Source organism: Mauremys mutica, chromosome 1 (assembly GCF_020497125.1).
Source record: "Mauremys mutica isolate MM-2020 ecotype Southern chromosome 1, ASM2049712v1, whole genome shotgun sequence".
NCBI lineage: Eukaryota > Metazoa > Chordata > Testudines > Geoemydidae > Mauremys > Mauremys mutica.
The window spans coordinates 339,716,708-339,838,603 of record NC_059072.1 but is presented as its reverse complement, the minus strand read 5'-3'; the positions used below and the strand labels follow the sequence as shown (position 1 = coordinate 339,838,603).

The window sequence follows — 121,896 nt, the reverse complement described above, 5'->3', positions numbered from 1 at the left end:
CATCCAACTTGCCCAGGCTGTTCAGAAAGAAATCATGATCTTAAATACAATACACTGATTCCCATTGAATTCTTAGCATCCTGTAATTTATTCTGTCCTTCCTTTCACTAGCAACTGAAATATACCAAGCCTGTAAATAGGCTTTAATCTACAGCAATTGTTAACTAGAGAATGCAGGTAGTGTAGAAAATAAATTGCATCTGCTAGAAGGTCCCAGCATGAAAGCAAAGATTTCTTATGTGATCACCCACCCCCCTCTAAAATAGCACATAAAATATAAGAAACAGTTATCTGTTTTAAGTTGCAATCAGCTTTATTTTTTTCTTTGGGCTGCTCTTAGTTGTCTGATGAATAAAACAGAGTCTGGAAATGACAGAGCCGATACTGACAAGGAATGCAATGGCAATAACTCTGAAAGAACAGAAAGCACAAAGCAAGAGATGTTTCTTCTGCAATTCCCTGTTCTACAGGCTTCTGAGTGTGAACACGTTAGACTGCCTGGGAATCAAATGAATGGCAGCTACCAGGTACAGAATACAGTGTCAAGTGTTTTGCGTTGTTCTTTACCTTCCCAAGATGTGAGCTTTTAAGGGTACTTTATTTCAATACAGATACTTTTATAGGTTCTTTTGTGTCATAGATTCGATGTTCCTTTTGCAATGAGACAGGTCAGTTAAATCCAAGGGTGGCGGGGATGGGGAGAGAATCCACTTCTCATTTTATAAAGTCTTTCCCTTTAAAAAGAAGTGGCAGTTTGGGTCTTGGAAAGAGCAGGAGAGAGAAACTAGAACCTTTAGCTCTAGGAGATGAATCCCTATAATCCAAAACCAATACCAAGTGACCTACTGAAGGGTTTCTGTTTAAGCCCTGATGCCTGCCAGTACCTCTCATCTTTGACCTGAAGGGATTCATTGCCAGTTTCTGGAGCATTAATAAATTTGCTGAGCTTCTTTGCTGCTAAACTGTGGGCATGAACTGTTCCTTGCCTAGAAGAACTGGGAAGAAATCATTGAGCTTGTTTTCATTGCTTCACCTTAGTTGCTGATCCCAGAGGATTTATGCCATCTCTGAAATTAATGGTACCACAGCCTACGAACATTGCATTTTTATTTATTTATTCTTGAAATAAACTGGTGGGGAAATGAAAAACCAGACTGAAAATATGTTCCTGCTTTTAAAGATGTAGTTCACAATGCAGTTAATGATGTACATATTAAAACTAACACTGCATCCGTGCCTTCCCAAGTCAGCTCCCCAGTAATCCCATAGCACTGTGCTCAGAATGGAAAGGCTACAGCTTTATTAATGGCATACAATTATCCAAATACGCCAGAATTAATCAGGCATCTTACATCAGACTAATGGGCATAAAATTAATAAGGTGTTTTGCATTCTCTTTGATAAATATTGGTGCAGGAATTCAGTGCTCAGACATGGGATGAGAGGGACAACGGGCCTGATTTAAATACCACTGAAGCCAGTGGGAGTCTTTTCATTAACTTCAGTGAGCTTTTGATCTAGCTGTAATCAACGTAGTGCGTGAAAGAGAGAAGCACTGTGGTGGTCTAGTGGACAGGACACTGGACTGGGAGTTAGGAGACCTGGTTCTATTATTGAACTGCTGTGTGGCCTTGGCCTCAGTTTCCTTCTCAATCTCTGTCTTCTCTAGTTCGATTGTAAACTGTTCAAGGCAGGGACCATCTCTCACTACGTGTTTGTATGGTGCCCAGCATAATGGAGCCCTGACCTTGCTTGGAGCCTCTAGACGCAACAGTGTAATGCAAAGAAGGTGAGCTAGCTATGGTAAGGCAAAGCACTATGCAAGCTTTCCCTTCCTAGCCCTCCTTTTGCCCTGACCTACTATGGACCTTTGACATCCCGACTTTTTCAATCCTAGGCCCTTTCTGAGCAGGACTGTCAAACTGGGGCAAATGCCTACCTATTACTTGCGCCGCACACAAAGAGTTTAAAAACCGTACAAAAAGGCCCTTTCATGTAACGTTACGTTTACACTATGAAAGGCTTAACGTTCTCGGTGCAATGCTAACTCGGCCACATTGCCTGTCCTGTTTCTTTATGGATGCCCAGGTACATTTAACAACACAAACATTCCAGTATAAGCTATCTTTTCACAAAGAAAAGCTGGAGTGCAGCACACAGGACATGCAGTCCAGGTAATGTTACTCCACTGTTACTTTTTTACTGCCCACATTGTGGGAGTTTGATAGACAGCATCATCATCTTGGCCCATATCAAGGGTCTGGCAATTGCACTACAGCCCCGAGTTCCAGATAAAAAGCTTAAGATGTCCTGGAATCACTATTGCATAGGTAGGAGGTATTTGCATGCTCCTCCTCTAGGTTTGCAGGGAAAACCCAGCAGGGCTCACAAGGAAACCCACAGGAGTTACACTTATATATTCCAAAAAGAGAGGCCTGCCTCCCCCAACATTTTAATAACAGAGGAATGGAACTGCCCCGGTATCGCCTTTGAGCAAGCTACTATCCAGTGCACACTACACCTGCCACCAACAGGTGACAACAACATGATAGGTCCCACTGGGAGATCGAGCGCCTACATTCAGGTTAAGTGGTAACTTGATTACAATCTGCAAGTACCTGCATGGGGAACAAATATTTGGTGATGGGTGTCAAGCTGTCTGGAGTGGCTCATGAATGTGGGTGCCAGCCTGAGGGCAGACTGGTACAAACCCCAAACGGGTTGTGTGTTCTAGAATTAGATTCCACCAACCAAGTATCTAGCGTGAACTCCTCAAGCACTGCAGTGACCTTGCCATGGAGTCACCGACAGTCCTCTTAGGCACTCCAGCCTATCTGGCCATCCAGCCAGGCCTGCCTTTGTGATAGACGATCCCTTACGCCAAAAATCACAATCAAAGTCAGGTTACTTCCAGTCCTAAAAAACCATTCACTTTCCCCAGGTCAATTGTACCTTAGATCTCTCACCAAAGACAACACTTGTAGCCCATTCTGTAATAAACAGCTAAAGATTTATTAACTAGGAAAAATAAATTAGAGAGTTATTTACAAAGTTAAAGCAGGTAAATACACTCTCACAAATGAGTTACAGTCTTAGGTTTCAAAAGGTCCTAGGAACGGCAGTAATGTGCAAGCTCTATCTGTCCTTTTATGGCTAACCCAAGCTAAGCAGCGTGGGGATCCCTTGCTTATGCTTAGAAATATTGCCTTCTCCAAAGTCAAAGCCGCACAGTGTTACAGTGCCTTCTGGTCAGGGATTTTTATTCCCTTCACCCAGAGTTCAAACTGTGATGGGATGAGGGTCTGTGCACATCCCCTCTTTTTGGAGGTGAGGGGGAGCAATCAACAAAGTTTTTTGTCCACTGACATTCCACAATATTTCATCTAGTGTCTATAGGCCTTCTTTTGTTGGGCAGGAGATGCCGTCTCTTGTAGTAAAGTAGCATTTCATACTTGGTAATGCTTCTCTCCTGATTGGTGGTGGTGGGTTTCCATTTGCATAGCAAACACTTTTGTAGTTGCAAAGCAAACACTTAACATGGGATACAGATATTGTAAGTGAGATTAATGTATGCAGCAACTCTCAAGCACTTCATAAAGTCCAAACACTAAACACCTTCTTATAAACTTAACAGTTGTTTTAACAATACGAACACAGAGGTGAGCCAGACTGGTTTCCAGCTATGCATTCATCAGTGTTCGGTGACGCCTAGGGCCTTGGCATGAGCTGGCACCTGGTCTGCCAGCATCCTAATAAATTCTATCTAGAAGAGAAAGGTATAACACAATCCAATGGCTGGAAGTTGAAGTTAGACAAATTCAGACTGGAAATAAGGCGCATATTTTTAGGTGAAGATAATTAACCATTGGAACAATTTACCCAGGACATAGTGGATTCTCCATCACTGACCATTTTCAAATCAAGGTTAGATGTTTTTCTAAAAGACATGCTCTAGGAATTATTTGGGGAAGTTCTACAGCCTGTGCTATACAGGAGATCAGACTAGATGACCACAGTGATCCTTTCTGGGCTTAGAATCTACGAATCCCCAATGGGGACTGGGTTTTGGTGCCTGCAAACAGCATGGGAATAGGGCAGGAATGGAGCATACTCATATTGTTTTCCTGCTTAACTGAATCTGGGACCACAGACTTAATTCCTCAATAGCTATTCTATGACATTACCATAAGGCATTCAGGATTGTTTTGGTGTTTTCATAGCTTAACAGACCCTTCTGATTTCTTTTATTTGTCATTTTAACTATGAGTTTCCTGGGTTTATAATAGTACTCAGTTTTGGGATAATTACAACATCCTCTTAAAATCTTATACCCATAAACTACTGATGTGTACTCTCAATTTTAACTCCCTTTTAGTGTAAGCTTTTTGTCTTGGTGATTATATTACATCTATCTATCTATCTATCTATCTATCTATCTATCTATCTAATGTATTTGTGTGTGTGTGTGTGATCACGCACACACATATGCAATGGATGCCTTTGGCAGGGTTTTCTGTGGGGATGTGATGCAAGTCCCTAGAGCACTTGCTCCCTATATCCCCTTGTGGCTCATGTCCATGGTTTGGCAGTAGTACCTAGTGGCTCAGAGTCTATGGGTAGGCAATGGCACCTAGTGGTGCAAGTCCACAATTGGCAGAAGCACTTACTCAATTCTCTGGTAAGGGAACCCAGGCCCTCCCACTCCATTAGGTTCAGCATGGGCAAGGGTATCACCAACCCTGCAATTACTTCCTACTGCACCTCCTGCCTTTCCAGAAGCCCAGTGCTATAAAAGAGTTTGATACCAGTGAACCATTGTTACAAGTATTATTGACTTGAGAAATCTCTATTATTATGGATCAGTAAAACTCATTTGGATCAATATCAAACGTACTCAGATTATAAATCTGAAAGCTCAGGTTAAAAGTTGTTGAGTTCTTGCTCTTAGTGAGACAGTGAATAAAGCAACAGAGTGGGAGAAGAGAACAGTTTTAATGAATGACACCAAATATAGGGTATCTATTTGCGGAAGCCTAATTTTGCTGGTGGAGAACAAGAGGTGAAGGAGTTCCACCCCTAATGCAACACATGTATTGGAGACTTCCTTTCAGCTAGGAAAATACACTTTTTTAAGGAATCACCCTTGAAAAAGTTGAGAGCGGTTCACAAATGAAAACTAGTTTTTGCAAACTCTTCAAACCTAAAAAATAACTCAAGGGTTTTGTGAACCTGCAAACTCCACCAGCTTGACCCATCCCAGAAGTTTTACTTGCAGGATTTTCCATCCCGTTTACAGATCTCTGGATACAAACAGCTATTCAAACCCTGAGTTGAGCCATTAAGTGGTCAACAAGAATCTAAAAAGGGAGATACAGGTGAGCAGAATGGCCAGTCCACGTGATTGGGGATTGCACAAATGCATTAGGGTTTCTCCGCTGAGTGTTGTTCCAAAATAAGCACTTGTGAGTTTAAGCTGATTTGTCAGTTGTCATACCCAGAGACAAGTCAGTGAATGATTTCATTGATCTGCAGTTCTGCCCAGAGCCTTATGGTTCTGTGGGCCAAGCAATCGAGGCTGCTAGGTCATGGGTGCATATTCTAATGGAGGATGCCGGCATGATTCTTTTTTATTGTTACTAGTGCCCATAAAAAGTTTGGGGTTTTTTTTGCTAAGTTTTAAGTTAATTTTTATTCTCTCTATATTTAGGCTTTTCTGGGATGCACATGACCATAGTCTCCTCGCGTTAAAGGGTATATTCACAAAACGCCTGGGCGGGAGAGAAGTAGTAGTATCTCTACTTTATAGAGGGGAGCTAAGACACAAAAAGATCTCGGGTCTGATTTTTCAAAAATGCTGAGCACTTCCAGCTCAAGTCTGTGGGAGCTATGGGGTGAAGCGCATCTCTGAAAACCAGGTCCTAAAGGACTTCTGCAGGGTCATGCAGGAAGGCTATGGAAGAGCTAGGAGCAGAACTTAGATCTCTTGTGGCCCATGTCTTAACTACAGGACCATCCATTATACTGTAAGGCACATACACAGATTGCCTGGGCAATCTTTATTTGCCCCCTTTCTGTATATCATTATGATACAGTCCTTACATAATCACATACTATTTTTTTGTGTGGGCACAAACACTTCTGCCCATTCCCCCCAGCTTGGACCCCTGGTGCCCCAACCACTTCAACCTGTCCCTGTGTGTTCCCCAGCCCAGCTCCTTGCCCCAGTATAATTCTCCTCATGTAGCCAGGCCCAGTGTTCACCCCTGAGGCATCTCATCCCAGTCCCCAGAGCCGTCCCGTTCACAGGACGGACCAGTGCAACCACCCCAGGCTCCGCACTTTGGGGGGCCCCGCGCTTTGGAAAGTGGGGTCCAGGGCAGCCTGGGAGGTTAGCGTGGGGCCTGGCATCGGCAGCAGTGACTGACCCAGCCCCAGCCCACCCCACTCCGCTAGCTCCCGGGATCACTTGGGGGAGGGGGTGGAAGCCAGAAAGAGGTGGGGTGGGGACTTGGGGGGAAGGGGTGGAATGGGGGCAGGGAGGGGGCTGGGAAGAGGCAGGGCTGGGGCTTGGGGGAAGGGGTGGAGTGGGGTGATTTAGTTGGGTTTGGTCCTGCTTTGAGCAGGGGGTTGGACTAGATGACCTCCTGAGGTCCCTTCCAACCCTGAGATTCTATGATTCTATGATGGGGCCTGGGCCAAAGTGGGGGTTGGGGTTGTCCCCGCACCCCCTAGGGACGGCCCTGCCAATCCCAGTCACCTTGCCTAGTCATTTCCAGTTCCCCTCCCTCCTCTTGCTCCTTGTCCCCAGTCTCCTTGCCCAGCCAATCTCTGGTTTCCCCTCCTTGTCGGATCTGACTCTTTCCTCCCCCGACCTCCAGTGATGCCCTCCCACCCCGGCTCACATTGTCCATCCGCACTTGCTGCCAATCCCAGTTTTTCTCCTTGGGCTCCTTGTCCAATCTCAGTGTCTCTTCCCCTCCTGCCAGCTCCCTTGTCCCTGATCTTTTGTCCCTGCTAGTCCCTGTTCTCCTCTCTCCACATCCCAGTTCCTCATCAAATCTGTCTCGTTCTCCCCTCATCTCTTTTCCCCCTAGACCCAGTCTCCTTGCACAGCTAGTACCAGTTTCCCTGGCTCCTCAGCTTACCTCAGTCTCCCCCCCACCCCACTAGCTTCCAGTCCCTCTCCCATTTTTCTCCCTGGTTCTTATTGCCAGTTTCTGCCCTCTTGGCTCCCAGTCCCAGTCTGCTTGCCCAGCCGAACCCAGTTTCCCCCTCGTTCTCAGATCCAGTCTCCTTGTCCAGCGAGTCACAGTCTCTCCCTGGCTCCCAGTTCCAGTCTCTGCTCCTTGGCTCCCCGTCTCCCCACTATCCCATCTCCAAGTCCCATTTTCCCTCTCACTGTCCTTCCCCACCAGCCTCCCCTCCTCCACCCGGGCTGCTTGTCCCAAACTATCCCCCCCCATCGCATTCCCCTCCCCTTCCCAGTCCAGTTCTTGTCCCCTCAGCAGTCAAATCAGGCAGATTCTTCTTCCATCCTGTCTGTGCCCAGCAGAAGGGTCATTGTGAGAACAAGAGCAACAGCTTCCCTGTTCTCAGATCCAGTGCCTGGCCCCACTCCAGCCCACTGCAGCCCAAAGATGGGAAAGTCCTGCTCAGCCCCAGGCTGGAGGATGCCCAGTGCAGATGGAATATCTGGGGAATGTAATTGTGAAGCTTTAGCAAGTCTGCACACATATACGGACACCACTTTTTCAAACGCTTTAACAAATTTGATTAGATTTGTATTGGAATGGCAAAAGTCAGATCCCTGACACAAGAACCACTTACCTGCCAAATTTCTAGTCTCTGCTCCAGGGGATGTGGAGTGTTAAAAAATTTCAGAGAAAAGGTTACCAGAATTTTTTAACATGGGCAAAATAATGTATTTTTCCTTAGCCTCATTCTTGGACATGACTAAACCATTTTGGCTGAAATTTTCCAAAAATAATTTAGCCCGAGGCAGACACACAGCATGGGAAATTTCATTTCAAAGGTTAAATTTGAGCAAAGTTATAAACAACTGAAAAGAAGATCTTATAATGGGAAATGTCAGGCAACCTTAATCAAATAAAATACATGCCCTAAATGGTACCTCTTATTTCTCAGTTTGTGATGACTCTGTGTACATTTGCCAATGGATTGTTGTTCAGATATAATACTGGTGTAGTTCCAGTCCTCCATTATTGATATGTTTTCTCCCTCTTTTTGGAACACACAGATATAACTTACCGCTCAGGTTTGCTTATGAACTGTGCTGATATCTCCCTGCTAAGCCAGGGGAGGCTCACGTGCAGTCCTATGTGCAATAGTGATTGCATCTTAAGTTTTCTGAAAATTGGCTTCAATTGCCATAGCAACAAAAGCCACCCTATTTCAGGAAAGTATCCAGTGGAGACTGGAAAAGGTCACCAGAGAACTTCTGAATGTATCAGAAGCCAGGGACATTTTCCTAAAGTGAGAAGGAGTGGAGTTAAAGGCTGAGGAGAGACAGCATTCTAATGAGACAGAAGCTCTGGAGAAAATGGAGGGCTCAGCCAGAACTCTCAGTTTATCCTAAAGAAACCCAGAGTGAACCTCTATGCCTCAAAGCAGCACTCTGGATTCCCCATATTCATCATTTATATATGGTTGTGATATTTCACACAAAGCATGCCGTGTACTATATCATATGAAAGGTCATGATCTGATGAAACTCGTTGTTCTGTCCAAATATGTGTCTCATTAGTGTGTATGAAGTGATGAGATTTTGCTGTATAGTTGTTACTGAAATATGCTGTAAATTTGTGAGTGACCACACAAAGGATCCCCACCCAGGAGGGTGTTCAATGCCCCTTAATCAGCAGGGGAGTTGTAATCTAGGGATTTATAATTCAAAGACCGTGCCCAACCACCTCACAATGGGGACTGCTCAACTCCATGACTCAGTTGCACAAGACCACACCAGGGGGATTGCCCAGCTCAGTGACTCAGCAACGTACACCAGGATGTATCTGGGCAAGTGTCTTCTAGGCACATGGACTGAGGATACAAAATATGAGACTTTGGTATCATGTTTTTGCCTTTCTCCTTCCTCACCTATGCTGGAAGTGACAAGAACGCTGAGGAGACGAAAACTTCATCTAAGAAGACTGTTCCAGGTTTAAGAGGGAAACCTGAGTATTATGAACTGTAACATCCAGTGGGGTGATAAAATTGGTGATCTAAATACTGCTTAGTGTAATAAGGTTTAAGATTTAGATTGTGCATTTATCTTTTATTTTCTTTGGTAACTATCTTTGACCTTTTATGCCTACCACTTATCATCACTTAAAATCTCTCTTTCTGTAGTTAATAAATCTGTTTTATACTTTACTTAAAATAGTGTATTTAGCTTGAAGTGCTTGGGAAACCTCAGCTTAGTTGACAAGGCTGGTGCATGGCTCTCCACATTGAGGGAGAGACAGACCGGGTAATAAATGTGTACTGATCAGGCTTCTGACCAGGGCAAGATGATATAGTCCAAGGGTGCAAGGCTGAGGAGGTGGGGGGAATTGGCTGGAGCATCTCTGTTAGTTCTTGGGTGGCTGGGAGATCAGTTGAGTGTGTCCCTGCCAGTGGATGTCTGTGTAAGTGCAGTACCTGCTAGAGGTTTGCAGCTTGTCACAGCATCACAGTGTGAGAGGGAGCCCAGGCTGGTGAGACAGATGGCTTAGCAGTCGCATAGTCATAGTTCAGGTTGCATTCCAGGGATCCCATTACACCCAGTCCCTGCTGCTGACCCCAGGGATAGCTATCAGATTAAGCAGCCCTTATCAGATCTTCCCACCTCAGCAGCACCGGGGTTCCTATACCAAGCCGGGGGATGGGAAGTGTGAGTTGATCTGGATAATCACCTCTCATGATTTACAATAGTCTCCACACCTTCCCCATCTGGTTCCCAGGGGAATCACCACCCTATCACAGCTTTGACCCTCCCTCCACCTGCCCTTCCAGTGGCAGGAGTGGGCTCCACTGTCTCCAAGATGGCCAGCATATGTGCGCTTAAAAGGGAGGAGTTTTCTGTTGTTTTTGGCCACTGAGAATTCAGCATTCTTAGCTAGCTCATAATGTGTGTAACCCACACAGCTGGCTGAACCATAGAGAGGTTTATAAGTCTGCTAGTGCCTCCAAGCTAATAGACCTGGTCCTTTATTTCAAGCAAATCGAGGTGTATGTTTTTAGACCCAGATGTAACCCCCTGTGATGGGGTATACAACCCCACACTAGGGAACAGAGAGTTAAGGAGCAATTCTGAGCCCACGAGGCTCTGGGTAGCCACATCTACTGAGCATACTAGCAATGGAGGTGAAGCTTAAAAGGGTGCAGCACAGCTCGCTCCGGGGAGGCTAGTGCAAGGGACCAGACCTGCACTGGTAGGGTCGGCCTGGATACAGCAGAAGTCCCACAGTGCCTGGAGCAGACCTTGATACAGAGCTGACGGCTGCCACTGGAGAGACAGCAGAGCCTACTGAAAGGGAGGAAGAACCTCAGGAACTCTTTCAGTTGAGTGCATGCTGCAAGTCAATAGCCAAGCTTTTCTCAAATTTGCCACCTGTCTGAAGAACCAAGTGTGAGAGAAATGCTGAGAGCCAGTAGCTGACCCAGCATGCTCATCACTTAAACATTAATTAGCTCCACCAGGAAAGGCCTGATGGAGGAGGACAGGACTTAATTGCCTAAGCAGATGGCGGGGGGGGGGGCAGTGATGAGCTAAGGAGCTAATTATCTCACCAGCTGGGGAGGCTAGTTAAAAGCACAAGAAGGAAGTGCAAAGGAAAGAGGAGGAGTTGGTAGAGTCCATAGGAAGGGAGGTTTCTGACTGGTGAGATTGCTCCCTCCTTTTTTGGAGAAAAGACTGAGGGTTGAAGGACAGTGTAGTTAAAAGTGCTGCATGGGGATTGTGACATTAATAAGACTCAGAGATACTGATAAGCAAGAAGTGTCAAAAACTGTTTGTGAAGGACCCCGGGGTGGGAGAGGAGCCGGCCCTGTCACATCAACCAATGGTGTGTGTTTACTGCTGCAGCATAGGAATGGCCACATCTGAGTCTGTATGTCATCCGCAGTGGCATTTGGTAAATTGACAGTCCAAACATCCTTACTCCAGCTTCATTGGAAAGGATTGGAAAAGTCTCCCTCCAAGCTATATGCTGAAATGGCAACAGACTGTATGAAGTCATCATTTCTAATAATAGATTAACACAGTGTATCCACCTTATCCAATTTCCTAACTTGATACTCAGCTAGTCGCAATCTAAATTGTTCTTCACGTATACACCAGGTGTTCTCCCATAATTGGCCTATGTATTCTAAACTGCCTACACAGTACATACTTAATGAAACCCAGTAAAAGCTCTGTGCATTTCTCTCCAGTAAGGCCCCATAAAATGCAGAATGCAGATGTCAAACTAAATTGCTTTCACCACTTGAAACTCTCTCCCCTCAGACAAGCTTCTTACTTGTTTCTTTGATGTCCTTTCACTTTACTTTCTTGGCACCCAGGCAAAAAAGAAAATTTGCCTATTCATTCCCTCCTCCGGTTTCTTCCGTCCCCTCCCCCAGTTATAGTGAAAGACAGATGTGCATCAAGGGATGAATTGGACTCAGCAGTGCATCAGCTCCTCATGAACACCTCTCTCAGAGCTCTGTTCCCTCTGCCTTCAAGCATGCCACTGTATCTCCCACCTTAGAAAAAAACTCTCCTTCCCATTTATCTTGGGTATTTATATGGTACCCACTTCTGAGCATCTCACAATCTTAAATATATTTATCCTCACAACACCCCTGTGATGTAGGGAAATGCTACTATCCCCACTTAACAAGTGGGGAAATGAGGTACAGAGCTTCAAAAGTATTTAGATGCCTAACAATATCCATTGAGAAGCCTGGCAGAAGTGATTTGTCCAGGAAGTCTGTGGCTGGACAGGGGGCTGAACCCAGGATTCTTAAATGGCAGGTTAATATTCTTATCACTGGATCATCCTTCCCCCTACTAAATAGAGCTATCATTTTCTGCCACAACTTACTTTCTAAGTCCATCCTGGATTCTCTGTGGTATGGTTTCCTTCCTTCTTCCCTTCATGGCACCAGAACAGCTGTCACCAAGGGAGGGACAAGGTAGTGGAGCAAGTGGCGGGCACAGACAAGGCCTAGCTGATAAGTGGTCGATACTATTGTTGGCTATAAAGACAAACATACAGGCAAGGCAAGATGTTCACAGCATTCTGGGACGCCTGGACCAACCCACTCCTGCTATGAGTAATAATCTCACTGGGCCCAGGTTGAAGTTACTGTTTGAAAACATTCAGATGTATGACTTGTGACGTTTATTGGGGCGATGAAAAGAATTTACCAGGGCACTGCTGGCTCATCCAATGGGAGACTTGTTTTTCACTTTATGCAGAAAAATTGCTGATTGCAAATCTGGTTGGTGTACAATCTATGGATCTTCTCTATGCCTTTGATTTGAATATGTAAGCACTACCTTGGTTAATTAGGTCACAATAGCGAGATCCCTTGTGGACTTCATATTGGTCTCAGCCCATCCTGAATTTTCTAGCCAGAATTTTTTGAGACCTTGAGATTCCCACAAATATGGTAGTCCTACAATCTAGCTGCCATAGATAATCAGCCATTCTGCTTTGGAGAGTTCTCTTACTGCATAGAAGTCAACAGCTGCATGTGGGAATGTGAATCCCTTAATAAGTGGCTGGGTAAACCATATCCTACAAGCGTGGACAGAGTTTGCAGTTGACTATAGGCATTAGAGGCTATGCTATTTTGCTGTAATTTATTCTTGGGTCGGGGGGTTTGGGGAGGGGATGTGGAAGGCTGGCATTTGAGGAGCAGTTATTTAAGTTATCATGAAAAAGTTGGGTACGAGAACATAAGCATGGTCCAATGAAGAGCATGCTGGACAGGCATCCAGGAAGCCTGAGTTGTGTTGCTTGTTTTGCCACTGATCTTCTCTGTGACCTTGTGTCACAGATCCACAGGTCTGATGCTCTTGAACAATTCCTGGGAGGACCCCTTCAGGGTCACACTGTAAAGGTAAGCCACTTGGCTTCACCACCTCCTTGGACCAAATTTTGGAGCCTGTGGCACCTCTGGTTTATTCTGTGAGATCCCGTCAGTGAGTCCACCTGAGTTGGACACCTGAGAGAGACTTGTATCCCCAAAGGGAGCAATGCACTCCACCTTCATAGGGTGACCATATTTTCTGAAAGGGAAAACAGGACACCGCACAGGCCTGGTCTGAGGCCCCCTGCTCCCTCCTTATAGACCTCTATCATATCCCCCCCATTAGTCATCTCTTTTCCAAGCTGAAAAGTCCCAGTCTTATTAATCTCTCCTCATACAGAAGCCATTCCATGCCTGTAATCATTTTTGTTGCCCTTTTCTGAAACTTTTCTGATTCCAATATATATTTTTTGAGATGGGGCAACCACATCTGTACCCAATATTCAAGATGTGGGCATACCATGGATTTATATAGAGGCAATATGATATTTTCTATCTTATTATCTATCCCTTTCAGAGAATTATCCACAATGACTCCAAGATCGCTTTCTTGAGTGGTAACAGCTAATTTAGATCCCAACATTTTATATCTATAGTTGGGATTATGTTTTCTAATGTGCATTACTTTGCATTTATGAACATTGAATTTCATCCACCATTTTGTTGCCCAGTCACCCAGTTTTGAGAGATCCTTTTTTACCTCTTCACCATCTGCCTGGGCCTTAAACATCTTGAGTAGTTTTGTATCATCTGCAAATGTTGCCACTTCACTGTTTACCCCCTTTTCCAGATCATTAATGAATATGTTGATAGAACTGGTCCCAGTACAGACCCCTGGGTGACAACACTATTTATCTCTCTCCATTCTGAACACGGACCATTTATTCCTATCCTTTGTTTCCTATCTTTTAACCAGTTACCAATCCATGAGAGCACCTTCCTTCTTATCCCATGACAGATTACAATAGAGAACAGACAGTTATAGCATGGTACCTCTTGGTCAGCCCAGAGCCCTCTGCCCCCTCTTTTGTTCCAGTTCAGGAGAGTTCCAGCTTCCCACAGCCCACGCTTAACAACTTTCCCCCATCCTGGTCCCTCCTCAGTCCTTTCTTCTTGTTCCCGGGCAAACACAGTTGGTTTCCTACAGAGGGGTGGCCATCCATGGCTGTTAGTTCTGTGGTATCAAATGTCTGGGCAACTGGAGTGACCATTGTCTTTTTCGACTCTCCATAGACGTGGGGCCCAGACCCCAGACAGGTAGGCATCAGTCACACCTGGGTCTCTGGGTCTCTGCAGAGAGTAAACGACCACCACCTAGTTAACAATGCAGCATATAGGAGAAACTGAGGTGCACACAATATTCATATAAATATTACAGAATATTCCCATTCCATCACACCTTGATTGAGCACTTCATCTCTCTCACCCTTGGTCTGTCATGTTTGTTTGATTATAAACTGTTCAGGCGAGGGGCTGTATTTCAAGTATTTGTACAGCACCTAATACAATAACTCCCCCAATCGCAATTGGGGCCTTATAAGCACTATTAATGTTAATAACAATAATCAACAATAATGAGAATGCATGGAAATGAAAAAGTCTGAAAGTGAAACTAATTAGTCTCCCTAAAAGTTTTCTATGACTGGATTTTATTTTGCTTTTAAATAATTGGTTTTAAAAATCTCATGAGATTGCATAGCAGTAATTTAAGATTTAATATGAGTGAAAAAAACAATATATGATCAAAAATACAATAAGTCAGGTATGAATTGGATGTAAAAGAACATTGATGAGGAGAGATTGTCAAACTGCTAGCAAGCAAATATTCTAGCTAGCAAATCATTTGTGAATTAATGCTGAATTCTGCTAATGCACTCATTTGATATAAGTATTGGCCAAATAGTTATGATGAATAATGTTCAGATTATATGTTGTTTGCAAATAGTTCACTTTGACTATTTAGTATTTTTGTTATTATCCATGTTATGTGATTGGTCATGTTGTATCATTTCCGCTCTATGATGGGGTGACATTTTTTTAAAAAGGAAAGAATAAGGAAGAACAAACCTGTGGTTTGAATGTTCAGATCTACAATCATTTGTGCTATGATTTGTGAAACATTTGGAATTCACAAACATTTTGAAGATACATTTGAGAATAACAAACGAAATGTCCCCATTAGAGTTGAGTGGAAAATCATAGTTTTCATCTCACAGGAAATTCCAGTATTTCAACTTTTGTTTTCATACCAAATCACACAAAATGTCAAAATATCAAAATTTTTCACAGAAGGAAGAGTTCAGAAAAATTTTGATTTAGAAATGTCAAAACATTTCAGTCTGACACTTTTTCGATCAAAATGAAATATCTCAATATTCCCAAATCAAAACATTTCATTTCAGTATGTTGAACTGAATCGGATTTTTTTTTGTCAATTTGACAATAAATTGCATCTGTCCCATAGTGCCTCATGGGAATTGTAGTTTGGGTGCCTCTTTCCCCATTCTTTCCCACGGACTGGGCTCTCTAGCTAAAGTACATCTCCTACGATGCATCACATGACTCAGTCAGAGGAGAGACTAAAGTGCATGATGAGACACACATTCTGAGCTCCTTGGCAAAACTGTAAGAGAGCATAAGGGAGTGATGTACCCAAACTACAACTCCCATAAGGCTCCATCCGCAGCACTTTGGGCAAATGTAATTTAATGTCAGATTGACTCAGAACAAAATATTTTTGTTCAGTTTAGGCAAACCAAAATGTTTCAATTTGGGTCTAACTGACTTGATACAAAATATGTTGTTTCAATCTTACTGTAAAAAAAAAATCAGCAAAATGGAAATTTTCCTGTGGAAACTGTATTTTCAACTGAAAAATCATTTTGATAGAAAATTCCTGACCATAAATACTAGTAAACAAAAAAGTGAAAAAACATGGCTGAACAAAACGACACGTCAGAATTCACAAATTAGAAAAAAGCATACACATCTTGTTTTCTCCCTATTTGTTCAGCACAGGTTGTCTCATTATAGGTAAAAAGCAAGCATACAAATTGATGAGACTATCAATTCACATATGCCTTAACAAATATTACAAAAGCGATGTTTGGGCTGCCTCTAAGCCAGCAGGTGCAGAGTAATGAAATGATTGTGTCTCTATACTATTATAAGAATGTTACTGGCCTGCCATTATCTGTGGGAGGCATTTATTTGTGCCAGAAGAGCCCCTTATTTATAGTTATATATATATATATATTGGTTTCTTCAAATAACCCTCCTACAACAGGTTACAAAATGTATTAAATCACCCCAGAAAAATGCAATCACTTCTTCCCACAATTAAGAGATTGATTAAGCTGTTTGTGTCTCCATTACATAAAAAGCCCAATTTTCTCACATTCCCTGTCATCAGGTCACATTGTGATATGCACATTTCATATTTGTCCTTTGGTCACCTCCAAGAGCTGAGACCAGTTTGTTTTTTTACCAGTAAAAATGTCTCATATAAAATCTCATTAGCCCAACGATTACCTTTGACACCTTGGATAAGCCTAGTCTCGTTACCATAATAATTATGAATTCACACCAAGTCCCTTTTCAGTTCGGAGAGGGCATGGTTTTGAAAGGCATTTATATCCAGACCACCAATTATTAAAATCATGACTATTTTTGCAGCAGATACAGTTCACATTAGAAAAACTGGATACCACCTGCTATAGAATTTTATTTTGTTTATCCATTATTATACTGGCCCTGTGTATTTTGCATATGCTGTGAATCCAGTCATGGCACCATTGTTAGTTATTTCAGCTCTGGCTGTTAGGCCACTACTTGGCAGGCAAAAAAATTGCTGACAAGGGCAAGTATCCCTCTGCAAAGGAAAGGAAAACAGGATGGTAAATTATGTAAGAGTGACTTCCAGCCTCAGCAGAGCTCCCACTGGAATGACTATAATAATCAATTATCATTAATCAGCATTAATTATTATTAATAAGACAATAATTTATAGCACCACACATTTACACTTCAGCCTTGATTCTGCAATCTACTTTTTCTACATACCTTTGTTAGGGTTGCCAACTTTCTATTTTCAGAAAACCAAACACCCTGCCCCGCCCCGCCCCATCCCCATCTCTATCCCTGCCACTTCACCAAAGCACATTCCCTGCTCACTCCATCTCCCCTTCCTCTGTCACTTGCTCTCTCTCTCACCCTCGCTCACTTGCTCATTTTCACAGGGCTGGGGCAAGGGGTTGTAATACGGGACAGTGTGAGGGCTCTGGCTGGGAGTGCAGATGTGAGAGGTTCCCCCAGGGGTGACACCTGGAACAGGGGTTCCATTGAGCCCTCTGACCCACCAGCCTGGGCTCCCTCTCACAGAGCACTGCTGTGACAAGCGTCAGACCTGCTCCTGGTCTTACACTTCCATTAGCACACATACAGGAAGGATAACTCTGTGGTTTGAGCACTGGCCTGCTAAACCCAGGGTTATGAGTTCAATCCTTGAGGAAGCCACTTAGGGATCTGGGGCAAAATCAGTACTTGCTCCTGGTAGTGAAGGCAGGGGGCTGGACTTGATGACCTTTTGGGGTCCCTTCCAGCTCTATGAGATCGGTAGGGACACACCCAGCTGCAGTTACATGCAGGCTCTCTGACCAGCTACAATAGAGAGGCTACAGCCAAAATAGCTTCCCAGCCTAGGACCCCAGAGCAGTACTGGCCTGCCTTGGTCCAAACCTCAACCAGTATGAATTAATTATCCAGTTTGCCTCCCGCTCAATGTGGAGAGGAATATGCAATAGCCCCTCTGAGCTAAGATTCCCAAGTGCTTCACTCCAACTCTGTGGTTTGATAAAGCAAAAAGTTTATTAACTACAAAATATAGCTTTTAAGTGATAACAAACAGATCAAAGCAGATTGCCTAGCAGATAAACAAAACACAAACTAAGCCCTGGTCTACACTGGGTGGGGGAGGGATCGATCTAAGTTACGCATCTTCAGCTACGTGAATAACATAGCTGACGTCGATGTACTTAGATCTACTCACCGCGGTGTCTTCGCTGTGGTGAGTCGACAGCTGACGCTCCCCCATCGATTCTGCCTGCGCCTCTCAGCCTGGTGGAGTACAGGAGTTGACGGGAGAGCGCTTGGAGGTCAATTTATCGCATCTAGACTAGATCAATCTATACTACCCGCTGGATCAATCGCTGCCTGCCGATCCGGCGGGTAGTATAGACATACTCTAAGTCTAAGATGCTAGAAAGATGGAATTTGAATAGCAGATTCTCACCCTAACTGATGGTACAGGCAGACCCTTAAGGCACAAGCTGCCTTAGCTTTACAGCTTGGGTTTCTCAGGTCTTCATATACAGGCTAGAAATCCCTTTAGTTTCCCCAGTTCAGTCTTTTTTCTCAGGTGTTTCCAGGAATCTTCTTGTGTGGGACTGAAGATCCATGAATGATGTTACTCACTGCCTTATATAGCTTTAGCATATTGCGGGAACCCTTTGTTTTAAAACTTGGTTCCCATACCAGTTTGTGGAAAAACAATGACATCCCAAGATGGAGTCCAGAGACATGTGGTCTGGTCACATGACCTTGCATACCTTGCTGAATTATAGTCCATTACTTACAAGCTGTCTGGAACATTCACAGGAACAAACATGCTTATTAGTTGTTTACAAAAACATGTTTCCTTTTGTGTTATAGTGTCTCCGTAAATTCCGCAGAGCAGTTTTGGTCATCCAGGTCATTCGCAATCTCATTAAAATGTACAGGTAAGACTTTCTCTGTGGCAGATGGAAATGAAACCCTGCAGTTAACATTAACAGAGATCAAACTGAACAGGTTTTTAAAATATTTGAATTACACTTAGCCACTCCTGAAAAGATGAGCAGAAAGCAGTGTAAGTATGGTGAAGCAAAATAATGATGTGATTAACATTCACACAATAAAGAGTTCCCTATTCACATCTGTCAGAGAACATTTTATATTTCTTATATTTCTATCCATAATTTAGAGCCAGGCTGACAATTTGCAAAAAGTAATTTATGCAGAGAATTTGGTTTCTTTTTGTGTTTGGGTATTACCTTGCTTTTTATAAATGTAGCCATTATTTATAATTGTTCCATAAATTGTTTGTGTAAACAAATCTCAAGCCATCATTGTTTGTGAATTATTCACAGTGAGTATTTGTGTGAGTATCCTCCATTTGTGCTGTATGACTGGTCATCTGAGTCACATGGTAATGTTTCAGTTTTCTTAAGTGGGTCCTCAGCAAAGCACTTAAGTATGCACTTAACTTTAAGCACTTGCATAGGGCCCATTGAAGATAATAGGGTATAAATCAGGGGTTGGCAACCTTTCAGAACTGGCATGCCGAGTCTTCATTTATTCATTTTAATTTAAGGTTTCGCATGCCGGTAATACATTTTAATGTTTTTAAGAAGGTCTCTCTCTATAACTCTATATATTATATAACTAAACTATTGTTGTATTGTAAAATAAAAAAGGTTTTCAGAATGTTTAAGAAGCTTCATTTAAAATTAAATTAAAATGTTGATCTTACAACGCCAGCCCGCTCAGCCTGCTGCTGTTCTGGGGTTCTGTTCACCTAGGCCGGCAGTGGGCTGAGCGGGGCCTGCAGCCGGGATACCGGCTGGCAAGTGTCCGGCAGCCAGAATCCCAGACCGGCAGCGGGCTGTGTGGGGCCGGTGGCCGGGACCCCAGACCAGCAGTGGACTGAGCGGCTCAGCCCACTGCCACTCAGGGGTTCCATCCACTGGTTCCTGCCAGCCGGGATCCTGGCTGCCAGACCCGCTCAGCCCGCTGCTGGTCTGGGGCCAAGCCCTGCCCACATACAGTGGGTACCTACCTTCTCCCTGGTTCTGGTCCATTCTCTTCTTCTCTCTGCATTGAGCTGAGGGTGGGAGGGCACTGAGCACAGGGCTGGGGGTGAAGGGTCTGGCCAGGAGCTAGAATGAGGGAGGGGGCTCAGGGTTGGGGCAGGAGGTTTGGGTGTGGGGCACTTACCTGGGCAGCTCCCATTTGGTGTGAGGGGTGCAGGTGGGAATGGGTGTGTGGGGGGGGTGCAGGAGCTCCCATTTGGTGCTCAGGGTGGGTATGTGGGGGGTGCAAGAATCAGGATGTGAGGGGTGCGTTGGGGGGATGGGTATGTGGGGAGCTGCAAGAGTCAGGGCAGAGGGCTGGGGGCATGTGAGGGGAGTGAGGTGTCAGGGCGGGGAGGGGGCTGGGTATGTGTGGGGGTGCCAGTTTCAGGGCTGGGGTCATGGGTGTGTGTGTGAAGGAGTCAAGCAGAGGGCTGGGTGTGTATGAAGGGGGTACAGGGTTCAGGGCAGGGGCATGGAGTGTGTGCAGGGCACTGGGCTCAGGGCTGTGTGTGGGGGGGGGCGGGGGGCCAGTCAGTGCAGAGCCTCCCCCCCACTCCTGCGGCCCCCAGCCGGCTCACCCACTCGGGGCCCCACGGCGCACCGCACCACACGAGCACTACTAGCGCCCCTGGTGAGATAGTCCCCTCGGGCTGTGTCTGGAGGAGCTGCTCCGGGCGACACATGACCCTGCAATATGCGAGCTCCTTGCCCCAGGGCTCTGGCCACCACCAATTCCCGCTCGCCCACACCTGCTACGTACTCAGCGCTGCTGGGCCGTGGGGCTCTCCGCTACTTCCAGCTCATGAACAGCAGGTATCGATCCATGGCCAGGGCCGGGCGCCTCCTCCTGGGGACGCTCAGCAGCCAGCGCTGCCGCCGCCCCCGCTTCCACTTCCTGTCGCTGGGAGTTGGGACCGGGTCCCACAGTGAACCCGCTCCCCCGGCGCGCCACCAGTCCACCATGCCCAGCTATACAAAGTGGCCCAGGTGAGCAGGCCCCTCTGCGCCCCTGGGCAGGGCTCCTCACCAGGTGAGGGGACATAGGAGCCCACAGGCAGGCTGCTGAGGTGGCTACTCTCTCACCGGGGGGCGCTAGTTGTGCTCGTGTGGTGCAGTGCACCGCGGGGCCCCAAGTGGGTGAGCCGGCTGGTGGCTGCAGGAGTGGGGGGGAGGCTCTGCACTGACCCCCCCCACACACACACACAGAGCCCTGAGCCCTGCACACACCCCAGGCCCGTGCCCTGAGCCCAGTGCCCTGCACACACCCCATGCAGGCTGCTGAGGTGGCTCCTCTCTTGGGGGTGTGCGGGCTCTGCCCCTCACTGGCTGTGTGTCCTCAGGACTCCGGCAGGCAGCAGCGTGCCATTAAAAATTGGCTCCTGTGCCATCTTTGGCACGCGTGCCATAGGTTGCCGACCCCTGGTATAAATCATCGGGACTTAAGCACGTGCTGAATAAGGACCTGGATCACTTGCTGTAATCTTCAAGAACTAATTTAGCTTTTGCCAGAACAATGTTTTTGTTTTGTCACGAAGCAGGTTTAGCTTTTTGATTAAATAAATGTGTTCTGAGCCGATAATTCCCTTTCTGAAAACATTCATATTATTGCTTCTTTGTCCCAAGAAGCGACCAGCCAATAACTGGGGTCTTGTGGGTTGTATTTGTTAGGAGGAGAAATTGATTACCGGTATATTAATCAGATTTCTTTTGGTGCAATCCTGTTTATTTACAAAAAAAAGTATGCAAAGTCCTGTTTCCCTGAAACAGTGGGAACAAACAACAGCAATTTCCTTGCTAACAATTTCCAAGCCTGCCTCTCCAGAGAGTCATGTGTCCAAGGAGTTCTGTCTCTTTGCTCCCTCTCAGGTCAACCGTCCTGATACCCTGCGGTTGGCAAGAGTAATATTCTTCCAGTTCTCAGCCTTTCCCTCCTTCCCTCTCCCACACCCACCCTTTGCCAAATAATCCTCTAGCACATGCGTTTGTCATAAGTCCCAGGGAAACCTCTCAGGGCTTGGCTACACTTGAGAGTTGCAGCGCTGGTGGAGGCTTTCCAGCGCTGCAACTTAGTAACTGTCCACACCTGCAAGGCACATCCAGCGCTGCAACTCCCTGGCTGCAGTGCTGGCTGAACACCTGGTCTGCTTGGGGAATAACGACTGCAGCGCTGGTGATGCAGCGCTGCTCGTCAGGTGTGGCCACACACCAGCGCTGTTATTGGCCTCCAGGGTATTAGGAGATATCCCAGAATGCTTTTAACTAAATTACTCTCTTTGTTTTGTTATGCAGCCTCTCTTTATTTTGTTGTGAACTCGGGGCTCCCGGAGCTGCTTATCTAAAAAACAAACACAGCTCCTGTTTGCTGTGATCAATCTGTAACTGACTGAGAACAATCAAATGAGATAAACCCCTGCCTGCCTCATTCACAGGGGTTGAGTGTTTGCTTGACAAGAGAAAGGGGGGCAGGGGGAGAAAGGGAGTCCGTGCTGCTTATCTGGTCTGCAGGCTGTTTGCAGTTAAGACTAAGGTGTCGGGAAAATTTTCTGATTTTGCAAGGCAGGGAGCTGACACAGTGTCGGCTCCAAAAATCCACTCTCTCTCTCTCCCCCGCTCCCTGTCACACTATACCCCATCCCCCTCTTTTGAAAAGCACGTTGCTGCCACTTGAACGCTGGGATAGCTGCCCATAATGCATCACTCCCAACAGCGCTGCAAATGCTGCAAATGCAGCCACACTGCAGTGCTGGTAGCTGTGAGTGTGGCCACACACCAGCGCTTTCCCTACACAGCTGTACGACTAGCGCTGCAACTCTCAAGTGTAGCCAAGCCCTCAGACTAAACAATTAAGGCTGTGGCTACACTTAGCACTTCAAAGCGCTGCCGCGGTAGCGCTGCCGCGGCAGCGCTTTGAAGCGCTAAGTGTAGTCAAAGCGCCAGCGCTGGGAGAAAGCTCTTCCAGCGCTGTCCGTACTCCACCTCCCTGTGGGGAATAACGGACAGCGCTGGGAGCCGGGCTCCCAGCGCTGGGGCTTTGACCACACTGGCGCTTTGCAGCGCCGCAATTTGCAGCGCTGGAGAGGGTGTGTTTTCACACCCTGCTGCAGCGCTGCAAATTTGTAAGTGTAGCCAAGCCTTTAGACTTGTTCAGACTTTGCCATGCAACCAGTTACCTTGGACAGTAGTTTCTGTTGTCTCTAGCTATCTCACTCCATAAAGGGGCTTAATTACGCCTTCTATTTAACCAGAAAAAAGGTGCTTAGCACACCCATCAGATTTAATGAGGTTTGTGATTGATGCATCCATCACAACAATATGCATTAATTGCTCTCAGGGATGCTTGTGAAAAGTGAGCATAAAAAGATGTTAAACAAGGTTACATATTGAACTGACTCAGAACAAAGCATTTCAGTTCAGCTCAATAAGCCACAATGAAACATTTTGATTTCAGGAATGTGAAAATGTTTCATTTTGATCACAAATGTTGAAATAAAATTTTTTAACATTGCTGAATAGAAATTTTTTGGAATTTCTGTTCTGCAAAAAATGTGAAATTTCAGTTTTTCATTCTATTTGCAATGAAAACAAATGTTGCAATGTTGGAATTTCCCACAGGATGGATATTTCAAATTTCAGTCAGTTTTAACAATAACATGTTTATTCTTTTCCCACCCAGCTGCCTCTAGCTTTAATTGTATTTATTAAATCATGACATATAGGTTTTATAGACATGAGTTTGGGATGACTGTATACCTCACAAATTGTCAAACTGTATTACTCTTTTGGGCAGTGGCCATCTTTTCATTAAGTGTGGGTAGGCCCCAGTCCGTGACTAGGATGTCCAGGTATTAGGGCTACACAAATCATAAACACCAGTGGTGAGCTTGAGCCGGTTCGCACCGGTTCGCGCGATCCGGTTGTTAAATTTAGCAGCCATTTTAGAACCGGTTGTTCCAGGACAACCAGTTCTATAAGGGCTGCTAAATTTAACAAAAGCTCCGGCCCAAGCTCTCTTGCTCTGCCCCCTTTCTCCTCCCCCTGCCCTGCTTCCCGCGAATCAGATGTTCGCGGGAAGCCTGAACAAGCAGCAGGCAGGCAGGCAAGCTGGGGAGGGGAAGTGTGGCTCCGCGGCGCGGCCTGGCTTGGCTCCTGCCCCAGGCTCCGCGGCGGGGGCTCCTGCCGCCCCGGGGTCCGGGGTCCGGGCGGCGCGGCGCAGCGGGGGCTCCTGCTGCCCCGGGGTCCGGGGTCCGGGCGGCGCAGTGCGGCGGGGGCTCCTGCCGCCCCGGGGTCCGGGGTCCGGGCGGCGCGGTGGGGGCTCCTGCCGCCCCGGGGTCCAGGCAGCACGGCACGGCGGGGGCTCCTGCCGCCCCGGGGTCCGGGGTCCGGGCGGCGCGGTGCGGCGCGGGCTCCTGCCGCCCCGGGGTCCGGGTCCGGGCGGCGCGGCGTGGCGGGGCAGGGCCTCCTGCCACCGCGGGGTCCGGGCGGTGCGGCGCGGCGGGGCAGGGCCTCCTGCCGCCGCGGGGTCCGGGGTCCGGGCGGCGCGGCATGCGGCGGGGCCTCCTGCCGGTCCGGGGTCCGGGCGGCGCGCGGAGGGGCGGGACAGGGCCTCCTGCCGGTCCGGGCAGCGCGGCGGGGCGCGGCGGGGGCTCCTGCTGGTCCGGGGTTCGGGCGGGGCGGCGGGGCGCAGCAGGGCCTTGGCTCCTGCCCCGGCGTCTGGGCCCCAGCCCAGCTGGGCCCCCATCTCCAGGCAGCAAGGTAAGGGGAGCAGGGAGGGCGTGTTGGATAGAGCCTGGATGGAGTAGGGATCCTGAGGGGCCATCGAGAATGAGAGGAGGGGTTGGGTGGGGCGGCAAGGGGCAGTCAGGGGACAGGGAAGGGGGGGATGGGTCAGGGGTCCCGGGGTGTGTGTGTCAAGGAACATGAGGGGTTGGATGGGGCATGACCCCCCCCCTAGGGGGGTGCCCCCCCTGGGGGGGGGAGGAGGGAACCGGTTGTTAATATTTTGGCAGCTCATCACTGATAAACACTATTAATAAGTTTATACACAATAACTTTTACACAATATCATCATGTTTGCTCTCTCTCTTTCTATCATGTATCTATCTACCCACACACATACACATTTATAGAGCTATTTCTCTCTCTATCTCTTCTTATCACCTACAAAAGTTCAGAAGAAAGTTTATTAGGATTACCCTGTTCAATTCTTTTTGACTGAGTCTTGAGAGATTACCTGCTAAACTCTACTGAGATCTTGTGCTAGTCATAGCTAGTCAGGTATTAATCCAAAGAAAAAGCTAACTGGAAAACCTAAATATGAAAGCTCTCCAAGGACTCTAAGCACTGAAAGACTAGAGAGAGTCCAGGATGAGTGGACTCAAAATCTGATTTTCCTGAAGAATGATCTAACCAGACGGGGGGAAAGTTTTCTACATTACTAGTATCATCTTTTAAAGTACCAGTCTATCACCAACAGAGTTTTTTAAATAGCCAAAAGACCTTCATTCACATTGATGACAGTGTTGCATGCTTAGACACCAGTTCTTAAAGTTAGACCTGTGCGTAAATCCCTTGCTGAATCAGGGCCTTCATGGAACAGATCCAGACCCCTCTTTTGTAGCAATGGACCTAGCTATTCTAGCAGTGGAACTTTAAATAGTTTGTGAACCCTGTAGTGGGGCTCATCGTGTTTTTAGCTTAGAAGCCACCAGAAATCAGTCAGAGCAGCAGTTTGTACATAGCTAGGCCTGGCACATTTGGGTATACTTAGTAAATACAGTTATCTGAGACCCAGTTGTGCCCATGTGGTTTCATTCCATTGTTGTTGTTGTGTAAGGAGCAAAAGACACAATAGGAACAGATATAGACCTGCACAATGTGTGTGAGAGTGTGTTGGGGGGTGGGATTTGATGACCCCCCCCCCCACCGTGCATACACACACATTGCATGATGTGTAGCACATTTCTATGGGATTTCCTGTGTGGCAGTGGTGAGAGTGTGATGGGGCCCTAAGAACTGGTGCACCAGCGGTCTTCTGAGCATTGGAACTTACAGAGGATGACTGAGTTACTGGGCTTACAAAAGTAAGGATTAGGCTGGACAAGCCTCCATGTAACAGCTCCACAGCAGGTGGAGGATAGGGGAAGAATGGGGAGAAAGGATTGTTTCCTGGACCACCTCTGCATGAATGTAAAACTCTACACTATCACTTACACCGGTATAACTTCTGTTGCTCAGGGGTGTGAATACCCTTCCCTCCCCGAGTGACATAAGTTACATTGACAGAAGCACCTGCGTGGACAACCCTATGTCGGAGCTATTGCCGCTTGTCGCGGGCAGATTAATTAACTCGATGGAAGAGCTCTCTCTGGTTGGCTTAGAGCAGCTACGCTCGAGAGTGCAGCTGCACCACTGTAAGCTCTCTAGTGTAGACATAGCCTATTACCTGAGCTGGGAACTGGCAAAAGATCTTCCCCTGATGAAAGAGGAACCTAGTCTTGTATTAATAGGGCTCATAGAAATTCAGCGGGTGAGTCATCTTGGGATGACACCACTTGAACTGGAGGCAGAGCCTAGTTCAGTGTATTGAAACACTTCTGCTATCTACAGCAGCAACCCCCTGGAGTCCTGTTGGTTTCTGCAAGACAAACCCAAGAAAGAAACCAACAGGACTCCACTGGCCATCACATACAGTCCCCAGCTAAAGCCCCTCCAATGCATCATCAGGGATCTACAACCCATCCTGGACAATGATCCCACACTTTCACAGGCCTTGGGTGGCAGGCCAGTCCTCGCCCACAGACAACCTGCCAACCTGAAGCATATTCTCACCAGTAACTGCACACCACACCATAGTAACTCTAGCTCAGGAACCAATCCATGCAACAAACCTCGATGCCAACTCTGCCCACATATCTACACCAGCGACACCATCACAGGACCTAACCAGATCAGCCACACCATCACCAGTTCATTCACCTGCACATCCACCAATGTAATATATGCCATCATATGCCAGCAATGCCCCTCTGCTATGTACATCGGCCAAACTGGACAGTCTCTAAGGAAAAGGATAAATGGACACAAATCAGATATTAGGAATGGCAATATACAAAAACCTGTAGGAGAACACTTCAACCTCCCTGGCCACACAATAGCAGATCTTAAGGTGGCCATCCTCCAGCAAAAAAACTTTAGGACCAGACTTCTAAGGCCTGGTCTACACTAGGACCTTAAATCGAATTTAGCAGCGTTAATTCGAACTAATCGCTCAACCGTCCACACCAGGAAGCCATTTAATTCGAACTAGGGGGCTCCTTAGTTCGAATTTGGTACTCCACCCCGACAGGTGGAGTAACGCTAAATTCGCACTTGCTAGCTCGAATTAGGCTAGGTGTGGATGCAAATCGAACTTAGTAGCTCCGGGAGCTATCCCACACTGCACCACTCTGTTGACGCTCTGGACAGCAGTCCGAGCTTGGATTCTCTGGCCAGCCACACAGGAAATGACCCGCGAAAATTTGAATTCATTTTCCTGTCTGGGCACTTTGAATCTGACGTCCTGGTTGGACATCGGGGCGAGCTCCGCAGCACCTGCAACGATGCAGAGCTCTCCAGCAGAGGAGTCAGCCCAATGGAAGAATAGAAAGAGATCCCCAGCATGGACAGACCGGGAAGTCCAGGATCTGATCGCTGTGTGGGGCGAGGAGTCTGTGCTGTCGGAGCTGCGCTCCAAGAAGCGTAATGCAAAGACCTTCGAGAAGGTCTCCCAAGCCATGACACAGAAAGGATACAGCCGGGATGCAATGCAGTGCCGCGTGAAAGTCAAGGACCTGAGGCAAGGCTATCAAAAAGTCAGAGCGGCAAACGGACGCTCCGGAGCACAGCCCCAGACATGCCGCTTCTACGAGGCACTGCATGCCATTCTCGGTGGGTCTGCCACCACTGTCCCACCAGTGACCGTGGACTCAGAGGATGGCATAGTGAACCAGGACAGTTCCTACTCGATGTTTGCCGATGGGGAAGACGGCGAAGGGTCCGTGGAGGAAGGCGTAGGCGACAGCGAACACAATGCCGCTTTCCCTGACAGCCAGGATCTCTTCCTCACCCTCACAGAGATCAACTACCAACCCTCCCCGGCCGTTAACCCGGACTCTGAGTCAGGGGAAGGATCAGGCGGTAAGTCGTATAAACAAGAAAACATTTATTTGTACGAAAACATGTATACAAAAAATAGAAATTCTATATCTAAATACTATATCTAAAAGTTTTTAACGGGAAACTATACGAACAGTAGGTCCACACAGATTGGGATGGAACAATAGTCCTCCAGGGACAATTCCACAAATGCGTCAGAAAGTTCCTCAAATACCCTCCGCAGGAGGTTTCTAGGAAGAGGTGCCTTATTTGGTCCTCCGGTGAAGCACACTCTTCCACGCCACGACATCCGTAGGTACAGGGGAACCATCGCCTCAACCAGCATGGCCGCGTAGGGTCCCGGTCGGTGAAGTGCTTCCCTTAACATCCTGTCTTTCTGTAGTTGAGAGACCCGCCTCAGGGTAATCTCGTTCATGAAGTGCTGCATCTAATTAGGGCAATTAGCGAATAGTTACTGTTCTTAATGGTTTACTTATACTTTGCATAACAAAGCCCCTCGCTTAACAGCCACGTGCTGTAGGCCACAGAGGAAAAGCATACATTGATCTTTCCCCTGCAGTGTCGGGAGTGGCTGGAAAAGGGTCATAGTATCTGATTTCCAGATTGCCTTTAGCAGGAGGGCACAGCTATCCGTTAACTGATAAGCATAATCTACTGTAAGGCTTACCAGGACTGTCTGCTAGACGGATTCAGCTATCTCTCCCGACTTGTCCGCTCTCCTGTGCAATGCCAATCAGAGCGTAGCCCAAAATGTCGTGCTTGTCTTGAGACCACGTGAGACTTGTTGCCCGGTACGGTCTTGTTCATAGAAATTGACTAGACGGTGTTCACTGTTCGCAAAAATGTATCTGTTCAAGGAAATCACTAACTTTCCCCATCACACAGCTTCGGCTCTTTCCCGGACTGCCCCGGCATCCCCCTCGCAGAGACTGGCAATGATTAGACGGCGAAAGAAGAAGACTAGGGACGAGATGTTCGCTGAACTGATGGCCTGCTCCCGAGCAGAGGCTGCAGAGCAGAAACACTGGAGGGAGACCCTATGTGAGCAGCATTGCACACTCATGGAACATGAGGATAGGTGGCGGCAGGAAGACCAGCAGACCACCCAAACGCTGCTTGGTCTCATGAGGGAGCAAACGGACACGCTTCGTCGCCTTGTTGATGTCCTGCAGGACCGTAGGCTGGAGGACAGAGCCCCCCTGCAGTGTATCTGCAATCGCCCTCCCCCGCCAAGAAGTCCTGCCCCCCGCTCACCCAAAAGTACAAGATGGAGGGGCGGTAGGGGCCGTGAGAACTGTCACTGAACCAGAACAGAGCGACCATGTACCCCGCACTTCTCACGTTAGAAATTTGTAGAAGTGCTTCCCTTATAGGCTCAGCCAGTCCCAAATCCAAGTTTCATCCCCCCACTGTTTATTAGATTAATAAAAGATGTTTGCTGTTAATCACTGTTTCGGTCATGTCTTTCCTGACAGAGGATTTTTCGGTGTATGGGGTGGACAGGGGTTTCATACTTGCACAGTATAGCCTACAGTACCAGGGTACAGAATTGGGGAAAGGATCAACTGCAGGGCACACACACACTGCAGTCAGTAGGCACCAGGGTCATTCTGTGTTGTGTATGCTGCCCCTGGTCATTCCGTAATGTGTATGCTTGTCCAGGGTCCTAGCGCCTGCCACGCCATTAATGTAAAGGCAGGCTGCCCTTTCCATGCACTTCCAACGGATCAACGAGCCTATCCGCTGCCCTGAGCCCCAACAAGAGCCCTCATCCACGGACAGATACTCACCCTTCTCCCACACCCATCGCCCCTTCCCACGCAGAAACCCGCAGCCCACTGCCGTCATCCAAACCCCTATGCAGAGAAGGCACCACTCGCCCCTTCCTGCAAACCCTCCCCTTCATGCAGAACCACTTTCAGCCGTCCCCCACCCCAGAGACCTATGTAGGAGCAGGAGGATGTCAGTCCTCTATGGAGGAAGCGGTCTGTACGTCAGTGCACACCGTGCCCAGCACAGTATGCGTCCATGTTTCAACACCAGAACAGAAATGCAAAGTAAAACAAAGATTTATTAATAATGAGTGTAACAATTACTTTGCTTTAAAACGTGCTTTGGAAGTGGGTGAAACTTGGAGAACGCGGCATGTAGCCGCAGATCGAAATCGACACAAACAGACACAGGTCCAGGGTCAGTTTCTCTTGAAAGCAAGTGGAGAGTCATAGGTTACCCTGATCTCCGAGGAAACTTGCTTTCAAAGCCTCCCGGATACACAGCGCTTCCCGCTGGGATATTCTCTCAGCACGGGTGTCTGGCTGAGCGTAAACTGCAGCCAGGCGATTTGCCTCAACCTCCCATCCGGCCAAAAAGGTCTCGCCCTTGCTCTCACACAGATTGTGCAGCACACAGCAAGCAGCAATAACTACGGGGATATTCTTTTCGCTGATGTCCGAGAGAGTCAGTAAGCTCCGCCATCTCCCCTTGAGATGTCCGAAAGCACACTCCACCACCATTCTGCACTTGCTCAGCCGGTAGTTGAAGAGTTCCTTCTCTCTGTCCAAGGCGCCTGTATAGGGCTTCATGAGCCAGGGCATTAGCGGGTAGGCTGGGTCCCCGAGGATCACTGTAGGCATCTGCACATCCCCAACCGTTATTTTGTGGTCCGGGAAGAAAGTACCTGCCTGGAGGAGTTTAAAGAGACCAGAGCTCCTGAACACACGCGCGTCATGAACCTTGCCCGCCCACCTGACGTTGATGTAGGTAAAACGTCCCCTATGGTCCACCAGTCCTTGCAGCACCATGGAAAAGTAGCCCTTTCGGTTAATGTACTCGCTGGCCTGGTGGGCTGGTGCCAGGATAGGGATGTGAGTCCCATCTATAGCCCCACCGCAGTTTGGGAATCCCATCACGGCGAAGCCGTCTATGATGACCTGAATGTTTCCCAGGTTCACTACCTTTGAGAGCAGTTGCTCAACGATTGCGTGGGCTACTTGAATCACAGCAACCCCCACGGTAGATTTGCCCATGCCAAACTGGTTCGCTACTGACCGGTAGCTGTCTGGCGTTGCAAGTTTCCAGAGGGCTATGGCCACTCGCTTCTGCACACTCAGGGCTGCTCGCATCCGGGTGTCCTGGCGCTTCAGGGCAGGGGCCAGCAAGTCACACAGTTCAAGGAAAGTGCCCTTACGCATCCTGAAGTTTCGCAGCCACTGTGATTCGTCCCAGACCTGCAGCACTATGCGGTCCCACCAGTCCGTGCTTGTTTCCCGGGCCCAGAATCGCCGTTCCACACCATGAACTTGACCCATTGCCACCATGATCTCCACTGCGCGGCGTACCCTGCTTTCTGAGAGGTCTGCGCCACTCTCCTCACCGCGCTGCCGGAGCCTCCTCGCACGATTTCTCAGCAGCTGACTGTGGAAGAGGTGGACGATAAGGTGCGAGGAGTTGACAACGGCCATAAGTGCAGCGATGATCGCAGCGGGCTCCATGCTCGCAGTGCTGTGGCGTACGCGCTGAAACTGACAAGACAAGGGCGCGAACAGATTTCCCGCCGGCGCTTTCAGGGAGTGAGGGCGGTTGTGAGTGACGGTTGAATGATGACAGTTACCCAAAACCACCCTCGACACATTTTTCCCCCAGCAGGCATTGCGAGCTCTACCCAGCATTCCAATGGGCAGCGGGGACTGCGGGAACTGTGGGATAGGTTCCCACAGTGCCCCGCTTCCAAAGTCGACGCTGGCCCCGTTACTGTGGACTCAGAAATTCGAATTAGTGTATTTACTGTGGATACACAAATTCGACTTCGTAAGGTCGAATCCACAAATTCGACTTAATTGGATTCGAAATAGTCTGGTAGTGTAGACAAGGCCTAAGAGAAACTGCTGAGCTTCAGTTCATTTGCAAATTTGACACCATCAGTTTAGGATTAAACAAAGACTGTGAATGGCTTGCCAACTACAGAACCAGTTTCTCCTCCCTTGGTTTTCACACCTCAACTGCTAGAACAGGGCCTCATCCTCCCTGATTGACCTAACCTTGTTATCTCTAGCTTGCTTCTTGCTTGCTTATATTTACCTGCCCCTGGAAATTTCCACTCTTGCATCCGACGAAATGGGCATTCACCCACGAAAGCTCATGCTGCAAAACGTCTGTTAGTCTATAAGGTGCCACAGGATTCTTTGCTGCTTTTACAGAACCAGACTAACACGGCTACCTCTCTGATACTAAACAAAACTATGTTCTTATAGATGCAAAATAAAATCACCGCTTCTGAGGTATGGATTATTAACAAAAAAAATGGCAATTCCAAATAATTTGACATAAAACTCTACCCTAAGCCCTTTTATCAGGTTTAGCTTGCCCCATGGTTACTCTATCCAACTTAAGGCTTCTTCCTCCATTTTGGCTGCACTTAGGGGCCAATATTTTCAAACTTTAGAACTTACAATTAGGCACCTAAGTCCATATTTGAACAAAAATGCTGAGCTCCTGCAGGCCCCATTGGCTTTGTAAAAGGAAGGGCTGCAGAGCACCTCTGACAATTAGTCCACTTATATGTAGTTGTCTAAATATTAGGGCTGGTTGGAAAATGGGTTTTTGTTTTCCATGGAAAATGTAAATGAAAAAATCATTTTTAGTTGAAACTTTGGTGGAAAATTTCAAATTTTCATTGAAAAAAGTTTTTGTTTTTGTTTTCTTTTTGGTTTGAGACATTTTCGTTTTCTGGTGGGAAAAAAAATGAGAATTTTTGAGGAAAGACACTTTCCTCAAAGATGTTTGTTTAATTGAAAACCAAACTTCCAGTTGAAAAAATGTTGTGATGGGAAATTTTAGACCCTTCCGATTAAATATGGACTTCGGGGGCCTAACTTTAGGCACTCAAATTTCAAAAATTTGGCCCAAGTTTCATTCCTCAGATCCCTTATCCCAAATCTTAGCCTCTCCTTGCCCAATGCTACTCCCATTTCTTTAATTACCCCAGTGGGGTGACAAGCCAGCTGCACCCCTGAATGATCAAAATCCACTTAACTCTTCCAAGCAGAGTCATCATATGCTATCACAGTGTGGTTTTCAGGCAAACACTACCAGTTCTATATTAAAAACTTCATGTTATTCACAGACAGAACCTTCTGTTTGTTTAGTTAAATCTTGCTTTCTTGCTTTTTTTCTCCCCAGTAAATCTGGAAGTCTCTATTTTGGGATTTAGCATTTTCTCAGCCATGTCTGTACAAATTAAATCTAACAATAATTGACAAAGAAAGGCTATATCCTATGCTAAATGTCAATTATTTGCATAATGCGGAGGGTGCAGGGAATAAGGTTACCCCTTTCTTTGGATGTTGCTGAATATAAGTTTTAAAGCAAGGTTTCGAGATTACTAGAATGTTCATTATGTTTCACGCAGATAATTTTGTATGGGTGTTTATGTTGCTGTTGTTTTAATTGCAGGGACTATGCAGAATCTAGAGCTGAACTGTTATCCTTCTCTCGGCTACAGTTCACTGGATCCAGGACAGAGACTGAAAACCTCCTTTTTGACTCTTCTTATTTTAAAGCTAAAGTAGAGGTACTGTATGCAACCCATGTGTAAATAAGGGGTGGATAACTGGAGCTTGCATTTGAAAGGCCTGATCCTGCAAAGACTTGCACACGTGAGTCATTTTGCTTATTTGACCAGTTCCTGCTATGCAGACAGTTCAATAGGAACTACTCAAGTGATTCATGTGCAGAGGTCTCTGGAGAAACAGGTCTTAAAACAATGCATTTAAGGGATGCACTAATAAAATCAATGATGTTAGAAGCACAGCTTTGTGAGCATTATAATTTCCAGGCTTGAGGAGCCTTTGGGAAAGCTCTCCAAATCTGTGAGATTTAGTCGAGTCTGTGCTCCTTACTGAAAATAAACCCCCCAACCCCTAGAGACTGAAGAATAAATGTAGAATGAGAGTCTTCCAAACTACCTCAACTTGACTAGACGATACTTCTGTTTCTGAAAAACCTCTATTCTGCTCAGTGTAAAGCCTCTAAAAATTAAAGGTGACCTGCAGAAAAAAGTAATTCATTACACTGACCTCACTAATATGTATCAAATGTTTCTACCAACCACTGTCAGTGGGTGGATAGTGGCCATTCATGCAGGCCCTGATTCACCAAAGCATGTAAGTATATGTTTAACTTTAAGCGTGGAGTAGTTCCATCAACAGCCATTGGGATGGGATTCATTCTTCCCGGCAGAATTGCTACCCTTTGAGGTTGAGATATTTCAAAGAACCTAAGAGAGTTAGGCACTAAAATTCCATGAAGAACTGAGCACCTAGTCTGATACCTAACTTTGATTAGTGACCAATACCTGATGCTTCTGAGGAAGGCACATTCCACACCCCACCTATTAGCAGGTAAATATGCTGCACCAGGCCACCGGTGCTATGCTTTATCATAAGAAGAAAATTCCCTTCTCAGCCCTAAGAAGCAACTAGCTCATGCCTTAAAGAACAAGGGCTGATTTCTGACCTAGCTCGCACATATGTAAACTTAAATTATGTACCTCACTGGTCTCCCAGACACAATGGATTGCACAGGGTGATTAGTATCCATAACTAATTGACTGGGGTTTGCTCTTCCCTTTCTCTTCTATCAGACAACTATCAGTCATGAGGCGCAGGCCATCCTCTCAGGGCCACCAGAAAACCGAACCTCTGAAGGCATCAAGCTGGTAAGGTTTGAGAAAGCTGAGTTGTTGATGCAAGTGATGTGGGCCCCTGTGCTTCTAACTATTGATATGATTTCCCAAAGTACCGGGGTTGTTTGGATCCAGGCCAAAATAGAAAGAGTCAGTTCCTCAGATGCTGTAAATTGCCATAGCGCCGTTGACTTCCATGGAGTTACTTCAGTTTATACCACTTGGCTCAAGGCACTGATCTGGCTTTGAATTTCTCCCCAGTTTTGGGGTGGTTCAGCTCTGAGGGGCTTTGATTTGGTGAAAACACTGCAAATAAAAAGAGAGAGAGAGAGAGAGAGATTGAAAATATCATTGGCAGAGAGCAGACTAGAAGCAGCTGTCTCAGGCAGACTTATTCCGTTCAGATCAAACACGGAGCTGTGGATGTTTGGAAATAACTCACTTTACTGTATATTTAACTTCAAGCTTTCCATTTGTTTGGAGGCAATCAGAGATTTGTGCTCAAACAAAGCTATTCTCACACAGTTTTTATTCATGAAGCACAATATTCATGAGGCACCACTATTGAACTGTCAGTATAGCAGACATGCCTGGATGTAAATGGAGTTGTTTTCAGAATGCAGCTCCCTTTATGAACCTAAATGTGTTCACAGAGAAAAACGTTGAAAACAAGCCACAGTACTGTGTGTGGTAGCCTTTAAACTATGGGGTGTGGTAACTGTTACACTACAGGATACTTCTGAGTTGCACTTGCCATAATGGACTCTGATGTCTGCCACATACAATCTCCAGGAGAGCAGTTCTGTTCTGAGATTTGGAGCTTTCCTTCTTCTAAATAGTCTATAGAGATCTTCTATACTCAATAAGAGAAACACAAAAGGGTATAATTTTTGCCCTATCATCTTCACATTTCCTTCTAACCTGACTTGTTCTTTTCTTTTTTATTCCTCCTTAACTGACTGCTTATTTTCAGGCAAATGCACATCCAGGTTTTACTTCTAGCATTTAAATCTCTAAATAATGTAGTAGCGCACCTGTTGGGCTATCTATGGCCTCATGTCCCACCATAGCTAGTAAGATCAATTGCAGTTGTGAGGCAAGCCCACAGCTATACCAGAGCTGCTCACTCAGCTGCCCTTCCAACAGAGCTGCAGTGAGTCACCACTCAGGCATGCAGCAACACTCCAGTTGAACTAACTCATCCCACAGTGACTCAGCCTTCAGGCATGTGGTAGCAGCCTATCCTGGAGCTGAGCCTGGGTCAGATCATAGAATATCAGAGTTGGAAGGGACCTCAGAAGGTCAGCTAGTCCAACCCCCTTCTCAAAGCAGGACCAATCCCCAGGTTTTTTTTTGCTCTCTCCAGATCCCTGAATGGCCCCCTCAAGGACTGAACTCACAACCCTGGGTTTAGCAGGCCAATGCTCAAACCACTGAGCTATCCCTCCCCCAAGGGCTCAGGTATTTCCCCACTGTGTCAGAACTGCAGACTAGGAGCCAGTGCCTGACAGCAGTGGGGATATAAGATGATAGACTATAACTATTCGAGTTGGAATTTGGCCAAGACATTGTGTTAGCACCTGAACTTTTGTGAAGAATATCTTTGGATCTTAGCACTAACTCCTGACAGGCGGGGCACTTTGGGCCTCACCCTCCAAGGCGCTGGCCAATATTAAGGACATATTTGGCATCCTCAACTTCCACCAACTTCAGCACTTTGCATTGCGTCATCCATGGGGTCTCAGCCTGGAGGACATGAGCACTCTATACTTCCCTTATTGCTAAATAGGAAGGAGTGTCAGAGAGAGGCTGAGTAGATGGTAGCAGGGGTCCCAGGAAGGGTGGTAGTTATCCCAGTACAGAAAAGAAGATCTTGGTATGGAAAAAGTTAAGAACTATTGATCTAGGCCAAGATTTCCAAATATGACTGATGATTTTAATTGCCTCAATTTTTGGAAGCCTAGCTTGAGATCCAATAGACAGGCTTGAATTTTCATTAAGTTCAGAGCACCTGTCCTCTGAAAATTTAGGCCCATTTTCAGTGTTTCAAGTTGGTTATCCGAAGACTGACACACCCAAAATCACTAGTCATGTTTGAAAAGCTTGGCCATGCTTCTTAAAAACCACAATCATGGTTTTATGTCTCTTACTACTATATCAAAATCCAGAGGTGAAATGTGAAAAGTCAGAATTTGTGAACAAAAAATTGTATTATTGTTACTGAAAACTTAAAATGGTCATTTTTTGTTTTCATGCCTTCTTCCATTATAAAAGATTCTATAGCATTGGACAGTCATGGTCCACAATCCTGTATTAACATCACTGTAAGGTATAGCATTTACAACTGACTATAGAATACTGTGTTTTTGTTTTGTTTTAATAATGGTTGTAAGTACTGTAAATATGATTGTGAGTCCAGTAATATCCACAACCATCGGCAGAAGGCTTTTCATCCCTCTCATGGAAATGAAGCTTCCTAGGACCCCACAGGAACTGTTCAACACCTTATGGGAACTGGCTTTAAGGACCATCATTGCCCTGTATCCCTCTTTCTGACAACTAGGCTGGGGGAAGGGGACTGTAAGTCAGATAGAAGCATCTCCTGAGCTATAACCCTGGAACACGGGGCCTCCATGCCAGGTTTAGAGTTAGGGTGGCCAGTTCTGCACTGACTTTGAAGCAGCCTCAGTGCATGGGGGGGTCCTGGGCAGGGTGAAGGTGGGGTGGAGCATAAGAGGGAGAGTTTAGATCATAGACAGGAGGAAGCAAGGCTGGAATTTTCCCATGCCCCACTGATTATAGGCTGCCCTTGCCTCCACCAAAGCTGCACCAGCCCCCACAACTCCCAAATAGCTGTAACCCACCTCCCACTTGGTCCCTGAACTAGCACTAGTGCTGGCCAGATTAATTTCTGTGCCTTAAAGCCTTGTAATTTCTTCTCTTTAAGGCCTGATCTTGTGAAGTGCTGAGCACCTCCGATGAGGTGCTGAATACTCTTGACTCCCTCTGAGTGCACCTTGCAGGATCAAACCTTCAGGTGATATTGGTTCACACAGGCAAAACTGCATCTGTTTGCACACATCAGTTCCTTGTTGACTCCCAGGAGAACAATCACACTCACCATTGCTCTTCGCCTTCTCCCACAACCTCAGGGCTAGTTTATCTGAACAGTGCAATTTGTTGAATCCCACTCTCTCTATTTCTTTCCCCAATTGTAGGCCATGCTGTCTTTGAAGGCAACAGTCAGCACTTTCTCTGAATACCCAGTCCACATCCAGGAAAAACTGGCTCAGATGGGTTGGTATGAATGGTAAGTTTGCTGTGATGCCACTGGAGATGAAAGTAAATGTATGGCAATTCCCATTGACTTCAGTGGGTGCTGAGGAAACATAATTGATGGCAGAATTTCATCTCGAATATGCAAAAGATTAAGGGAAAACAGGCAGAGACGCAGAAACAGGAATCAAGGAGCAGTAGTATATAAAGGAATAGGCAGTCATTGAAAATTGATGGAGATTAAAACAAAGGAGGCAAGTGCTGTGAAATTAACGAAGTATACACGAGTTAAAATAATTAATTGAATGACTCTGAACCCTCACGGTCTAGACTGCACATGAGCTAGTTCTAACTATGTAACAATGTGCTCTCATTGCTGTTACTTTTGTTCTTTCCTTCCTATTATCTGGTATGTCTCGTCACATCTCCTCTTAAATTAGGCCCCAATTCTGCAACTGGATCTGCGCTGGCGGATATTTTTTTTCCAGTCAGCGGGTTTCCGAATGGGTGCTACGGGTTGCCCATGCAGACCCGATTGCAGGATTTGGGCCTTAGATCATAACCTCTTCAGGCCAGGGACCAGGTCTTCCTGTGTGTTTACAGAGAACCAAAACAACTGGATCTTGATTCTGACCTGGGACTTTGGACACTACCTCAACACAAATAACACCATCATCATCATCAATAATAATCTAGCAATAATGTGTCTACCAAACCTTAGGACTGATTGAAGATGGTTGTAAACCATAACATTTAGCTCAAACTTAAACCCTTCTCCCTAGCTTTCAGTGTATTCGGTTTCAATGTTGCCAGCTCTCATGATTTTGTCACAAGTCTCATGTTATTTGGTATTTTCTTAAAGCTCAGGCCCCAGATTTCATTATAAAGTTTTTGCCTGGAGCTGGAACGGAGCCGGAGCACAGCTCCAAAGCCCTGTTTAGAAATCTCACATTGGTACCTTCTTTACATTTTGTGAAATCTGAGGTGAAAGTGTTCTTAAAATGAACAACATGTGTTGGGTCATCATCCCAGAGTGCCATGAATATGGCAGAATGTGGGTAAAATAGAGCAGGGGATATACAATTCCCCCCCAAGAAGTTCAGTCACAAATTTAATTAATGCATTATTTTTTTAACAAGTGTCATCAGCATGGAAGCATGTCCTCTGTAATGTTGGCCAAAGCATGAAGGGTCATACAAATGTTTAGCATATCTGGCATGGAAATACCTTGCAATGCTGGCTACAAAAGTGCCATGCAAATGCCTGTTCTCACTTTCTGTTGACATTGTAAATAAGAAGCGGGCAGCATTATCTCCTGTAAATGTAAACAAACTTGTTTGTCTTAGCGATTGGCTGAACAAGAAGTAGAACTGAATAGACTTGTAGCCTCTGAAGTTTTACATTATTTTCTTTTTGAGTACAGTTATGTAACAAAAAAAAATCTACATTTGTAGGTTGCACTCTCAGGACAAAGAGATTGCACTACAGTACTTGTATGAGATTAATTGAAAAATACTATTTCTTCTGTTTATCATTTTTACAGTGCAAATATTTGCAATCAAAATATACACTTTGATTTCAATTGCAACACAGAATACAATATATATATGAAAATGTAGAAAAAGATCCAAAATATTTAATAAATTTAAATTGGTAGTCTCGTGTTTCACAGTGCAATTAAAACTGCGGTTAATCGCAATTAATTTCTTAAATCACAATTAATTTTTTTGAGTTAACTGCAATTAATTGACAGCCTCATAAAGAACCCAAAGTTTCTAGCTCTCATTGTTGTGGAGTTAAGCCTACAAATATGACTCAAGTGCACCCTACAGACTGAGAAGGAGGAAAGGCTGGATGAGAGGCAGGATGATCTAGTGGTTAAAGCGCTAAACTGGAACTTGAGACCCAGGTTTAATTTCCTCCTCCACCACAGGCTGGCTATGTGACCTTGGGCAAGTCACTGAGTCTCTGTATCTTAGTTCCCCATCTGTAATGGGGATGTTAGCATGGCCCCTGGCGTTGTGAGTACAAAACATTTTAGCTTGTGAGGTGCTCACATACGATGGTGACTGGGGTAGAGGGGCATCTATGTCCCTTGGATAGAATCAGCTATAAGTCCCTAATTATTATTTTTTAGGATCTCACAATTTTCAAGCCAATATCATGATTTTTCTGGCGCCTGGCTCATGATTTTTGAATACTCAGGACTAATAATACTGCAGTTTGGAACCCACTTCCAGTCAGTACCTGTCTTTCTAAAAGACCCACAGCATAAGAACATAAGAACATAAGAACGGCCGTACCGGGTCAGACCAAAGGTCCATCTAGCCCAGTATCTGTCTACCGACAGTGGCCAATGCCAGGTGCCCCAGAGGGAGTGAACCTAACAGGCAATGATCAAGTGATCTCTCTCCTGCCATCCATCTCCATCCTCTGATGAACAGAGGCTAGGGACACCATTCTTACCCATCCTAGCTAATAGCCATTTATGGACTTAGCCACCATGAATTTATCCAGTCCCCTTTTAAACATTGTTATAGTCCTAGCACAAACCGGCTCCTGTGGAGAATATCCTCTTTTTTATTTCATTATATTTATTTCATTATAAAATGTGTCAGCCCTTTGTCATTTGCTCATTTATGGGCCTAAAGGTGACTACTTAATATTTTGTCATTAAATGTTGTGCCGTCTCTTCCATCGATATTGTTTCTTTCCTTCTTATTTGTCACTCCAGTGAAGCAGAGTGGAATGAGCTATTTAGCCATATAATAAAGTAACAATGAATGAGGCAAGAGGAGTGCTGAGCTGGTGCTATTATTTCAACAAAATCCATTCAGTGATTGCTTTCTCTTTTGGAGAGCTTTGCGCTATTATTTCACAAAATGACACTGTGAATATAATTGCTTTGATTCAGAGCACTGGAATCTTACAGGTAACAAATTACCCTGCCCCCCCAGTGAATAATAATTCAATTATTCAGTGGGCTTATAACAGTTCAAAATAGCCTATTCTCATTTCACAAACATCATATTTACTGCTGGAAATAAACCGTTTCTGCAAAGTGAAATATTGGATCTATATATCTTAGCTCCTATAAGCTTACAAATGGATGAACACGTAACTACATGCCTTGGTATTTTTAATAATAGAGGGACTGCACAGATGCTGAGATGCTTGGTAGTCCATTTCCTTGATTCATATGTAGGCTGCCTATTTACTACCTGGTGCTGTTGTTTAAATCGAGATTTTAAAATTAAACTCAAGCTGTGATTTTTCATATAGCAAACCAGGTTCTAATCTCAATTGCGCCACCATCCAGGCAGATCCACTGAGGACACTGGAATTACACCTAACTCAGGGTGATGAATTACACCAGTGAAATTGGATTCAGAATCTTGCCAAGTAGCTAAAGAAACATCAGCTGGGTATGAAGCTCCTCCCACTTACCCTGGTATAAATCAGGGGTTAACACCATGTAAGTCAATATAGCACAAAACTGGTATAAGTGAGGGGAGAATTCGATCCAGTGTGATGAAAGCTAAGCTCAAAATTGGACATTCAGGGTGACATTTTCAAAGATATTTTAGGTGCCTAAAGATGCAGATGGGGACTTAGGTCTAGAGCCACAAAAGAATGTAGGTGCCCAGTTACCACTTTGAGAACTTAAGTCCAAAATTTAGATCCTCAAAACCCTTGTTCAGGTGTCACCTAACTCTGTAGGTGTCTAAAGTTCCTAGATTCCTAAATTTCCATTGATAAATCCCCCTGGGCACCTAAATGTATGCCAGTGGGCCAGAGGCACGGTCTTTCTCAGTTGCAGGGGGATGCTCAACCCCTGCTCTGCCCTAGGTCCCGCCCCCACTCCACCCCTTCCCCCAAATCCCCCAACCCACCCCATTCCGCTCCTCCTGCAAGCGCATTCTGCCCTCAATCCTCCCACTCCCGCCCCAGCACCTCCTGCACGATGCTGAACAGCTGATCCACAGCATGCTGGAGGTGCTGGGATGGAGGGGGAGGAGCTGATCGGCAGGGCTGCCAGCGGGCGGGAGGTGCCAAGGGGAGGAGGAGGAGCTGATCGGCAGGGCTGCCAGCGGGCGGGAGGTGCCAAGGGGAGGAGGAGGAGCTGATCGGCAGGGCTGCCAGTTGGTGCTGAGCACCCAATATTTTTTTTCAGCTTGGTGGTGTAACAACTTCAGCAGGAGAGAGCAAGTCTCACCCCAGAATAGCCTATAGGCCAGTGGCTAGGGGTGCTCACAGAGGAGGTGAGAGACCTTGGTTCGAGTCCCTGCTCCAAATCAGGGAGAGTGCGTATTTGAGCCTGTCTCTCTAACCTCCTGGGTGAGTGCTCTGACTACGGGGCTATAAAGTATAAGGCAGGACACATCCTCCTCCACACTTTTTTGTGAGAAAGGATTGACCTGGCTTAGGCATCCTAACTTCATGACAAGGTTCACAGCTGTGAATCCCGAGTGCAGTTAGGTGCTTAACTCCCTCTGGGGAATGGAGCTTAGGCCACAACCCTCTTCTCAGCATTTTCTCTTGGCTAGCCTACGTGGCTCCCTGCTCAGCTTACTGGCTTTTGTGAAACTCTTTCTTAGGTGCTTGACTCTCCCCAGGCATTGTATAGGGAGCCAGGGCACCAAACTCAGGGTGATGAATTCCACTAGGAGGCAGGGTGCCTAAAAGTTAGGCTCAGCATCACAATGCCTAACAGAGGCACTGACTTTACAATGTGCTGGGGTGTGCTCGACCCCTGCTCTGCCCCAGGCCCCATCCCTGCCCTTCCTCTTCCACCCTGTCCCCCGAGCAGGCCCTGTTCCCTTTGAAGATCCAGCCTCTAATGGGATTTTCAAAAGCACCTAGGCTCCTAACTCCCATAGGAGTTAAGGCACCTAAATGCCTTTAAAAAAATCTGGCTTGAAGTATTAAATCACTTTTGAAAATGGGACTTATGCTCCTAAATCACTTAGGTATGCTTGCTTTTGAAAACATTAGTCTGGTGATGCTGACACAAGTACAGTATATAACTTTATAACTTGCTGTAACAGAGTCTAGGAAAGTTTACTTCCATTGGCACCAAAGACTTGCATTAACTGGCCACAAGAGATAACTACAATAAGGCTAGGGATGAATGCCTTTAAAGGAAGATGAGAAAAAATGAAAAAAGGAGGAAATTAAGCTCTATATCTACAAGTTTGATATCAAAAGACTCAATTTTGCTCTCCAATATTCAGAGACACATCTCCATAAGTCTCAGAAAATCCACTTGAGCGTGTGCATGCACAAGCATAATAGATTTTTCTAGGTATGTGGAAATACAAGCCCACATGCTATCGAGTAGAATCAAGCCCCAAAAGTTTTTGACCTGATTTTCAGAGGAAATGAGCTCCCAGTGACATCAGCAACAGTTGTGGTGCTCATCAGCTCTGAAAATCAGGCCATTTAATTTCTAATACTCCCACCATGATACTAATACTTTGTTATACACTAATTTACAGGCAAGGCACTCTACAAACCTTAATGAAATTCCACAAGTGAAGTATAAAGTAGGTAATTTTATCCCCATTTTACAAAGGGGTAAACTGAGGTCCAGAGAAGTCACTTGACTTGTTTATTGCCATGTGACTAGTTGGCTGCAGAGAAGGGACTAGAGAACCCAGAAGTTCTAATCCCTGTCCCCTTTACCAGGGCCTGTTTTAAATCAATGGGACTATTCACGTGCTTAAAGTTAAGCATGAGGGTAAGTCTTTTCAGAATTGGTGTCTATTCTTGTACTAAGAGTTATGATATTGTTCTGTTGTTGCAATTCTCTGCTTATTGTAGATACATTTAACCAGTATATTCACCGCTGAATCAAGTCCTAGTTCCATTAAAGTTTATGGCAAAACTCTCATTTGAATTCAGTCTATGTATGTATAGAAACTTACAGATGTTAGTGTATATATATATTCACATACACACACACACACACAGTTTTATGGATTTATCCTCAACCAGCATAAAACAAGGCATTTAACTGTGACAATACCTGTTACAGAGCCTGCAAGGTTTGCCAGGATGATAAAGCAGTATGTGACAGTCGTTCTTATCAGCTTTTCCTCATGATCAAAGAAAATAACCCTCTGACTGGTGTGATGGAGATGACCTAAATTCCACTTCTAGTGAGAACTGTCAGGTCTCACGCAAATGGATCTAGGATTTAGAATTAAGTATTTACAAAGACACCTCACCTGACAGCATATTGTACGTTTAACTGCATTCTAAATATTTCCTTTCACAGCGAAGAGTGGGCTTTTGATCCCTTGTAACTGAGAAGATGAATTTAGAGCAGAACACCCGTACCCCAGATGAAAATTCATAAATGAGTATATTATAACCAAATACAAATAAATTCTGATGAAGACCTTAAAATCACAACTCTCTGCCTTTTCTGAGCCATTATGGGGGTGTAAGGTGTATTGCAGATCAGTACTGTAATAGCTCCGTCTGTATTTCAAACAGGTCTGTTTTTAAAAAGAAGCATAAAGGTTTGACTGCCATTTAAACCATATTAATTTTATAACTGCCAAACTTGGAGAAAAATGGAATGTGATGAGGGACTAGAGTTGTATTTTGCACTGCATGGTTCATATACAACAAATCAGGAGGCATATCAGGGGTAAAGGAAGAGTTAAAAGAAACACATTAATACAGAAAACGGTGGCCCTTATCCTGAGCTCCTTCTTCATACAAAACTCCTGTTGGTGTCACCCAATGGTCTGCCTGTCTTTCTTCTATCTAGCTGTTTATTCCATGCTCTAGGCTTTTAACAAGCATAGGTTGGAATTTTCAAAGGAATCTAAAGGAGTTATTTGGGGTAAGATTTTCAAAGGTTCCAACTGACTTAGGAGCCTAATTCCGCTTGACGTTTAATGAGACTTAGGATCCTAAGTCCAGATCCTCAAAGATCTTTTCGCGTCTAACTCCCATGGAATTAGGTACCTACACACCTGTGAGGATCTGGGCCCTAGGTGCCTCAATTCCTTAGGAAATTGGACTTAGGGGCCTAAGTCACTTAGAAGATTTTGAAAATTTTATCCTAGGATGCTCAAATCCCACTGAATTTCAATGAGATTTGGGTACCTAACTCCCTTAGTCTCCTTTGAAAATCCCATACTTAATGTATAAACAATAGAATTTCTATTGTCATAATAATAATGTAATGGTATGATAGGCATCCCAAGGTGCCCCATAAATGCCACCATAACAGTAATAACCACAATCACCCTTTGGGCCTCAACCCAAGTGCTTAACAAAAAAAACAAAAAAAAAAGAAATACATTTGCTTGGATACAGATATATTGTTTGTTTGTTTGTTTGTTTGTTTTTTCAATTGCTCAGTTTCGGGCCTGGAAGAGTGGTCATCAGGCAAGGCCATATCCCACAGAATTTCTATTTGATTCTCTCAGGCACAGCTGTGGTCACCAAGGTGGCTGTCAACAGACAGACAGGAGAGCTTTACGCCAAGACGGTTGCCTTTCTGAAGAAAGGGAAATATTTTGGGGTACATCAGTACTTTCTTGCTTGTTTGTTTTTGCCCAATGTTACAAGCGTATACAGAAGAACCTTTCACATGTGCAAAGTCTGATCTAAAGCCCACTGAAACCAGTGGAAAGAATCCCACTGACTTAAGATGGCTTTGGATCAGACTGAAAAGGAAGTTATTTTTTCAAGAATAACTTCAGTATGGTACTATGATCTTAGATCTTACTGGAATCTCCAGATCTGGGGCTGGTGCATAGAATAGATCAGAGGTGGCCAGCCTGTGGCTCTGGAGCCACATGCGGCTCTTCAGAAGTTAATATGCGGCTCCTTGTATAGGCACCGACTCCGGGGCTGGAGCTACAGGCTCCAACTTTCCAATGTGTCAGGGGGTGCTCGCTGCTCAACCCCTGGCTCTGCCACAGACCCTGCCCCCACTCCACTTCTTCCCACCCCCTCCCCTGAGCCTGCCGTGCCCTCGCTCCTCCCCACTCCCCCCAGAGCCTCCTGCATGCCATGAAACAGCTGATCGGGAGGTGTGGGGATGTAAGGGAGGTGCTGATCAGCGGGGCTGCTGGTGCGTAGGAGGCACTGGGAGTGGGGTGGGGAGCTAATGGGGGGCTGCTGACATATTACTGTGGCTCTTTGGCAATGTACATTGGTAAATTCTGGCTCCTTCTCAGGCTCAGGTTGGCCACCCCTGGAATGGATGAAAGAGGAGAGTATATTTGCCTTGTCCAAGATCTAATGGCTAGAAGTTGAAGTTAGATAAATTCAGGCCGGAATGCATATATTTTTGAATGGTGAGGGGAATTAGGCATTAGAACAATTTACCAAGGATTGCAATGGAGTCTCCATTACTGGTACCTTTTAAATTGAGCTTAGATGTTTTCCTAAAAGGTGTTCTCTAGTTCAAACAGGAATTAAATCAGGGAAGTCCTATTCCTTGTGTTGTACAGGAACTCAGCCTTGATGATCAGAGTGGACCCTTCTGGCCTTAGAATCGATGAACCTCTCACATTGCTCCAGACATCCCCTACCTACATTTACTTCATTATAGTATGCCACATTAGGGTTCTGTTCCAAAGCCTGTTGAAGGCAATGCCCACAATGAGAAAACGGAAATCTCCAGATTTTTTTCAGAGGTACATTCACTGTGCTGAACCCAGAGAGCCATTCAATGTATTGAGTCGAGATGGTTGAAATTTTTCTGCCAAAACAAAATGAAATTTTTTTGAGGAAAGTGTCTGCTTTCCTTGCCAATGTCTGACTTTTTGGTCAGAATGTGAAAACCCAATTTATTTTTGTTTTTAACCAAAAATGTTCAGTGATGGTTCTGGAAAACCAAAAAAAATGTTGGTTTTTTGGCAACAAATTCTTGTTTGTTTTCATCAAAATTTTCTGCAGGAAAAAAGAACCCATTTTCTGACTGGCTGTAGTATTGAAATCTGAATGTTTTGATTTCCCTTTGCCAGTTGTACCTCTGTTGGATACATACAATATAACAAATTATTATTGATAGTTCTGCTGTCATTTATACCCCTATTAAGCTGTTGATTTAGAAGAGATTGCATGAATATAATTAAGAGCAGAATCTGGTCTAATGTCATCCAGAAAAAGCTTTTAAAACTTTTACATTAGTATGCAAAAGAAATATAAAATTAACGTTACACCTGGACCCTCAGTGGCCCCGAGTTTCATCTAGAGATTGAAAATTTTCAAAAAAGAAATACATTCTGTACTTATTTTCTGTTCTTATGGCAATTTTTAAGGAAGTGTATAGATTTTTGAAATTCAGGAGAATTTGCATGTGGGACCTGTCACAAACAGAAGTATTCAATAGTAGGATCCTTTTTTCCTTCTCTCCAGTGTTTAGGGGACCAGAAAATCATCTTTTTCTGTGCCTCATTCCTACTTTTATTGTGGAGGGCTTAGCATTGTGTGCAACACTGTAATCTTAAAGGTAATAATTGGAGATATACCAATCTTCTAGAACTGGAAGGGACCTTGAAAGGTCATTGAGTCCAGCCCCCTGCCTTCACTAGCAGGACCAATTTTTTGCCCCAGATCCTTAAGTGGTCTCCTCAAGGATTGAGTTTACAACCGTGGGTTTAGCAGGCCAATGTTCAAACCACTGAGCTATCCCTTTTCCTCTCTTTAGGGCTCTGTAAATAATTAACAAGAAAAATGCTCCCTTGTATTCAAGGGGAAAGAAAAGGTCTAGAGGCACAATGCTACCGAACTTTCTATATGCATAGATTTTAAGATCAGAAGTGACCATTATAAGAGTGTGTGAGTTCTAAAAACAGAGGCCCCTAATTTCATCTCCATTACTTCTGACTACTCAAAAGCGATATTACTGGAAGTCCCAGAAAGCCCTTCTAGCTCTCCTGAACGGCATTCCAGAGCGCTCTGGCATGCCTCAAGCCCTGCATTCAAATTATCTTGTCTGACCTCATGCATAATACAGGCTATAGAATGTCACCAGCCTAACAATGTGTGGTTGAACTGAAGCATACCCTTTAGAAAGACACCCAATCTTGATGAAAAGACCTCAAGAGGTAGAGAATTTACCATACCCCTTGGCAATCTGTTCCAATGGTTAATTCCCCTCAAAGAAAGGTTATTCAAAGGACTAGTGAGATTTAGGCCTAAAATCAGGTAGAGTCAGTAGGGTGCTTACCAGTGTACATAGCGTCAGTGCCTGGGGTCCTTTTGTATCATATTCTGCTCATTTGTGGGGGTTATGCATTCCTTTGCAGGGCAATAACTTTGAACCCTGAGTATCACCGGTAACAGCTGAGGGTTCACCCTTCATGGGCTGCAGCTCAGGAAACGTTTCTTTTTTAATTATTCCCTCAAAATGAGAAGTCTGATGTGACCTTAAGTATGGTGCTGCTACTACTTCACCACACTATGCTAAAGAGGATCCTGCTAGGGGCAGCTCATAGACGTAAACCATTTAAACTCAAATCGTCCTACCAGAGACCTGAAGAAACTGTGATTTGACCTCAGAAGAGCAATCTTCACTGTCGAAGAAAACCCCTCTGGGTTCAGCACGTGTATTACGCTATTATTTCTCACAACGTTCTGGGCTGTTTGCTTCTGATAGTCTATAGATTTCAGTTTGCCGGCACCCTGCAGCTCTGACTGGCTTGTTAGCCATGATTTATCCCACTAATATATACATAGAAATATTCTTTTATTTTATCTTATATTTTTAAAAGGCATTTTTATAGGCACTCTTTTTAATAATTCAGATCTGTTGTTTATCTTCTTTTTAGGATGTTGCCATCTTGACGGGCGCTAGGAGAAATGCCACAGTTGTCTGTCATGATACTGTTTCCCTGCTGGCTGTTTCTAGACAGGTGAGTTTCTTCCTCAGGTGTTACACCATGTTTAATTGTGATAATTTTATTTTATTTTGCCAGGGGCCCAGTTCTGCAGGGTACTGAGCTCCCACAACTGCAGCTGGCTTCATCTGGAGTTGAGGGTGGTTCAGTGCCTTGCAAGAGCATGTGGTACCTTGCAAGTTCAGTGAGCAGCTGATTGTTCTCTCACTCATAGTGCAATTAGAGTGGATGACTCCAGGCCCTTACCTGCTCATGGGAGTAGGCTTTACTCCTATGAATAGACTGATTGACGGCAGTGGCACTAGCTTAGTAAAATTGTGAAAAATCACTTGGGGACAAACCTTGCCACTTTTATTCATGTGGAATATTGTCTATCTCCACAGATAGCCCCACTGAAATCAGTAGAGTACAGTACTTTCTCATGGTAGTAAAAGAGAAGAACCTGGCTCTTAATATTTTTGTTGTTTGAGCCATGGCATCAAGGCATTCAGGACCTGATTCTGATCTCACCTAAGCTGGTCTAAATCAGGAGTGACTACCCTCAAGTCAACAGAGTTAAATTGATGTAAATGAGAGGAAAGTCAGACCCTCAATCTCCAGCTGTGCCTGCCATTAGCAGTGGACGTTGAATAATATTTTATGATAAACTCCGGGATCTTGCGAAACATTTTCAGGAATGTTTTTGCCACTCAAATATTTTGGGTCAAGTCTCTGTGTGTGCGCAGCTCCTATTGACTTAAATAGGAACTCTCTATGGCAGAATTTCTTCTTATCTACTGACAAAAAACAGGTCCAGAGAAAGGTGAGTAGGGAGGCATGTCTAGGCTTGCAGATAATGAAAGATTATGAGCACATCTACACTGCAAAAAAACAACAACAATCCTGCAGCAGCGAACCTCAGCCTGGGTTTCCAGACTTGGGGCTCATAAGGCTTGTTCTACAGAACTAAAAATAGCAATGGAGACATTCCCACGCAGGCTGAAGCTTGGATGCTGAGACCCAGCCCTCTTGGTAATGACTACACTGCTATTTTTAGTGCCATAGCGCAAGCCTGAGGGTAACAGGCTTTTCTGCAGAAAAGGACCTAGGGGTTACGGTAGACGAAAAGCTGAATATGAGTCAACAGTGTGCCCTTGTTGCCAAGAAGGCTAATGGCATTTTGGGTTGTATAAGTAGGGGCATTTCCAGCAGATCAAGGGATGTGATCATTCCCCTCTACTCAGCACTGGTGAGGCCTCATTTGGAGTACTGTGTCCAGTTTTGGGCCCCACACTACAAGAAGGATGTGGATAAATTGGAGAGAGTCCAGCGGAGGGCAACAAAAATGATTAGGGGGCTGGAGCACATGACTTATGAGGAGAGGCTGAGGGAACTGGGATTGTTTAGTCTGCAGAAGAGAAGAATGAGGGGGGATTTGATAGCTGCTTTCAACTACCTGAAAGGGGGTTCCAAAGAGGATGGATCTAGACTGTTCTCAGTGGTAGAAGATGACAGAACAAGGAGTAATGGTCTCAAGTTGCAGAGGGGGAGGTTTAGGTTGGATATTAGGAAAAACTTTTTCACTAGTAGGGTGGTGAAGAACTGGAATGGGTTACCTAGGGAGGTAGTGGACTCTCCTTCCTTAGAGGTTTTTAAGGTCAGGCTTGACAAAGCCCTGGCTGGGATGATTTAGTTGGGTTTAGTCCTGCTTTGAGCAGGGGGTTGGACTAGATGACCTCCTGAGGTCCCTTCCAACCCTGAGATTCTATGATTCTATGAACAGGGTATGCTGAGTCAGGAGCTGACTCAGCACCCTGTCACTCAGGTCACCACCAATATAGGTCAATTGGAACCTACCTGGAATATCAATTAACAGAGTGGAGCTACAGCTGAGGGGCTAATTTGAGGAGGGAAGCAACCCCAGCCGTTGGGAATATATAAATTGAAAGGACGGAAGCTTTGGGATTTGCATGGAGAGAGTGAAGGAAGGTGGAGCTAGGCAGCTGTGGTGGCTGTGAGTACTGCTCCCTTCCCTAGAAGCAGGTAGGGAAGCTGGCTATGGAATGTAAAGATATGTATATAACATTACAGGCTGTGACCTGATGAAAGAATATAATAAAGCATGGTGGTGGTGAAGGACACCTGGGATCAAGGTCTGCAAGGACCCTCAGGAACCACCAATTCTGTAGACCCAGTTCTAAGATTCACTTCTGCAATTGTTGTTCCCCCCCTCCCCAGTGTAGACATACCCTGTAAATAAATATCATTTTGGGAAAATTGGCCTACCGAGGTTAAAAATGCTTTGTTTGATTCAAAGACCATGTTTTATTTTTCCTTGTGCTCTCACATCTGCATATCTTTAGAAATGTACATGCTAATGTTCATAGAATGCTAACAACTCCAGCACTCATCTGGCCTATTCTGCAATGCTGTATGTGGGGTGAGGGGAGAGAGAAAACCCTTTTTCCTGACCCCCGGGATGATTATTATTGTTGTATTTGTACAGATTCCTCATATGGGTACAGGTTTCAGAGTGGTAGCCATGTTAGTCTGTATCAGCAAAAAGATATTATAAAATATATAAAAGGTATATATTGCTTATATATACCTGCCCCTGGAAATTTCCACTACATGCATCCGACGAAGTGGGTATTCACCCACAAAAGCTCATGCTCCAAAACGTCTGTTGGTCTATAAGGTGCCACAAGACTCTTTTCTGCTCTTACAAAAAGAACAAGAAGTACTTGTGGGACCTTAGAAACTAACACATTTATTTGGGCATAAGCTTTCATGGGCTAAAACCCACTTCACTGGATGCATGCAGTGGAAAATACAGTAGGAAGATATATATACACAGAGAACATGGGTGTTTCCATACCAACTATAACAAGACTAATCAATTAAGGTGGGCTATTATCAGCAGGAGGAAAAAAACATTTGTAGTGATAATCAGGATGGCCCAGTTCCAACAGTTGACAAGAAGGTGTGAGTAACAGTAGGGGAAAAATTAGCATGGGGAAATAGTTTTTACTTTGTGTAATGACCCATCCACCCCCAGTCTTTATTCAAGCCTAATTTAATGATGTCCAGTTTGCAAATTAATTCCAATCCTGCAATTTCTTATTGGAGTCTGTTTTTGAAGTTTTTTTGTTGGAGAATTGCAACTTTAAGTCTGTAATTGAGTGTCCAGGAAGGTTGAAGTGTTCTCCGATTGGTTTTTGAATGTTATAATTCTTGATGTCTGATTTGTGTCTATTTATTCTTTTGCATAGAGACTGCCCAGTTTAGCCAATGTACATGGCAGAGGGCATTGCTGGCAAATGATGGCATATATCACATTGGTAGATGTTCAGGTGAACGAGCCTCTGATGATATGGCTGATATTAGGTCCTATGACAGTGTCCCTTGAATAGATATGTGGACAGAGTTGGCAACGGGCTTTGTTGCAAGGATCGGTTCCAGAGTTAGTGTTTTTGTTGTGTAGTGTGTGGTTGCTGATGAGTATTTGCTTCAGGTTGGGGGACTGTCTCCCAAGATCTGTGAGAGTTAGGGATTGTTCTTCAGGATAGGTTGTAGATCTTTGATGATGCACTGGAGAGGTTTTAGTTGGGTAGTAGTTTGCAGGACTCATCCAAAGCCCATCCAAATGTGAGTGCAGGGCCTGGGGCAGGTCTGTGATGGATCCCATCACTTTTGCTACACCGAGTTCTCATTACCCTTTCCCTATTCACTCCACATTTCCTCCTCCTCCCCCATTGCTACAGGGAGAGGAAATGGTCTGGCATCCCCTGCTGCTGCCTACACATATTTCAGGCAGCAGCTCCACATGCTGTTCTCTCATTGGGCATACAGCGCAGCCAACTGAAGTCACAAATTGTGTGGCCCTCTTGTCTTCATACATTAGCGTGGCTGTGCCATAGTATTTGATCAGCCAAATTACAAGTGATTAATCATATGTAAGTATACAACCCTAGGGAGAAATATAACATGCCATTATTCTCCTTCAGTAAACAAAGTTACCTGCCCTTAAATTCAAAGGGACCCTGGTATTGTATTTTCAGACTCACTATTCTCAGAAGGTGGCCAGGCAGAGCCGTAACTCATATTAGCCAGTAATGAGGATACCCCTAAGGTTTACGCTGAAAATTTCACAGAGGCAGCAGTTTACACTATGATTAAAACAGACTGTTGGGATAAAACATCCACTTCAGCAGATTTATATCCATTTCTGTCTCTGGAAGTGATTTCTAGTGTGAGTTCTTTGTAATTTCCAGTAATGCAGTAGGAATGGGGAAGATTGATACTGCCTCAGACTCTAGCTCAGTTCATTTTTCTTCCAGTGTGGATTCCTGTTAGGACTGTTCATGTGTAATATAATAAACCTTGCCTGCACCTCTATCAGTTAGGTCTTTGTGCCTATATTTTCCCCAACAGCTGCCCTACATTAGCAGACTCATTGGCCTCATGATAGTGCTGTCCACTAATGCAAGCGATCTCTCAGTTAAACTCTCCAGTTCCAAGCTTTTACTCCTGGCTCCAACAAGACTGAGGACTGCTGAGGAGGCAGCACCAAATCCTTGGGCTTTTCCAGTGGCTAGGAGACTTAGGAAGCTAAAGGAGATTTCTGTTACCTGTCTCTCTATGTAGATTTGCTACTATTAACTGCAACTGTCTGCCTTTAGTTTGTTAGGTCAGCCTCCATCTGTGTCCTCACGTTGTTATGGATACTTTAATTTTAGACCATTTCTGTGATTCCTCCCGCAATATTTATAAACATAGCTCCTTTTGAAAAGGTCACTTTTTTCCTGTGCTCACTCTTGGCATTTATGGTACTGTCCATTTACCAACCATTATCACACAGTCATCACAGATATCTCCTTTAAAGTAAAGCGGAAAACCAAGGGACTCGGGTACCTCTATGTGATCAGCATTAGTAAACACTGATTTTTTTTTTGAACAGCAGCCAATATACCTTTTTCCCCCTTTAGATTATTTTAATAAACATCTTATTTCTAATGAAGGATTAATTCCAACATATTTACAGCTACAGAGGCCAATTTTTTCTGCTCTATTACCCTTATCCCTCCACTCTTTACTATTGGCACTACTTCCAGATTTCTAGTCTTCTGGTAGTATCTCTGATTTTAATGACTTGTGGATCTATGCCAGAGAATATGCTGACTCCTAGTTTAGCATCCCTTAGCAAATCCCATCAGGTCCTGGAGATGCTGATTTGATGTTTGTTCCTCTAATAAGCTTTGTACCTTGGACGGGATCCTGGCCTACTATTCCCTGAGCAATAGTTGTTGCCTTCTGCTCTGCCTGATCAGTTATTCTAATGTCGCTTGTGACTAGAACACACCAGAAAAGTGGTGATTTTTCTTTTAGGTTCATAGGAATTACCCTTGATCCAGCCAGGCCATTGCCCTGTCCCCAGCTGTGGTCAGTTCAAAAACACCTATCCAGTTAATCACCTGTGAAATGATATGTCTGGAGAAGGTAAATTCCTTATTGAAGGAGATTTAATTACACCTATTTTAGCACATGTAACTGCAACTCTTATTATCAGTCATAAAAATTATACACGCTTAAAAAACTCAGCCACAGTATGTGACTCTGTGGCCTCCTGCTCAAGGGATTATTTACCTTTCAGATACTCTAATTTTACCAGACATTGATTTCATGGTTTGGCCCCCTGTCCTCATTTTATGGGACAGGGTGAAGAGAGGGATAGCTTCATCCATTTCTTTTATACCCTAGTGTTAGCAAGTCATCAGACTTTTGCTTCAGGGCTCAGCATGCCAACCCCCAGATCAAAATGAAGCCAACCTCACGTCCCCACCAAATGCGACCTAATTGGAACCCGCCCCTGTTCATTTCTACTGCCTCTGAAGGGCCTTATTTCCATTTCCATGATTGGCAGTTTCTGGGTGGGCAGGTTCTTTTACTGTCACCTAGTGAGGAATTCTTATCTTGTCCTTGCCAATCCTTACCTCCCACACTCAGTACGGTAAGGAAGAGATGAGAGAAGGTAAAAGAACCTGTTCTATCCAGAAAAGCTGCTGAATAGTCATTGGTGCACTATTTCTCCTGGGGATATGGAATGAGTTGATTCTGATGGTGTATATCAGAATCTGATGGTGTATATACACACAGGTATCATTCTTATCAATACACTTTTTAACCTTTAACTGTTCTTTAACACATTTTCTCTCTAAGCCAAATAATTTCAACCTATAGTATTTCAAGAGGCATATATTTATTTTCTCTCCCCATCATACATTATCATTCATCTTAAATACATATTAAAGTAAGAGTATTACAGACCCACAATATTTTCTTTACCATATTCCTCACTGTGGGCTAGCGTGTGACTTGGATTCATGCCCATGCAAAGGAGTAAAAGGAAGGAAAACTCACCTTTATACTCCTACATGGTCTACCTGGGTGTTCGGTCAAACCGCACAGGAGTAAACTGGGCACATTTTCTGTTTACTCCCTCTGTGGAGCAGATAGAGGTAGGGAATGAATGGGGAATGAGCAGACCCTTGTGGCCACTTTTCCTTGCTTACTTTCCAGAGTAGCTGAGCTGGTGCAGGGATGCAGTAATTTTCTCCTGATATAGGCCAGTTGTAAACTGCTACCTGTAGTAGTAAGTTACGACTTGCTAGGAGCAAGGAGGAGTGGTGTTTCAGTGCTGTGCGTCCAGCTCAGAACGCTTCCTAGGGAGTTGCTTAGGGTTGTGGCTAATCTAGCCAGGTCATGTTAGAGGATATATCTGAGCAGTCAGTGCCCAATGTCTCTTATGTGATCATTGTTTTTAGCATTTAACAAAGTCTCCTTTTTCTTCATAGGAGTTTTTAAACATATTTCTGAACAGGGAATCTGGTGAGGGACCAGATTTCATGAATTTCCTACACAAAATTGAACTGCTCTCAGGATGGCCTGTTGAAAAGCTGCCTTACAATAACCCCAGAATTTGTGCTTTCACCTTCTTCAGGTAAGTTGCTGCTGGAACCATAACAAATGCAACAGACTGATGCCAGAAAGCTACCAAGCTGGGATTATGAGGCTGTCACCATTGTCTTTTTGGGATCTTACATGCATCTATGAAACCTTAATTCATTAAAGGCCCAGTCCAAAGTCCATTGGAGTCAATGGAAGGACTACCATTTACCTCAATAAGATTTAGTATATATTTATTACTGTTGACTAACGTGATAAGAAAACAAAAAGAAAAACAAGCTACATTGGCAGTGATCAACTGAGCTAGTCACCCTCCCCCTCCCCCATGGGAAACTGATGAACTAATTGTTTTCATCTAAATTTTTCATTGAAAATTTTGACTTTTCAGGGGGAGCAAAGTTGTTTCAGAAATGCTACCATGTGGTGCCTCATAGGAGTTGTAGTGTTGACACCTCGTGCTCCTATTCTTCTCCCTGGCTGATTACAGCTCCCATGATGCACCATATCTCCCATCTTGCTGAACTATTGGCAGGAAGTAACCAAACTACAGTTCCCATGAGGCACCATGGCTCTGAATCAACAATTTCACCTGTTAAGTTTTTCAATCAAAACTCAAAAAGGGAAACAGACATGAAAAAAAATTGTTGAAAAATATTTCAATGGACAATTTTGAACAGATGCATAGTTGAGGCATGGAACATTTTAAGAAGAACAGGTGGAAGATTTCCCCCCATATTATTTGCTAGGTGAGAGGAATTTTTTTTGGTTGTTCTACCCTATGGAAACCACAAGAGAGAGATCCAGTTCTAAATTTCCCTGAAGTTTGATGGGGATTGGCTGGACCATGGTTAATTTTATTCAATTACTTCTCAGGTTTTATCTACTATATTGTGTAGAATGGATGAATAAGAGGGGAAGTATATAAAATGAATGATCTGTAACAGATCGAGAGCTTCTGTTTTTTGTCTGCCTCACAACATAAGAACAAAGGCACATTCAATTAAATTAAAAGAGGCAAATTCAAAACTGATCAGAGGAATTACTTTTTCCACACTGTGCACAATTAGCCTGTGGAACTCATTACCACCAGAACTAATTGAGGATAAGAATTTACCAAGATTCAAAAAGTGATTGAGCATTTACAATTTACATGGATAACAAGAATATCCAGAGTTATCATAATAATGCTAACATAAATGCTGGAAGGGATACTAAATCTCATGCCTAAGGGCTTAAGCCAATCTCTAACTATTAGAAACCAGGATGAGACCTAATGTGGGGGACAGATTATCCCACATCTGCCTACTGTGGGATTCTTCCTCATAAGCACTTGGTACTGACCACCGTCAGAGAGAACATACTGGACCAGATGGACCGTGGCTCTGATCCAGCATGGCAATTCTTATGTTCCTGTGAGAAGGTTCTGACAGAGAAGAATAAACTGTTTGACATTGTGTGCTTTCCTGCCTGCTTTCAGTTAAACACCAAGAATAAAAAGACTTATTTCAGAATAAGATCAGTAGACACAGTAGAGAATCTTACTTTTTTTGAGCTTTTGGTCTTTTTCTCTTCTTTTATATATATTTCTGCAGCCCATAAATGCAGCTTTTAAAAACCAACTTTAGCTGATCTTGCTGTTGGCAAAGGGATAACTAAGAGGCAGATTTTTTATTAGTATTTGTAGGAAGCTTTATGGATAAATGTCAGACCTATTTATTTTTCTGCTTTTAAAATGTTATTGAAATATAGTTTGAACATACAGCCCTAGTAATATTTTTCCATTTCTGTCAGTTTCAGTACTTTGTATAAATTTCCCCAAATGTTCTATTTAGTACATCTGTCCCCCACTGGGTTCTATTCTAAAGCAGCTCTGAGATGCACCTCTTTGCCCCATTGACTGATTCTTGGATTCCTAGCCAATTGGTAGACTTCAGAGGAACAAGATGTTGAGTCTTTCTTTATCATATCTTGATTATCTCAACTGGAGCCATGCAAAGTGCCCAGATAATAATAAATAACAGAATCATGAAGAGCAAACCCTCCCATTCTGTCCTCCATCTTACCAGCCCCAGTCCCATACCAAGTGGTCATATCATATGACTGGGGATCAGAGTCTTGGACTCACTTTCTCTGCTACCATTTTGTGTGATCTTGGCCAAGTTGCCATGCCTCAGTTTCCCCAATTATAAAGTGAACATTGGATGAACTTTTTCCTAGCACACAGGGTTGTTTTGAAGAGTAATTAATGCATCATGTCTATAGAACTTCAGAGTAGTATTGATTGTCATCATAGCCACCTTCCTACCACCCAAAAAGCTTTTGGAGGATGTGTCTTCCTTCAAAATGCATGAAATGCACACCTCCCTCATAGAGGCTGTTGTTATAACGTGCTCCTCAAACATATATTCAGAAACCAACGTATATCCTAGCCTGACCAATAATTCAGCACCCCAGCAGCATACAAAGGGATCTACCCTGCTTCCACTGAAGATCAGTGGGAATATTATCAGTGGGAACAGAATGTACAGGATAGGGTCCTGTAGCGGGGTGGCCACACGCTCCTGCCCTGAAGGGCTTAAAACAGCCCTGGGAGAAGGCTGTGTTAGGAGAAAACCTGGGCTGATCGGGGAAGTGGCCACAGCTGGGCCACGCCCCAATCAGGCCGCAGCTGGCCCTATAAAGAGGCTGTGGGCCGGGAGCACAGGCACTCTCTCTCTAGGTGCAGAGAGACTTGAGTAAGGTAGCAGAGTAGAGTAGTGATGGGGAATAGGGCCAGGGAGCCGGGAAGCTCCCACCTGGAAAACCTCCAGGCTGCAGGCCTAGGCAAAGGCCTGAAAAGGTACTGGGGTTGCAGAGGTGCAGCTGGGGGTAGGTGGAGGCAGCAGGTTCAAGCCCCCCTTGCCGATGATGAATGACATGGACTGTAGTCTGCCCCATTGTGTGGGAGCTCGATGAGGAAAGGTGGGGCTAGAGGGTGGGGATTCCCCTGGGAGGGGAACCCAGAGAGTGGGGGTACTGCCAGGGGGCAGCACCCAAGGGAGAGGGGCACCAGGATCCGGGAGGGACACGGGACAAGCGACAGCGGAACATTGGCCTGCAGAGGGCGCTCCAAGGCTGGAGAGCTAATTCCCATACCAGGCCAGCAGGAGGCACCACAGAGGTGAGTCGTGCATCGCTACAGGCCCTTCTAGCATAAATTAAGCCCCAGATTTTCAAAATGCGATGGTTAAAGCTTGGCATCTAAATCCACACTCAGCCACCTATTTAAGAGTGGCCTGATTTTCAAGTAATGCAGAGATTCTACTGAACTTTCATACAAATGGTAGAGAACTGGATAAATTCATGGTGGTTAAGTCCATAAATGGCTATTAGCCAGGATGGGTAAGGAATGGTGTCCCTAGCCTCTGTTCGTCAGAGGATGGAGATGGATGGCAGGAGAGAGATCACTTGATCATTGCCTGTTAGGTTCACTCCCTCTGGGGCACCTGGCATTGGCCACTGTCGGTAGACAGATACTGGGCTAGATGGACCTTTGGTCTGACCCGGTACGGCCGTTTTTATGTATGTGCCAAGTAGGTCTCACTTTTGCTTTGGTGCCTAAACATGGGTTTGGATGTTTAACTGGAGGCAAGCAAGTCTGAAATTTGGGGCTTCATTTATACTGTAGGGGCCTATTCAGTTTGTAGTTTGAAAATTTTGACCTAGGTTTTAAATGAACCAAATCACTGTGGTTAGATTCTAGATGGGGCTCTTTTGTAATACGTGCACTTTCTTGTCCTTCCAAGGGAGAAAATTATAACTGATTGGGATAGGCCATTCTGTACTGGCCTTTGATTCAGTGTCTCACAACTTACTGTTGTTGACATAATTGTTGTTCTTCCAAGTTCTAGCGAAGGGCAATGGAAGCTAGTAATGGTCCTATTTATTGTTAGCTGTTAAAGTGACAATCTGATCTGTTCATTTTATTTTTTTTATAATCTCTTCATTTTACCTTACTGGCATTTATTTTCTTGAGGACAAACTCATCACTACAGCCATGAAGTTAATTTGTGTTCCATCACTTTTTAGGCCAGGAACAGTCATTACAAAGGATTCAAAGGCATCATCCAAAATTTATGTGATCAAAACAGTAAGTAAATCCACAATATTTACCGCTAGGGAGGAATCTTCTATTCTTCCAACGGTTATCAGCACTTGCATTTGATTTACTGTTTCATATATAATTTTACTACCACTTGTGCTGAAAGCAGGAAAGGCCACAGAACCATGGATAAAATGCTGATACTCTAACAATAAGTTATGTATTATACTATTTTGTAAAGTACCAGCCTTAATCAGCTTTATCATTGGTGGCAGTCAACCAACAGAGTGGATCTTCTAGTTTTAAAATCCTAGTGTACTTGTGGGATTATTATTGAGTTTCCAGTTTTGCCATCTCATTTGGGAACTACAACTGCAATACTTAGCAGCAATTTGCATCCTGATAGAATAGACTTATAGACTTTAAGGCCAGATGATACCACCATGATCATCTAGTCTCATCTCCTGCACATTGCAGGCCACAGACCTCATCCATCCACTTCTGCAATGGGTCCATAACCTCTGGCTGAGTTACTGAAGTCCTCAAATCTTGATTTAAAGACTTCAAGTTACAGAGAATCCACCATTTACTCTAGTACAAACCATGGAAGTGACCCATGCCCAGGTCTCCGCCAATCTGACCTAGGGGAAAATTCCTTCCTTACCCCAAATATGGTGATCAGTTAAACCCTGAACATGTGGGCGAGACCCACCAGCCAGATACCTGGGAAAGAATTCTCTGTAGTAACTCAGAGCCTTCCCCATCAAGTGTCCCGTCTCCAGCCATTGAAGATATTTGCTAATAGCAGTTGTGGATGGGCCCTATGCTGTTGTAGGCAGCCTCATCATACCATCCCCTCCATAAACATATCAAGTTCAGCCTTGAAACAAGTTAGATTTTCCCCCCCAATTGCTCCCCTTGGAAGGCTGTTCCAGACTTTACTCCTCTGATGGTTAGAAACTGTCGTCTAATTTCAAGCCTAAACTTGCTGATGACCAGTTTATATCCATTTGTTCTTGTGCCAATTTTGGCCCTTAACTTAAATATCTCCTCTCCCCCTCTGGTGTTTATCCCTCTGATGTATTTATAGAGAGCAATCATGTCTCCCCCTAGCCTTCATTTTTTTAGGTTAAACAAACCAAGCTCTTTGTCAACAAAGGATCCACTGGCAGTTGGAGACATCCAGAAGGGGGTAGCAAATCACAATATTGTGAACATTATGTGTATTCATAAATCTATAGTAATCTGTCCATCTACACAAGACCAGCAATGACAGTGAGAAATGGAACCAGTATTAATCAATTGGCAACTAAGAAATGGAATATATATATATTAGATATATTGTAAGTGTAACTTGCTTTATATACACCAGTCCAGGAACAGAGGTGGTAACCAAGAGCATGTGGAGCAATTTCTTTTTTTCACAAATCTCAACCCAACACTAATTCCTGATTCTCAGAGCCCAAGTCAGAGAACAACCTCTTCTGCTGCTCACACAGCTACCTCTCCAAAGACTACTTCCTTATTGCAGTACCTTACATAACAAACCAAACCAAACAAAACCCATCACCACCATCACCACTAAAAGATTTCTTCCCAAGACTGAAAATTTGCCCAGATGCTAAGAAAAAACTTGGAAGACTATGTTTAACAGCATCATCTAGTACAGGGATTGGCAACCTTTGGCATGCAGCCTATCAGGGAAATCCTCTGGCAGGCCAGGACAATTTATTTACCTGCAACATCCACAGGTTTGGCCGATCGCAGCTCCCACTGGTCATGGTTCACTGTTCCAGACCAACGGGGGCTGCGGGAAGTGGTGTGGGCCAAGGGATGTGCTGGAACGCGAACCGCGGCCAGTGGGAGCTGCGATTGGCCGAACCTGCAGACACTGCAGGCAAACAAACCGTCCCAGCCCTCCAGCAGATTTCCCTGATGGGCTGCGTGCCAAAGGTTGCTGATCCCTGATCTAGTGACACTTGACAAAACAGTAATTGTTGAATATAGTGCATTTCTAGCATGTGGTACAAACATTAACCAATCCTTGATACATATCCCTGGATAGAATTAATGCTCCAGAATAGCCTTATGATACAATTATAGGCTCTGATGCAGCAGTTGGTAGTGCATGGGCATATTGCTTCCCATCTGCAAAACTTCACTGAAGTCAATGGGGCTCCAGCAGTTGCAGAATTGGAGTCTTGTTTTTAGTAGTAAGTATTATCCCAATTTTACACATGTAATTTGTGATAAATAAATACAATGAAGTTTAGTAAGCAAATATCCTGAAACCCACATTCTAATACATGGTGGGATTAATTGGGTGAATCAAGAAGTTAGCCCCTAGCAGTGGTTTGCATTCAGAACAGAGTATTAATGGTGTTAAAACAAACAAATCTACCAGCATGTGGAAAAATTCAAACTGACTGGAAAAATATTCTGAGGCACATGATTGAAACTCAAGGGGAGAGTCAGGGGATTTTTTAATCCTTTGTTGGGCCACAAGGCAAAGTTCCTAAATACATGACTGTAGTTTAAATTGCTTTGGGGTATAGTCAAGAGCTGTTAATTTAAAGGCCTGAATGAGAAAAGGAAGGGCTAAGATAACGCAAATGATCCATTCAGGCTCATCTGATTGAGGTGTATTTGGAAAAGTAAAAGTTATCTTTTCATTCTGGAACAATGAAAGGACCCAGTGGAAACAGAATTTTAATGAAAGCATTTAGGTTCAGAGTCGTTTTATGTTTCTGGAAGAGCAGTCCCTACTTATACTCTGCCTCTGTTACAAGGATTAGTGGGCCAAACTCAGACCTGGGATAAGTCTATTGACTTCATCTGAGCTGCAACACCAGCACTGAATTTGGCCTATTGAGAATGTATGTAAGCCAGGCTAGAATATTGCTTTCACTGCAACCAAAGCGGATAATTCCACACCATCCACTGCTTACACCAGTGGACAACTCTGTCTGTGTATTTATATGGTCCCTAACAATATGTTACCTGAGTTTCTTCATGTGTTTATAAATAAAAACAACGTTTCATTCTTTCTTCTCAGCCTGTCTGAGAAATAGCTTGATTAGCCTGGAGTAAGTTATTTTGTTCATGTTCATGTGTCTGAAGGAGTGATCTGTTCCATGTGTGGAAATTACTGTGGGAAAGCTAAGTCAGAGAAATAAGTTTTTTTGCATTTAATTCTGAAAAATGTTTAGTTTTGTGGTCATTTTTATTCATTGTAGCAGTGAGTTCCATAGTCTAGGTCCAGCTCCTGTGAAAGTTCGTCTTCCACACTCATGAATCTCCTGAGATTGGCTGACAGTTTCTTTGTTCCCATGGAATCCAAGTATCACATGAGGACAGGGCTGTGGAGAGAAGATGTAATCACTCACTAATCCCTTTGAGGGCTTTGAATTTGAAGACAGACTTTGAACTGGAGAGTGGAGCACTGGGGTGATACATTGATGGTGACCTGCGTTGATAAGCAGAAGGGTTGCTGTGTTTTGTACCAGTTGGAGCTTTTTCATGGTGTGTAGCTTTATTCCTAGCTAATAATGAGTTGCAATAATCAAACCTGGAGGTTATGAATGTGGCCAAGACTGTGTCTAATAGGATGGGAATAATCTGGCCAAATGCAGATGGAAGTGAGCTGCTTTCCCCCTCACCCCCCACTATAGTATCCTCACATTCATTTTAACATACCCCAGGCAAATCATATGCTGATTGTCCTTGCATACCCTCTAGTTTTAATTGGTTTAAGAATGGTATTGTGGGTATTTGGTTATGCGATACAAAAATGGCACCGACAATGTAGACAATACAAGAAAAAAATCAAGCCAACATAAATCTATAAAAATGCTTTGGGGATGAAACCTGTTTGTTCTTAATTGTCAAAGAGAAGCCTTTCCAAAACGTGTGAGAAACAATAAGAACAGTATTTTAACCTCCTTTCTCTGCCTCTGCACGCACACAGTAAAAGCATTGTGAGAAGAGTTTACATATAACCTGAGCCATGGAAAGGACAAACTAAAATCAGAAGGGCAATCATGCATCTAACATAGCTAAATAATAGCTACAGTGACACAAATGTGGTATAATTTCAGTGGTTGGGGTTAGTGTGCAGGTGCCGAGTGCTGTGATATACAGGAGGTCAGATCTGGTGGTCCCTTCTGGCCTTAAACTCTTTGACTCTATGACAAAGCGAGGATTTCAGACATGGATACACAATTGTCTAGCACATCCCACCTCAAAGATTTGTCAGCTATAATCCTGAGTAGTATCAGTCAGCACAGAAAAAAGAAAACCCTTACTTGTATTTTTCTTTGGCCCCCTGCAACACTTTCCTCATGCAGAGAATTAACCAGCCTGATAGAAATGAATCCACCTGCTTAATACTTCTAGAATAGTCATGTTGACCATGTTATCAACCATATTGATTGTAGGCCTCAGTCTTCTCTTGGAAGCACAGACCTCCACCAGGATTATATGGATTTTTCACACCACATATTGCAAATCAGGTGAAGTGACAACCATATCTACACTGCCTAAAATGGCTAAAAATTGCCTCCTTGTGGTCAGGATCAATATAAGGGGGAAAAAAATCATATACACACAAACACACACACACACAAAAAGGTGAGGGATACTAAATTTGCCCAGTAATTTGTTTGCAAAGAAATATTCAGCCCAGTGCATTTTTTCCAGATAAATGTTTTAATACATTTTTTGTAATAATTAGTGGATGAGGTCTGGATCATTGTTAAGGCTATAGTGCAGTGGTCACCAACCCGTCGATCGCGATCGACTGGTCGATCCTGGAGCCTGCAAACTCCGGGCCACTAAAAGTCTGGTGGCACAGAGGGGCTCAGGAAGGCTGCCTGCTTGCTGGGCCTGTGGCCCCATGCTGCTCCTGGAAGTGACTGGCTGTGGGCAAGTCTCTGTGACCCGCGGGAGGGAAGGAAGCAGCTCTGCACGCTGCCCCCACTTCCAGCACCGTCCCCGCAGCTCCCATTGGCTAGGAACTGCAGGGGCAGCACACAGAGACCAGCTGCCCCACTTGCCCCCCAGGGCCACAAAGACATGCCAGAAGCCAGTCGCTTCTGGGAGCGGCATGGGGCCATGGCAGGCAGGCAGCCTGCCTGAGCTGTGCTGTGCCACCGGCCGGGAGCCGCCTGTGGTAAGGGCCTCCTGGTCAGAGCCTACACCTTGCACCCTCTCCCTCACCCCACCCTCCTGCCCCAGCTCGGAGCCCCCTCCTGCACCAAACTCCCTCCTAGAGTCTGCACCCCAACCCCCTCCGGCACCCCAACACTCTGTTGAGCAAGAGACAGGGAGGAGTGAATGGAGTGAGTGGGGGGGGCCTTGGGGAAGGGGTGGGGAAAAACCTGGGTTGATCTTCAAAAAGTGATCTTGTGCGTAAAAAGGTCAGAGACCACTGCTATAGTGTAATCTTGAGGTTTCAGAATTATAGCTGGCTCTAAATTTCTACCTTAAAAAGTGGGGAAATTTCTGGATCTTCTCACCTCTATTCTTGAGCTTGTTGGACTTTTTTTGACTGCTGATCAATTTTTAAATTTTGAAATGCTGAATTTTATTGAAAAGATAAAGGATTTTTTTTCTATTTTTTCAAATTTCTTTTCTTGTTTTTTAACCTGTTGTAGTCAGTGTCTTCATTGGCCACCTTTTAAAAAATGACTGGTATGCAGTAGATTATTTTGTTTTAATTTATACTACTACTACAGGGTTACTTTCATACTGGAAAGTATTGATTTTGTGAAGATCTCTAGGAGCTACTAATTTATCCTTGTGCTGCCCACATGTAACTTCCTGGCAAACTGTGGGAATAAAGCTCATATATCCTTCCACTTCAAAAGCGCTGTCCCCTTTCCTTTCATTACCTCTAGCAGTATGGGGCCTATGAGTCACTATGACATGCTTTTTAGCAGTTCTGTTGCTACCCAGCAGAGGGCAGTGGTACACATATACACTAGTGAGTTTATTACAATACCAACAACCACCACATTCTGGTGTTCAATACCAAAAATATAAAAAACCTGTAATGCGTCTCTTGAATTTTAGTCAATGATATCAGCTGCATTTTGTGAGTGTCGCTATAAACTGGGTGACTTTTTTGAGGGCCTCTAACCCTTACCATGCTCACTGCACAGGTTTTCTTTTCTCCTTGACTACACAAGACAGACAAGCACTGATATATTCTTGGCTATGAACTATTCTCTTAGAACACATTTGATGTTCATATATGGTCTCTTGGCTGCCTATACTCATGCCCATCTGTGAGGATGGCATGCCAGTTTCTTTGGGCCATTGGTGCCAACCAACAGTGGTTTTACATGGGCAGCCGAATGCTGCAAGTGCCATCTCTCTTGGAAGAGTCCCTTCTTTTGTTACAAGATTGCCACATTATTGCCATATGGCTCTTTAAATCCACTGATAGTTTTGTGCCCTGACACAATGTCTGAACATTGGAGAGGTTGAAGAGCACTGGCAAGCAGTTTTTGAAAAGTAGCTTAATGGCAGTGCACGTCAAACACAGAAACGCAGGAAGAAGTAGTTTTGTAAAAATCTGTAGACATTAAAAAAGAAGACAGCCAAGTAATTTTGGTTTTAAGTGGCATCTTTTTAATTGGCTGGAGTGTGGGGGAGGAATCACATCACTGCACACTAGCATTAGTCAGTTCCAAATATACAGTGTGACCAAAAACATAAAGACTCAGTGTTCCATGAACAATCAATAAACATATTAAATAATTATGAGCATAAAAGTTGACTGGATAAAAATAGAAAGCATCTGGGGACACGAATCAGAGGCCTGCAAGATAAGAGAGGGAGGGCGGGTCTAAGACAGGACTGGCATTGGAAAAGAAATCAATGAAGTGGAGAAATACAGAAAGGCTTTTCCATACAATGGAGCCAAAGACACAAAATGAGCTACCTTTGACAATAACGATCAGTTTAATAATGGAGATGAACCTCAAGTTGTGGGTGTGAGGAAGAGAGAAAGGGCATAGAATAGAAGAATGTGCCTTAAACTCAAGTACTTGGATAACTTTAAATACAAAACACCCCATTTTGAAATTGGACAGACAAGTTGCAATGAGATTGCACAAGACTTGTACTGACTTCCATCTGAAGCTCTATTTGCAGCCGAAGGCAGAATTTAGCCCATATGGAGGTATTTTGAATTTAATCCTAGAGAGACTGGAGAGCTAGGAATAGATTCACAAGGGATTTAGGCACCTAATTCCCAGATTTGGGGAGTACTGGTATTCACAAAATCCTCGCTTAGCTGCCCCTTAACCCTGTAGGCACCTAAACTCATTCAGCAGTAAAAGCTCCCTACCACCTCACTTTAGGCATTCCTCTGCCTAACTCACAGGTGGGCCCTGATCTCGTAGGCGTGCTCAGAGGCCTACTAGCTCAATGGAGGAGGACTTCCCTCCTAACCTTGATGCACACTAACATTTATTGACTCAAGATGTAAATTATGACCACCCCCACGGGTTAGCAGTAGAATTTGAACCTGGATCTACAGCACTAAAAGCATGAGCCACAACAACATGAGCAAATGGAGTCAATCCTACTTAGCCTTTTTTTGGGGGGGAGGAGGGGAGAAAAACAGTCAGGGTATGTTCCATGAAGAGTCACAGAGATTAAATCAAATTCAGAATCTCAGAGGGGCAGCCGTGTTAGTCTGGATCTGTAAAAGCAGCAAAGAGTCTTGTGGCACCTTATAGACTAACAGACGTTTGGGAGCATGAGCTTTCGTGGGTGAAGTGGGTATTCACCCAGGAAAGCTCATACTCCCAAACATCAAATTCAGAGTCTTCCTATGGCAATAAAAAAATGTCTTGATGCTCACTGAAGTAGGAAATCTCTCTCTCTGTTGTTACAAACTGAGTCAGACCTTGCTATGGGTTGAGTTAAAACCTTGGTGATGTATGAATGAAAACAACGAGGATTCCTGTGGCACCTTAGAGACGAACACATTTATATAAAATAAACGACTAAATTTGTTCTTCTCTAAGGTGCCACGAGGACTCCTCATTGTTTTTGCTGATACAGACTAACATGGCTACCCCTTTGATGTATGAATGTGTCCTTCATTTAAGATTGTTGTAAAAGACAATTTAGAGGCCACACCTAAACAAGGCCGGATAGAGTCAGCCCAGAAACTAGCACCAGGTGGATAGAGGGTTCAACTGGGTATTGTTCTGACCAGGGGTCTGTAAGCTCAGAAATTGCTCCTTTTGTTTTGGATTCTTCCTGCTGTTGTAGGAGCAGGACTTGAGCATTCCTTGTAAATAAACACGATTGCATCAATACTAGACTCCACTGTCAATTTCCGCTCCTAACTGCTCAACCTTCAAGGCCTCGAGCTTTGACTAGCTGCTGGGATCTAAAGGGAAACAGTATTGTTACATACATTTGGAATTGTCTTCTGAAATATTTAGGATTCTTTTCACTGTAGCCATGAATTTCTTTTTGTAAGAAGTAAGACCCATTCACATTCTAGAAGGGAAGTTAAGTTAGATCCTTGAGAGTTCTGTTGTGCAAATTTTCCATTTAAATGACTCAGAAATAAAATTTCACATTTCCTTCTTGAGTTGGCCTGTACATTCATGAAAAGGATCTGAAATTTACAGGACTCTATGAAAAGCACTTGCTGACCCTATCTTTCCAACGTAAGGAAAGGTATTGAGTAGAAAGCACTGTGCAGTGGCTTGTACAGAGAGAAAGAGTAAGCCAGAGAGAGAGAATACAATAAACACCCGTGGGAGAAAAAGATAATCCATAACTGAGAGTTTTACATTGCAAACATAAGACATTTTTCTCTACATATTCAGGTAATAATTACCTCATTATGTTTCTATGATATATTCTTTATTCCTACTGCTTTTTGGTACCTGACAATAATTTTTGTAGCTACAATACGGCAGAAATTACAGTTGATATTGGGCCTGTTTAATTAGCTGCCTGGAAGAGAAAGATAATTTCTTATTATTTGTCTTATGTTTGGAGATAATCCCCTTCACTCTGGAGCGAGAAGACATCCTGCAATTACACAGAGCTAAAAACAGTCCTTTCTTTCAGGGGAGGCTGCGGGTCCTGAAGGCAATGACATCTTCTAAACCTCGGCTATCATTAAAGTCTTTTAGATACTGTAAGTCTTCATTTTTATGGAAGCATTTGGTTTTTGTTGTTTTTTTTTTAAACAATGACAATCAGCTTCTCGCGTCTCACATTCTGCACTGTAATTTTCTACATTCCACGCATTGACAAGATTCATTAGAGATGTCCCTTTTGTGGACATGCCTGTGGAGATTTGTGAGCGGTCTCCCGGAATGGATGAGTTTCCTTTTCGTTTGATTAAGATTCTTGTATGCTCAGCCCATTAACTTGTTCCTCCACTGCATTACTTTTACTCTGTTTTTGCCTGAATCTGTTTCTGATCTCATACCAGTGGAAATCAGGACGAAATTAAATACAGCCAATGGCATTACACTAGTGCATAGCCAACAGCCCCATCAAGACTGCCAGGGCTCACAGAGGCAGCATGGTCCAGTAGATTTAGCACTGGACTGGGAGTCAGGAGCAGAGCTGGCCAAATTACTGCATTGGCATTCCCTAATCTCTGGCCAATGTTATGTTTCACAGCATATAAACATAAAAGTTAGATAAAAATATAAACTACTCTTGCTGGAAGATTGCAAACTGACACCACTTTATTTTTTAGAATTCAAACTGATAACACACAAGAACCCTAAAACAGAGAGAGACAAAGCAGGCTGCTCCATAAAGCAGAGAGGCATGACTCACTCCACTGTCTGTAGGCTGGCTTTTCACAGACTGATTGCATGCTGCCCTACAGAGCCCCCAATTTCCAACCAGGACCAGGAAACCCCCACCCACACGCCTCCTAATATTAAAGTGATAGCTTGTAATTCCAACAATACATCACAGGCTATAGGATATGCTGAGGTGAGTGAAGTTTTTCCACTTTGTATAAAATTCTCAAATTGTCCTGGAGTTGGGAAAGAGAGTGAGAGAGTGACTGACTGTAACCAGGTGACTAGGGCACTCACCTGGGAGGGGGAAGACCTGGATTCAAGTCTCTGCTCCAGAGCAGGGATTCTAGGTCTTCCATATCCCAGGGGTGTCCTAATCACTGGATTAAGTATATGTTCCTCCTCATGAATCTGATCCCATGTTGGTGGGGGAGCGGAGCAAAACTATTCAATGAATTTGTGTCAAATTTGTGAATAGTTTTGAGTCAAATGAAATTGCAATTTTTGGTGATGAAATTATTTGTCCAAAACATTTCACCCAGCTCCAGTGAGGAGACCCATGTTCTATTTCCAGCCGTGGCCTGGGGAGAGTCATTTCTGCTCTCTGTGCTTCTGTTTCCCCTCCCACGCTTTGTCTAGAATTTAAACTCTTTGGGGCAGGGCACGTCTGCACTGGAATAAAAGACCCGCGGCATGGCCACAGCTGGCCCAGGTCAGCTGACTCGGGCTTGTGGGGTGTGAGTTGCAGGGCTAAAAACTGCAGTGTAGACTTTTGGGCTCTGGGATCCTTCCCCCACATGGGATCCCAGCGGTCAGGTTCCAGCCCGAGCCCAACCATGTACACAGCAATTTTACAGACCTGCAGCCCAAGCCCTGCAAGCCCAAATCAGCTGACCCAGGCCAGCTGCAGGTAATTAATTGCTGTGTAGCTGTACCCTTACTCCATTTACAGTAAATAGCACAATGTGGCTCTGACCCTGGTTCAGGCTAATTCTTTCTTCTTAGAATATTTGGGTATGATGCTCCACTCCATTATGCCGTGTCTGGCTATTATTTGTGATTTGTAACTCCATCGATTCAATTTTCTTTAACACATTGTCACAATATTATTTTTTAAACTTTCATTTAGTTACACTTTGAATAATCTAACAAATAAGAACATTTCATGTCAGGGATGACCCACACATGTGAGGTAACTTCTTTTTTTCCTCCCTTTTGGTCAAAATATCCATCTCAAATGCATCCAGATGGATTTTACCTCCAGTATTATGCTATCTCTAAAAGTGCAGAACTACCACAGATAGCAATAGGAATCCTGCTTCTGTAGGGAGAAGAGAAGATTGAGATCAAGATCCACCATACCTAGCTAAGGGGAGAATTCTTCCCTCTCTTTGTAATGCTAAATGAACCCATTCAGGAAAAGAAGCAAAAGCTAAAGATAAGGGCCCAAATGCTGCTCTCAGTTATATCTGAATCCACAGTTCTCAGGACACAGAAAGAAGCCTACAGTCATTAGTATGGAGGTCCAGGGCTTAACTCCAAGAATGAGGCTGCCATGTAGCCATCACTGGTGGTGACCCTGACGTCCATGAGTTTAGTTCGCAAAGGGGTTTTCTGATCTTGTTAGCCTTATCTTAAGTGTTTGTGTGTGTGTGTGAGAGAGAGAGGGGTGGGGGGAGATAATGCTTCAGATCTGCCACTGTCCTCCCCATCCCAGCCTGGGAAACCTGCTCCCAGTTAGAGCTGGTTGGAGAAATTCTGACAAAATCCTGCTGGCCAGGCAGTTTGTGAAACCTGCCTTGTTTCAGGTCAGATTGCCCATCTGGCTCGAAGGCAGCCTGCCTGGTGGGCTGACAGAAAGCTGAGAGTCAGGGAGCCCTGGCCCTGGTTTTCATTCCAAATCCAAGTCAAACGAAATTTTCTTTCTCCAACCAGCTGCAGTACCAAAGGATCAAATGAAGTGAGAGACATATTGTGGCATCAGCATGTCCTGTCAGGGCTGGAAGTGTGGTCAGGTGGACTAGACATAGGATAGGGAGTTGTAAGATCTATGTTCCAGTCTTGTGATTTCCTCTCTCGGTTAACTTACCAGTGGCTTTCAACCTTTCCAGACTACTGTACCCCTTTCAGGAGTCTGATTTGTCTTGTGTACCACAAGTTGCATCTCACATAAAAACTACCTGCTTACAAAATCAGACATAAAAATATAAATGTGCTATAGCACACTATTACTAAAAAAAGGTTTTTTTTTCATTTTTACCATACAATTACCAAATAAGTCATTTGTAATATAAATATTGTACTTAAATTTCAGTGTATAGTATATAGAGCAGTGCAAACAGGTCATTGTCTGCATGAAATTTTAGTTTGTATGGACTTTGCTAGTGCCTTTTATGTAGCCTCTTGTAAAACTAGGCAACTATCTAGACGAGTTGATGTGCCCCCTGGAAGACCACTGCATACCTCCAAGGTAGACATACCGCTGGTTGAGAACCACTGACTTAGAGTGATTTAGTGATTAGAATTATTATTACTATTATTATTAGATTAGAGTGATTAGAAGTCAATTTATCCCTCTTGGGAAAAGTGTGTATGTCATGTGGATTAAGCAATTCATGTTTGTAAAGCACTTTGAACAAGTAAAGCACAATATAAATGCAAAATAATGTTAATGTTAATGACACATTTGGCCTTGGTTCCCCGTCCTTTGTGGATGCAGACAGGAGAATTTGTCCCTTTAATTGGAAAATATCCTACCCACTGCTTTGAAAACATAGGTGTGTATGTATGTATGTGTGTATGTTATATATTATATTATATTATATTTATATTTAGCCAGTTACAGCAAATGGCCATAAACGTCTTTCCTATATGTGAAGGCCTTGCTCATGATAGAGACATACTCAGTTCATGGTGTTTGTTTTTAGTAACCAAAGATGTTATTAATTACAGCCCAACTCTACTGTGAGCCCATTAGTGATGAAGGGTATTCGTATGAGGCCCTGACCAAGGTACTGTAGCTCATTTCACTAATTTCATTTAAATGCTGCCCGTGTGGGAAAGGTTGACCACATGAACTTGAAAATTAATGATGATATTTTCAATTTGAAACTTTAAAAGCGTGCCCTAATATTTAATGCCAAAAATCTAATAGAAAAAATGTCAATTCTGGCTGGAAGTAGGTCACACTGTAGCACTGCCACTTTCCAGTTAAAGAGAAACAATCATCTTTTAGATAACAATGTAACATACTAGAGAGAAAGCCAAGTGAATCCTTTGCATTCATAACACAATTCTCAGTAGGCTACAATAGCTGCTATCCCAGTGCTATTGGAAGATTCCATCTCTAAACAGAGGAAAAATATTAAACCCTTGAGACAATAGGTTATGCATTTTAAGAGCACATGTGTGTTAGTTTATGCACAAGAGGAAGAATGGTCTGCTGACTAAAATAATCTCCTGGAGTTCAAGAGATCTGGTACAATTCTGCAGAAAAGGACCTAGGGGTTACGGTGGACGAAAAGCTGAATATGAGTCAACAGTGTGCCCTTGTTGCCAAGAAGGCTAATGGCATTTTGGGTTGTATAAGTAGGGGCATTTCCAGCAGATCGAGGGATGTGATCATTCCCCTCTATTCAGCACTGGTGAGGCCTCATTTGGAGTACTGTGTCCAGTTTTGGGCCCCACACTACAAGAAGGATGTGGATAAATTGGAGAGAGTCCAGCGGAGGGCAACAAAAATTATTAGGGGGCTGGAGCACATGACTTACGAGGAGAGGCTGAGGGAACTGGGATTGTTTAGCCTGCAGAAGAGAAGAATGAGGGGGGATTTGATAGCTGCTTTCAACTACCTGAAAGGGGGTTCCAAAGAGGATGGATCTAGACTGTTCTCAGTGGTAGAAGATGACAGAACAAGGAGTAATGGTCTCAAGTTGCAGAGGGGGAGGTTTAGGTTGGACATTAGGAAAAACTTTTTCACTAGTAGGGTGGTGAAGAACTGGAATGGGTTACCTAGGGAGGTGGTGGAATCTCCTTCCTTAGAGGTTTTTAAGGTCAGGCTTGACAAACGCTTGGCTGGGATGATTTAGTTGGGTTTGGTCCTGCTTTGAGCAGGGGGTTGGACTAGATGACCTCCTGAGGTCCTTTCCAACCCTGAGATTCTATGATTCTATGAATTCTTGATTTTGCCACAGATTTCCTATTTGATCCTGGGCAAATGACTTACTCCTTCTATACCTCTATGGTTCCCATCCATAAAGGGCTGGTTGGAAATTTTCCATTTAAATTGTTTTGACAGAAAATTGTGTTTTGCACTTAACTAAACTTTTTGCAAAAATGTCTGGAAAATTTATATTTTTCATTAATAAAAACCTAAAGCCCCCAAACTGAAATATTTTGGCTGAAAATGGAAACATTTTGATTTAGAAATGCCACCACCATGGCACATGTGACTTGTAGTTTAGTTGCCTCAGATACACGTTCTTCTCTGTGAGCAGAGCTCCCCAGCCAGACTACATCTCCCACAATGCACCATTGCTAGAGATTCCCATGATGTGCCACCTCTCCTCTCCAAGATGGGGACGTTTTCACTTTTTTGGTCAAGGTTCAGTATTTGAATTTTCAGTGAAAAATCCAAATTTTCCAAAGGAACAGCCCCCACCCCATTTTTCTAATAATAATTTATTATTTTCAAATGACAACATTTCCCCCTTCTCCTGCCTCATCCATTTAGATTGTAAATGCTTGGGTGCATTGATTGTCTCTGACTATGTGCTACCACAGTGCCAAGCAAGTTGAGGTCTGTAGGTGCTACTGCAGTACAAATAATAATAATGAAGAAATAATAATAAATAATATGCACAGTTGGGAGATAACAAGGAAAGTGTCGCACCTCAGAGGTATGTAAATTATGCTGTGGGCCTGATATTTATGAGACAGGTTGCTCTGGTTTAGTGGTTGGAATATGAGACTAAGAATCAGGGCTCATGAGTTCTTTTCCGAATTCTGTCACTGATTTGCTCTGTGGTTTTTGGAAGGTCAGTTGAATGCCCTGTGTCTCCATTTATCTGTGTATAAAATGAGTGTAGGAAATACAAACCTTTTGTCTAATACCTCATCATCTCAGTTCCAACAAGGAATCGGTAGGAATCCCAATGGTTTCAAAGAGATTATACAAGTGAGCAGGATTGGGATCTTTGTGTACGGGTGAGACAGCCCCCTTACTTCAAATAAATGTCAAGTTTTGGTTCCTGTTACATGTTCCACTGAATCCATGTCTGAGTGGAACCCAGAAAGTTATCCAGAACATCAACCACATCAGATACTCCAGCTGCACCATTCCAATACATATTCTTAGCCCCCTAGCAGCCACCTCATTCACATGGTACAACTCCTATCAATGTCAATGTGGGTGCACCCAGGGCTGCTGTCACTGTGGGGGTCACTGATGGACTGCACATGAATGACCCCTGCATGGAGCCCCCCAGCTCCACTCTGTATGCCCAAGGCCCCACCCCTACCCTGCTCCTTCCATCCCCCTCGCCCGCTGCTCCCACGCCCCCAGCCAAAGGAGCCCCGACCAAACTGCCCGAAGCACTGGCCCACCCACCTCAGCTGCCCCGAGTCCTGGGCCTCACCCGCCCCAAGTCCCGGGCCACCGGCTAGCCTGAGCCAGCCCAACCCTTGGGCTGCCAGCTGGCCCAAGCACTGGCCTGACTCCTGGGCTGTCCTGAGCCTTCCTGGGCCACTGGCCAGCCTAAGTCACTCCAGGATGCCAGCCAGCCCGAGCCATCCTGGGCCACCAGCCCAAGCTGAGCCCCCGCTGCGGCCTGGATTAGGAGCAGCTTAGCCTCCCTGGCCTGTTATATACCCGCCATCCATGGGGTCCCTGTTCTGTGCCCAGCCTGATGAAGTGCCTCAAGACAGCTGCTGAACCGCTTAAATGGTTTCTTGCTTACAGTACCATGCAACAGAATCATGGGGCACCAGACTCCACTCTCTCCCCTGACAGAGGAGACTAGTCAACATGTGGAGAGGTATTCAGTTCTGCCCGTCAGATATCTGCTCACTCAGGCTCTTTCTACTCCGTTGGTAGGGACAGGGGGAAGGGAACCATCTCTGTGTAACCCGTGCTTGGTGTGGCACACTGCCCCTCTCTAGTGGCAGCTAGATCAGTTGGAGATGAGTCTGCTACAGCCTTGGCTCAGAGACTTGTGTCTTTTAGGTCATGCAGTAGAGCCCCATGCATTAAGCTCCAGAGGTGCCAGGTTTGAACAAGGCCACCAATGACCAGGGTCTGTCAGCGTTACATGTGCATCCTCTGGAGGAACAGGGACAAAGACCCTGCTGCTTTCAGCTCCCATTTCCATAGAGTGTGGGAGTGCTTGGTGGGGTGAGGAAGATTGAAAGAGAGTGAAACTGAAAGACAGACACAGAGAGAAAGATCCTGTAGAAGTATGTGGGAGTTTTGCCATCGGCAAAAGGTACTGTGATTTAGGCCAGTGTGTGGAGATTATAATGAGTCTAATGAAGACAGCTAAATAATTTAAGCAAACTATAAGCAGACAGCAAAAATCAACTGTCCTTCTCAGTATCCAGCATGGTAAGCATCCATGTCCACTGTGCATTATCCAAACTGTATAGTTATCCCCTAAGGAGCCTGTAGCAGGGTGGACCCTGCTCCTGCCCGGAGGGGTTTAAAAGCAGCCTGGCAGGGCTTGAGAGCTGTGGCTCTAAAAGCTAGGCTGATTGGGGGAGTGGCTGCAGCTGGGCCACACCCCAATCAGGCCACAGCTGGCGCCTATAAAAGGCTGGAAGCCAGAAATACAGACAGTCTCTCTCTGCCTTCAGTGAGAGAAGGGCCTGGCTGCAGGGAGCTTGAGACTGGATACCTGAGTGAAGCAGGGCTGGGGAAAGGCTGAGGAGCTGGGGAGTTCCAGCCTAGAAAGCCCCAGACTGCGGCCTAGCGAAGGGCCAATTGGTACTGGGGGTTGCAGAGGGCAGCCCAGGGGTAGGCCAAGGCAGCAGGTCCAAACCCCTTTGCCTGTGATGAGTAGGCTGATACTGCAGTCTGCCCCAGAGTGTGGGGCTCGACAATGACTGGCAGTAGCCAATACTGAGGCAAGGTGGGGCTAGAGGGTGGGGGTATCCCAAGGAGGGGAGACCCAGAGAGAGAGGGGTTACTGCCAGGGGCAGCACCCCATGTGAAAGGGCACCGGGTCCAGGGAGGGACACGGGGGCCAGAAGACAGGCGGATCACCGGCCTGCAGAGGGCGCTCCAGCACTGGACAGAGCTAATTCCCGGAGTCACCAGAAGGAGGCGCCGCAGGGGTGAGTCCAACCCGTCTACAGAGCCCTTCTCTCTCGGTAGGGCTTTCTGACAAACTCCTATCAAAAGTATTCAATGGCAGAGAGTAGATTATGATTATGTTGAAGTACAAGAACTATTATGATTCACTCAAAAATTGGTATTCATACATATGGAAATCCATCTGGACAGTGGAAAACTCAGTCTGTACATTTCCAGTTTTACCCAATGACATTAAAATAAATAAATCTAAGGAGCTGCACCCTATTATGCATGTTTCAATGAGTGAAACAAAGAGAGAAGGTTGGTGGTCTATGAGGATGTCAGAATATTAAGGTCCACAGAGAATTTTTATTAATATTTGTCATATAGTAGAGCCACAGGCCCCAACTAATATCGGAGACCCATCCTTCTAGGCACAATTGAAACACCGATATCACCTGCCTCAAAGAGTTTGCATTCTAAATAAACAAGGCAATTAAAGGGTATAATATCCAGCACAAGGTTAGGGGTTGCGTGGTTAAGTGATTTGACCAAGACCACATGGGAAATCTGTGGCAGAGCTAGGAGTTCAATTGCCTGCATCTGAGTCCAGTGCTTTAACTACAAGACCATACTTTCTCTATGTGGGCTTTTCCTAGAGGGATTAAGAAAGGAGAAGCATTTGTAAGGCAGCCTTAATAAAGAGGAGAAAAAGTTGAAGATAAATGGTGGGATCCACAAAGGGACTTAGGCATCACGGTGCCTAGAAAATCACAGGACAGCACTGCGATCCACAAAGCCTGAGTTAGGCGCCTAGGTTCCCTATACAATGAACTGGTCGAGATAGGCACCTTAGACTACAAACCACAAAGCCAGCACACTAGGCAGGGAACTGCCTAAAATAGCCAATGGGAGATGCCAACCAGAGGTGTGTGTGCTAGGCCCCACCCCTCTCATGGAGTTAGGTGCCTAAGTCCGGGCTGCAGGGAGACACTTAGCTCTGCTTGTGATCCATGAATCAGGGAAAGATAGGCATTCCGCCGACTAGGTTGCTTGCAGGGCCCGAAACAAAACAGCTGTGTGTGGGAAACAACCTCCCTTATAAACTTTACCTTAGTAGTTAAGGTACTCGGGTGGTGGGAGACCCCAAGTTCAAGTCCCCCTGTGATGGGATCCCCTGGGGTACCACTTGGAACTGGGGTATGACTAAGCCCCCTGATCCACCAGCCTGGGCTCCCTCTAATATTGTACTGCTGTGACAAGCTACAAAGCCTTCCAGCCTGCCACTTTCACCAGCATAGATACAGGTAGGGACACACCCAGCTGCAGTTCCAAGCAGGCTCTGCGACCAGCCCCTGCATGGGAAAGCTACTCCCAGCAAATTGGGCATGCCCCCTCCCCCAGGTGTATAAACCCAAAATTATACCGTCTTGCACTGCACAGGAAATTGTACAGATGATGTCACTCCCGCCTTATATAGCTTTTGCATATGGTGGGAACCCTTTGTTCCCAAAGCTTGGTTCCCAGAGTGGTCTGTGGAAAGACACTGACATCCCAAGATGGAGTCTAGAGACATGTGGTCACATCACATGTCTTTGTAGAGTCCTAGCAGCCATTACCTGGAGGCTGTCTGTAGCGTTCTCAGGAAGGCTCCCCAGGTGGGAGATAAGCTTCTCCTAAGGCCTATTGTTTGTTCCTAATGGCTCATTGCCATGAATATGCCCTTCCCCACCCACAATATAGACTGAAAACATCTTGTTTAGTGGCTGTTACCGAGGTGTAACTACATTTGAAATACAGATACCTAGTCAATATTCATAACTTCACATACAAAAATGATACATGCATGCAAACAGGATAATCATAGTCAGCAAATCATAACCTTTCCAATGACACCTCACATGACTTATCTTGCACAAAATACATTATGATTATGTTATATTTCTGTGAAGAATATGGGGTGCAATGCCCCCACCCCCTGTCTGATGAGAAGGATTTGCCACATCTCAGGTGAGTGCCCTAACCACTGGCCAATGTGATATTCTGAGGTGGGACTCCCTCAAGCTCTCCTATTGAAGTTGTTCCACTTAAATTAAATAATTAAATATTCATTGAGCCAGGAAAAAAGTTAGAATGAGTCTGTAGCCTTCTCTTCCCCAACTCCAGCTGTTTTGTGTGAACTCACCTGACTGGTAGGCAGCCTCTGAGCCCACCTACCAGACTGGTTCCTACATGTGACTTAGGCGGCCGAACACCTATCTTCCACAGTTTGTGAATTGCTCTGGGTCTTAGGCATACAGACACCTATCACAAGGCAGTAGTGCACATCCTCAGGTAGGAGATAGGTGCCTGGGTGCGTAGTGTGATGTTGCAGTGCGCATACTCAGAGGCAAAAACCTAGGTGCCGAGTGAGTTTAGGTGCCTAAGGGGTTAGGCGGCAGCCGAACTGGAGTGTTGTAGATCTCAGCGGTGCCTAAAAATGGGACTTAGATGCCTAAGTACCTCCATGGATCACACCCAAGTTTCCCAGTACTGCAGACTCATTTGATTGACACGAGCAATAATGAGATTACTGGAGAAAATAAAGGTTTGCAGAATCAAATCCAAAGGGAGAAGATGATGCTCAACTGACCTTTGATTATTGGTGTCTCAGTTTGTGGGTCCATCAGTGGCCACTTTTGAACTCACGAAAGCTCATGCTACAATAAATTTGTTAGTCTTTAAGGTGCCACAAGTACTCCTGTTTTTTTTGCGGATACAGACTAACACGGCTGCTACTCTGAAACCTGTCACTTTTGAAAATGTAAATCAAGTAAGCCATTGCCCATGAAAAATAGGAAGCAAAACTGAATAAAATACATTTTAAAAGCCCCATTTTCCCCTTCCCTTACCAGCTCAAACTGGAGCACAGGATTCTGTGTGTTCTGCAACAGCAAGTGACACAACCCCTCTAAGAGCAGTCCATACATCGGGCATCCTCAACTGTATCAGTGGAAAAATAGATCTCTGCTATCAGGCTACCCCCATGTTCCGGGATGTACTAAGCCACCTTTGAACCTTTCCTCCACAGCTGAACTTAGTAGAAAATCTGATCGATAATATTTTCCTCCCTGTGAGTGAAATTTTTTCCTATGGAGACAGTCGGCACAAAGCTTATACTTCACGTCAGACTCACTTATGGTCTGGAAACAGGGATTAAGTGATGCTCAATTAATGGGCCGTGCTGGCAGGGTTACTACCACAGCTCTCTTTCCAGTCTCACAGATAACATTCTGGTTTTGAAACCAGGAGAGTTTGTAAATTACAGTCCACGCTGAGCTTTGTGATAATGGTGTATTATCAACTCCTGTCTTGAAATGGCAACATCAGTGCATTTCTTTATGTATCATTTCAGCAGAAGGAACCAGAGAGTCAGAAGGTTCCATTCTCAGATACTTTTAATAAAGAGGAGTGCCTCTTGCCTGTGCTACAGAAAGAAAAAAGAACAGCTGAGCACCAACAACCAGCGTCAAGGTACACCCAAAAGGCTGTGATTACAGACACAGAAGAGAGCACTAGAATAAAGGAAGGAGAGGAAACTGCACACAAATACATTCACATTCAAACTCTCCAAACAGGTGATATCTTTGTAAGTATGTACAAAGTGTGTACTTAGCGCTCAGATGACCCTGAAAGAAAACACAGGGGATAATTGGACAACTCGTATCTCTTGGATATGGAGCATTTAGACAAAAGAGCTGCCCTCATTTGATACATGTTTTGTGCATATTTATTAGTTGGCCTTTTACATTCCTTTTCCTCTAAGAACAGTTACACATATAATACAAGTGATAATCATAGCAGGTAAAGATAGAACTTCATTCCCTTTTTTACAGAAAGGGAAGCCCGCTAAAGAAATAAATGGAGCCAATTAGTGGAATATAATTACAAATTCCTTGGAGTTAAAATGTGCCACATACCGGCAGAAAATGCAATTTGCCATATGGTATTGGAAATATCCGGAACAACTGTTTTCCTCAGTAGGTTTTCTGCAGACTGAGCATGGACTTGGATTATTTGTGGCTTTAAGGATTTGAATTATGCAAGGTAGCTGACTGAATGCCCCAAAGCAGCAGAGAGCCTAGTTCAACTCATAATATAAAAAGTAGTCTAGTTTTTGAAGTCTTTTAATAAAAGTTTGCGGTTTCAATTTTCAGGAGGGGGTTGGGAAAACTTCAGAAACTTTTACATGGTCAGGGCCAGATTCTGAGCTCCTCACTTTGTTGAATAGTGCTCTATTGCATGAACACTCCCATTAACTTCAATGGGTCTATTTGCAGAGGGAGACTATCAGAATGGCACAACACGCTTACAGAATGTTGGGAATCGTTAAGAAAGGGATAAATAATAAGACAGAAAACATCATATTGCCTCTATATAAATCCATGGTACGCCCACATTTTGAACACTGCATGCAGATCTGGTTGTCTCATCTCAAAAAAGATATATTGGAATTGGAAAAAATTTGGTAAAGGTTCAGAAAAAGGCAACAAAAATGATTAAGAGTATGGAACAGCTGCTGTATAAGGAGCGATTAATAAGACGGGGACTTTTCAGCTTGGAAAAAAGACGACTAAGGGAGGATATGATAGAGGTCTATAAAATCATGACTGGTGTGGAGAAAGTAAATAAGGAAGTGTTATTTACTCCTTCTCATAACACAAGAACTAGGGGTCACCAAGTGATATTAATAGGCATCAGGTTTAACACAAACAAAAGGAAGTATTTTTTCCACACAATGCACAGTCAGTCTGTAGAACTCTTTGTGAAGGCCAAGACTATAACAAGGTTCAAAAAAGAACGACATAAGTTCATGAAGTAGGTCCATCAATGGCTATTAGCCAGGATGGGCAGGGATGCAAAACCATGCTCTGAAGTGTCCCTAAGGCACTGTTGGAAGACAGGATATTGGGCTAGATGGACAATTGGTCTGACCCAGTACGGCTGGTCTTATGTTCTTATGAGCAGTAAAGCTTGACAAAAATCTCCACCAGTTGTATAAGTTCAACATACTGCTAACTTTATTGACCGTATGGCATTAACAGGGCCATTAAATTAAAGAGAAAAGAAACAATGAAAACAGAACTACAGCTTTAATTAAGGCAATTCTTTTGTTGTAAGAGCAGAATATACTTTTATAGCTTGAAAATGATCTCTTATTTCATTTCTAAGTGAGACTTTACAAGGACTAATTTGGATTCCTAAGTATCCGTTTCACAGCAAAAAAAAAAGTGGGGGGGAGCTTAGACACTTGGAGAGCAATTTTACAGTGAGATATAAATGTTGGAGATCAAGATGGGTATTTCTCAGCTGGATTTTTGATACATATCTTACATATGAACAGTGGAACACTTCCTTATTTACTTTCTCCACACTAGTCATGATTTTATAGACTGCTGTAAATACATGATTGCATCCACGCTAGAGGGCCTGCAATACTTTTATGATTCCGGCCTATTTAAAACAGTTCATTTTTTATGTGTAGACAAGGCCTTAATGTAAATGTGAATCAGGCCCTTGCAGTTTTAGACCCACTTTGTACTCATTTCCACACGTGTAAATGGTATACAACTGACAAGGCAACAGACAATCAGAGTGTTGGGGCTGTACTCACATCTCACACCAATGATCTTAAAGTGAGATTATTGATGTCAGTGCAGTTGCCCCTGATTACACTGGGGTAAGCGTGCTTGGGATCAAACCTCCTCGTGAGGAGAAAAATCCCCTTTAAGTTCTGCCCAGCAAACAAAAATCTGGTGGTTGCCTGAAAGAGAGAAGCTGACGGTTCTCAGATCCCAGAACCTATGTTCTGAGATTTCAAGCAGACTCCCCGTCTGCCTATAGCCCAGTAAATATTCCATAAACACACTGCTCACTGAGCATGGGAAGCCAGGGCAGAAATGCTATTTTTGCATGGAAATGACCTTTTGTCGTATTTTCTAGTTTTAGTGAATCAGATGCAATTGGTTTCACACACAGTAGAATTTCTTTTGTAAACCTTACCCCATTGTTTGCATGTCAGCACCATATGTATCCTTTAATTAATATTGATTGTATATATGTTGTGGGAGTATGGGGCCACAGTTCAATACAGCCTAGGGAGGTTGTGGAATCTCCATCTCTGGAGATATTTAAGAGTAGGTTAGATAAATGTCTATCAGGAATGGTCTAGACAGTATTTGGTCCTGCCATGAGGGCAGGGGACTGGACTCGATGACCTCTCGAGGTCCCTTCCAGTCCTAGAGTCTATGAATCTATGGGGACCAATCATTGGCTATAACTCCTCTGGACACCAAATGCTCTCAAATGAGAACAAGGACAATCTGTATCTTAACTATGAACTACAGTATACAACGTACTGGTTTCTTTACATATGTGCCACTGCCCTCTATTGGAATATGAGGGGCTTGCTTATGTACAGTTAATGTTATTTATCTGTTTTTATTTATGGCTTCGCACTGTACAAATGCAGAAGACAGAGTCCATGCCCTCAAATTGCTCATAATTAAATTCAGATCTGAACATCATTATTATTATTATTATTATTTATAGCCCCTAAAGGTCCCCCATTAAGATTGGGCCCATCCCCCTTATGTTGGGCACACAGACACAATCTCTTCTCGGAAAAGCGTACAGTCTAGGCAGACAAGGGGTGGGAGAAAAGCAGCATCATTATCCTCAGTCATCCTCATTTTAGAGATGATGAATGAAGGCGCAGCACCACTGAGGGGCTGATGTTTAAATGTATTGAGGCACCTAAAGACACAGGTAGGCATTTGGTGAGATTTTCAAAAGCAGATTCAGGCACCTAATCCCCTAGGCACCTGTCTGCATCTTTAAGGGTCTAAATACCTTTAAAAATCTGGCCCTAAGTGACTTCCCAAGGCCGGTCCCAAAGTCTGTGGTACAACCAGGGCTCAACTCCAGGCTCTCTTAGGTTTAGTGCAATGCTTTAAGCAGTAGTGCATCCTCCCACTCCTAACAATAGAGTTTGTATTCCTATCAGGTCAAAGGCTCCCCCCTGCAAATGGCCTCTCTTAATTCTCACTTCAGCACTTGAAACAGGTTTGAAACTGGACTCAAGTGGTGCATACCCTGGGTGCTGGCTCTGTGCACAGAGGTGACTTTCACCCAGTCTGCACAGGGTGTAGGTACAGGCTTGTAGCCGATCAGTTGTTTTTTTAAAAATTCAGTGTCTGTTTGACTCTGGGTATCACATCTGCCTGTCAGAGATGACAATGAAGTGCCTCCTGAGTGTTTCAGAGTTAAGCGGCATCATTATGGTAACATAAGTAAAATCTGCAAGAAGATAGAAAAACAAGTTTGTTTCAGTACTTGGAACACCTCACATCAACTCCTGCTGAAACTGAATTATAATTAGAGGTGAGACAGCCAATTACCCACCATTCCCATGATTAGGTGTGCACCCCCACTGTTAAAGACCCTAGAAGTGCTTCTGAAGTGATTGGCACGTTCCAAACAGGACAACTTATCCTCTCTGTCATTAATTTAGATAACCTACCAGACTGCACCTACAGCATAACAATGGAGATTTTGATGGTGGAAGGGTTGAAACCGGCAGAGCTCTGGGTATCTTTTATAAATATAAATGTAAAATAGCTGCGTTAGCTTTACTTGACTAGTTAAAAAGGACAAAACACTCTCCCCTAAAGATGCTCACAGAAATTAACCTTTTTGCTGTATCTACAGCAGAGCCAGTGAATTACAATAGAGAGTGCAGGCCCCTGGCTGTGGTTACCAAAGCAAAGCAACCTTGTAAGCAGCCTTTGTGGTATGCAGATGGAACTGATAAACTGTCTCTGCAGAGCACCATCACTTTTAAGAAAAGAAAAAGGAAGATAGAGAAAGAAGAATGTTGCTAACTTTGTAAAAGTGCCATCCTGACCACTGCCAGACCGGGGCAGGCAGATTCAGAGTAAAGACTTTGCTGTAATTTTGCATCCCTAAACCTTGCACACGAGGATCATCCAGAGCCCAAAGGGAAGAAGGGGCCCTGACTACAATGTTCCCAACTCTCATGAATCACACAATTTTGATTAATCAGCCAGTCTCCCAGTGATGCCAGAAGCTCCAGCCTTTGCATGAATTTCAGCCTTGCCTGGGATGTGGGGGCGGAATCCCCTGACGGGCTGCCTGCCCAACCTCCAGCCAATCGGGGCTGCTGCATGAAGCAGGCAGAGCTCTCCCCTCAGGTGCCAGGAGGAATTTTGGGATGAATTCCTGCCTCCCCAAAAGCTGTATGAGGGTTCTTCACCCTGAAGCAAGGGGTGGGAGTTTGGAACTGATGACCTGTAAGGTTAGCCCTCCAAAACCACCCAAAGAGACTGCTGTGTCACCGCCGCTTGTCTTTTCAGGAGTGATCTTGTGACTTTCCCCTAAACAATTATGAACATTTTCTAATGATTTGTTTTTAAAACACACTTTCGCTCCTTTTTCTCAGCTCTAATAATTTAGGGTTTTGCCACACTTCAAGAGATTGCTTATTTATTGTACTTTCCTGAGTTGTAGTCATCAGTTCATTTTATCTACTGTATTTAATAAAAGGTTATTCAGGCACCTTAAATAGACACTGAGCTCATGTATCTCTTTCTGCCAGTAGAGGTGTGATAACCACATCTTCTATACACTTCGCTGAATTCCCCCTGCACTTCAAAATGGATAAGGAATTCTTCCCTTCACATCCTATGTTAGCATGTGGCACTGCTGTTAAATGGCTGCCACATTCTGCCCCAGAGGTGGCAGCAATGCAGTGGTGGGTGAAATAACTCATCTGTCCTTTATAAAGTGCTTTGGACTGACGGCTCTTTAAATATGTGAAGATATTTATTAATATCATGATCTAAAGCCCTTTGAAGTCAATGAGAGGCTTTCCATTGATTTTGGATTGGGGCTTATTATAATTATGTTCCCCACTCCCCTCTTTCCCTCTCCCTGCTCCCTGATTGGCAACTTAGACACACAAGGATACAAAGTTCAAGGGGAATTTTTATTTGGTTTTCATTTTGTATTCACCTGTGATTTACCTTTGACAAAAAAAAAGTTCCCCCACTTAGAGGCAGCAAATGGGTCTTAATTAGTACTTGCAGCAGTGAAAACACTCTCTGAATAAATACTTATTGGCTGGCAGATCAGAAACTAAAAAGCCATCTTGCCTGGTTATTGGTGGCCAGATGTTTGATCATTCACTTGAAGATGTGGATTATAATTCTCTCTGTAGGTGGCTCAAGGAAATAATTGCACATAACTTACCTGGGTACCCTGCTGTATAATTAGGTGTTTCAGAGGATGAAAAGGTAGCTGAGTGTCTTTGGCTCATTCAGATGCTTGAGTAGGTGGAGGGGGGGAGAGATCTCACTCCTACTTCATAACTAAGCAGCACCTGCCTCTCAAGACAGGGTTGTAGAGGAAAGAACCTCTCTGTCAAAGAGCAAGAGAATAAAATTGGCTTAAGTTCCTGCAACCGTCGACATTTCTTATTGCCTTTGTTCCCTGATAAGTGGTGAAGCTTTAGACTGAGAATTCAAGAGGCTAGCTCCCACACAAGCTGCGGCAATTGCAGCACACCTGTACTTCGCTCCACTGGGCACTTTCCCAAAATATCTCCTCAGGTCACTGCAGAAGGATTTCGTTTCATTATTTTCCCAAGAAATGATTTCTCAACAGGCTCAGAAGGCAGCTTTCAGAGCCGGTCTCTTCTCGCCCAGGTTAACAGTGTCAGAATAGCATCGGAGCTAATGATGTTGGAATATATCATGCTGCCCAACTGTACACCTCCCTTTCCTTTTTAAGGTGCCAGAATTAGATTGTAGAGCTGGACTGGAGCAGTGAGCTTTTCATTAAAGGACAGGAAGGTGAATAAGTACAGGGAAAACGGCTAAGTCGGAGGATGAGAAAATGACCTGATTAGAGACAATACGGAGATTTCAGGTGCAAAATGAATAGAGTAGTTGGTTGCCAGAAAGGAGAATGTTGTTTGGGTGTAGGTGTACATCCTGGTGTATACTCTAGCTACCTCTCTAAATCTATAGATGCTAGGGGTATGGAAGTGACAAGAGTAAATTACACAAACTTTGGTGCTTGTTGCCTCTGCAGGGCAGAACCCACTGGAGCCAGACTTCAGAGCTATGGAGGCCTTCTTTTATCCTGAAGGGGGAAAACTCCTCACATAATACATACAAATCTGTCACATCTCATCCCACTGCCCGGGGTCAGAGCCATAAACTCAGCCAAACACTGGGGACTGAGCAGGATTTGTACACATTTAGTGCACATAATGATAACTGTACCAGATATGGACTGGGGACAGAGCTTTCTTATACATACAAGATATTTTCATCATAAGAACCTTTAACACTCTAACAGATATGGCTAAGGTGAGCTTAAATAAGGTATAGTAGAACCTCAGAGTTATGAACAATAGAGTTACTAACTAACCAGTCAACCACACACCTCATTTGGAACCAGAATTACACAATCAGGCAGCAAGAGATAAAAAAAATGAAATAAAAAAAAGAAAACACAGTACAGTATTGTAAACTATTGGAAAATGTAAACTATTAAAAAATAAAGGGAAAGCAGCATTTTTCTTTTGCATAGTAAAGTTTCAAAGCTGTATGAAATCAATGTTTAGTTGTAAACCTTTGAAAGAACAACCATAATGTTTTGTTCAAAGTTACAAACATTTCATAGTTACGAACAACCTCCATTCCCAACGTGTTCGGAACTCTGAGGTTCTACTGTATTTTATACATAGAGCCACCTAGTGGCTCAACAGTATAGTACAGTTTAGCATTCCATTACATCTCCCCCTTTAAGTTCTACATTCCTACCATTTACAGAATATACACTAATACGCTATCTCTTAAGTTCAGTATGGGTCAGTCTATTAAGTGTCTCTGAATAATACTGATTTTCTAATTGCACAACTCGAATGCGTAATAGGTTAGTCATCTGGATGTCCATTAGTTGCAACAACTGGCTGTGGTTGGTCTGGAATTCTTGCATTGTCTTCCATTGCACTGCAGCCCCCCAGACCCTGCCCCTCGGGGGAGCCACGTCCCCTGGGCATGGGCAGCTTCTCCCCACATTAAGGGGGAATGGTACACAGAGGCCAATGTACCCTTGGGAGGACAGAAAGACATCCAGCTCCCTGGGAGGGGGGAAGGAGGGACCAGCAGTGGGGGCGGGCAAAGAGGGAGGAGAGGAGGAACCAGCAACCAGCAGTGGGGACCTCCAGAGAGGGGGCTGGAGAGAGAGGAGCAGCTAGGCAGCAGCGGGCGGGTTGAGACTGCATAATAAAACTTCCTCTGGCAGAAGCCCAGATGGTGCAAATCATCAAAACCCACAATCCAGCGTGCAGCGGCTGTGCCAGGGAAGGCTTAGCCATTCCTGGTCTATTATACCCGCTGCCCAGGTATAACTCCATCTGTGGTCATAAACAGTTCTGCTGTCTTTCTTTGGGAAATATCAGGTGCACTGGTAATCCCCAAAGGTAATCTTCAAAAGCGAAATTTCCCACAGGGTGTGATAAATGTACTCAGTTTGGCACTTTCTTTGGCTAACGGAATTTACCACAATACACTCAAGGCATCCAGCTTGGAGAATACTGTAGCTCCTTTCACTTTGGAGAGGAAGTCATCCAGTGTAGAGAGGGTACTTTCTCTCACAACTGCTTAATTAAGTCTTAAGAGCCACACAGATTCATATGTTTTCCATTATTCTTTATAACTGGTACCATTGGGGTGCACTGTGCTGTTCGCTGAGATATTTTCTTAGTTATGCCAATCCACTCCATTCTCTTTAACTCAGTTAACATTACACTTTATGAAGTAATGGGATTGAAATCCTGCAAGGTGTACGTACACAGCCTTGTTTCTTTAAGGTTATTATTACTGGATCTCCTTCAGGGGCGGCTCTAGCAATTTTGCTGCCCCAAGCACGGCGGCATGCTGCGGGGGGCGCTCTGCCGGTCGCTGGTCCCGCGGCTCCGGTGGACCTCCTGCAGATGTGCCTGTGGAGGGTCTGCCGGTCCCGTGGCTCCGGTGGACCTCCCGCAGGCATGCCTGCGGATGCTCCACCGAGTGCCACGGGACCAGCGGACCCTCCGCAGGGACGCCTGTGGGAGGTCCACCGGAGCCGCCTGCTGCCCTCCCAGCGACCGGCAGAGCGCCCCCCGCAGCATGCCGCCCCAAGCACACGCTTGGCATGCTGGGGCCTAGAGCCGCCCCCTGATCTCCTTTCAAAAATCCACTATCACCACCTAGTCTATCACCACCTACCCATTCCAGTGCTTCACCACCCTCCTAGTGAAAAAGTTTTTCCTAATATCCAACCTAAACCTCCCTCACTGCAACTTGAGACCATTACTCTTTGCTCTGTCATCAGGTACCACTGAGAACAGTCTAGATCCATCCTCTTTGGAACCCCCTTTCAGGTACTTGAAAGCAGCTATCAAATCCCCCCTCATTCTTCTCTTCTGCAGACTAAACAATCCCAGTTCTCTCAGCCTCTCCTCATAAGTCATGTGCTCCAGCCCCCTAATCATTTTTGTTGCCCTCCGCTGGACTCTTTCCAATTTTTCCACATCCTTCTTGTAGTGTGGGGCCCAAAACTGGACACAGTACTCCAGATGAGGCCTCACCAATGTCGAATAGAGGGGAATGATCATGTCCCTCGATCTGCTTGCAATGCCCCTACTTATACAGCCCAAAATGTTGTTAGCCTTCTTGGCAACAAGGGCACACTGTTGACTCATATCCAGCTTCTCGTCCACTGTAACCCCTAGGTCCTTTTCTGCAGAACTGCTTCCTAGCCATTTGGTCCCTAGTCTGTAACACTGAATGGGATTCTTCCATCCTAAGTGCAGGACTCTGCACTTGTCCTTGTTGAACCTCATCAGGTTTCTTTTGGCTCAATCCTCTAATTTGTCTAGGTCCCTCTGTATCCTATCCCTACCCTCCAGTGTATCTACCACTCCTCCTATTTTGGTGTCATCTGCAAACTTGCTGAGAGTGCAGTCCACGCCATCCTCCAGATCATTAATGAAGATATTGAACAAAACCTGCCCCAGGACCGACTCTTGGGGCACTCCGCTTGAAACCGGCTGCCAACTAGACATGGAGCTGTTGATCACTACCCATTGAGCCCAATGATCTACCCAGCTTTCTGTCCACCTTATAGTCCATTCATCCAGCCCATGTTTCTTTAACTTGCTGGCAAGAATACTGTGGGAGATCATATCGAAAGCTTTGCTAAAGTCAAGGAATAACACATCCACTGCTTTCCCCTCGTCCACAGACCCAGTTATCTCCTCATAGTTTCTTGTTTTTCAAGTTTGACAAGTTACTCTAGGTTTTGCTGTCTCAGCAGCTCAGACTGCTTTGCTCTCTGTATAGCTGTGGCTAAAGTTAAATCCCTCTTCAGTTGTAGCTTCTGTGAAAGGTTTTTATCTGTTAGCCAGATTACTAGCCTGTCTCTATTTTTATGTTTTGCATTTCCAAAACCGCAGTTTTCAGCCAATGTATGCAGAGCTGTAATAAAATATTCAACATTTTCCCCTCGTTCTTGAATTCTCTGGTGAAAAAGTGATCTATCATAAACCACATTTCTCTGCGATAGTAGCGTAGCTGGGGGGAAGCAGGGCAGCGGCCACTCTCCTGCCGAGCACAAGCGGCGCCTTTTCAATTTCTTGGTGCCTTTTTAATTTTTACTCACCCAGTGGCGCTTTTACTGACGAGGCAGCGCTCCAGGTCTTTGGTGGCAGTTCGGTGGCGGGTCCTTCACTCACTGTGGGCATGTTCGGCGGTACCAAAGGACCCGCCACCAAAATGCCGCTGAAGACCCGTGAAGTGACTGAAGGACCCACCGCTGAACTGCTGACAAAAACGTGGAGCACCGCCCTGTCAGAAAAAGTGCCGCCGGGTGAGTAAAAGTGCCGCAGCGGGTGGCGCTTTTTTTTGTGATCGCTCCTCCCCTTCACTACACCTGGCTACAGCACTGCTAGGCAGCAAGTTTAAAGCAAACAAAGGGAAATATTTTTTCATAAAGCGCACAGTCAACCTGTGGAACTCTTTGCCAGAGGATGTTGTGAAGGCCAAGACTACAGCAGGGTTCAAAGAAGAACTAGATAAGTCCACAGAGGATAGGGCTATAAATGGCTATTAGCCAGGATGAGCAGCGATGGTGTCCCTAGCCTCGGTTTGCTAGAAGCTGGGAATGATCCAGACAGGGCATGAATCACTTGATGATTACCTGTTCTGTTCATTCCCTATGGGGCACCTGGCATTGGCCACTGTCGGAAGACAGGATACTGGTCTAGGTGGACCTTTGGTCTGACCCAGTATGGCCGTTCTTATGTCCTTATAAAGTAAGCATCAAACATAGCTAGAACCCTTTCATAGTCATCTCTGTGACTGACTTCAGCAAAGTCAAATGATTTAAAGATATGGTCTGCTTGCTTCCCCAAAGCATAAATTAAAGACGATACCTATATAGCTCCAGTTTCTTTGTGGAGTTTGTTTTCAATTCAAAATCTTGCAAAATACTGCTTCCAGCCTTCCCATTGTGAAGGTAATTCAAAGCTGATGTTCTATGGGGCAATGAAGTGGCATGTTGATGAGATCCTGCAACTTTTGTTACTTTGTTCCTTCTTTTTGTGACCTTTGTTGCTTTTTTCCCTCTTATTCTGTTCTTAGTTTACTTCTGACACCATGTCATGTTCTTCTGTAGCAGATATGGACTGGTCACAGAGCTTGCTTACATGCACCAAATGTGTTCATCATAAGATCCTTTAATGATCTGCCAGATATATCTAAAGTTAGCTTAAATATGGTATTTTACACACAGCACCACCTAGTGGTTATAGTTTAGCATTTATTACAATAACTGTGAAGCATGTTAATGGGTAGATATATGAGCCTGTTTCTTTAAGAACAGGAAAAGCAAGCAGGAAGAAACCTGGAGAAACCTCTGTGAGGACCCCACATGATGGTAGTATCAGTAAGGAAGGGCATTTGGTCTAGTAGTTGGGGTATTAAGCAAGGAACTTTCAGAAATATCTTATCAGGTTTAGTTTAATAATCTGGGGACCCACCCATACCATTTACTAACATTTTAAATACAGATGCTAGGGCTGATTATTCACTGCCTTAGATCTGGGGCAGCTGTTCACACCTCTGCAAAATGAGTTTGGTACTTTCTTATGTTCACTTTACACTCATTTTACACAGATCTATATGATTAGACCAGGTGAAGATAATGGCGAATCAGGCCCTGTATCTTCATTTATAGCTACAGAATAAAAAGCACTTTGGTAATTCCCAAACCAAAAATACTTAATTGAAACAAAAATAGATCACGATAGATCATAATGAACTTGTAGACTGGGATAAAGGGAAGGTTATACAAATGTGACGTTGTTTGTTATAAACAGAGAGAAAAGTGTGTAGTAGATTTTGTGGTTTGCACATGATCTTTGTCTCTGAAATCCTTGTATATTGATTTATTTCTTTACATTTGTAAAATATAAGGTCCAGATTTTGCACTAACTTCCTGCTATATACAGCTCCCCTGTGCTTGATTGGAGGCATTAAGTGGGAGAAGAATTTGGTCTCTGGTCTGCTTCCTGTGTGCAGGAACTGCCTTCAGTTTTACTAGATCGGTGTGAAGTTCTGAAGGTCAGAGTAATCAGATCTGGTATTTATTTTTGTCAATTACTGTACTTGGCTTGAAAAAAATCACTTGAGGTTTATAAAGCTCAGTTTCAAGTGGGTCCTAAAGGATAAGAATTGAAATAGAAAAGTTCTATAATAAATTACAAATAATTACACTGCTTCAAATCCCAGTGGAACAATTTTCACTTAAAAGAAAGCAGAGATGGTGTAAAATTTTCCTCAACTAGAAATCCATTGCAAGCCAAAGATGTACTGCCCCAAATGGCATTTTGATCAAGATCAGTATTATAGCAGAAAGGCAGAAAATCCAACATGCTTAACAATCTCAGTGCTGCTACAGTTATCAAATTATGACTAAAAAGACGGATATGGCAGTAATCTTCTATTTAAGCCTTTAGAGAGCAAGTCCAGCAATTGAAATAACCTGTATATAGGAAGTGACAAGTCAGACAGTTCAGTACATCCTAACAAAAAAGACAAATGGATTTAACAACCTCCAGTTTGCCAAGCAGATAATGTGAAACGCTGATTGAACATACATCACCAACATGAATGCAAAGTCAAAATTAACTGTACAGAAACTTCTATACATACTGGGCCAAATTCATCTCTGGTACAAGTCACTGGAATTATACTAGGGATAATAAATTTGATCTATGCTGTAAATGAGATGTAAAAGACGCAAACCACCTTTACTACACATTTCAGTGCTTTACTCTTCTGTATGAATATTAAAATCTAGCTCCGTCCCCAGGTATTTAAACTCTGTTCAAGTGAAGTTCAATTTCAGAATGTAATCTCAGAAGAATCCCATTGGGAGTTGTTTAATTTTTGATACAGGTTCAACATGTGAGAACACTGATACACCCATTTAAAATCAATCAAAGTGAATATAATGCTCGCCAGATATGAAAAATGTACAGTACTAGAGTCTGATTCTTCTCTCACTCGCACTGGTTTCAGTGTGATTTCAGTGGATTTATTCCTGATTTGCATTTACATTGGTGCAACTCATAGGTTCAAATTGTTCACTGGGCTGGATTCTGGCTGGTGACCTAGATGGGAAAGGCTCCGCATCTCAGGTGAGAGTTTAATCAAGCCCCTAGAGATTCAAGTTTTCTATTTCAGTCATTCTCAACCCTTTTTTCACATAGGACCCAAAACTAACTGAGAGGTTTCTCTTCAGTGACTTACCAAATCACTTGTGGTGGCAAATAATTACCGGGAGCAAGGCAAGAAACCATGGGTGGTTTTATTAAGCGCTTGGTGGAGAGTGCTGCTGGGGGTTGGTGGAACACTGGAGATGAGCATGGTGGGGGCTGGGTTTGAGGCGTGCTGATGTCTGGGTGTGGAAGTTGATGCTGGACTGGGGAAATAGTGGAGGGGAAGTGGGATCAGGGTTGGGGCAGCTGATGCTGGCTATTAGGGGTGTGCCTCTTCTTTCCCCCTACACCCAACCACCTACCCATCATCTCACTGTTGTTCTCTGGGGCAATGCTGCTTCAGAAACATCCTACTATTTAAACTGGCTCTACAAACCCTGCAGGCTTTACAATCTCTGCTCCCAGTACCGCGGAGCTGAGCTGAATGTTGATGGAGATTGTGGATGGAAAAAAAAGGGGATGGGAAGGGGAGGCCGTCACTGAACCCGATCCTGCAGTCAGCGCCACATGAGCAATCCTGAAACGTTATGCCTGTGTGGAGTCTGAACTAAGTCATTGGGGCTCCACAAAGGTACAGGGTCTACCCAGGGCGGGGGTGGGGTAAAGAGAGTGCTTAGCCGCTGCCCCAGGGGCTGCTGCGGAGCCTGCAGGTTCAGGGCGTGAACAGGCTGGAAATTGCTTCCTGCCCACCCACCACTCCAGAGCGTAGCTGAGGGGCAGAGAGGCTTCCCCGTGCCAGCCCTGTGCGGGGCTTTGGCACATGTAGGGCTCAGCTCCTCCTGGCCGGCAGCCCCAGGCCAGAGGGTCTTGGGCTTTCCTGGAGCGCCAGCCCAGCCAGAGGCAGTGGGGGAAGGAAGGAGCCTGCCGGCCAGGCTGCTGGTGAGCTGAGCACTCCGACCAGGGGCTGGTTCTCTGCACAGGACTGGGACCCAGACACGGCCCACTCAGGGAGGGATATGGAGGAGCAGCGGGACTGGTGGTGTGGGGCAAAGCAGGGAGAGGACAGTGAGAGGGGGAGGATGTAAAAGGCTGATGGGTGTGCAGCAGAGACGATCCGTAACTGGCTGCTGCCTGGCGCCTGCCCGCATGCATCAGCCACCACAGCTCTCTGGCCAGAAGCAGGAGAAGGGGCAGGGCCTTGCTGGCTGAGCTCTGGCACACAGTGTGGGGCTGCACTGATGGATCAGCATGGGGAGCGGCCGGCCCCGTGCTCTGCATCTTCACCCCGCCACCAGCCTTGCACACTCACCCCCATTGTCGGCCACTGGACCTCCTCCCCCCAGTCTCCGCAGGTGGGTGGAAGGCTGGTGAGCAGGAATCCGGCCAGCAGCAGGACCCACCAGTACTGATGGGGGGAGGAGGATGCCGAAAATATGGGACAACTTGCCCGTTTTTAAGAAAAAGTCAGGACACCTGCAGGAGGGCTTAAATATGCGACTGTCCCTTTAAAAAGGGTTCATCTGGTCACCCTGGCTTTGGCCCTGATTCAGCAAAGCACATGCTTAAGCAGGACATACATAATGATACTAAAAGTTGTGTCGTGTTTCCTGGTGTTTGTCATTCTTTATAGTGAAAAATCCATGAGCTCAGGTTCTGCTCTCGGTTCCAACAGCTGACTTTAATGGAATTACTCCAGCTTTATGTCTAAGTAAATGAGAGCAGTCTGAGGTCAAGCCGACACAGAAATTAGAAAGAAAAGGATAGATTTCAGCTCCCTTGTATTAAATATTAAATTTAAATATTAAAATAAAATATTTGCCCTGTGCATCACCATAAGGATATACAAATGTGAAGCAACTAAATACCAATGAAAATGAAACTCAGCAAGAAATGTGTGACACTATCAGGAGGAGGAATAGCTCAGTGGTTTGAGTGTTGGCCTGCTAAACCCAGGATTGTGAGTTCAGCCCTTGAGGGGGCCATTTAAGGATCTGGGCAAAAATCTGTCTGGAGATTGGTCCTGCTTTGAGCAGGGGGTTGGACTAGATGCCCTCCTGAGGTTCCTTCCAACCCTGATAGTCTATGAAATAAGATCAACCCTTAGGGCACTTCACTCAATACCAGCTGCCAACTAAACATGGACCCATTGGTTGCTGCCTGATGATCTAGCCAGCTTTCCATTCATCCAGCCCATACTTTAACTTGCTGGCAAGAATACTGTGGGAGACTGTATCAAAAGCTTTGCTAAAGCCAAGGAATAACATGCCCACTGCTTTTCCCTCATCCACAGAGCCAGTTATCTCATAGAAGGCACTTAGGTTAGTCAGGCATGACTTGCCCTTGGTGAATCCATGCTGACTGTTCCTGATCACCTTCCTCTCCTCTAAGTGCAGATGATACCAAGCCTGGAGGGGTTGCAAGCACTATAGAGGACAGGATTAGAATTCAAAATGACCTTGATAAACTGAAGCATCGACCTGAAATCAACAAGATGAAATTCAGCAAAGACAAATGCAAAGCACTTAATTTTTGAATGAAAAATCAAATGCCCAAACACAAAATGGGCAGTAACTGGCTAGGTGGTAGTACTGCAGAAAAGCATCTGAGTGTTCTAGTGGATCACAAATTGAAAGTGAGTTATCAGTGTGGTGCTGTTATGGAAAAGACAAACGTCAGTCTGGGATGTATGTGACAGGAATGTTGTATGTAGCACATAGGCTGTGATCGTTTTACTCTACTCAGGGTTGGTGAAGCCTCAGCTGGAGTTTTGGGCACCACACTTAATGAAAGTTGTAGACAAAGTGCAGAGGTCCAAAGGAGAGCAACAAAAATGATAAAACATGGCCTATGAAGAAAGGCGAAAGACTCTGGCATGTCTCTTCTAAAGAACAGAAGGCTGGAGAGGGGGAGGCCTGATAAGTCTTCAAATATGTCAATGGTTATCAGAAAGTGGACAGTGATCAGTTGTTCTTCCTGTCCAAGGAATAACCCACTTTGTTTGCAGCAAGGGAGACTTAGGTTAGATATTAGGAAAAACTTCCTAACTCTAAGGATAGTTGAACACTGGAACAGGTTTCCTAGGGAGCTGCAGAATCCTCATCCTGTGGAGGTTTTAAGAACAGGTTAGACAAACATCGGTCAGGGCTGGTCTGGATATACTTATTCCTGCCTCAGCACAGGGGGCAGGGCTACATGGCTTCTTGAGATCCCTTCCAGCCCTACATTTCTATTATTCGAAAATCTGAGGGTTTTATATTTAGACTATTGCTTTTGAACTGTAAATTAGGTACAGTGGGCCCCATCCTGCAAACAGGGATTTGTGGGCTTCCGTTTAAGCATGTGTATAGTTCCATTGCAGTCGACGGGACTCGCTGTGTGACTAAAGGGAAGCACAAAAGGGTTTGCAGGTTGGGGCTATAGAAGAAGCTGTACGCTCTCTGGGTCAGGGACCTGTTGTGTATTTGGTTGTCATGGGTTTTGTTACTATGGCAACTGAGTTAGACTATTAAGGGATAGCTCAGCCGGTTTCAACCGGCTGAGTGAGCTCTCTGTTTCTGTAAATAAAATGGAGATTTTGGTTAGCTGTCTGCTCTCTGGCCTCAAGTGATTACTTCCTACACCGGCTGCCCCTAGGACATAACAGGACCGTGGTGTGTGAAGAGCAAAAGACAATAATTTGTGGGTTACTCTACCTAGGACTATGGGGTCCTGATCTGTATTTGGAACCCCTAGTCTTATTCCAATACATGTAAACAAATAAGCAATAAATGTAAGTAAAGGTCGGTAGAAAACCTCGACATTCTGCTCTTGCCATACTGTGTGGTGAATGGTGGTGTGTTTGCACTAACAAAATCCAGAACTGGGGTCTATATTACTCCTATGTTAAGCTGTGGTTGCGTGTACTTTGGAGCTGTGTATGAAAGAACAACAAAAGTAATACAGAAATGAAACAGCAAGTAAGACGCTTCTACTCCTTGAATATTTTCTCAGCATAAATACATCTCGTGGGTAGCTTTTATTGCTTCTTGTCTCCTTACAGAACCCTTCTATTTTTAAGAAAAGCCCATCCTACTATTTTTAGTTTCGTGCTAATGGACTGGATGTGCCTTTGAGATTTAAATGCTTCTTGTCTTGTGACGAATGCCGGAGTGATTTGTATTCTGGAATCTAAAAAGACAGGTCTCCAGACAGTTTCCAGGGAGCCTCAGCACCTTGTCCCAGCACACGTTTGCCATTTAAATTTGTTTTTGACAACTCTGCTCACACCAAGAGCAAGACACACACTGTCAATCTACAGTGTCCTATTTTAGATTACGGAAAATAACAAACAAAAATAAAGTGTTTGTGAGAGAACATCTGTCTCCCACACAGCAGGCTTTAGCGACTGTGAGAATAAAATGATAGCTGTTGTTACAGACAGTTTTTATAAATGCAAAGGTGCAGGCTACAAAAAATAAAAGCATCAGGCCAATAACTTCAAAAGTGGCTAGTGATTTGCAGTGACATATTTGAGGCATCTGAATGGGCTTGAGGAGCCACCCTCTGATAAACAGGCCCATTAAAGGTGTGTCAAGTTGGGCACTCAAAAAATTAAGGCACCCAAAATCAGTACCCATTTTTTAATAAGTTGGTGTGACTGGAGTTCCAGGGGAGCCACACTAAGTTTGCTTAATTACTGCAAACTGCAAAGAATGGGGCAGACAACCCCCCCAAATTGATGGTTATTCTGATACTTGGATTCACCAAGCCAGCAACAAAACAGTGCCCACAATGCATTACTGGTTACCTGGAAGCCCAAATCACAGTTCCCTTAAAGCAAGCAGCCTTGGCCTTCCTCCCAAACAGCAAGTCAAATATGATGAGAATTACTGAAAATCTTGTTCATCATACAAAAAGTTCTACCAATCCCAAAGGATCAGACACATTACCTTCCAGGTCAATGAATATTTCAGATCTTACCCAAATACAAGCTTACAGCCAATTCTTATTAACTAAAATAAAATTTATTAAAAAAAGAAAAGAGAGAGAGTATTGGTTAAAAGTTCATTATACATATAGGTATAAATAGAGTTCTTAGATCAGTTTCATAGTAGAAATGGTGAGCTTAAGTGTTGCAAATAGTTGTTTTAGAATTAGTCCATGGGTTGTAGTCCAATGTTCAACACACGGGCGATCCAAAATGAAATTGGAGACCTCAATCTTGTGGCTCAAGCTTCCCCTGATGAAGCATAAGCAGATTTGAGATGAAAGGATCAGGTCCCAAAAGCCCTTTATACATTTTCCAGGCAGCCTCTTGACCGCTTGCAGTCCTTGGGTGAACAATAATGTCTTTGAAGTAACCTCCTATTTACTAAACATCACCAGCAATTAGCTAGATGGATTAATATAAGGTAATTGCATATCGCCCACCATTTGCAGGTGATTTGCTATATACTTCAAAGAGAAATCATGACAGTGATATCACTATGTTCACAGTTAATTTAAATGTTAATATCTCCTTTTGATTTCTGAATTAACCGTGATAGACAGGAACTGTTTGTTTACATTCTAACAATATATATGTAAACGCACTAAAACTCAAACATTATCTACTAATATGTCTCTAAAGGTTGAATCTGGGTTAATTACTATGCAAGTTGCTTAACCCTTTCTGGCCCTGTGTCACACTTGGCCATTGAAGTTTACACACCAGAGTCTGTATTTCTCTAACCAGGAAGATGGGTGAGTGGCCTGATCAAAAGCCAACCATATTGTCTTTTCATGACCTGAAAGTCAGTGAATACACATGTACTAAGTGATTCTTCTCCATTGACCATATCACTTCCACAGTGCACAGGAGCTCCACCAGAACTGACCGGCTGGGTAATTCCTGAATTTCCACTCAACACAAGGAGACTCAACACAACAGGAGACACTTTTAAAGTGCACTGCACGATATAACCACTGTATCACCTTGAGCACTTATTTTATAGAGACAATGCAGGGTATAGATGGAGGAATGGGTCCGAATTAAAATTCTACCCTGTGTCATGCTGTTGGCTAGTGTGATACTTATGATCTAAGTGTGTTTCTGAGGGAGATGAGCTGCACTGTTTACTTCTTTCTCTGGAGGAGGCAGTTATGGGGCCTTTTTTGCCTTCATGGGCTTCCAGCATTGTCACATGGGCCCTGCTTCTTGGGTTCTCCCATGTTATGTATTATCTTCCTTAGCGGTAGCAGCAATACCAAAATCAGTACTTCTGGAACTGAAGTTGTGAGAGACAACTTACTGACAAAGTGACTTCCCACACAATGACACTGTGCCACAGCTACAATATATTTGGGGAGTAAAATTAAATCCTAGTCATCTTCAGGTCTTGGCATTTCAGAGTATTGGCAAGAATTGTGATGGTGCTAGCTATGGGTGGGGGTGGATAAGGGAGAAAATTACCACTCTGGGCCTGATCATGTGATTTCAGTGCGAGTTTTGAGTGTGTAGCAGTTGGGATTGGTCCTGTGTGGTATAATGTCTTTGTAACATTGAGTGATAAAGGCCTGTTATATGATCTTAAGTAATTTACGACCAAGTTCACTTGGCTGTGCTGATTGTATCTGCTGAGAGTTCACTTTGAAATATCCTTATGCTGTTCATCCAGTGCTTCTGCACAACCATGCAGAAGATGAAAGCTTCATTCCCAATCTCTCGCTGCTCCAACAAGGACTGGGGATGCTATGGTAGCAGCACACTCAGGCCCTTGAAGAGCATCTCCTGTTGTGTAAAGATCCCATTGGGCATAGTTCATATCTTATTCTATTTTGGGGTTTTATACTGCCACCCATCACCATAGCATCTTGGTGCCTTGCACGTAAAATCAATAGCAATAGCAGCATCTCATAGTAGACTTCATGGAATCGCTGGCATTTCTTCCTTTTGGTGTCCAAACTCTGCGTGGGCTGGGGCTGTGGGATTTTTTTTGGGAGGGGGGGATTTTGGGGTTTGTGTAAATTCATGACATTCACATAAATAATTTAAAAAATATACTAACGCTTATCTGAATCTTCTTGACAGTAAATGCTCAGTGGTTGTAATTATGGAGGTGGTATCATCCAGTAGCCAGTATGTTTATACTGGGAGTCAGGAAATCTGGGTTCTAATCCCAGCTCTGCTACTAACCAGTTGTGTGACCTTGGGCAAGTCATTTCACCTGTGCCTCAGTCTTCCCTTCCTCCTTTTGTCTGTCTTTCCCATTTAGATTGTAAGTTCTTTGGGGGCAGGGACTGTATCTCATTATATTTGTACATCACTTAGTATAATGGGGCCCTGGTCGTTGTTGGGAGTGGATGAGGGAAAAAGAGAATGAACCATACATAACAGATGTTAGTCACATTGCTTAATGCGCTACTGGAACATGCTCAGATATGAGGTTGATGAGGGCAAGCTGAGAATCTACACCGAATTGTATAGAATAGGTGCTAGTGCAATATAAATAATAATATACTAATGTTTTATAGGGCCTGGTGTATGCAGTCTTTGAAGACACACTTAGCATGACCCTGGTTTCTGATGGAGCAGAGTGTATTGTGATATCAAAGGAGTTCTTCAAAAGGCACATGGATGAGGACTATCTCCATAAATTATGCACAGTCGTAAGTCTTGTTAGTCTAGAGTTTTAGCGTTAAGACCATAGCAATTATCTAGAAATGTTAGTGTTACCTGAGGTGATTCGAATGCTTCCAAAAATGGGTGTGTTGCTGAACTGTGCTCATTGCATATGGCTGGTTATAAAATTTTACCCTTTTGTGTCATGCCATTTTCCTTGCTAATGCCACAATACGATCCAACAACACATGCAGAGACAGTGTAAGAGCTTGGAATAACTGATTTGCTGGGCAGGCACATTCCCAATTGTACAGATTTCCCAAGACAGTAACATACTTCTGGGCATGGGGCAGTTGGCATGCAGGTGGAGCGAAAGTGTCTGCACTGAGATGGAATCTTTTTGCTTGTATACCTGTGTAAGAAAACAATAACAAATCCCTCCTTCCCCAGTAACTTAAACTATTGTTATGACTTCCAAGCAAACAGGATTGTTTGGAGTCCAGTACCGGGTTATCCCTTTTGGAATTAAAAGAGAAAATGGATACAGACACAGGATGTACAAGTAGGGTGACCGTCCATCCCAAATTGAGTGGGACAGTCCCAAAATATAGAGTTCAAGTCCTGGTCGCAGGCTGAATGACTCCAGAACAGCATTTGTCCTGGATTCCCTGTGGTGCCGCTCTGTGTCTGCTCGAGGCTCAGGGGTGGTGCCAGCCTCTTACTGGTGGGGGAAATTGAGGTGGGCCTTATTTCTCCCTTGCCATGAGACCCTGCCCCCAGCTCCTCCTCTCCCTTCTGAGCCTGCCCCATGCCCAGACCAGAAGCTGAAGCTGGGAAGTAATAAGAGCCACCCAGGGAGCCCAGGCCACTGTGGGGAGCCTCAGATCCTCCTCCTGTCCTGGGCAGTGCACCCAGTGGGGAGGGGATACAGGCTTGGGGGGCTGTTCTTGGGCACGCCAGTCCCCCGCTGTCAGGACAGGTGGAGGGTCCTGTGCTCCCCACAGTGTGACGGGCTCTGTGGGCAACTCTTACCATGGCCCAGCTCTGGCTTCCCACCCAGCCATGGGGTAGGGCCTTGGAGGAAGAGGAGGAGCAGGGGCAGGGACACACAGGGAGGCAGGGCTCCTGTATGTGTCCCGCTTTTGCCTTTTGGAAAGGTGGTCACCCTATGTACAAGATGCAGCCTTTTTCATGTCAAGATGTTTTCAGCAAGCGAGAAACTGATTTATTGACTATACAGGGGAAATAGTGAAACTGACTTTACTCCGACACATGTTTAGGGTGTACATTTTGTCCTGTAATAGGTTTATTCCTGGATCCCTGGATGGTGTGGCTTGTGGCCCACTATTTTGTCTTTCACATCCGTCTTACACAACACACAAAATATGAAGCAAGCACAGGACCACAGTGGGGTTTAAATAACCACGTTTACTAAATAAATGCACCATGCAAGGCCTAGCTACATATCCACTACTGCTCTGGCAGGCTACTAAACTTACAGAAAGTGTCACTAGAGGGTTCATAAGCTATTTGAAGGGATACTATATATTAAAAATGCACCTTAACTTTAAATGTGGGTATATTTTGCTACCACCTGCTTTTATGGATGGTTGTAGGTAGCTTGAAAAAAGATTTAGAATTGTTGACTACTATAAGTGGTTTAAATCAATGCTGTTCATGAAAGCATAGATACTATGGGGTATCTATTTATAACATCCTATGGAGAATATCTGTTATATACTATTAAACCTTCAGGCAAAAGATACATTTTCATAAATCTGCCTAAATATTTTCCAATAATATATTGAATTAAACAGTGGAGGAAAATAATCCAGTTGATGAATTTTCTACTTGAGGAAAAAGAGATGCTCCAAGAGCCTGACTAATAGAAATAATCTGTGCCAGCTCTCTTCAAGGTTGGTGTTTTCAGCTGAGAAATACCATTTTCTTGGGAGAAAAACACACTGGCTGGGAGAAAATTCCAGAGTGGAACATAACCCAAACAGGATTAATTCACACAGAATTTTGATTATGATGGCCTCAGTAGAGGGCACCTGAGGAAAGTGCAGCCAGACATCACTGTCTATGCATTCAGCATTTACGCATGGGTTTGCTAAAGTAATTAATCCTCTGCTGCTAAGACATATGGCTCAGCAATCTCAGAGACTGACAATATGTGCTCAGACCTCACAAAAGGAAGATACCATAGGCAGATATTCCAGATTAAACAAATGACGAGAGGAACATTAATTATTGGCATTACATTAATATCTAGAAGCAACAACCAAGATCAGGGTCCCTTTGTACTATGCACTTCAATAACACATACGGTATGTCTTCACAGCAAAAACTGAGCATGCACTAGGCTACCTGAGCCAGTTTAAATCAACCTAACAGGAGTAACACTAGCACTGCATCCAGTGCAGTGTGAGTAGTACAAACCCAGCATGACCCCTAGGTAGGTCCTAGCCTTGCTGGGCCACTCTGAAGCCTATGTTTCATTGATACTGTTATACGTGCTAGCTGGATTCAAGTTAGCTGGGGTTGGCTCTCTTTTGCTGCGTAGACCTACCCTTAGTTCCTGACCTGGAGAACTTTCAGTGTACATAGAAAACTCAAGGTAAACAGAGGCACAGAAAGCGGGAGGTGACTTTCCCAAAGTTACATGGGAGTTATAGTTCGGGCGGCTTATGCCCTCCTCTGAGTTCCCCAGCTAGATTACTTCTCTGCATGGCTCAGCAAGAGGCACCACCGTGATGCATCATGGGAGTTGTAGTGAGAACAGGAGCATGAGGTGTCTCAACTACAACTTCAATGGAGGCTCTGTGGCAGTCTTTCAGAATTGAAGTTTTGTGTTTTAAAAGTTTTCAAAGATTATTAGTGTGTGTGTGTGTGTGTGTGTGTGTGTGTAAAGGTCAAAATTTTCCACAGAGGAAAAAATAACAACAAAATTTTCCAACCGGCTCTAGGAGTGACCAAGGGGTGAGCCAGGAAGATGATTGCAGCTGCATTTTGAACAGACTTGAGGGAGGCAAGGTTACAGACATTGATGCCAGAGAAGAGGAGATTACAGCAATCAAGGCAAAAGATGATCTGGGCATGGACAAGAGTGTTTATCCTCCCAACATCTCTGGGAGGTATTAGCCCCAATTTACAGATAGGGAACTAAAGGCACAGAGAGACTATGTGACTTGTCCAAGATCACACAGGAAGTCTGTGCCAGAGCAGGAAATTAAATGCACATCTTCCAAGTCCCAGCCTGCTACCCTAAGCACTAGACACATCCTTCCTCCCTGTATGTTACATCATGTTCCTATTATTTTACTTATCCTAACATGTTACTGCATATTCCTATCACTGTCATCCTCACCCTCTTTCATCCCATTCGACTGTCTTGTTCGACTTGTTTGACATCCCATTCGACTGTCTTCTTCCATTCGACTGAGTTTTGTTTGAATATAGGCCCCAGTACTTAACTTGATCCACATGGGCAGATGGATTGCAGGACTGGAGCCTAGCTTAAGTCAATGGGATGCCATGTGTCTGTACAGTATCCACCCACATGGGACTGACTGCAGGACCAAGGCCATAGGCTGGGAGTTCGGTGAGGCATGGGCTATTTTTCAGTTCGTGCTTGTACAGCACGTAGCTCAGTGAGGCCGTGTTGCTGACTGAGGCCTCTGGTCACTACTGGAATACAAGCAATAAATACCCATAATAACTTGGAAGCAATGTCACGTAACAGTGAAATTTCAAATGGAAAACAGAGAGGATGCACCACTTTCCATCAATGTCAGGGTTCTGCTTAATGTCCTGCTTAACAGCAGTAACGGCTGGCGGAAATGGGCCAAGGATTGTGTGCGAATGTGAAATAAACACATTTTATGGAGATGCTAATGACGCACACACTCATTCCCAACAGCCATTACTGCTGTTAAAAATCCTGTCGGTTACATTGCTGCAAAGCTGTGCATCCCCTCGGCTTTCCATTTAGAATTTCACTGTCCCGCTGAATAACCCTACGTTCACCCTCACATTCTTGGCAGGCTTTTAATGTGTTTGCTTACAGCATAATTAACTGTTCTGGAGTCATTACTTCCCAGCTCTGACTTACATTTAGTCTCATCAGTGTAATTACTCCACCGTGTACACTCAGTCAAATGCGCTGCATTGGGCCTGGGCAATTTTTATTAAACAGGGGCAAATGAGCAGTCAACTCCACTGTTACACACACAACTGGCATCTGCCCTTAAGAGCAGCACTGGTGCCGTTTGCGCTTTTCCCCAGTAATGAGAGTTCCAGTCAGATAATTCCCTTTGCACACTTCCTCTTTATCAGATTTGTGTTCTCTCTACTGTTAATACTAAGTTAATTGAATACATTAAAAAAAACCCAAACTATGCAGAAACCCCAGGTTTAAAACAACAGTCAGGGACTGTGACAAAATCACCATAGACCTCAGTGAGTTAGCCAGCATTGTCTCACATTCCATATACGGTGTGCTCTAATATTCAGATAGAGCAGGGGTCGGCAACCGGTGGCTTGCGGCTTGCCAGGGTAAGCACCCTGGCGGGCCGGCCCGGTTTGTTTATCTGCCGCGTCGGCAAGTTCGGCCGATCGCGGCTCCCACTGACCGCGGTTCGCGGTCCCAGGCCAATGCGGGAGGCAGGAAGCCGCGGCCAGAACATCCCTCGGCTCGCGCCGCTTCCTGCCTCCCGCATTGGCCTGGGACCGTGAACCGCGGCCAGTGGGGGCCGCAATCGGCCGAACTTGCCGACGCGGCAGATAAACAAACCGGGCCGGCCCGCCAGGGTGCTTACCCTGGCAAGCCGCAAGCCACCGGTTGCCGACCCCTGAGATAGAGCTATAGGCTATGAACTGGCGAGTCCGTACAGACGGTACCCACCTGAAAAATGGTGGGCGGTATTGCTAACCCCAACCCTCCAACAATCATGGCCTCCAAAAAAAAAATCATTAGATTGATTCAAAATCATGAGGGGTTTTTGTTTGTGTGTTTTAAATAGGCTCTTGATTTGCCTTCTGGTTTCTGAGCTATTGGGGTACATTCAGATCACATTTTCTAGCTTTTCCTGCAAACAAGAGGGCTAGAAATGTACATTTTTTTAGATGAAAGCTAAGATGCTTGTGTAATCCTTTGACTCAGAGTTGGACCTTTAAGAAAAAACATCAGATGTCACTAGACTTGTAATAAAAAGTTGGGGCACCAACCAAACATGGGGCCAAAAGTGATGGGCCCAGATCCACAGAAAGATTTAGTTGCCCAAGTCCCAGACTTAGGAACCAATGAGAGCCATAAAAACCCCACTCAACTGCTGCCTAACCTTGTAGATGCCTAAACTCACTTGACACATCCATTTTTGCTGTAGAAGTCCCCTAGGTACCTACTGTGCTCCCTGTGGAGATGCAGGCTGCTGTCTCGGGATGACTAAGCCCCAGTGTGATCCTCTAACCAGCTGAAGATAAGTGTTTGTGGAAGCCACTGGGTGGTTGGCCACCTAAAAGTTAAGTGTTGCAATACTCAGCATGGCAACATCGAACTCCCTTTGTGGCTCTGGGCCATAGTTCCTATTTTGGCTCTCATAAAGAATGTGGAGAAGCCTCTCTCCTGGCCCTCCATAACATGAGCCACTGAAGATCTACGGGCCTTGGAGCACATCCCTTATGTTTATAAATCTATGCTTCTTGGCCAAGTAAAGACCCATATGCACAGCCCTTGTGTCTTGTATGAAATACATACTTTACACTATAGGCCTATACACAGCAGCTTATGTCAGCATTATTTATGTTCACTTAGGGGTGTGAATAAACCACCTCCCTCAGCGACATAAGTTACACTGGCATAAGCGCCAGTGTGGATGATGCTATGTTGGCGGAAAAGCTTCTTCCACCGACATAGCTACTGCCATGTGCATGGGCTGGAGTATTTAAGAGGATGGGAGAGCTCTCTCCCATCCACTTTGAGCAGCTACACTAGAGAGCTTGCAGCTGCGCCGCTGGAGAGACCTTGCCCTGAGATACATGCTTAACCTTTCACACAAGTAGCCCCCTTGACATTTGCAGAATAATCAGAGCTTTAGGGACCATTTTTCCACAGTCCCAGAGTTTGTGTTGTAGTAAGCAAAGAACAGAGTCAAAACTACAGTTTTGTATTTGGTTCTATTCTTCTTTGGAAATAATTCAACATTTAGATTGCTCCCTGACCTTCCTTCAACTTACTCAGCAAGCAACTAATACTTTGCCAGTGTGCGACAAGAGAAGTGTTACAAGAAATATGCTCTCTTGCATTGCTGTAACTGAAAAACCTTTCACAGTAGCTGTCCAGATTAACATGCTATTTTGTGAAATAAGTAATAAAACACAAAGAAATAATGTTGGATTTATAAATAGTTCAGATTGGGTTGAAATAGCATCTAATGCATTTCATCTTTAAGTGAAGTCTTATTGCTAGGTGTCATAACCTTCCATGCACTGGATTTACACTCAAAGGGCTAAATTCTCCTTTCAATTAATTTCCAGTCAATGGAGTCTGCTATGGGGTAAATGAGAAGAGATTCTATCTCCAAATGCCTAAAGGCCTTTGCTGAGAGTTGCTGCTGTTGCATACAAGAGAGTTACGTTAATCTAAACACAGCCTTAAAAATCAGATGGCAGTTGAGACAAACCCTTTTTTATTTTGCTGATTTTGAAAAAAATCAAATGCAGTATGTTTATTGGAAGGAAAGTTGGGGATTTAAAATCAATGAGACTTTATTGCATCATGGATCATTATTTCCCACTGCGGTAACATTATTTTGCCATTTAGAGACTGAAGAAGCTGCAGGCTACTCTACCAGCACAGCAGCTTTATGTTCTGACTGTAGCTTAGAAATGAGCTAAATACAGTAATTATATTAACGATCTCAGATTTCAGCTATCACACTCTTGAAGCAAGCTGCCCTGTATATCACCATTAAAAGGCCCCCTCCATGATGTAACAGAGGAGCAGAGCAGTTCAATGTTGTCTGTTTTTGCTATGCTGTTCAGTACCCTAGTTACAGACTAAGAAATACGAAGTCTCGGACTCAGGGCCTTTATTTGCCATTTTTTCATGGCATAGGAACAAAGAGACATCACAGGGAATGAAAAGGTAACAACATTAAAAATTGAAAATAACCCTAGTTTTAATACATGGTTAGCCTGTGACAGACAAAGCCAGAAGGGCTAAGCAGCAGTCCGAAAAAGGATTATACCTGGGATAAAAGACTGGCATTTTCAAAGGGTCCCAGTGAAATTCAGCTTAACTGTCTTATGCACCTCTGATAATTCAAACCAAAAGTAATATGAGAAAGCAAGTCTCATGTTAGAGGACATTAACTACTAATTGTCAGGGACAGAAAGAAACTTCGCCTGTGCTCATCTGATTGCATGAATGTTCACTCTGAGCTACTAGCCACTGTCCAAGATAGGCTTAGAGATTGGGTTGATTTAGTATGGCAGTTCCTGTATAACCTTGGTCTCCATTCCATTTGAAGGCTTTTTATTAATCAGGAACCACTAATAAAAAGAATTATTTAGATTTAGAAACATCTTGTTCTACCTTCCTCAGCTTCTTTAAAGCAGGGTGCCTAGAAAGGAAATAACTCTTGACAAGTGTGATCTATATCGTACTATAGTTACAGCTACAAGCTGCTGCATCTCATCTCCTAATTGCACTTCTTTAGAGATGCAACTAGTACTGCCCGATACATACAGTGACTTAAATCAATCTCAAAGACATTCAAGTCATTTACTTCAAAAGCTTTTTTTATTACCTTTTTTTTCCTTGATATCCTCATCATCACATTTCTACAGCAAGAATGATTCCTTCATTCTTTGCCAGATTGAAGCCTTTAGATAAAATTAAATTGTCAAGGAACTCAACTTTGCTGTATTTAACTCTTCTGTGGAATAAAAACCTGCAAGAACTTAATAAGACAGTTAAGCATTAGACATGGTGGTGTAAGACTCTAGATAATTTTATCATGAACTTTTCATTCCTGTGTCATCCTGGAAGTTACAGCAGGATTTTTTAGTAATGGCCCAAAACACTGAAATTGATGATAGCTCTGCTGCAGCATTTTGGACCAATGCAGTAGATTACTGTCGTTTGTGTATAAAGGATGCCACAGATACCACAGGTATAAAAACCTAAATGATAGATTTCTTCACCATACCTTTATTTTTCATTGATACTGTTCAGCACACTCAGAATCAGTTCACTATTCCTTTGCTCAATTGGAATTACATTGGCATTTTAATTATAGTCACTTTCATCCATACATCTCCGTGCCCTTTGCAAATGAGGAATAATGCCTTTATCCCCATTTTACAGAAAGAGACAAAATGCCTTATGTGAGGTCTCCCAGTACATCAGCGATGGAATCAGAAATAGAATGCATATTTTCCTGACTCTTACTTCAGTGTCTGTGGCTCAGTGGAGTTCTTTCCTAACATAAAATACATGTGAACGATTGGCAATAACTCACTGAAATACAGGGCAGGCTCAAAATGGGACTCCCGCTACCTTTGAACTAATATTCATATGCTCTTTTCCCATAATTTATTAATCCATAACTATTCATTTAATAACATACCACACAACAATGGCAACCAGTGCAGGGTAATGTTGTCAGGCCAGCTAAGGGACCTTTCAACACACTGATTACTGGAGCTGTGCAAACCCTTCCCAGTTTACTTCTGAAAGAATTAGCAATCTTTATCGGTTTGGTGGGGCCTGATCTACTAACAGGTTCGGGTTCAAAAGAATCTTACTGAAAACCTAATGGCAAACTTATATTTGCATGCATGCTCCTGTATTCCCATAGGCTCTCCAGAAATGGAAGTGGGAGAAGTGAGTCGTGAATGTGACCTGCCCCAACTCAGCTTTTCCCAGCAAACAGGATTCCATTGCAAAATGCACTTATGAAAAGCAGCCTCCTGGTACTTGTGGGTGTCCACATAAAGCATTATTATAAATGTGGGGTGAGAGCCTCAGGCCTGGGTAAAAGGGGCCCTGGGTCTGACTGGGGGAGAAGTCCCGTAGTGCAGGCACTGCCACAGACAGCTGCCTTCTGAGGCCCCTCACGCAAGCTGTGTTGTAGGGGTGTGCTGGGGGTGCAGCTGCAGCAGATGTGACCCATCAGACAGCCCTGGGATGCTACTGAAACAGGTGCTCCGGATTGTCTTAATTATGTTGGAAGCCTCTCTAGCCACCAAAGCAGCCCAGGATTCATAGGATATTAAACTAGTTCTCCCCCTCCCACTCCTAGGAGATCGGTGCTGCACCTCTAAGGGGCACAGTGCGGAATTTCACCCATGGTATTTAAGGAAAGGCTATTTGAAAAGTGTTTAGCTTCTTGTTTGATAGAACTGTTCTGTGACAAGCTGGCAGAGAATAAGAAGCCAAGATGTATTCACTTGAACCTAGTCCACAGATTACTCAAGTGAGTCATTTTCTGTGCTGTAAATGCAGTGGCCCAGATATGCATTGCCAAACCTGAAAATCCATCAACTAATTGTTTTCAGCCAGGGCTGGCTCCAGGGTTTTTGCTGCCCCAAGCAGGGGAAAAAAAAAAAAAAAAAAAAGCAAAAAGCCGCAATTGTGATCTGCAGCTCTATCGCCGCCGCTTCAGTCTTGGGCGGCAATTTGGCGGCTGGTCCTTCACTCAGAGAGGGACTGAGGGACCCGCCGCCAAATTACCGCCTAAGAGCTGGATGTGCCACCCCTCACCATTGGCCGCCCCAAGCACCTGCTTGCTGGGCTGGTGCCTGGAGCTGGCCCTGTTTTCAGCTATTTGGGTAGCAGTAGGTTACATTGCAACATAATAATAGCACTTCCACGGGGCTCTGTGGTTTCAGTGTGCTCTTACTTAATCTAGCCACATGACGTCCTTGTGAGGTAGATAAATATTTGTGTTCCCTTTACTGTAGATGTGGAAACTGGGACAAGGCCTGGCTTTGAAATGAATTTAAACCAGGAGTAAGTCCACCAAAGCCTATACAGTTCCAGGGCAATATTTTCAAGCCCAGGAATAGCCCCTTTGTGTGTAAGGGGGTCATAATCCAGCCACAAATCACCAATAGAGAATTTCCTTGGCAACGGGGAATTTCTTAATGACACATCTGTGCCACCACTGGGTTGCAGCTCTGCAGTTTTGGCTTGGGAGCGGGTGCGGTGAAACTTTACTACACTATGTCAGTTCTTCATTGGCAAAGTGTCCCTGCAGCTGAGAATCCATCCCATAGTGCTGGAAAATCAGTGTAAGTGAGATCAGAAGCTGTCTCAGGGAGAGGATAAGGTGTCTTGCCTAGACAAACCCAGTGGTCCTGATTCTGACATCATTTATACCGGAATAAAAGTGGTGTTAACTCCATTGCCTTTAGTGGAGTTATTCCAAATTCACATCTAAATGTGAGCAGAGAATGGGCCCCACCAAAGTGCTCTGATATCCAGCATTAGAACTCAGGAGTTCCTGGGTCTTAGCCACATACTCAGTCTATTTGAACATGTCATCTCACTGTCTGGCTTTATAAAATTAAAACAGCATACTGGAACATTGTGAGACCTCGATTCAGTTGAAGAGAGATCCTTAGTTTCAAGTTTGGATACCCACTAGGTATTTGCAGAATATAAAGAAAGAGTAGCTCACAGTCTAATTCAATATATAATCCTAAATATTTCCATAATGCACTGGTATACTGCATATGTATTCAGGAAAACTCTTTTGCACAACAATCACTATAATGCAAAGCTTTTGGATGGTTTAATAGTCCATCTGTATTTATCTTCCTACTGCTTTGCAAGTCTGCATTTCAAGCCCCAGTGATCAATGATACTGCTGTGTAGTTATATGAAAGCAGTGTATGCCTCACTCTACTTACTGTCATAAGATTAGCTGTGGATAGCTAACAGAGATTACACAGTATATTTTACCATCAGCATTTATGCTTTCCAGGTTCAGCCTTATCCTTCTAAAGAGGTGCTGGAGAAAAAGATGCAAGACTACATGAACTGGAAAGCATACAAATCTCTGCTCATCCATGGACCGCATTAGCCATTTTGAAGTTGCTGGTAACTTCAAGTGTTCAGAAGCTTTACCAAAATATAATTGAATACTTGTTTAAAAAAATATATTGCATGGGGGAAAGATGCTTTTTTGACCATTCCTCCAATTTCCTTTTTTGTTGTATGTATTTGTAAACAAATATAGGATGCAGACATTTTTGTTGTTGTTTTCAAGCAGCTTGATGCAAATGCTTCCCTAAAATAAAATGCTTTTATTTGAATCCTGCAGTATTTCTTTTCCTTTCACAGAGTAATAAAATGCAAGAATTCATTAAGTCATCTGAAAGCAATTTTCAATTATGAAAATACAATTTAAATAAGGGGGAGAGGAGTCTTTGAAGATGACAAAAGTGGAAAGTGATTGACACACTCAGTTGTCATCTGGAATCAATTTCACACTTGGAGAAAAATACCTCAGCTAGGGAAAGATCATCTGTCAGCAGGAGGCAAACTGCAGGGAACAGGGGAGGGAGACAGAAAGTAAATCCCAGCTCAGGCAGAATATCCAGGAGCCAGAATGCCTTCAACAAGGCAAAAATCAAAACCTCCTTAATATAAATACTGAGCATTGTTGCACTGGCAACCAGAGTAAACATGGAAGAATTAGGGGAATATAAATAGCAGTCCAAATCTTCCAGTCCTTGACTGGGGTTTTATTCAGGCCCAATACTAATGAGCTTCAAGGACAGTTTGTCTAAGCAATTTCTGTGAGGTTTCACATAATGTTTTTACTGCTGCTGAATAATATATTGGTTTACATTTTAGAGTAAATAGTATTAATAACTAATTATAATAGTGTGGAGGTCTCTAGCTGTGTTCCAAGGACCACTAGTGGTCTGGAAAGTAGTTGGCACTGGTCTGCAGAGCTGGTGGGTCACATCCTGCTAGTTCCTCCTTCTTTCCAGCTGCTAAAAGACATTAAAAATGCACTAGATCCTTTCCTAATGCGCCACAGGAATGGGAAAAGGGGAGCTGTCTGTGGTAAAATATGGGAGGTGGCTCTATTAAAACCCGGTTTGAGAAATCCTGTAATAGTCAGTTCACACTGGGGCAAACCAGGGACCGTTAATGGACTTTTTTTTGTCTGACAATTTCACCTAACGTTACTTCTGAAGATGTGGGTGGAGGGAGGAAGGCAATTTGCAAAGGCTATGGCTGACAGTCAGAAGATCTAGAATCTGTAAAATTCACAATAAACGCTTTTGAGCTATTTTGGTGCGTACGAAAGGGAAGGACTAATAACCCGCATGATTTGAGCAAAGCAAATTACAAGCAGAGATAACTGGGAATGCTTCCCCATATAGCTCTGCTAACATACCTCTCTCTTGACATCCACTGCTCTTGCTTTTCCCATTGCTTAGAGCAGGGGCTACATTAAGCAGTGAAACCACCCACATGTTTGTTTGTGCCCTAAGGTAGGATAATAATTTTACAGAAGAATTTTAGTGCTTATGGGTGAGACAAGTGAACCCTATTACTATACGGGGGAGAAACTGATACTGTTAAAACTCCAATTGTCCCTAATGATAGAGAAGATTTAAAAGAAATAAGGTGTGTGTGAGCATTTAGGAAGCAGAGATATTTAAAGTATGTGCATAAGGTAATAGAATTGAATGTCAGATTTAATAATAATAGGGTCTTAATTCTCAAGAATAGTAAACAGCAGCACAAAAAACCCCAAACAGGGACAAGCCTTTACCCCCCATCAGCCGTAACTGATGTCGGTGGCATTATTCGGTGTACATAGTAAGTTATTATACCAGTCTGCCAAACCACCAGGAGAGCGAGAGAGCAGAAAAGTTATTTCAACATTATAATTCTGCTTGTTTTTTTCAAAACAAGGGGGAAAGCAAGATTATTGAAATCAAGAACGTTGCATCCTTTGCCCTGCATGTGTCCAGTGGAAATAAAAGCTGTACTTCAGAAGCATCCACTCACATTAGCACATGATTAGGCATTCGTGCTTTTAGGAAGCCCCATTAGATTGGTGTTCTGTACTGGTCAAAATAGGAACCTGACTGCTTTTATTCTCCTGTGAAAGTTTATTACTTAAAAAAAATCCTTTTAGAAGAGAAGCAGGACTTGTAACCATTAATGGCTTGAAATATGAATATTTGGCCTTCCAATCTGGTTCTTTCTGAGAAGTCAGATACAGTAGGTTACAGTAAGCACACAAATGAACCCTGGGTAATATTTTCAGAAGTGCCTAAGTGGCATAAGAGCCTAAGTCCCATTTTCAGAAGTATCTAAGGCCCAGATCCTCACAACTATTTAGGTGTCTAACTCCTATGGAACCCAGGGACCTAAATACTTTTGAGGATCTGGGACTTAGCACCCAATATTCATTGACTTCAGTGGGAATTAGATTCTTAGGTAGTTTTGCAAATCCCACTAGGCACCTATCTGCCTCTGTAGGCACCTAATACCTTTTAAAATCTGGCCTTAAGTCACTTTTGAAAATGGAGCTCAATTCACTTCAGTGCATTTTAAAATTTTACCTCTTGCCTAAAATCTAACTTCAGTAACAGGGTTGTTAAGAAAAAACAACAAGGAGTCCTTGTGTCACCTTTGAGACTAACAAATTTGGGTTGTTAAGAATGGTTTGCCCACCGAGAAATTTGTCTGCTACAGAAGGGTAACTGTCAGGAAAGAGAGAGCTGCACTAAGAGACTTTTGGAAGCTAGACCTTTAAAAAAAATAAATCCTTATAATCCAGGCCAGGCGTAGGCAACCTATGGCATGCGTGCCAAAGGCAGCACACGAGCTGATTTTCAGTGGCACTCACGCTGCCCAGGTCCTGGCCACCAGTCTGGGCTGCTCTGCATTTTAATTTAATTTTAAATGAAGCTTCTTAAACATTTAAAAAACTTTATTTTCTTTACATACAACAATAGTTTAGTTATATAATATAGACTTACAGAGAGAGACCTTCTAAAAACGTTAAAATGTATTACTGGCATGTGAAACCTTAAATTAAAGTGAATAAATGAAGATTAGGCACACCACTTCTGAAAGGTTGCTGACCCCTGATCCAGGGGCTGATTATTTACATTTTAAAAAATGCCTGTGTGTATAATAAATCTAACATGCAAGTGTCTTTACTGATCTCTCTTTTTAGAAGCTATACATTAGCATTGCTTGACCTTTCTGCAACTTTTTGTTTGGTTGGTTGGTTCACACGAGGTGGGTCTTTTTTACTGGTGCTATAACAGATTTCACATGTAAACCTGAATCCAGACACTGTCTGAACCAGACAAGGTTTTAACCAGATCTAGAAGCTCCTAACAGTTGCTGCGTCTTAGAATGAGAAGAATTGCATAGCAGTAATTTGATAGCTCGGTGTCTTACAAGGCAGAAGGAACAAATACCGCTGAGAAAGATTATAATATAAAAAGCTCACCTATTAAACAAAGTGATTAAGGCATTGTTTTCAGGTCTGTGCATCTCCTTTTCCACCTCAATAACCGTCTTGTACAAAATAATCACTCTTACTAGGAAATAGGTGATCAATTAGACCTTTCTCCTAGTGAAGCAGGTTTACACATAGGGTATTGTCACACCCATAGCCTATCATAGCCGTCAAAGTTATGCCACGTATGTAGAGGATGAACTGCGGCTGATGAATTGCTGCATTCACAAGAATTACCATTGTGTCACGTAGCTCCAGGCGAATATAAATGGCTCAGAAATGATAAAAATCACTGTTCTGTTTTGTCATGGGAACTAAAATGAGACCCCAGCGTTTTCCATGCAAATCATCTCTTGTGACACATCAGTCATTGTCAGAGTTAAGCCTGTTGAATCCAATGTCCTCCAAAGGAGGGGATGGGATAAGGAAGTCTCATTAAACTCTTATTACCCAAATAGTCTATTTTACAAATGTCTGATCTAAAGATACAGTCACTACGTTACAGGAAACCATTTTTTGGAATAAATATCCTGTTAGTAAATGCAGTTTATTATAGATTAATTTTAAGAAAACCTAATTAAGGCAAAAATTCTGTGCTCAGATCTGCATGATGGATCACATCTCTAATATTCTGTCATTTCGAAAAGCGCAGATCTGCCACTCTCATCAATAGGAGTTCTGCGCGATGGGAGGAGAAAGCAAAGCAGTGAAGAGATCTTACATACAGATAGGTGAACAGACGTTTGCCCTTACACTAGACTAATGTCAAGCCAAACAGGTAACAATGCTCCAAAATGGGAAGGTGAGGTTTATGGAAAAGACTTAGGAGCTCTATTTTCATCAGTCTCAGCAACCACTTGTAGCCAACTTTGGGGTAAATTTAATAAAAAAGTGTCACAACTGACTAATTTGTATTCATTGGTGCTTTTCCCATCTGGATTCCAGATAACCATTGGGAGGGAATATGAAAGGGGAATGTTACATATGGTATGCGATTGAGGAATGTAGCAGGATTTACTCAGCCTGTTTTTTGGGGCCACCCACTGCCTCAGTTTGCCTTCCAATCTCACATCAAGACAAACCATCTGGTGTTTTCTCTATACTGCTCTCTTCTGGGTGTGGTTTACTACCATAAAACAATACACAAAATTTTCTATACTTCTGCAGGATCATGGAATCTTTTCAGTTTATAATGGACTTCAGGACTCACATAACCCTCTTTCTAGACTCAAATGTCTGTAAGGGTCTAAATGAACTGAATGAAAGCTTCTCTGACACCTAGCTGGGAGGGGGAGAGACTTTGGATCTGTTTATGTAAATACAGTTTGCTCCTGCTCTGCTGAGATATCCAGCAGATAGAGTGGTGTTTTCCTCAAAGTAATCAACTTTGGCTGATGTTGGTTTACAAATCACTTTAATAGTGAATGCAGGGGCAGTGAAATGCTGTTACAAATGTAATTATTATAGGAATACAGAGAAGCAGGACTGTGCTTAACCTGTTCCAATGAGGGGGGCACCCTTAACTGAAAGGACCTCGTTAAGCCAGGAGCTCGAATGCCAGAGCCCTGTGAAGGTAAGAGGGATAGAGACAGGTGGCTTAGCTAGGAGGAGTGTAACCCATTCCTAAAGGTTCCTCCTGGTCTGGTTTAACCTGTTCCTTCCCACTGTTCAAAGAAAGAGATAAATAGGCCTCTTGTTATTTTAAATACTCAATCAGAGCTGAAATCACTTGAGGGGGGGCAGTGCCTCTGCCCAGCCTGCAAAGAGCTGAAAATCACTGACACTGATGTGCAGAGGTCACAGCAGAGAGGCAGCAAAAGGTGACTGACAGCTGGCAAATGAATGGCTGGAGTGGTGCAGGGCAGCTGGCAGAGAGGCACAGCGAGTAAGGTGCCTCCTGGCCTCCACCCAGGGTGGGGAGTGAACTCTGCAGCTGCACCTCTGAACTCTCTGGATCTGCACTGACCAAGGACAGCAACTGTGAACTTAAGAACCTGAGGGGAAAAGGACACTGCCCAACTTACTTGGGGGTGGGTCTTTGCTCATGGTTTATGTTTATGAATCCTGTTTGCGGTGTTTTCCAAAATTAACGCAGAGTTACTTCCCTCCCTTTATAAAAAGTTTATTTTTTACACTCAGACTCTGTGCTTGCGAGTGGGGAAGTATTGCCTCTCAGAGGCACCCTGGGGTGGTGTGTAATTTTCCCAGGTTCCTGGGTGGAGGCTCAAGCCAGTTCTGTGTTGCATTGATGGAAACGAACCCCTAGATATTGAATCTGGCCCTGTTGCTGCTGGCTCCACCTGGCAGGAGGGTTACATGTCTTTCTAGTCTTTTATGAGGGAGTCCCCTTCCTATTAGATATTAGATACTGAAGGATTGGCAACATAGTGATTATTGGGTAAGATCTGAGTTATATAGTGACCTGGCTATGTGGCTGGTCCTTTGGGATCAGAAGAACTCTTTGGTGTTCAATTTCCTCTTTTGCCAAACACTTCCTGTGTGACAAAGTCGCTTATTCTCTCTGTGCCTCAGTTCCCATCTGTAAAATGGGACAACAGCACTGCCCTGCCTCCCAAGCCTGTTGTGAAGATAAATACAATCAATATTGTGAGGTGCTCCGATACTACAGTAATGGAGATCTGTAAGTACCTAAGACAGAGAGTAAAACTTTATAGTAAGGATCATTAATGGTTCCTCTTGTTTTAAACTTTCATGCTATCATTTGTTTTATTTGAATAATGGAAATGTTATCATTTACAAGCTGTTTATTAATTAAATAATAGAAAGAACAGTAACATCACATAGTAAATTCTCTCCCTACACTCTTTTCCTTGGTGAGAGTTGCACTGACACTTGTGAAAAAGGTAAAATTCTGCTTTGGGTCAACACTTTGTGCTTGTGAAATTTCAAGCAGAAATCACCAATTTCCTTAAATCCATTTCTAGGAGGTAGAAGAAGAATGCTGTGTGCAAAGCAGGGACTCTGGACAAACTCATCATCAAGCACCTCCCAGCAGACAGAGGAGCTGGCCGACCATTCAACTATTGTCTCCCTAAGCTTGTAAAACAGATCACAAGCACCATGTGATTTCTGGAAACTGCATGTACATGTGGTGGGCGGCATCCTGCTGGATGGTGTGGTAGTACTGACCTTTCCACCCCTTCTTTCTTCAAAATTGCCTTCCCCAATTCACCCAATGCCCTCCTCCCCCGAGTCAGTGCTCTAACAACTGATCTATATGCCTGTTGTGATTGGGAGGTGAATTGCCATTGCCTCACGCTTCCCCAAGTCAACAACTGAAGATGCCAGTAAATCAAGTGCCAACGTTTCAATCAGCTTGGCATTAAAGTGCTCTTCAACTCTATAATGTGACTGTAAAAATGGCACCATGTTTTCCAAGTTTATCGTCTCTTGATGGCTTCCATATCAATGTGATCAGAGGGTTTCTGTAATTGCCAGCTCTGCAAACTCCACCTGTGATCTGAAAGTCATGGTGTGTGTGTGTGTGTGTGTGTGTGTGTGTGTGTGTGTGTGTGTGTGTGTGTGTGTGTGTTTTCTGGCTCATGCACCATCACCCGTGACACAGATTATTCTGCAATTAGAGCTTAGTTAGCAATTCTGTCACTGATGAGCCAACCAGAATAAAATCCAGCTCCCTCTACCTTAGTTCTGAAAAGCAGACAGGATTAAAAAGTAGTGAGAAATATTGTTGTCAGTTAAATAAGCTGATGTGACTCTGGGTACAGGCAGCGAGAAGTTTCCTTTAATGAAAACATGCCATTTTTGCAGTAATTTTTCATAACGCACTTGAGTTAAAGTCCTTGGAGTAGGTATGATAGACGATACAGAATCAGCAGTAGGATACAGGTGAGTAAGACGCAGTGACACAGAGCAGGAGTGTTAGTCCACAGACAACAAAAATAGCAGTATGGCCAAAAAAGCAGCAAGCAAAGTTTGGACAAGAAAGTATAGATACAATTGGATTCACATACACACACACACACACACACACACACACACACACACACAAAACAGCTCCATTGTATCTGATCTGTACACTGTGTTGATTCATCCCTAGGGCTTTAAATGAGTGAGCTTCCCCTCCCCAGGCTGCTGCCACTACTGGTGTCATGACACTAATAGTGGTGATGACGATAGAGGAGAAAACAAAGAAGGGATATCAGCCCGGCCAGCACAGCAATATCAGCAGCAGCATGATGCTGCTGCAGTTGCTGTTCTGCCTTTTGAGCAGTACAGGCTCTTTCCTGGCAGTATAGAAATTGTGGATGAAAAGACTTCCCTCCTACCAGTAGCCTTCTCATGGCCACTAACACTGGGCTGCTGCTTCTCATCTGTACCCAACTGACACCTCCCCACTGTCTCATCATCCAGAGGCTCCATCACAGCATGCAGTGGAGACAAGGTGGGGAAGAACAATTGTACCAGGGTCCCAAGCTCAGAGCTTCCGCAAAATGTCTAACGTCTGTGTAAATAAAGTGAAATGGGAGAGAGTGGGACCCCAGTGAACATGATACAGCAGAGCCCCCAAATTTCTCTCGACAGGCCTGCCGGCATGATCATCCGGTTCAAGATGAATTGACACATCAGTGGCATCCTGTTGTCTGATTTTAGTAGCAGCCCCATCTTGCTGGTGGACAGCCCGCATCTCCAGTCTCTGGCTCAGACCGGCACCTCCTCATTGCTGGTTGCTCCCAATTAAGTTCAGAACTACAGCTCTGAGCAGCAGTTCAGAGACTTGTCCTTTCTTGTGTGAAACCCTGCTGCGGCCCCTGGGTAATAGGGCCTGTTGGGAGAAGCGCTGTATTTTTTTTTTTTTTTTTTTTACTTTAGAACGATCTCCTGTTTATGCTTTTTGCTGCTGACCCTATCCACATTGTGAGGAATGCCCCTGATACTACAACAGAGCAGAAGAGCTCTCTGATCTTCCTCACCAGGCCTGTGTTCCCCTTATGAAATGAAACACTAATAATAAACATAAGGCTTAATTTGAACTTCAAATACTAGGAAAAGAAACTGTTCCCAGGCTATATAAGTGATGGGGATTAAACAGGGCAGTGCCTGAGGGGAATACAGGCAGGCCTCAATAATTAGACAGACACAAGGCCTCAGGGGTCACATTGCAACAGAACAGATTCTCTAAGGGCTGCTCCCCATATAAAATAGGAGGCAGTGTTAATAATAAATGCATGGCTTAATTAGGATCACAAATACTGGGGAAAAAGAAATCAACTCCCAGGCTGTATAATTAAAAATATTATTAGAGGCGCAAAAACTTGAAAAATAACAGCAACATTTTTCCCTGACTGGCTCAGAGGCAGCACACTCTGCCACTAAGAAAAGGAGTCAAAATGGCTTCTGCTGATGTGATAACTGCCATTTTGGTTGGCACACAGAACCAGGCACCTCCATCTAAAAGCATGTGTTTCTGTATCTAGAGGTGTCACAGCCTCTGCTCACCGGGGAATACAACACACACTGACCAGTGAGTTACACTAACCCTTTGAACAAGATCAGCAGACAGGGGACCAGAAAATGAACTATCTGGCTTGAACCACGTGATGGAAGCCAGCCAACCCTTGAGTCCCCATTAACAATTTCACAGCATTCAGAAAGTCTGGGGCAAAAAATCTTGCTTGAGTGTTACCAACTTCAGAGGAACAGGTGCATGAAGCAAACTTGAAAAGAGGAAAATTATGAGTGTGTCAAACTTCAAGGAAATATTTTGCTTAGCTCTAATGCACACTTTGAACAATGCCAGCTCCATTCGGCAAATCTCTACATTTCAGCCAAAGAACATGTTGCCACCTTCCACTGCCCACTTGTTATGATTTCAAACAAGCACCTTTGTGCTTTCTCATGTCACCCAGCCCTCTCTTCCGTCA

The 121,896-nt window shown here is 44.2% G+C and overlaps 1 protein-coding gene across 1 annotated transcript; it reads left to right on the top strand.

Annotated features, from left to right (window-relative positions):
• The first annotated feature begins 424 nt into the window (after positions 1 to 424).
• Positions 425 to 86,989, top strand: LOC123358237 (cGMP-dependent protein kinase-like). Its single transcript, XM_045000903.1, has 12 exons — positions 425 to 527; positions 18,787 to 18,854; positions 33,573 to 33,690; positions 34,762 to 34,836; positions 38,022 to 38,113; positions 45,460 to 45,622; positions 48,885 to 48,968; positions 55,787 to 55,932; positions 59,967 to 60,027; positions 69,085 to 69,154; positions 72,732 to 72,790; positions 86,917 to 86,989. Exons 1-12 carry the CDS (start codon positions 441 to 443, stop codon positions 86,953 to 86,955), a joined length of 1,062 nt encoding a protein of 353 aa, XP_044856838.1. The 5' UTR covers positions 425 to 440; the 3' UTR covers positions 86,956 to 86,989.
• Positions 86,990 to 121,896: the final 34,907 nt, after the last annotated feature.

Bases quoted from the DNA above. Each gene is read 5' to 3' on its own strand.
- LOC123358237 (XM_045000903.1), top strand. From the start codon at position 441: ATGTTTCTTCTGCAATTCCCTGTTCTACAGGCTTCTGAGTGTGAACAC. The intron at 45,623-48,884 runs GTACATCAGTAC...TCTTCTTTTTAG, and splicing joins AGAAAGGGAAATATTTTGGG to GATGTTGCCATCTTGACGGG. The intron at 48,969-55,786 runs GTGAGTTTCTTC...TTTTCTTCATAG, and splicing joins TGCTGGCTGTTTCTAGACAG to GAGTTTTTAAACATATTTCT.